This window comes from Lathamus discolor, chromosome 6 (genome assembly GCF_037157495.1).
Source record: "Lathamus discolor isolate bLatDis1 chromosome 6, bLatDis1.hap1, whole genome shotgun sequence".
NCBI classification, from domain to species: Eukaryota; Metazoa; Chordata; class Aves; order Psittaciformes; family Psittacidae; genus Lathamus; species Lathamus discolor.
The window spans coordinates 17,051,352-17,154,483 of NC_088889.1; the positions used below are offsets into that span (position 1 = coordinate 17,051,352).

General features: G+C 46.0%; 2 protein-coding genes across 4 annotated transcripts; both read right to left on the reverse strand.

Moving 5' to 3' along the window:
• Positions 1 to 3,257: 3,257 nt before the first annotated feature.
• Positions 3,258 to 83,930, reverse strand: ARMH4 (armadillo like helical domain containing 4). Of its 3 annotated transcripts, none has more exons than XM_065685434.1 (8): positions 83,767 to 83,930; positions 76,394 to 77,770; positions 73,985 to 74,197; positions 72,480 to 72,695; positions 56,571 to 56,813; positions 12,419 to 12,450; positions 7,792 to 7,926; positions 3,258 to 7,595 (listed from the first exon to the last, which is right to left on the reverse strand). In XM_065685434.1, exons 2-8 carry the CDS (start codon positions 77,724 to 77,726, stop codon positions 7,527 to 7,529), a joined length of 2,241 nt encoding a protein of 746 aa, XP_065541506.1. In that variant the 5' UTR covers positions 77,727 to 77,770; positions 83,767 to 83,930; the 3' UTR covers positions 3,258 to 7,526. The 3 variants fall into 3 exon arrangements, with proteins under 3 accessions (XP_065541506.1, XP_065541505.1, XP_065541507.1); XM_065685433.1 differs by having other exon boundaries at positions 12,419 to 12,471; XM_065685435.1 differs by lacking the exon at positions 12,419 to 12,450 and having other exon boundaries at positions 7,510 to 7,595; positions 83,767 to 83,929.
• A 14,892-nt stretch (positions 83,931 to 98,822) lies between these two features.
• Positions 98,823 to 100,971, reverse strand: LOC136017088 (inositol 1,4,5-trisphosphate receptor-interacting protein-like 1). The gene has a single exon (XM_065685081.1). It carries the CDS (start codon positions 100,705 to 100,707, stop codon positions 99,163 to 99,165), a length of 1,545 nt encoding a protein of 514 aa, XP_065541153.1. The 5' UTR covers positions 100,708 to 100,971; the 3' UTR covers positions 98,823 to 99,162.
• Between the last annotated feature and the right edge of the window lie 2,161 nt (positions 100,972 to 103,132).

The following is a 103,132-nucleotide window of genomic DNA, read 5'->3' on the forward strand; positions in this document are numbered from 1 at the left end:
GTGGTGGTGTTGTGTTGTATGTCAGGGAGTACATCGACTGCCTTGAACTCAATGTTCTGAGTCAGAAGGCTGAATGATTGTGGGGGAAGATCAGCGAGAAGGCCAACCAAGCTGATATCCTGGTAGGAGTCTGTTATAGACCACCCAGCCAGGATGAAGTTACAGATAAAGTAGTTGGTCTTCAAACAACTTGGAGACGTTTCATGATCACATACCCTTGGCCTCATGGGGGACTTCAACCTACCAGATGCCTGCTGGAAGTCCAACACAGCAAAGAATTCAGGAGGTTCTTGGAGGGTGTGGAAGATAACATCCTGACCCAGCTGGAAAGTGAGCCAACTAGGGGAGATGCCTAGCTAGGTTTGCTGTTCACAGAGAAGGACTGGTTGGTGATGTGATGGTTAGAGGCCGTGTTGGGCAAAGTGATTGCAAAATGATTGAATTTTCCATCCTTGGAGAAGTCCATCCCTGGCGGTGTTCAAGGCCAGGTTGGACAGAGCCTTGGGTGGCATGGTTTAGTAAGAGGTGGCCCTGCCCATGGCAGAGGGGCTGGAACTAGATGATCTTAAGATCTTTTCCAACCCTAACTATTCTATGATTCTATGATTCTAAGTCAAGAAGAAGGTCAGAAAAACCTCTACTTCAGGCCTTCTGGAGGACTGACTTTGGCCTGTTTAGGATGCTGGTTGGCGGAATTCCTTGGGAAACATTACTGAAGGACAAAGGTGTCTAGGAATATTGGACACTTCAAGAATTAAACCCTTAAGGTGCAGGAGCAGGCAGTCTCTATGTGCTGAAAATCTAACTGGTTGGAAAGAGACCAGCCTGGCTGAACAGGAGATACTGCTTGAACTCAGGAAAAGAAAAAGAGAATTTATTACCTGTGAAGACAGGACTATCACCCCATGGGAAGTACAAGGCTGTTGTTAGGTTATGTAGAGAGAAACTCAGAAAGGCGAAGGCATGGATGTAACTACATCTGGCCACTGTCATAAAAGATAATAAAAAGTATTTTAAAAGTATTTTAGCAATAGAAAGAGGGCCAAGGAGAACCTCCATCCTCTGCTGGATACTAAGAGAAACCTAGTGACTGAGGATGAGGAAAAGGCTGAGGTACTTAATGCCTTTGCCTCAGTCTTTACTAGTCACACCAGCCACCCTCGGGGTACTCAGTTCCCTAAGTTGGACAGCAGAGACAGGAAGCTGATTGAGGTCCCTATAATTCAGGAAGAAATGGTTAGTGACCTCTGCTCCACTTAGGTGAATACAGGTCTATGAGGCTGGATGGGTTACACCCAAGAGTGTTGAAGGAACTGGCAGAAAAGCTTGCTAAGCCACTCTTCACCATCCATCAGCAGTTACCATTAAGGGACTAATGGAAATGTTTTCACTGAGAAATGCCACCATCGTCTCTGCTGACTCCCTGCTGCTGGCTGAGTCTCAAGCCTTTTCCCTGCAGGCAGGGACTGTCCTGCTCCTGAACCCTTGGGAGAGCATCACTGTTGGGGAAAAAAAAGGGGAAAAACACTGTCACTACAAGCCCTGAGTAAGCTGACTGTCAACGTTCTTGTGCACTACATTTTTGCCCATAGAGGTCCAACCTTAAAGTGCTTGTTAACTCTCAACATGCACTGGGGGCTTCTCAGGTGGAAGATGAGATTTATCCCAAAGTAAAGGTTTTAGTGTCTAGCCTCAGGCGCTCAACCCAAGCACAGACCCTGGTGGGCTCAGGTCCAGCAGCAATGACCACGCATGGGTGGCTTTACCACCAGAGCAAGCAGGGAATGCCTTTTGGTTTATCCTTCCAAAATACATTTATGAAAACAAGCCCAAGCTGGGCTGTCTGTGCTGCTCTGCATGGATGGGTGCGTTACGGTCGATGGCCTGCTTGCAATTTAATCAGGCTGAGCCCTGTGCCAGGATGATCTCCTGCTTTGCTCAGCCCCATGGAACCCACACAGGGCAGCAGAACCAACGGGCATCTGGGACAACCAGCTCATCTCCTCCATCAGTGTACACATAACCTTCTTTGCTTGCGCGGGTTTTCTGCAGCCTTCGAATGGCTCCACACGTTTTTCATGTGGGATTTTTAATATGGTCTCTCTTCTCACCCCCGTTATCACAAACCTATGCCTTGGCTGGCAGAGTCAGGGACATTAGGAGGATACTGACTGACGGACAGAGGCTCACAGTGAGGCAGCATGATCACAGAGAGTAATTTCCTTAGAAAAATATTTTTCCTGTGGAAAAAAAAAAATCGTTGTTTATCTTCTTTCAGCAGGTTTTGTTTTTCATTGGAAAAAGTCAGCAATGAAGCAAACAGCTTCATGAATATACAGGCTGTTTTTGGCAACTGCCAATGAGCAAAGAATGTGTTCATGCGATCCCCGAACAGCTATTTCCCTGGGAATTTCTCATTTTGAACAAGCCATTTTTCATTAGAGAAAATGCACACAGTTGAACAAATAGTTCTTGTTGGCTCTTATTAGTAGAAGAGTGGAGAGGGGCAGGCAGTCACTGCCACAGGCTGGCTTTGTGTCCCGCTGGGTCACATTCCCACCCTGGGACCTCCACCTTTACACAGTATGGCAAAAGGAAGCATACCCATCTCATGTACTTGCAGGCAGTAATACAGTGCAAGAATATCTGCAAACAGGACTGTGAAGGCAATTCCAAACCCAGCCTGTATACCTCTTGAGTCTTTCTGATTCTTCTGCTTGGATTGCAGGTCCGTACAGATGTGTGGAGGGACATTCACCTGCAATAAAGCTGTTCCTTTATAAAACATTTGCAGCACCTGCAAGTGAGGCTCAAGGATCACCGGTGCCATATTACTGGGTCTTGAAAGATCACAGGGCACATGGGCACAGACCCTCCTCACAGGACAAAATGTAAAGGACAAATATCCTGGTATGGACAAAAGGACACCTGGCTGTATGTAAAGAACAACGGTGTAAGCATGTCAGTGTTTAGGCTCATTACAGCTACTGAAAACCCAGCTGAGGGAATATGGCATGTTACTCATCACACCCTACAGCCAACACCTACCTCCAGGTAAACCTTACCCAAAAAGTTCCAGGCTGAGGCTCCTTGCTGCTTGTACCACCCCTGCAAGCCCAGCCTGAGTCCTTAACACCAACCACGCAGCAGGAAGAAATAAAAGCAACACTCAAATCTTCCACGCAATTACTTCACAGCTTTACCTGAGAGACAGTGAATGCCATGAACCACAGATCAAGGAGACAAGGTGCTTGAAGTCAGGTATGATGGACATCTCTTTATTTTCCAATGTTTTAATTTAACAAAGTGCTACATTCCATAGTTACAGTATGAGGAGTTGCTCTTGTCCAAAATATAAAACCACAAGAAAGCATGAGGACTGCTAATATCACTCTATGGAAGCACTGCAGTCCAGAAAAACCTTACCTAGGTGAACATGTGGCATTAGAGACACCTTTAAAAGTCAGCAGCTGTATAGTGTAGGTGCATTTCATCAGGGCAAGAGCTGCACATCAGGCAGGCTGGTTCTCCTGCTGGAAATGGGGCTGAGGATGCTAAGCAGTTGTGTGATGCCTACAATAAATTCTGGCTTGTGCTATCAGGTAAACCAAAAACAGAGGCGAGTGACTCGTGCTGAGTTGAGAGATTATTATTGCTGCAGCAAAGCTGCGGTTGCAGCTGTGCCTTTGCATGGGGCCAAGGCTGCATTAGCAGTGCCATGACCCACCTCTACATTCAGTGGCTTTGCAGTTCACCCAGCACAGATAAGGAGAGCTCTTCTTGGCCAGTTTTTTGTTTAGTTTTTTTTGTCCTGCCTCTTTCAAAAGAATCTGCTTGTTTGGCACTGCAGAGGTATAGATTAAGTCAGTGGAGTGTCAGGAGAGTGCAGGCTTCAGCTCCTACCTGAAACCCTCCTCCTCTCCCTATCTGCAATCTGATAATTTCAAGCAAATGAATCAAACTCCAGAAATTGTATAAAGAATATTTTTAACAGCCTAATCCAAAGTCTAGTGGCCTTGGATAAGAAGGGAAGGAGCTGAATAATGCTTGTGCTTTAATGTGCTGCAGAAATTGCACTGATTTCAGTGGCATTGCAGAAAACCCTGTCCTGTGCTCCAAAGGCTCCTATACGCTTCACCAGGACCCAAGGCTGGTTTTGACTGTCCATCTTGCCTCCGCATTAAGAATAGGTAAGCTGAAGACATGGGGAGCCTCCAGGTTCTGGGACAGGTGCCTGACCAAAAACAACTATTCAACAAACACCTCCACTTCAAATGGAGGTTGTAATCTCTCTGCACTGCTGAGTGATGCAGGAAGTAGAGCTTCCTCCAACGAGCATCTCCCAACAAGGCACCTCAGCTGACAGTGTTCAGAACCAGACAAAGAACTGGGAGAGAAGATGGACCACAGGCAAAATATTTGGGCAGCCCTTCTAGCACATAAATCTGTCTCCAGCACAGACCAGACAGCCAACACCAAACCATGTATGCAGCTGGACCTCCCTTTCGGCTACAACTGTCTTTTCCAGCCTAGTTGATTCTATGATGGGGGGAGGGAAAAGAAGAGAGACAGTGAAACTGCCACTGTAGAAAGTCAGTGTTTCCCAAACTATGGATTTCTTAGCACAACAAAAGGCCACGGCTCCTCCTTACCAGCCTTCACAATCTATCAAATTGACAACCCTTCCATAAAGCTCTTCCTGTGCTGCCAAAGCAGCGGTACTCAGACTGGCCCAGGAGCTCTGCATGTTATCAGTTACTTAACACAACTTGTGTTGTTATCACACACTGTGCAGGCACAGCACCATTAACAGGAAAGCAAGAGGAGACTGCCCTTCACAGGCTGTCATTGCACAAAACCCTGCTGATCTCCAGCTGCTTGGGTCTTGCTGGTATGTATGTTCTCTTCTGCAGTGTCACTGGTAGCTCTTCTTTTCCAGTGTTATTCTGGGTCTCTCTTTTAAGCTACAGTTGCATACAAAGTACTCATGCCCAGCTCCCATGCCTTCTGCTCCAAGACATATACCCTCTTCTCAGAGAGATCCGAGCCTTTTGTCATTGCTTATTCTCCATACCTCCCTGGCTGGACTAGGGTAAAGTATTTCATGAACGTCTTGCAGCTGCCTACATAGCCTTGTTTCCAGCCTGCCTGGCACTGTACCTAAAAGACAAGCCTTTCTGGAGATACTATCCAGGAAACTAGAATGGAGGAGAAGTCATTCCAACCTTGCATCCCCCATCATGCCTTGCTAGGAACAAATTATCAAAGAACAAGGGACAACATTTCATGATTTTCAAAACTGCAAGACAGCCAGCAACGCACCACTGGATTGTTAGCGCCTCCTGACCACCTCCAAGCTCCAAGAGACTTAGGAATGAGAAACAAACAGGGAGAGATCCATCTGGAAGGAAAACTTCTCAGCTTGGATTGATCACCTATTATAGAAGAAAGAGGCTTTGATTTTGGGTAGGGGCATGTGAACTTAACTGCCAGCCAGAGCCTGTTAATAACACAGAGCTGCTTTTAGCAAGGCAAAATTCTCCTGGTCGAAGTTTCAGGAATGAAAAGGGAGAGATGCAAGTACTGTGGAGCCCTGGCTGGGAAAGCCTGTCCTAGAGGGATTAGGATATGAAGACTCCCCAACATACTGATGGACCAGGTTTTATCACACATTAAGCAGGATGAATGTGTGAGGGACCACACCCTTCAACTGGAAGACTAGCATTAGTAGCAGCATTTTGATACCAGGTTGACCTGCCTGTCCTTCTCCAGGTGACTCAGTAAGCACAAGGGTAAAGCCTACAGGAAAGTACCTGGGCTCTGAAGAGCACTGCTTGTTCGGAGCTAAACATCACATCTGATGACTTAACACCCAGAGGAGGCCCTCACTCTCTCAAGAGAGAACTCCGCTTCAGAAGGGTCTTCTGAATGTCCTCTCTACCTTGCAAACCCACTCACATGCCCACAAGACATGTGCTTACTATCATCAACATCCACCCTTTACAATCTGACAGACCTTTACACCTTTACAAGGACTGAAATCCTGCATCTGTCCCTCCCCAAACTCTCCTCCTTTCCACTTCTTTGAAGACTCAGTGGGAATTAATTTCAGAAGATGTGTGGTCTGGCCTTATTCTTCTAATCAGATCTACTCCAGCAACAGTTGCTGTTCCTTGTACGAAGTACAATTCCCACCTCAGAAACATGGATGTCTTGCATAAATGCCAGACTGAAGTAATTTCACAACCAGAAGCCCCTTTTCTAGCTATTTTGATGGAATTTCTGTGCAAAGCAACACTAGTTTCCCTAGTTTCCCTTGCTCGGTTCCTGTGACACCTCAGACACTGACTGTGCAACCTGGTGAGCTTGCCCTTACCCTGTGCCACCCTTGGGCTGCACCTCCACAACCCTCTGCAGCCATCTGTTCTACAGCTTCACCTTTCCCCCATGACTCAGTGTGACCATGCAACTCTCCACAGCAGACGCCTCCCCAGCTGTGGCTGCCACTGCTTTCCAACTATTAGCCACTAATCCCTCAACACTGACAGTCAGATGCTCTGCAACCTTTTGGGTCTTTCTGCATTCAGATCCATCCACATCCCCCAAAGGTGCTGTTGTTCACTCACTTTCCAGTGGGTAAAGGTGACAGATGCTCCACTTTCATCTCTATGTGAATGCAGCCTTGTGAGAGATAGATAAACCAGTAACTAGCATCCTTCAAGCAGGAGGCAGAACCTGAAGAAACTCCTGACCTGCCCTTCTCTTGCCTATTTGCACACTGAACAAAAGCTAAGAGATCCATGCAAGACTATCCATCAATAGGTGAGCGCTGGTATTTATTGTGCTGTAACAGACAGTGCTGGTTGCAAATTGATTAGGATTTTTGTGGTGAATCAAGTGTTGAGGCCATTCCTGTGTGTCTCCAAGAAGCATGGAGCAGAGCTGAAGGAAGAAAGAAGGGGTGAAAGTTGAGGGACCCGAGTGCAGAAATGTGCTTCAAACTGTATCAAGGACACTGTACATGGGCACTTCTCAGGTGGCAAGGGATACAAGTGTGTAATTCATTAATTAAGCAGAGCAGCTAATATTAGCACTAATGAACTCTAGCTCAGGTAATGTAACATTTAAAACCAATTGGACAGAAGTAATTCACAGTAAAGATTTCCATTCCTGGGTTAGGTGAGAGCTGCTGTTATGATTAGATTACTGCCAGCCAGGACCAAAACAGTACACCAGGGTAATAGGAAAATAATCATCCATATGGATCAGATCCAGCTGTAACAAGACGTGCTGTGGATCTGAATGAGGCGCCGGGTGTGAATATGAAATCTCACTACTGTATCAAAACAAACATCACTGTGGAGTACACGTAGAGCATAGCATGCTGTTTTGCCGGGGGGTACTGATCACCGCTTGGTGGCTCAGGACGGCGGAGAGCAGCGATGCAGCAGAAAGTCACTTGTTCCTTTTCTCCCCCTCCCTTCTTTTAAAAGTCACGGGTTATCACAAGGGCACTGCAATTTGATTCAAAATTCATCTTCAGAGCTGTCAGCTAAGAGCATGACTCGATCTTGCATGCTGTTAAATTCCCTCTGCTAGAGGAAGAAAAGAAACATGAAAGAGCTCCACATGCAAAAAGGAAATGAAGAGCATTCATATCCCCCCTGTACTCTGAGAGGTCCCAGCCACCTCAACCCAGACAAACTATAATCAGGCTGCACTCACCTAACAGAAAAAAATGGACAATGGGAGAGTGGGTGGGATGGGGGTTTTCCTTTGCAGTTGCCATACCTTTCTTTTATGTCTCTTTGAGCCATTTCTCCTTCGGCGATTCATAATCTTAATGCTGTAGAGTGCTCCTAGGATAAACAGGGCTCCAGCTATTCCAACTCCTACAGGAACCAGCATCCCAGACATGTATCCTGCCTGCGTGGAAAAGAAAGAAGCAGAGCAGCACTCAAAAGACCATATTTTTGGAGCTGTTTTTCATCAGTCTAGGACTGCTTTCATTACAGTTTATTTCATTGAAGTTCCTATCACCTGTCTGCATAGGATGAGCCCTGTTGCAGAATTGCTAAGCCCAACCAGCCCCCACTCCAGGCCCAAGCTGGTATCCACCACAGCTCACTCACGGTCAGTTTTTACTACAGATGCTTCCTTGTGATAGCTGAGACATTGCAGCACTTATCCACCTTTAGGACAGGAAACAATTTTGGTGCAGAGTTGCAAGTGCTGGGATGAAGCACCTGCTAATACAGGTGCATGTGTGAAGGAAAACCTCAACTGCCAAAAGCAGGCAATCTTGAGCCACAACAAAGACCCATGACCCCCCCAACAGCTTCACTACAACCTGTGTAAAGTAGGCTGAGTGCTTCTCTGAGTTCCCCAGGTACCACCAGCATAAATCAAGGCACAACTATATGTCTGGCCATGTTCAGCAGAGCTCAACCCAGAGACCTGAAAGATGCTCTTATGCTTTTCTGCATAGATCTGGACTAGCAGCATAGCAACAAGCGTTGCAGTGACACCCTGCTGCCCACAGCCCCCTGCACCACAGCTCTGGGGTGACAGGAGCAGGCAGAAAAACCAGTGTGTAAGAGCCACCAGGCAAGACAGCAGTCATCAGCCAGGGAGCAAGCAGAATGGGCGAGGAGGTGTTCTCAGAGAATGGCTGCTCTGTGAAGCAGGGATACTAACCTCCATCATCAGAGGTGAATAGGAAAGGGACCCAGCATCCTCCTGGCCAGCTGTGATTGCTGGAGTGTGTCTTATTGTGGGCAGACTGCTAATATACCTCCAGTAAAGGCAGACACAGCTCCCATGCTTCCCATAGACATGTTGGTATGGCAAAGCAAGTGCTCGGGGACACTAATGTCATATCTGAGCACAGCAATGGCAGAAGCTGCTCCTAGCACCCACAGCTGGTTCTCTGAAGGAACTAAAACACAAAGGCAGGCTGCGCTCGCTTTTCAGAGAGAAGCAGCAGTTTGCCCTCCCCCTGCCTGGCCCAGCCTGAGCCTCCTTGGCTTCATCGCCAAAATCTTTGAAAGAAATGCTTTTGCTTTGTATGGGAAGGGGTCACTTGCATGAGCAGGACAGTGACAAAAAGAGAGCACACAAACCTCCAGCTGGCCTTACAGGAAGCACAGCAAATGTAAATCAGCTCTAATTCAGTTGCTGTGATCCTTACATTTGCATTGCCCATTAAAAAAAGATACATAGATAGTATGACTAATTTAAAATTGCACATTTAAACATTCAAAATCCTTTGGAAAATATTCCCAAGTGCTTGTTAGTTTATATTTTACTGTTTTAAATGAAAATTAACTGAAGTCTTAAAGTGCCAGATTGCTTCAGCATCCTCACCTGATTCAGGCTGGGGGTCTCAATGGAGTAAGGGAGGCAGGCAATGGCTTACTCCCTTATTAGACTGCCTTTGTTCACACTGCAGCAACAGAGTCCTCTGCTGTGGCACTACAGCTTTACTCTTCCCCATCTACACCCCTCAAAACAGATTTTACACCTACCTAGGGACACATGCACCAATCAGACGACTATCAGACAGCTCTTAGCAAGCCTCAGTCCATTGCTTACAACCACTCATCTTTATCTGCATTCCCAAACTGCAACACAGCTTAACAATATTTGCTTACACCATAATTGCTTTTCTCTATAATCCTTTGAGTGTGTGTGTGGGAAAAGCTATTCAGTGCATGCTGCCTTGGCTTTGTACGCTTACCTGGATAACAAAAATAACTGCTTTCAATCTAGGGTGGATACAGTGCTAACAAGGGCTGTTTTGCTCTCCCTGATCCTTCCAGTTCCTACTCAGAGCTTTAAATAGGAACACCTTTGTGTGCGGATTCCAAGGCTTGAAGCATCCTGAGGTGCACTGTGCATGTTTCCTGAGCACCCTCCCAGAAAAAACAGCCTTGATCAGCAAGTGCTTGGAGGGGGCTGTGTGCCTGCACCCCAGTTCCTGAAAAAGGAGGTTAGTGAGAACAGCTAAAAGACTGTATCTCTGTGAGGCAATTAAGGTGCCTTAATTGGGTGACCTAATTACTGCAGCCCTGGTTTTTCTATTTGTGGAACTTTGCTGCTGGCGCAGGCAGTGAGGGGAAATTGAAAATGGCTTTTTAATTGCTGCCCTGTTGAATTTCTGTATCAGAAATCACTAGTTTTAATATGATGAACTTCCTAGACTGCCTGTGAGCCTTTTTTCTGCCTGGCCAGCCCACGCCCTTTTACAGGCTTCCCCTAACACCCAAACCAATGACTTATACCCCAAAAGCCTACAACATGAAGCAGATCCAGGAGCTTTTCTCCAAGCCAGAACACACAGTGGAACACAGCAGCTCAACTCATGAGGGCTTCTGCATTTGCTTCATAGAAAACCCCATTTCACGGGCAGCTCTGAAGCCACATTTTTACCCCTTATCCATGGGGCAGATGCAACTTCTTTGCAGATCCTAGGGATGCTTTCAATGTACTCAATCCACGACCATGACCTTCCTGGCTCTCCTGGACTTTGAGATAACAACAACAGAGGACTTCAGAGAAATCTCATGTCTATTATTTGGCATACAAAATGCAACATTTGAACAGTGATTGCAGACCAAAATCTGTCATTGACCCGCGCTTCTGGTCCCTCACTCCCCACACCCTTCTCTCTCCCAGCAGGGCAGCTCTGATGGACATATGAGGATTCATCTCTCAGGGATGGGGCCATCATGTGCAAGGATATTCTTCTGGATTGAGGGACTATTTATCTATGTAAAATAGATAGAGCTCTATATTACAATAGAGCCAAGGCCAACAGCAAATAAAAGGGGCACATATGACTGGTACTGATGAACTCCACAGGAATAGGAGGAAATGGGGTGAGCAGGCTTATTTGCAAGTGATTTGCTACACCTGCATTTGGTTGTGGGGGAGGGAGTGTTTTTTTGTTGGACTTTTTAAGGGAAAATGTGAGCAAGGTGAAAGATATGCCTCCACACATGTGGAGATCCCTCCAGAGAAGGGAGATGGCTCAGAACCAAGTTTCTCTTTTAAGTGGACACTAGCAGAGCCTCAGTTACACCAGTTCTTGTGCTGGGCACTGCCACATCTCTCTGCTCTACAGGGCAATTCTGTTAGAGACACACACCCCGCTGCGACAAGGAAGGACAGAGGTAGCCAACAAGGTGCCAAGAGGAAAGAAGTGAAAGCTACAGCTTCAGTGAGAAGGTATCTGATGCCCCCAAGCTTGTGTTGTGCTGTCTGGGGTAGGTCTGGCATGAGCAGGTGACACATGCATGCCTCATTCACCAGTCTTGGTGTCTGCTTTTTACCTTCATTGGGAAAACCATTCTCTGTTCTTTCAGCATTCGCTGTGGCTGAATCCCAGGCCAAGGTGCTCTCTTATGAGCATAGATTGTACTAGACATGCCTCCTTCCTATTGTAGGCAGAAAAGCAACTCAACAACGGCTGGGCAGCAAACCACTTTAAACCCTTCCATTTCCAATCCTGGAAAACAGATATGTAGACCCCATCTCTCTGTTCAGACTTCATCATAAGGTGCTGCTGAACTTTGGTGGGGATCATGAGGGAAGGCTGCATACACCAGATTACAATCTGATTAGAATTAGATATTTTCAGGGGCTGGAGTTTCCTATTGAGTCATTATTCCTCGTGGTGTTTTTTTCATCTATTGATTCTTATGACATTCAAAAGTTTCCAAGCTCTTTGAGTCACAAAGTGTTCTTGTTTTAAAACACTACTGTCACCTCATTTCTATCTTCATGGCTTTGTCATCAACACAAAATTTGGAAGGCTTCACAACCATTTCACAATGTTATTATTTGCTCTAGGGCAGCAGAGCCTGTGGCTGGCACAACTCCTGATTCCATGCACCACCACTCTGTAACACCAGCAAGACAAGACTGTTATTTTTTCAGTCTTCCTGTGTTTGCTCTTTTTCCTTCCAGGAATTTGCAGCTCTTGCACATGGAGGCTGTAAAGGTCTTGTCCAGAGCTGGTGATGTGGCACGCAGCCTCTCACCAGAGAGGATCGCTAGATCCTCTTGATTTGGATCCACCACAAAGCTTAGGACTTAGAGAAAAGGGGTAGAGGTAAGTTAGAGGGCAATTAAGAAAGTAACTCTGGTAGTCTGAAAAGAAGGACTAATGCAGAGAAGTCTATCAAATACCCCTCCTCCTCCTTCTGCTCTTAGTTACTACTCATCAAGGATGTATTGTGGATATACACCACTATATGCAACACCAACATCTAGTTCATTTGCCTTCCAGAGAAAAATTTAAGCCCTTTCTCAATTGTATTTGTAAAGATAAAGAACTGCACTGACAAGAGTTTATTTATTTCTGCAAGTAAACATGCTTTTGCTTTTAAAGTAATTGAAACTCTGAGCCTCCTACCTTATCTTTCAGCTTCTCCATCCAGCTTCTCACTGAAAAATAAGACAAAGAAGCTGTAATCATGTTACTTATATTATTAGTAACAAATGATAATGATAATATTAAAATAGACACTAATAAACTTGACAAGCTGATAACACTTTTGATTAGATTTCCTCTCTTCTCATTCATGAAAAGAGCAAATGCAGCAAATCAGCAGAGAAATTCTTCAAGTGAATTGTCAGGCAAGAAGCTCGCTTTTGCCTGTGCAATTCACATCTTCACAGGGATTAAAAAAAGGATGATGAAAAATAGTATTTCAGGTTGTGCGGTTTTAACCAGCAGCTGTCTTACACACACTGGGATGTAAGACAAGGAGAAAACCTTAAAGCTTGGCTATTCCCTTCCACTGGCCTCCTCCACATAGATATTCTCCCCTCTATGAGGCACAGCCTGTAGTGATGCCTAAAAAAGTATTATTCCCTGTCTTTTATTCCCTGTCTTTTATTCCCCTGCTTTTCTGGAAGCAGCCCACTGCCTGCTCAGAGGAGTCACCAGAAGACTGGGATAGCACTGGAGGTGCTAAATTACTAAACCAAGTAAATTCACACTGCCATCACAGAGACTTTAATTTCCTAGCAGTTAATATAAGCCCCATGAAATATGATGCCCAAGAATTAAAAGTCTTTAATGGCATGTACTTTGGGATTAAATATTCAGCTGATCTCAAAGAACTGCAAGTGCTTAGCAGCAGGTACACGACTCATGAACTCCACAGGTGACTGGATTTGTCTCTACCACACTGAAGACAAAATGCTCAGCCTTTGAGAGCTCCACTGGTATTTTAACAAATTCCTGCTCATGAGTAAGAGACAAGCAAACAGTTAAATATCAGGGTTTTTTCAGGGACAGGCAGCTGTGTTTTAAGCCTTGGTCGAGGACCCCCATTTCTCCAGGAGGACAAGCACAAGGGGACTCCTAGATGCACCAGTGTCCTTCTGAGGGATATTTCTCCTAGGACACATTAGATCCCAAATGTAACACACTGTTTACAGAGTGAGACCCTAAGTCTGCTTTCTTATAGAAGGTCCATTCAAAGCTTGCATTAGCAATATTAGAGCCTGCACATGCACATACATGACTCAGGGTAACTGTCCTTCTGAAATGAGAGCCTTACTGTGAGGGTGACGCAGTAGGGCAATCAGTAAATGGTGGTTTTATGTCTCAGATGATACAATACAGAGAACCACAGCATCTAGGAAGTAGTAAGACCCAGCCCAGAATTCAGCATCACTGAATTAAACTGAATTAAACTCTAACATGTTCAAAGTGATTTGAATACTCCCTTCTTAATTATTAGTAACATAACAATTTCCAAACAGAAGGACCCCAAGTTGTCTTAGAGGTGAAAAAGTGTGAAACAAGCATGGATGCATACACACAAATCCACTTATTTCTGACAGGTAGCTAAGAAAGAAAATGAGTTATCTATGAGACAGACACCTACAGCACTAGGAAAAGACAAGAGGTCTACTTTTATCAACTCTTCCCACCATTAGTCCTGACATTCATGAACTAAGCCGTAGTAAATTCAATTTACGAAGGGCCATGATCAGCATCCTCTGCCAGCTCAAGCCTGTATGCCTTGAATGTCACTCCAGTGGAATACCAGAGAGCAAGAAAATGCATGGCTCCCCTAGGCTAGGTTTCTCAGCTAGGTTTCTAGGTGTAACACTACAACAAGCACTGGATGTAAGTTTCACTTAGACTTTCAAGGAGAGACCCTATGCTGCTACCTGTTGACAGGCATGAGAGAGACCAAATACCAGGGAAATTCTGCTTAAAAATACAAATACTGCAAATCAAAAGAATTCATCCCAAATTCTTGCCAAAGAACCTTCTCATGACTCCATGTTCAATGTTTCTATTGTGTTTTACTCCAGGCTGCCAGGAGGAGTGGCGACAGTGACTCACAGTCACAGTAACAGCACAGCTTCAAAACCATAATGCACCTTTTGAAGCTTCGGACTGATGTCCTCCATGGACATCCAGACAGCTACAGGTGTCAAATTGGCCCTGACTCTAGCAAATCACAAAGCCTATTTTTACATATCTTTCTCAATACTTATATTGGATTGGTGATCTTGTCCACAGTTGACCCACTTTCTTGCAACTGAACATCAGTGCCTCTAAAGCAGCAGTTAACTCCGGAGTATTTCTGTCAAGTCAGAGGCAGGGGCTGATCTAATAATAGTCTACTACCTATTTTCAACAAACACAAATTCTGGGTTCATTCCTGTCTGCTCCACAAAACAACAGCAGCATGTTTGTTGGGACCCACAGACTCTATAGGACAAATCTTTATTTGCTATTTATACAACTGCCTGTTATTAAAACCAACCTTGTTTTCAGCCACATAGAGCATGTGGGATGCTTTCATGAATCAACCCAAGCCACAGGAAAACACCACAATGTGATTTCTCCCAGACTGGGTGCCTCTCTGACAGACACTTGTGACAGCCTCTTCCCTTTGCTAGAGGAAAAGAATGGCCCCAAATTCACGAAGTTAAGGCAGCAGGAGGTCGAAAACCTGGCTGACCCTTCAATGTCCTGGCAGGACTGCACTGGTGTGCAGCAGCAGCAGGTCCAGCTCTCCTGGGCAGGAGTGGAGAGTGCAGAGTAGCCTCATCCATGGCCTGTCCCCCCACCCAGGTCCACAGCCAGTCAGGCTAGGGCTATAGCAAGTCAAGGAGCACTGGATTACCATGAATTACAAACACTTTTAATGTCACTAATGCACAAATCTGGTTTAACACTTTTGAAGAAATGACAACCCAATTAAAACCAAGCACTACTTCAGTTATTTATCTATATGCAGACACTAAGGGGTGTGGGTAGCAGATGAAGCACTTTTTCAAGTTAGAATTGATAACTGTGCTAAATGGCTACCATCAATTAATTCTGGACTTCAGACTCTAATTATGCATCATTATCCGTAATTAATATTCTGAACGTGGTCTTGGAAGAGGAACATTGTGGATGGCACTTTCTCATGAAAATGCAACACTCTCCATGAATACTAGGTGACTTGCAATGAGGCCAAGCAAGTAATTAGTAACAGATACTCTAGTCCATTTATTTTTAATCATCCCCTTTTTTTCCTTCCCTCATCACAGAATGTCCTGAACAAATGACAACAGTCTCTGGGTGAGAAATTACTAACAGGTGTCTGCAGTGTTGGCTCATACTCCATGGCATTTTAAGGACGGCAACTCATCCTAACTCTCTGCCTTGGCTTGATTTTCATCCTTGGGTTTCATGGGAAGCTAAATTAAATAGGTGTGGAGCACTTATGAAAATTACATATAATCCGACATTTCCTCAATGATTTATATAATGTCTGCATCTCAGCAAATTAATTTTAAATAACATATAGCTTAAGATTAAGCAGGTCAGGAGCACAGAGGAGGAGCATGCTTGTCTGGCATTGGCATCAGAACAAGCCCAGGATGAATTCAGGCAGTTACAGATGCACTGTGTATTTTTAGTCATTTTTACCCAGCCTTCCCCTTCAAAATGTGCAGCCAGCTGTTAAGAAACTACAGTGCCAACTAAAGATCTAAAGAAGTTAGGCTAATTTGCAGACGTATGCACCAGCCTGCAGTGCCTGCCTGGCTCTTTGGAGGAGCCTGGTTCAAAGGGACAGTCAAGAACCCTCATAAGCAAAACCCTTCTGAAAGTTCAGATTTTGACGGATGCAGGCTGAGGGCTCAGGAGAGAGACAATAGGTGATGTTTGAGCATCTGTGGTATGCAGCACTGGATGGCCCAACATCTCCTTTCATCACTGAACTCTTCAATGCTACACATCCAAACCGACCCTCTCCTTTCCACTGTGTCCTATAGCTTTACATACCCTATAAGAATAGATTCAGCCAGCTTACCCAAGTTGTTAATTTGTTTTTTGCAGGGCTCCTCTTTACAAAGGGGGTGATCAGGTATAATTTACAATGGAGAACCAAAGCAGAAGGGGTTTGGAAGCTGCCTCCAAGTTCAGCTGGAAAGATCCTCTGACAACGAAGCATTTGCATGATTTGCATCAGGGGAGATCCATTATTTGTCACTTCTGACCAAAGAAAGTGAAATTAAGGTAGCATGACAGACCCTATGCACTGCATGTCTAAACCACAGTCTGACCCTTTCCTCCTAGGGAAGCATCTGATCTCTTGGCGTTTGGCTTCACAGCACCCTCAGCTTATAGCCCTGCAAAGTCAGGAGGAGAAGAGGATATTAACTGAGGGCAAAGATCTGGAAAAAGCTCACAAAATATTTACTACACAGTAACTCCAATGGCTACCGTGCACCCCCACCACGGAAAAAAGTGAGTCTACATGTACCACTATCAGAATCATAAAATATAGAATACCTTGAGTTGGAAGAGACCCATAAGGATCATCAACTCCAACTCGTTGTGCTCCCCCTCCCTGAACTCTTATCGGTGGCTTTCACTCATGACCTCACTTCTTGTTGCTGTTCCAAGGATAGTCCATCTTTAAGTAAGTCCTTTTTTATTAGTCAGGTCTCTTGAACTCCCTGTGTTCTGGAAGCTGCAGGGTACTGGGTTCCAGAGCCAGTCTCTGCCTTAAGCCTCACTGTAACACAACATCAACTCTCTCACCAAAGGCTTTTCCCTGCTTCCCTTGTCACCCTCCTCTGAAACCAGGAGCACAAGTCCTCTGGGCTTCGTGCTTTGCCAACTTTTAGTAATCCCAATTGCTTAATTATCTACTGCAATGCAATGATAAAGCTGCTTAATAATTCTGTTCATTTCTCATTCATTCTCTCCCTTCCCAGATGAGAAAATGCAGAAACCTTCTGGTGGAGATTTCAATCAATAATTCATGCCCTTCTGCCATAAGTTCTGTCTTCCCCTTCCCCTCTTAGATGCTCTGCTGCTTTACCTTGTCACTTTAGTTTCATCTTATCAGCTTGTTTTAATCATACTCTCTTTTTCAATCATCATCTAAAGCAATTCTAGTTTTCCATGGCAAAACCAGCATGTTATCCCTCTGCTTCTGCACTGTATTTTCAAATTCAGCACTTATATCTTCATTCCAGAACTTTATCTTGATACTGATGAAGGTACATCTAGCACCTTCTCTTTTAATAATTCTCCAACAACAACCACCAGACCAGTGGTGAAAATGTGGCACATAAGATCCTATATATTCTCCAAAGCACAGAAAAAAGGATTGAAGGCTGGTTTTATGGTGAAGAATCAACCTGGAGCCCAGGTAACCTGACCCAACCATTACATCTGCAGTCCCTTAAATGCAACAGTCTGAGAGAGTTGCACCAAGCTTCATACTGAGAAATCAGAAAATATCAGTCACCCCAATACACTCAGGACATGAAGAGATTTTGCTCTAACAGCTACCATTAATTGCTTTTATGTCTGTCTGAAGTCAGAGCATCCCTACCCCAGGAACCAGAGAAGCTATTTAAGGACAAGGTCCCCACTGCAAGCAATCTATAGATGCAGGAGGCAAAGGTGGATGGAGCCAAGGAGCAAAGAGAGTAGCCTTTCGAGCAGTGGAAATGCCTGATGCAGATGCTGGGCTTACTCTGCCTTACTCCAGCCACAACAAGGTCTTCGTCCTACCTTCAGCTGTGGGAGTTTTAAGGCAAGAAAAAGCTGGTTTAGCATATTTGCAAGAGTGTGGAAATTGCAAATATGTAGGAAGGAGGCTTTGTGTAGGTGATGGTACAGTGAAACGTAACTGCACCTTGCAGCTGACGTAGCGCAGCACAGCTTTGCCATCGCCTTTTTCCCTGTGACAAATTCATTCACCTCTTCCACGCCTGCCCGCTACCCTGCTCTTCCCATTCCCCCAGCACAAAATGGCTGAGGTTTGTTTTTGCTTGTTGTTGGAGCTAACATCTGGTGGCAGTCAGGAGGAGTAAACTTCATCCTTCATGTTTAGACTTTGCTAGAGACCCCACTGCCAGAGCAGCTACCTGTGTACACCCCTGCAGTGACAAAAGGGCACATTACTTTCCTCTAAAGCACCTGTTGAACCTCTGTTACAAACACTAGAGCAAGCCATTTGCTACAGTTAGTTCTCCTCTTCCCCAATTTAAACACACACAATTTCCAAGCTGTACTCCTAATTCCAGCAAAGGAGAGACGGTTAACACGTAACAAATAAAGAAGAGATTTTTTTTTAAATCAGTCCATATACACCAATCAATCTGCGCTGTTACATGGCAGATTTCATCCCTTCCTCTTGCAGATGAGACTTTATTTTAAATGACAGTAGTGAGAACAATTTTGCAGAAATGCTCCGTGCTTCATCTGCTCAGGTCTGGCAAGTTAATGGCACAAGGCTGCATTGGCTCCTTTTCCTTGAAAAACACAATTGCCAATTTAGTTACTAGCACAAATAATGCAGAAAGTGGCATTTGGCTGGAAGGCAGCATATTTTTAATTCCAGAAGAAAACTATACCTACTTGATGGGAATTTTGATGAATGCATTTTCCCCTATGCCCCACTCAAGAAGACTTGAATGGCCGCATAATCAAACAAATGTCAAACTGACAGTTACCATTTATGTTTTCAGAAAAAAAAATTGGTTGGGTAAGCTCTGAAATAACAATGTGAACTTTAATAGTTACGATACGACTGTCCAGTTTATTAACTGTACTGACAACAACTTTTTCTCTGGCCACCCAGCTACAACCCAAGCCTGGCTGCACACTATTGCCTGCTACAACCTATGCAAACCTCTTGAGAGAGAAAGGAAGATGGGGAGGACCACTCGTCATGCTTACCCAGAAAGCAGAAGCTCCAATGGGCTTCCTAATTCATTCCCTGACCTTATCAATCCTTATGACACTGCCTTCCCCTTGGCATCAGCTCCTGTTTCTCCTTTTCCTTTCCCTTTGCGCTTTTTTAAGCTGTTTTCTACTTTGATCAGTGATGAAAATCTCCATTCAAACTCCAACCCCTGGGTTCCCCTGGCTGAGACACAACAGACAGCAAACCCTGATTTGGGTCTCAAGGCTTCCCAGCCTGCCGGAAGATCTTCACGCTGAATTTCTACTTCAGCTCCTCTCCAAGGGAAGCAGCATGCACAAAGCCAGGTAGTGCTTTTACAGCAGTCTTGGGTTCATCTTGTCACTCTTCGGAGATTTTTTAATCCATTCTCCAGGTTATGGGTGTCTGGGTTAATACCACTCACCTGGTCCATGAGGCGAGTAATGAGGGCACTTGCACAAGTCCATCCCAGTCCAGCATGGTTTCAGCTGAGGGAGGGGGAGCCACAGAGGGAGTTTAGCTGGGCGGCAAAGTAAAATATCTCTATGGCAGAATATTGCAAGAATTCAGAATGCAGGGATTACCACAAACTCTGAAGAGATATATTAATGCCCTGAAAAAACAAAACCCACTAAAAAAAGCACATGAAGCCTTTCTTTCATAGGACACATAGCTCTTCAATTGCTGCTTTTATGCAGTATTATTTGGATAGTGCTACATAAACAAATGGCACACAAATGCTATCTTAAAAAGGTAAGTAAAGCTGAAAAATCAAGACTTGTAAATAAAAAAAAAAAACCATTTTGCATGTTCAGGAGGATACCACTTCTAATTGCCCATTATTTTTTCTCTGAGGTCTCCAATCAAAAAGTTATTGATGGCTTATTTTTTCCTTCTCTTCACACACTAGAGCAGGTGAATTTCTTTAGCTAAAATTTTCTTTAAAAGTCTGGGGCAAGCACCATGGGAAAATTTCAGTCCAAACAGTTAAGGTTTGGTAAAGTTATCAGGAGCTAGAATACAACAGAATAGAAATCCAACAAATTTAATGATTGGCAGGGCTGTCATCGCCAGGCAAGCCACACTCACGCGCAGGTTTACAGGGCAATGCCTTATGAGGGAAGCATTACCCTTCCATCACAAGAGTATCTCAACCTTAATGAGAGATATTTTTAAAAGCTTTAAGGTACACTGAGATCCTTAGCTGGCTGTTTCCTAACTTACAGCAGCTGAGGATGTGGACCTAGAACATAAATTCTTCCTGCTGTCAGCAGGCTCTGTGTTGTGTTTACAATCTGCCCAAGTCATCTTGGGGATAAGAGAAAACAAAGAGCAATAAATAAAAGCACAGAGCTGCTCTGCAGCAGTTGGGAAGCTGTGACATCCAACGCCACCAATACCAAGAACCAAGTTGCAGAAATGGTTCAAGGATTTGGAGAAGGCTGAGGTTCTGAATGACTTCTTTGCCTCGGTCTTCACTGGCAAAGGCTCTGACCACACCACCCAAGTCTTGGAAGGCAGACACAGGGACTGTGAGAATGAAGACCCTAGGCCCACAGTAGGAAAGCATCTGGTTCGAGACCATTTAAAAACCTAAACATACACAAGTCCATGGGACATGATGAAATCCATCCGCAGGTCCTGAAGGAGTTTGGGGGTGTTGGTCGATGAGAAAATGAACATGAGCCAGCTTCAGTGTGCGCTTGCAGCCCAGAAAGCCAACCGTATCCTGGGCTGCATCTAAAGGAGCGTGACCAGCAGGTCGAAGGAGGTGATCCTGCCCCTCTACTCTGCTCTTGTGAGACCTCACCTGGAGTATTGTGTGCAGTTCTGGTGTCCTCAACATAAAAAGGACATGGTACTGTTGGAACAAGTCCAGAGGAGGGCCACGAGGATGATCAGGGGACTGGAGCACCTCCCGTATGAAGACAGGCTGAGAAAGTTGGGGCTGTTCAGCCTGCAGAAGAGAAGGCTGCGTGGAGACCTCAGAGCAGCCTTCCAGTACCTGAAGGTGGCCTATAAGGATGCTGGGGAGGGACTCTTCATTAGGGACTGTAGTGATAGGACAAGGGGTAATGGGTTAAAACTTAAACAGGGGAAGTTTAGATTGGATATAAGGAAGAAATTCTTTACTGTAAGGGTGGTGGTTTGCCCAGGGAAGTTGTGAATGCTCCATCCCTGGCAGTGTTTAAGGCCAGGTTGGACGAGGCTTTGGGTGACATGGTTTAGTGTGAGGTGTCCCTGCCCATGGCAGGGGGGGTGGAACTTGATTATTTTAAGGTTCTTTCCAACCCTAAGTATTCTATGATTCTATGATTAAGCCAATCTTTTAGCTCTTTCTGGCACCAAGTCCCTGTGAAATTGCTGGTGTTTTTGGCCAAGCTACAACTGTAGGATTTGACCCTGTTTTTTTTGTAGAAAAAGAACATGAAATGGAAATTGGTCCCATGCTACCTTTTAATGCTCATTTTTTCAACAAGCTTATTTTCTGCTCCATAACCCAGCACCCATTACCATAATTTGGGAAAGACATGTACATTTTTGCAACATAAAACTAAATGTCAAGGCATTTTGATGGAGGAAGTGAAAAAAGCTGGAAAGTCTGCAGAATGCCTCAAACATCCCTTTGCTCTAACAGCATCTCATTTCTGCTGCAAGACAGAATCAAAACAATAGTTGCTGTTACTCGGCTAAATACCTTCCGAATTTCAAGATGAAGCCATGTGATATTTCCCTCTACAGAGAAGAGAGGCCATTTCTCTGTACAGCTCTCAAACTATTTGTTCAGCCCTCTTTAAATGCCAGCCACATAAACTTTCCTGTCCTCCTGACAGAGCCCACTTCTTACCTACTTTAAAGGACCAGCAGCTAAATTGCAAAATTTCTTTCTGTACTTCGGTTTATGTCTGAAATTAATCAGGTTCACAAGATTCTTGGTTTGCTTTCTTCCTTCCATACTGAGCAAATGTAATTTTCGGATTCATTTTTCCTGGGCACACTGCATGGAGGATTTGCCTACAGCAAAGCTGAAACAGGGCACTTTCCAAAAGAATATACTTATTTCAAGTTTTGGCCTTTATTATGGATGGCCAGATGCAGCACTCACCATAAAATGACATAAAGATCAATAAAGTACTAAATGGTTGGAAATTAAAATTAAGTTGACCTTCAAAGGAAAAAAATATATATTGAACTATGTTTTTAGCAAACATAGTTCAATTATTCTAGTAATTTAACTACAAACCCCTGAGCATCACTGAAATGGTAGAAATAAAATCTGATTATCTCAGAGACTTATTTTTATACAAATACATAGGAACATGAGCACTGTCCAGTGTTAATTGCAAAGGGAAAATGCACTTGTTTATATTTGCTAACAGAAAAAGTCTGATCCCACATTCCTCCTGCATCACGAACTGAACATCGATTCCCACTGTAATTCGATGCTCTTGTGATGAAACACAAAATAGGGACTTAGGGTTCCTGACACCAGTTAAATAGCCTTGCAATTGACTTTTTGTATAACCACAGGCAAGTAGATTAATCTCTGTTACTCCATTTGCCACCCTTACCATGGGAATATGAAGGGTATAAAATATAATATTTAGTAGGTCTTCTCTGTTGCAAGTTGCTTGTGTCAGAGCTGCACTGTCAAAGCCCCTACTGTAATACCTCAATCTGGATGTGATCCTCTAGAAGCTAACAGAGTACAAATATTAAATCACAGTAAAATGGTCTTATTCAAAAACATGTTATTTAGGAGGCCATTATCTTAAGTATCAAAGTATGTAGGGTGCTAAGGAAAAAATGAATATATTCTCCTTTCTCTACTCTCATTAGCATCCGCTCAGACTGCATTACCTACTCCTGAAGACAGAACATGCAGAAAAGTTTTTAATGAATGTTTGAAGAGAGAAGCAAATTTACAAATAAATATAGGACCAAAAAGGGAAGAATTCTGCTGCTCAGAAAGCTGCTCTGAGCATGTGTTTGTGACAGAAATTTAACCTGATCTCAGGAAGAAATGTGAAATGTGGGACAACAGACCAAACTCAGCCTTTCACTATGCGGTGAAACTCCACTAACTTCAGAAGAGATGCACTGCCAGATGATGTGCCCTGCCCAGGGCTGTGGTCACCTATATGCTGTCAGGAGAAGCCCAGCTCCAGGGAAGAGGTGATACCCAACTGCTACTGATCAATCTGTGCCTGCCTGGACTTCAGAATTGGTGCTAACAAAGAGCCTATGAAAAGATGTTGTTCCATTTAATTCACGTAAGGCCTCACCTACTGTCTGCTAAGGTCAACATGAGCCTGACCAAAGACTCAGACACGCTATACATTAAGCATAAAATGGTCAATTCCCATTTATACTTATGGTAAAATTAACAACGGTGAAGGTTGAAAATCCATGGAGCAAAGGATCCTTGTCCAGCCAGTGAAGAAGAGAAGAAAAAATAAATATTTTATTAGGCAGGTGAAGAAAGTGAATGGGTTTTCCCCAAACCTCTCCCATCAACCTGTAATGCTCACCGTAGACCTATGGGAATAGGCCCAACAGAGATCACAGAGAGAAGAAAGAGAAGGAGCAAAGAAAACCACCGTGGAGAGAAATGGAGATGGTAGGATCTTACTAGTAGTACAGTGATTTTCCAGTGTGCTTACGCTTCCCAGTGATTTATTCCTGCTGTCTACAACTGGCTTCTGTCACTGGCAGCTCCAGAAATTATGACACCCTTCAGAGACCAGGTCACCGAGAAGGTCAAGGGAGAGCCGAGTACCGTGAGACTGCTGATCAGACTCCGAGCTTCAGGAAAGCAAAGGTACAAAAATACTTTATGCCTGGAAATGAGGCAGACAGGGAGGTAATAGCATGCAGCATCATGCCAAGGCAGCATGAATGATGCCTTCTACTCACTGTAATGCATTTTTAATGAACACTGCTACCCTAAATTTATAGCATATGAAGTGGGGGAGGGAAGTCCTCTTTGTGCATCCCTTGAAGTCATGTAAGACCAGGCTAAGCTAAAAGCTAAGCGACAGAATCTGATGCGCCACAAAGTGTTACTACAGCACTGCCTAAAACGAAATATAAATCAGAAACGCAGTTCTCACCATACCAGGCTGCTTGATGCCTACAGGAACCAGAGTGACCATGGACAATCATCTACCCACTTGAACCAGGGTGATGGATCTATTTGCAGCAGAAATATGCCCTTCCATTGGAAACATGCTGTGCTCCCTACTGCTGGCAAGCCTCATGCAGAGTCCAGCAGCTTTCTTAAAATGATTTCAAAGGGGAAGGGGTTCAGGTTAAGGAACATTTTGAGGCAATTTCGGAGTTGAACAGTCACCTCCCAGATAAAGGCTTTGTGCCTCATTGTATGCTGTGCCCAACACTGCAGCAGCCTGAATGCCAGAGGAACGGAGCTCCTGGGTTGGAATGAAGATCAGCACTACAACAAATCCCCTTTTCTTTCTTTTTTTGACATTGTGGCATCTTGTAGCTCTTTTCTGACTGGGGACTGCTGCCTCCACAGGATTCTATGCTCTTTGGTCTTTTGTCACAACATGACCTTCACATGAATGTGGCCTTATCCCATGCTGTAGTAACACTTCATGGGCTTGTCCCATGCCAGTGATGTGGTGTCAATTCAATGCTGTGCAGCCCACCCTGGTTAATCTGTCCTCCGATCTGTAACTCCAGACCTTGGAAATTGTGCCAAGGAAAAGGCAGCTCCTGCGACAGCAGAGGCCTCACTTACTTGGAGACTCAGAGCTTGGCAGCAGTGAGGTACATTTATAACGTGCCACAACATTGTAACAGAAATCACATCGTTGCTCCAACTGGCCAAGGCATAGAACAGTATCATGGGAGGATGCCAAAGGCTGGCTGAGCTTTCATAGGAGCCAACTTTAGCAGCCTCATTCAGCCCAAAAATGTTTGAATCATTCACGTCCTATCACTATTTCCCCTTTAGATGCTGTCTTTGGGCTGGAGAAGGGTCACAGATACCACGCTCTTGAGGAACTGCGCTGGACATACCCCAGTGTGCATGGGGAGATGCATGTCCAGCTGTCTGGCTGGTCCACCCCACCAGACCTCAGACAGCCATTGGATGGGGAGTCTCTCTGGGCATGCATATATTCAGGAAACCTCAAACACATACCCAGGACAGGTCATTCACTGCAATTAAAGCAGCTTTGTTTCCCAGCACCCTGATCCAAGGGAAAACTTGCAAGGGGGAGAAAATGCTGCCAGTGACAGCACAGGAGTCTACAGGGACATGGTACAGAGAGGAAAGAGGCTGCTCTGATTGCTCCCAAGCACTTGCACTCTCAGCTGCATCCTAGGTGCTACCATACTGTCAAAGAGTAAAAGGTGAGAAGACTTATTCCTGCTCTCCTCCAGGCTGGGCTGGCCACAGGACAAGTATCCTCAGCAGTCAAGTCTACCGAGGTGCCTAGGGATGTTCTTATCCAACACTAGGTGGATTTAAGAACAGATATGGTCACAGAAGAGCTGAAAGGCCCTAAACATAGTCTAAGTTCATTTCTGAGAGAATTTGCAATTGCACTGGCACCACAAATGCACACTTATACCAATATAAGCTGAGCAGAAATCACTACATCATCTGAATCACAGAATCCCAGAATCCCAAGGGTTGGAAGGGACCTCAAAAGATCATCTAGTCCAACCCCCCCGCAAGAGCAGGGTAACCTACAGTACATCACACAGGAACTTGTCCAGGCGGGCCTTGAATATCTCCAGTGTAGGAGACTCCACAACCCCCCTGGGCAACCTGTTCCAGTGCTCTGTCACTCTTACAGTAAAGAAGTTCTTCCTGATGTTAACGTGGAACTTCCTATGCTCCAGTTTACACCCATTGCCCCTTGTCCTATCACTGGATATCACTGAAAAAAGCCTAGCTCCATCATCCTGACACCTACCCTTTACATATTTGTAAACATTGATGAGGTCACCCCTCAGTCTCCTCTTCTCCAAGCTAAAGAGACCCAGCTCCCTCAGCCTCTCCTCATAAGGGAGATGTTCCACTCCCTTAATCATCTTTGTGGCTCTGCGCTGGACTCCTTCAAGCAATTCCCTGTCCTTCTTGAATTGAGGGGCCCAGAACTGGACGCAATATTCCAGATGCGGCCTCACCAAGGCTGAGTACAGGGGGAGGAGAACCTCTCTTGACCTACTAACCACTCCCTTTCTAATGCACCCTAAGATGCCATTTGCCTTCTTGGCCACAAGAGCACATTGCTGGCTCATGGTCATCCTCCTATCCACCAGGACCCCCAGGTCCCTTTCCCCTTCGCTACTTTCCAGCAGGTCACCCCCCAACCTATACTGGTACATGGGGTTGTTCTTCCCCAGATGCAAGACTCTACACTTGCCCTTGCTAAATTTCATCAAGTTTCTCCCTGCCCAACTCTCCAGCCTGTCCAGGTCTCGCTGAATGGCAGCACAGTCCTCTGGTGTGTCAGCCACTCCTCCCAGTTTTGTGTCATCAGCGAACTTGCTGAGGGTGCACTCAGTTCCCTCATCCAGGTCATTGATGAAAATATTAAACAGCACCGGTCCCAGCACCGACCCCTGAGGGACTCCACTAGTCACAGACCTCCAGCTAGATTCTGCACCATTGACCACAACTCTCTGCCTTCTTCCTTTCAACCAGTTCTCGATCCACCTCACTACTTGATCGTCAAGCCCACACTTCCTTAGCTTATCTATGAGGATGCTGTGGGAGACAGTATCAGATGCCTTACTGAAATCAAGAAAAACTACATCTACCGCTCTACCATCATCCCTCCACCTAGTCACTTCCTCATAGAAGGCTATAAGGTTGGTCATACATGACTTCCCCCTCATAAAACCATGTTGGCTGTTCTTAATGACCCTCTCATCCTTGATATGCCTAGTGATGGAGTCAAGAATAAGTTGTTCCATCACCTTTCCAGGAATGGAAGTAAGGCTGACCGGTCTATAATTACCCGGGTCCTCCTTCTTGCCCTTCTTATAGACTGATGTGACCTTTGCCATCCGCCAATCCTCAGGCACCTCGCCCGTTTCCCACGACTTACCAAAGATGATGGAGAGTGGCCTAGCAATGACCTCCGCCAGCTCCCTCAGCACCCGTGGGTGCATTCCATCCGGACCCATCGATTTACAGATGTCCAGATTGCATAGCTGATCCCTAACCCAATCCTCATCTACCAAAGCAAACTCCTCCTTTGTCCTGACTCCTTCTGGGGCTATAGAAATCCGGGGCCCTCGGGGAGAGTCTGCAGGAGTAAAGACAGAGGCAAAGAAGGCATTCAGCACCTCTGCCTTCTTTATATCCTCTGTCTCCAGGGCACCCACTTCGTTCAGCAGTGGGCCTATATTGCCTCTTGTGTTAGTTTTATTTGCTATGTATTTGAAGAAGCCCTTTCTATTGTCTTTAACCCGACTAGCAAGATTGAGTTCCAAGGAGGCCTTAGCTGTCCTAATTGCCTCCCTACATCCTCTAACAACTGTCCTATATTCCTCCCAAGCGGCCAGCCCCTCCTTACATAATCCATAGATTCTCCTTTTCCACTTGAGTTTGCCCAGCAGCTCCTTGTTTAACCACGCCGGTCTCCTAGATCCCTTACTTGATTTCCTACTCATTGGGACGCTCCGATCCTGAGCTTGGAAGAAGCGGTCCTTGAATGCTAATCAACTATCTTGAGCCCCTTTACCGCCTAGTACACTTTCCCATGAGACTTCCCTTAGCAGTTGACTGAAGAGGCCAAAGTTGGCCCTTTGGAAATCCAGAACTGTGGCTTTGCTAGGTATTCTATTCCTCCCACACAGGATCCTAAACTCCACCATCTCATGGTCACTGCAGCCAAGGCTGCCATTGACCGTCACCACTTCGACCAAACCCTCCTTGTTGGCGAGTACTAAATCTAGCAGCGCTGCTCTCCTAGTTGGTACGTCCACCATTTGCATTAAGAAATTATCGTCAATGCACTCGAGGAACCTCCTAGACTGTGACAATGATCTACTCCCATCTCATACCGAAGGAAACAGCTGAGCCAGGCTCAAGTCAACCAAGTTTCTCCTGCTCCAGTGCTTCACATCTGTGCAGGCCATTTCCCCTGATGATTTTGTTACAAGAAGCTGAAGACTCATAACATAGTGACAAGAGAATGTCCCCGTAGGAACACAACAAAGAGAGCACTTTCTTCTCTATTGCTGTCACAAAGTCACACGGAAGCTCGTGCTGAGCTCTTAGTGACCCTTTCATAGTACAGAAGTTTATTCTCAGCCCTTCTCACCCTCTTTCTCGAGGAGTTTGATGTATTAACAAACAACTGCCTAAGATCTGGCCAGTGCCAACTGCTGCATGCATTGCTTCCCACTAGCCCACCCTATATATGTCCATATCACCTTGTTCAATCCCACCTTGGCTATCCAGGTCTGCAAGACAGACAGGGAAAACCATGGATGCCACGGAGATGTGACTAACTCGGAGCCACCAGCCAGGCAGGGCTGGAATGTGGGCAGGAGTGAGGTCCTCTATCCTATTTTGTGTTTGTGAGCCTCAGTAATGGCATTATTACCATGGGGAAGCTTTTTTCTCAACAGAATGAGACGAGTGGCAATGCTTTGAATTTTGCCAACTTGAAAGTAGCAGCCCAGAACATGTCGTGTTTGAAAAGGCTGAAGTGGTTCTAAGCATTAACTGCAGAAGCTGCTCAAAGATTTCAGCAAATGGCATACCAGCAGAACTGCACTTCAGCGCTCTCTTCCAGCTCCCCCCTCGGCACTCGGACTCCCCAAATTAGGGTAGCTGTAGCTGGCACAGGCAGTGCAAGCAAGGGATTGCTGCTTACGGCAGGCACTGTGCTGATGTCTGTCTGCAGATTAGCATTAATGCTCTGGCAGCACTCACGCCTTGTCAGTCCTGCTATACAGGCTATACAGGCTGCTTTGTGTAGTGAAGAAGCTTGAGTTGGGATAACTGAAAGCAGTGCCCACTGATTTATTCCGCTTCAAACACATCACATGCCATCTCCTGGGCCCTGAGCCTGGTCTACAAAAGGGAGGAAGTCGGAAGATGGAGGAGTGAAAAAGAAACAGTTTGTCCCACTTTGAGGAGCTGGAGGAAGTGAATCTCTAATTTGTGATACATCCTAACACAGAGAATCATAGTCTCATATTTGGTGCTGGTGCATCTGTCCATCACCAAAGCTTTGTACATATCTCTAGTCCACACTACTCCCCAGACATTTAAGATACTTGTAAAGGATCTCCTCATTGCTCATGTCCCAATATCTTTCTCTGAGTTACATTCAACTTCCCTAGTAATAAAAAGCCACATACAGGAGATTTTTGTTACAGAAGTGCTCAGACCATCTCAGAGCTAAGAAGCAAAAGCAGAAACTATCTTAACAGGAAAAGCAAAAGACAGCTTGGCTCATTCAGCTACAGCAAAGGCTGAAAGGGAGCAGCATTGTATTTTATAAGCAAATCCTATTGAAATCCTAGTCAATCCTAGTAAAACCAGGACAAGAAGAAGAACTACAGAGAGGAAGTAGTTAAGCTAAATAATCATGCTCCAGAGACAAAGGGGCCATAGACAGTTGAGACTGGAAAGCCAAAGGCTTCTCATTATCACAGCTTGTTGCTCCTCTCACAACGTTGGCCAAAACTCAAAGTAGCTCTGAGATGAAGCTTGCCAGTGGAAGAGGATGGTATGGTACAGCTGCCCATCACAGAGAAGTGACATGTTCACCAGCATCTCAAGTCAATGTACTAGGACCATTCCCTCTTCCTATGCATTAAAGCTTCTCAAAATTGCTTTTTACCACCCCACCGAGAGAAGCCCAGGTTGAGCTGCCCCGTAGCTAAAATGCAGGATCAGGAGCTATCACATCTATCAGTGCAATAGAAATCCACAATCACAGTGGGCAGGGGAAATCACAAATATCACACTTTTTTTTTTTTTTTTTTTCAGAACAGCAGTTACAGGCTTCTTATCATACCGGGACTTTCCAAACCTTAGAAGACATCCTCTTAGAAACCCATAAAACCCTCACATCACCACCAACAGCAGTCAAACCCAGCCTTGATCAAGCAAAATCTCTACCAACATGCCAGTGAATGGGGCATGAGGATCATCTCCCTGACCGTGATAAGTTGGACAACCTTGGAAACCAGGAAACTAAGCACCAACTAGAATGGTGGCTCTCATCATCTTTTGCATTGTATGAGTGATGAAGAGAAGATGCTATCCAGAAGCAGAAGCACTGCCAAGTGCCCTCAGGAAGTTACTTCATGCCTCTTCAGTCTCAGCTCCCCAAAAGCAGAAGAAGGTTAATGAGATCAACCACCTTTGAGGAGCATCTTGCACAAGACCTGTTCTGCAGGGGGAGCTGGACACTATTACTTGTAGAGCCCTCCCTGGAGGGGCACAATGAGGATAATTATGCAGCTTTTCTATTTCTAAAGAAGGAAGCATTCACAAGCATTAGAAAACGATAATATGTTGTTTGCCATAAACACCATAATTATATCTAAACCTCTCATTAACATGGAAATGACAAATGACAAATTAGAATCAAGCATCTACAATTAGGCTAAAAAGCCATGGCAATTTGTTATTCTTTGCAAGAAATCTTTTTTCACATCATTTACTCTGAATGAGGTCTCATTATGTAATGATATTTAGCTCTTACACTTTTCAGTTTTGCAGCTTTATTAATTGCACTCACAACAGTTCTTTAATATAAGCAAGCAGTGATATCTTCTACTGAATGGAAATCCAAATCTGAAAGCATCAATAGGATGTATTTACAGCCAAATGGTGACAGGAAGACCCAAAGCCAGAGAAGAAAGTAGGGGCAAAATCTTCATATGTCTTCAATACAAACATAATTCTGATCCGGCTGAGAAAAGGAATTAGCATTTCATCACAAAGAGGTTCAGACCAGCGACAAGCTCTTCTGCCAGCCTCACCCAACATCCTATTTTACTGTGATAACAAAAAATATCTCAATGACACTTCCTATTCAGTTAATAGCAAAGCTTGTTACTGAAAGTTGTGCCATGAGGCAGTGAGCATTCAAAGCCACTGGGTAGTCCTCAGTAACAATGACTCAGACACCCCATGGCAATCAAGCTAAAATGGTGCTGAGTCTTTACTTGCTGAGGAGAAAGCAAGTTTGACAGACAAAAATTCTCCTAGGAGGCAGGATGTGACAGCCTGATGCTGGGCTGCCCAAATGAAGGAGCCACAAATGTATTTGGTAGACAAAAGGTGGAGAAGCTCCCTTTTTAGCTGGCACAGAGGGAAATGGCTGATCTTAAACACCAATGCTAAAAAAACTGAAGGGAAATTATTTGAAAGAGAGGGGCAATTTCATTTACAGCTAGATTGGCAGCTTCAAGGTATGCATCATGGTAGGACCTAGCTTTTTTTTGTTCTGCTTTTCAAAACAGCATGAGACCAAATTCAACCCCCAGACAAGCAAGCCTGGTTTCATGGGTCTAACGGTGTAAAACCATACTGGTAGGACTCAGCACTGTGTAGCAAACTGGTACAGTACCTGGCCATCACTTAGACCCAGCAACTCCTGATTCCTCCTCAGATTTCATACACATCCTGAAGAGGTGCCCTGGCTTGACAGAATAAACTCCAAACCAAGCACCAGCCCTACCTCCACATCCCTCTGGGCTTGTATCTTCAACCTGGGTCCTCATACATTAATTGCTGTGGAGTGGCTGTTCCAGCGGCTGCAGAGAAGTAAAACCTCTTGTTTCTCTGCAGCACTTAGTAACAGTTATGGGTGAGGATTTGCAGAGAAGTTAATATCCCAAAATCTTGGTGAAGTTCGCTCCCATCCACTGAACCTTATAAAATCATCATTCCCTCCCAGACAACTCTGCACAGCCCCACAAGTGAAAGGATTAATTTATCCTCAGATCATCTGTTACCTGCGTTTCCAATTTATTTAATATACAGCACTGTTCCTGCTAGATTAATGTCTACGTGACTTCAGTCTCTGTGGGGTTTGCTGCTGCCACCAAGCACCTGCACCCAGTGCTGTGGTGTTCTCCATCCCAGTCCTTCTGCTCAGAAACGAGTGGATCTGGTGTTTCCCCAAGCAGATCAAGATAATCTGTAACAATTCACTTACACTAAAAGGGCATTACCCTGATTGGAACTGGACAGAGACCACTTTCTGATTAGGACAGTGATATGATGTGGCTCTAAGAAGACATTTTAGAATATTAATATCTCTGAATGAACACCTGATTTTGCTGCCATCATCTGTTCAAATAATGAAGAAATGATTTTGTGTGTGAGAACCTTCACAAAATTATCTGGATAAAGCTTCAGACCTTAATCTACTTTCAAAGTAGCAGCAAATATTTATTATCTAAATGCTGATGGCCACTCTGTACTGCTCAGCTTCCAAAGTGCACAAAATAGGCCAGAAAGGTTCCTGTTGACTTGACAAATGTTGTATCAGGTCCTCTAGGAAGACAAATTCTGCAGACAGTCATAAAGAAGGCACTGACAAGCCCCAACCACACGCAACTTGATTTCTTCTTGATGACCACCTTTCCAACATGACTCAATCCTTATACATGCCTGCAGATCAACGCTGCAGGCTCTCTCCTCTTACGTGGCTCCACACACCAGGCAGGAGCCATTCACCCCATACTGACCAGCTTCTTCATGCCCACCAGGTGGGACATACAACAGAGTCACAGGTCAGAGGGAGTTGGCCCATGCAGAGTCATGGGACCTCCAGGTCCTTGTCAGATGATGGGATGCATCAAGCTACATACTCCCTCCTACAGGGACTCATCTGCACCCCAAGAAAATGGGGAGATGGGAGATCTTTGTCCAAACTCACCATGGGCGTCTCTCACTTCCAGTCTGGAAGGTTTGTAGGACATGGCATCAGCCACAAGGTGAGATGATGCAACAGAGGCCAAAAAAAGACAAGAAGCAGCAGGAGAAAGCATTATAAAATATTTAGAGACCTTTGTCAGGATTTTATATCTCCCAGTGTACAGATAAATCTCCACATTTCATGCTTTAAGTAATCAACCTGGAGAAAGACACAGGCATCTCATCACACTTCAAGCAGGAGGCTGGTCACTTATCTTCCAACATATCTTGCAAAATCCCACAGACATGTCAGTAAGCAAGCTCTAATATCAAAGGCAATGTTAATAGCCTTCTCTGAGGAGGAAATTGTTATCCAACAGCATATTTCAGAAACACACAAAGCCAAGAAAAGGTTAGAATCAGAAGTTTCTTTTGGCTGTTTCAAAAGTATCGCAGTCCATCAGTCAGGAGAGCACTGTGCCTGAATAAGCTGCAATTTTTTAGTTTATAACTGCAAATATTCCATAAAGAAAATTCTCAGGGAAAAGGCTGCCTTTTCCAAAGCACAAACAAAACCTCTACAGGCTACCTGAAATCTGCAATTCTGTGTAGGTACAGAAAACAATGAAACTGCAGAGCACATCTGAAATTTAGCCATAAACACAAAAGATAAATTGCTGGCCTTATCCTATAATGTCGTGAATTGGTTGACAGATTTAGAGAATTACTGATCAAGCCTAGTTAGGAGTTTGATCAATGGCTCCGAAGAACTGTCGACTCAAACCATGATTTATAAATCTGTCCCTTGACTGAGAAATGCTATTTGTCCACATTTACTTCAACTCGAAGGGATATAGGAGTTTAAGTCTCATTTCCCATATGAGCTGTTGGACCCATAACCAGCTTTAGGAATCCACAGGTAATTCATGGCTTACAAGAAAATTTCCATTCTGGTATCTGTGAACAGCAAAGAAGACCCTGCAAAACAGAGCAAAGCAAACTTATCTGCTGCCTTGCTGAAAAAGCCATTACTTTCTATGCTATTGCACCAGCTTTTCTGCATTGAAGGTCTAATACCCTGCCTGCTGCAAGTGGGAAATTAACTCACTCCAACAGCGACAACAACTGCTGGGCAGACAAATTACAAGAATACATGTAAAGTCCTCAGCAGGGGAAGGGGATGACACAGACTTACACTGATGTCTGTACTCAGCTGTATGTGTTTGGTCCCTTTGTTAAATTACCAACAAGGTCAAACCTCTTGATTTCATCACAAAAATATTTTATGGGGAGGCTGGTAAATCTGGACAACACAGAGCAGATAAGCACCTTGGAAGGTACCTTTACTTTCTGAGTCACATCTCACTGCCGGTATGCAAACCAAAAGTTTCTGGGGTTTCTGTCCCTGGCATATGGTTAAGGGCTGTGGGAGGAAGCTCATGCCAAATGAAGAGAATATAAGAATAGCTGTACTGGATCAGCTTAGTCCTGCATCCCGTCTCTGAAGGTAGATGCTCACAGAAAAGCCTAAATGCAGGGCAAACACACAGTTGATACTTTTCTGCCTCACTCTCCAGCCTGCAGCAATTCACAGATGATCCAGGGGTCACAGCTTTCCTCTTTGGCAGCCTTCTATACATACTTTTATCTCAGCAACTGTCAACATCTTGCTCATGAACAAAATGTAAAACAGGGCTAAAGAGATGGAATTTCTGGCTAATTATTTCTATTATTGTGAAAGCTGAAAGGCCATCTGAAATGACACACTCATGCAATAAATGCTCTACGAGCATGTAAAGAGATGAAGTATGTACCCAAAGAACCTAAACAAACAAACCACCACAGAAGCATTGGTACTGCCCAGTCTATGAACACCAGGACTTAGGCACAGAATGTGTGATTTGTTCAAGGACACAAAAAAAAAAAAGCAGCACCAACAGTAATTAAACAGATGAGAAGACCGGGCTCAGCTTACAGCAAGTCTAGGTCAGACCCAAGGTCTAGATGCTTAGTAAGGCTGACAGTGGCCAACAGCATTCATCTAAGAAAAGCTTATGAATGTGACGATCATAACAGCAGCACTCCCCTTATACACTTTCCTGGCACCTGGTGCTTTGTGGCTCACAGACCTGCAGAGCCAGACACACGCTTTCTGCATTTGATAGATACAGATGGACTTTTCCCTATGAAATTGCTTACCCAAATGGAAAAACAAACTGCGAGCATCCTCACCAACCTGTGGTTAGGCGCTCTCCCACGGTTAGTGATGTACTGAGTAAAGTCTCGTGTAATTTGTTACGAACCTGCCTCATCCTGCCTGTTTCACATGATGCTCCCCAGGTCAGGTATCAGGGGACAATCACTCTCTGCTGCTCAACACCCCTTGTGATTTTACCAGCCTTGGTCAGGTCTGTATAGTCGTTCCTTGCACAGAATCACATTTATCCTCTGGTTATTCTTGCTATTTTATCCTTTTGGTTACTCTTTGGTTATCCTTCTTCTTCCACATACCTTTTCCAGCTCTGCTGTATCGTCTTCCAGATGGACGGACAGCCAGAATGGCACCAAGTGTTTAGGTTCAAAATTATGGTTATTTTTCTCTCCATTCCTATGTTCTCCCGCATCCCACCAGGCCAGTGATCCTACTGTATCATCCTTCCCTTCCTCTCATAAGAAACTGCAGCAGAAGATTTGCTTTAAATTTGGCTCTTTTCCGAGAGTTCCCAGTTCACCAGCCAACCATTCTAGAATTGACAATAAAAATAATTCTCAGCCTAAATTTCCCCCTAGAACTTGACTGTACCCAAGATTTTCTCCAGGATCTCTTTCATAAACATAATCTATGCTTTCCTACTCTCCCAGGCATAAGTAAGTCCTGTTTTCTTCCATGACTCAGCAGAGATATTTACTGTAAGCGTTAACACCCAGCCATCCCAAGCTCAGAGTGACTGTGAAGAAAACCTCTGCATCACTACCCAGGGCCTCGGACAGAGTAGGATGGATCCGGTATTCATCACCTGGTAGCCCTATTAGTAAAGGCTGGTTTGAAGCAGTGCAGAGCAGAGGAAGGAAGCAACTGAGTCGTGAGGCCATGAAGATGGACTCCAGCACCCTCAGTACCATTCCTGGTTCATCACAGGTAGATGAGGACAAGAGGACTCTTCTGCCCACCCACAATATGTAATATATCCAGTGTCACTGCTGGCAGGAACTTGAAGCAATTCAGCATATCTTAAGAGTCCCGCTGTTTTTTAAGCCTTCATATTTAACTTCAGAGCCCAAACAGTAGTGACTAATCAAACTTTAATAACTAATCATTGCTGCTGTCAATTAGTACCATTAAGTGTGCTTTCCCTAAAGCAGATGTCTCTGATTCAGATATGCCAGCTCTGGTTTGGAGGGATGGTGTTGCAGCACTGGTGGCAGTCCCTGTTTATGCACTGTCCCACAAGCTCCCACAAGCTCCCACCAGCTGCAGTGACAGCTCCAGGAGACATCCCCAGCAACAGGACCCGCTGCAGCACCGGGGGAAGGAGCCATGCAACTACATCCCAAGCCCTGTGCTGTCTCTGAAGGCATTTCTGTCTCTTTGATGGTGTCAGAGCCCACCTGCGGCAGTTTAAAATCAAACATTGGGGGGCAGTGATTCAGTCCCGCTAAGCATGAAGCAGTTGCTGAGGTGAGGGGCTCGAGAGAGGGCGCCTCCAACACCGGAGCGGGGGAGAGATCAGCGTCCGGGAGCCTCACCTCAGAGCGGCCAGAGCCAACGAGGGAGCCTCAAGCCCTCGACAGGCCCTGCCCAGGAGCCGGCAGCTCCGCGGACGCGAGCAGGGACTCACAGGGGGCGGAGCCAGGAGCAGCGGCACCAGCCCTGAGCGGGTAAAACCTGCCCCAGGAGCGCGGCGAGGCAGCTCGCGCGGGCAGGAGAGCGAGATGGGGAGCACCCGTCGTGTGGGCAGGGCCCGCTCTGGGAGCTCTGCTCTGGCTGCCCCGGCGGTGGCACCGTAGGCACCCAGACAGAGCCGGTGAGAGGGGAGGCTGCAGGGCAGAGCCCGGGGTGCAGAGGGTGCCGGCACTGGTCTGGTGAGGGAAAGGTGCACGATGGGCAGGGCTGCACCCGGTGCTCCCTGGTGGAGGCCCTCCTGCAGCAGGGGCTGAGCTGCGGGATGCTGTCAATGGGCTGCAAGATGCCAGGGTAGCTGAGAGAAAGCAGGGCTGTGCAGGGGCCTCAAGCTTCCCCTCCAGCTCATGAAGGAAAGAAGGAGGCCGTTATCCCGGGAAACTGGGAATTAGTGACAAAAATAACAAAAGAAGGAGGAAAAGGACAATTAAAAGCAAGGGGCTTCCTCCTAAATCTTGCTGTCCTGCAGGAGACTAACGAGGAAACACACCTGCACCACAAATAGCCGGATGATGCACAGGTAAAGATCTCTACTGGTGCTACCAAGAAAAAGTGGCGGGTTGTAGTAATAGGGGACTCTGCTTTGAAAGAGACAGAAGCACTTGTCTGGCAGCCTGACCCTGTCTCGAGGGAGGTGTGCTGCCTACCAGGGGCACGGATCAGGGATGTTATAGAGAGGCTACCTGCTCTAGTAAGTTCCACGGACTATTACCCGCTCCTGGTGATCCATGTGGGTGCTAGGGATATAGGTAGTAGTAGACTGGGGACCATAAAGAAAGACTACAGAGCCCTGGGAGAGGTGGTTAGGGGCTCCGGTGCTCAAATAGTCTTTTAGTCAATTCTCCAGGACACAGGGGAGGACCAAAAAAAAGCTAGGAGGATTGGCAAGGTTAATAAATGGTTAAAAGGGTGGTGTCATAGTCAGGGGTTTGGGTGTCCTGAACATGGGACCCAAGTCAGTAGGCCAGGTCTACTGGGGGCTGGTGGAGCTGGTCTGATGAAGGGGAAGAGCAGTTTTGGTAGGAGGCTTGCCAGACTGGTCAAGGAGGCTTTAAACTAGATGTGTTGGGGGAGGGGGGCATCATTCCATCCCAACACACCCAGTCAGTTGCCAACACCTGTAATAAATGCTTGGAACAATGTACATACATTCTGGCTGCTCCAGCCAACGAGCCGGCTTCATTTGGAGCTTGGCTCAGATGCGTCTATACAAATGCCCATAGCATGAGAAACAAACAAGAGGAATTAGAGATGTGCGCACATCTACGGGGGTATGATATAATAGGCATCACAGAAACATGGTGGGATGGCTCCTATGACTGGAGTGTTGGAATGGAAGGTTACAGGCTCTTTAGAAAAGACAGACCTGGCAGGTGGGGAGGGGGAGTTGCCCTTTATGTTAGGGATAGGCTGGAGAGTATGGAACTCTGTCTGGGGGCAGGTGAGCAGTTTACAGAGAGTTTGTGGGTCAGGGTTGAAGGGAAAACAGCCGTGGGAGACATTACTGTGGGTATCTGTTACAGGCCGCCTGATCAAGGAGAACCTGTGGATGAAGCACTCTACAGACAGATAGGAAAAGCCTCACGCTCGCAGGCCCTTGTTCTCATGGGGGATTTCAATCACCCTGACATCTGTTGGAACGATGGCACTGCATGGCACAAGCAATCCAGGAGATTCCTCGATGGTGTGGAAGACAACTTCCTTCTGCAAGTGATAGAGGAGCTGACAAGGAGAGGTGCCATGCTTGACCTTGTGCTCACCAACAGGGAAGGGCTTATTGAGAATGTGGTGCTCCAGGGCAGCCATGGATGCAGCAATCACGAGATGGTCGAATTTGAGATCCCCAGGACAGTGAGAAGAGCGTGTAGCAAGCTCACTGCCCTGGACTTCAAAAGAGCAGACTTTGGCCTCTTCAGGAGCCTGCTTAGTAAGGTTCCATGGGATATAGCCCTGGAGAGCAGGGGGGCCCAAGGAAGAGGCTTATAAAAAATGGAAGCAAGGACAGGCAGCCTGGGTAGAGTACAGGGATGTTGTCCGGGAAGCTAGGGACCAGGTTAGGAAAGCTAAGGCCCAGTTAGAATTAAACTTGGCTAGGGATGTGAAAGGTAACAGTAAGGGATTCTGTAGGTACATAGTAAACAAAAAACAGACTAGGGACAACATAGGCCCCCTGAGGAAGCTCTTGGGAGAACTGGCTACACAGGATTTGGAGAAGGCTGAGGTTCTGAATGACTTCTTTGCCTCGGTCTTCACTGGCAAAGGCTCTGACTGCACCACCCAAGTCTTAGAAGGTAGATGCAGGGACTGTGAGAATGAAGACCTTGGGCCCACTGTAGGAGAGGATCTGGTTCAAGACCATCTGTCGTGGTTTAAACCCAACCACAAACCTCATTCACTCACTCACCCCACTTGCCCTCCCCCTGCTCCTGGAGGGACGGAGAGGAGAACTGAAAAGAATGCAACTCCCACGGGTTGAGATAAGAACAGTTTAGTAACTAAGGTATAACACAAATCACTACTGCTACCACCAATAATGATAAAGGAAATAATGAGAGGAAAGAATACAACACCTCAACACCAGCCAACCAATAACTCACCCCACTCCCCCCAGCCGAGCACCGACCGATACCTCCTCCAACCCTGCAGTCCCTGCCCTTCCAGGTAACTCCCCGTTACATCCTGGGCATGACGTGCTGTGGTATGGAATACCTCTTTGGTCAGTTTGGGTCAGGTGTCCTGTCTCCTCTTCCTCCTGGCTTCCCCTCCTCCCTGGCAGAGAATGAGGCTCAGAAAGTCCTTGGCCAGACCAAACATTTGAGCAGCAACTAAAAACACCAGCGTTACGAGCTCTCTTTCCAGGCCAAAAAATGAAAACATAGCACTGCACTAGCTACTAAGAAGGAGAAAACTGATTGCTACTGCTGAACCCAGGACACCATCTTAAGAACCTGAACGTGCACAAGTCCATGGGACCCGATGAAATCCATCCATGGGTCCTGAAGGAGCTGGCGAATGAAGTTGCTAAGCCACTGGCCATCATATTTGAAAAATCATGGCAGTCAGGTGAAGCTCCCGATGACTGGAAAAAAGGAAATATAACCCCCATTTTCAAGAAGAGGAAAATGGAAGACCCGGGGAATTACAGACCAGTCAGTCTCACCTCTGTGCCTGGTAAAATCCTGGAGCAGATTCTCCTGGAAGGCATGCTAAGGCACATGAGAAACAACAAGGTGCTGGGTGACAGCCAGCATGGCTTCACTAGGGGGAAATCCTGCCTGACCAATCTGGTGCCTTCTATGATGGGGCTATGGAACTGATGGACAAGGGTAAAGCAGCTGATGTCATCTACCTGGACTTGTGCAAAGCGTTCGACGCTGTCCCACACGACATCCTTCTCTCTAAATTGGAGAGATATCAATTTGATGGATGGACCACTCGATGGATAAAGAACTGGCTGGATGGCCTCACACAAAGAGTTGTGGTCAGTGGCTCAATGTCTGGCTGGAGAGCAGTAACGAGTGGTGTCCCTCAGGGATCGGTGTTGGGACCGGTCTTGTTTAACATCTTCATCGCTGACATCGACAGTGAGACTGAGTGCGCCCTCAGGAAGTTTGCCGATGACACCAAGCTGTGTGGTTCAGTTGATATGCTGGAGGAAAGGGATGCCATCCAGAGGGACCTTGACACGCTTGTGAGGTGGGCTGATGCCAACCTTATGAAGTTCAACCATGCCAAGTGCAAGGTCCTACACCTGGGTCGGAGCAATCCCAGGCACAGCTACAGGTTGGGCAAAGAAGAGATTCAGAGCAGCCCTGCAGAGAAGGACTTGGGGGTGCTGTTCGATGAGAAAATCAACATGAGCAGGCAGTGTGCACTCGCAGCCCAGAAAGCCAACCGTATCCTGGGCTGCATCAAAAGGAGCGTGACCAGCAGGTCGAAAGAGGTGATCCTGCCCCTCTACTCTGCTCTTGTGAGACCTCACCTGGAGTATTGTGTGCAGTTCTGGTGTCCTCAACATAAAAAGGACATGGAACTGCTGGAACAAGTCCAGAGGAGGGCCACGAGGATGATCAGGGGACTGGAGCACCTCCCATATGAAGACAGGCTGAGGAAGTTGGGGCTGTTCAGCCTGCAGAAGAGAAGGCTGCGTGGAGACCTCATTGCAGCCTTCCAGTATCTGAAGGGGGCCTATAGGGATGCTGGGGAGGGACTCTTCGTCAGGGACTGTAGTGACAGGACAAGGGGTAACGGGTTCAAACTTAAACAGGGGAAGTTTAGATTGGATATAAGGAGGAAATTCTTTCCCATTAGGGTGGTGAGGCACTGGAATGGGTTGCCCAGGGAGGTTGTGAGTGCTCCATCCCTGGCAGTGTTCAAGGGCAGGTTCGATGAAGCCTTTGGTGGGATGGTTTAGTGTGAGGTGTCCCTGCCCATGGCAGGGGGGTTGGAACTAGATGATCTTGGGGTCCTTTCCAACCCCGACTATTCTATGATTCTATGATTCTAAAATGGTACACAATCCCAGAGAAAGGTCTTCACAGACCTCACAGCAGCTCCAAGACTGTGGGAGCAGAGCCTCCACCAGACCAGTCACCAGAAGAATGCTTGGTTTTGCTGGTTCAGATTCCAACTTGATCTGGTCCATTTGCACCTTAGCGAAAAATGCTCCTGGCTTGCCTCTGTCTAGTAGATGTTAAATTAACAGTCTGCCAAATTAACAATCTGCTTCTCCTGCTCCATATAGCCATTGTACTGGAGCATACAGCATCTGTCTGAACAGGGTTCACTCACCATAGAGTCACTGCAGACTGTGACTTAAGAGGTCAGTGCAAAATACCTAAGCCAAACAGACAAGCCACAGACACATTCCCAACCTATGGGAAACTTACAGTGCTCTGACCTAGCTTAGCCTGTGTTGCTGTGGCTAGGCAATTGCATGTCACCTTAAGGTCACTGCAGACCAAGCCCACATGCACAACCAGGTACTGTGCTTCAGCTAATGCAAACTTGACATAAGCCTGAGGCACAAGACCACACAGGTCTCCCAGGAAGGCTGCAATCAGGAACACATTTGCTGGCTACAATAAAGACAGCAAAGGGTACAGAAGTATGGACCTGCATTCTGTCTGGCAAACAAACTCACCTCCAGCCCAGATATTACACAGCTGTACATATTTAAAGGCAGTAGATGTCTATTGGAGGACTACATCCTTTTGTGCTAAACTTCAAAATATCTTCTAAATCAAAAGCATATTATTTGACTTAATAAAATCTAGCCTACATAAATAGCACTCACAGGATCATGTTCTGCTTACGGAGTGCATATATTCAGAAAGCATTGCTTAATTGAGGCTATTAATTTGATCTAATACTATATTTTAATCTAATACTATATATTAATACTACTGGGTCAGAGCAATGCCAGGCATGGCTACAGGCTGGGCAGAGAAGAGATTCAGAGCAGCCCTGCAGAAAAGGACTTGGGGGTGCTGGTCGATGAGAAAATGAACATGAGCCGGCTTCAGTGTGCGCTCGCAGCCCAGAAAGCCAACCGTATCCTGGGCTGCATCAAAAGGAACGTGACCAGCAGGTCGAAGGAGGTGATCCTGCCCCTCTACTCTGCTCTTGTGAGACCTCACTTGGAGCATTGTGTGCAATTCTGGTGTCCTCAACATAAAAAGGACATGGAGCTGTTGGAACAAGTCCAGAGGAGGGCCACGAGGATGATCAGGGGCTGGAGCACCTCCTGTATGAAGACAGGCTGAGAAAGTAGGGGCTGTTCAGCCTGGAGAAGAGAAGGCTGTGTGGAGACCTCATAGCAGCCTTCCAGTACCTGAAGGGGGCCTATAGGGATGCTGGGGAGGGACCCTTCATTAGGGACTGTAGTGATAGGACAAGGGGTAACAGGTTAAAACTTAAACAGGGAAGTTTAGATTGGATATAAGGAAGAAATTCTCTACTGTAAGGGTGGTGAGGCACTGGAATCGGTTGCCCAGGGAAGCTGTGAATGCTCCATCCCTGGCAGTGTTCAAGGCCAGGTTGGACGAAGCCTTGGGTGAGATGGTTTAGTGTGAGGTGTCCCTGTCCATGGCAGGGGGGTTGGAACTAGATGATCTTGAGGTCCTTTCCAACTCTAACTATTCTATGATTCTATATTTGATCTTCTACCCAACAAAAAAACAGAGACTGTATTTAACCAGTTCTTACAGAAACAGAAAATAACAAAACCCAAGAAGAAGATATTTTCCTGACAGAATATTTGTACTGAATCCTACCTCATTGTTTTCCAGAACTTGCTTACTGATGGTTGGAAGGAAAGCCAGAACTGAGGAGGGCAAAGGCAACCCCCATTTACACAAGGTAAAACCAGCTTCCACCTACACTGGAAGGGCAGACACCAAGATCTCTCCTCAAACCTAAACCAAAGCATGTGCTCAAGTACAGGTTTTGGAACAGCTGTGTGAAAGGAAGCAAAATCAGGGCAACTGAAGGGGGAGCAGTCCCATGGGATGGTATGGTGAAGCCACTGAAAGGTCTTTGAAATCCTCCACTGGTGTTAAGACCTGTCCTGAAGCATGCAAAGAGAAATGCCAGCATGCTCACACACGCAGCAGAAGTGCAGAAGGTCCATTGCAATGTTAAGTGTGCCAGGGCTAGGTTCCTGACAGGGAGCTTGGAGCAGCATCTGGACTGCCTTGGCATGGGCATCCATAAGCTGGTATGATGGATGCAACACCATATCCATCTTACACGGATAGTGACAGAAGCGCAGCATGTGAAACTGCTAAACAAAACAGGGGATACCCCAGGGAAACATATAACAGCTGCAGAATGGGTGGCCAGGAGGGTAGAGCTCAGCCCCAGTGACTGCATTAAGCCCCTTGCTAAAAACAAGCAGGAAGCTGAGCATCTACTCCTGCAAAACTAGACCATGCAAATACCTGCATGAGAAGGCCAGTCTCAACACACTGAGGGCAACAGGGGATGTGGGGAAAGCAACCCAGAAAAGGAATAAAGCTGGAGAAACTCGGCCTCACTTCGCATTAATAAAGTTTCAAGCACAGATGGTGTTGCCAGTGTACTAAAATAAACGATAGGTGACCAGGAAACAGCCATGCTGAAACCCTTTATTACTTCCCAGGCTTGGATGAGGCTGGGCGACTAGAGCTATTCAAAAAAAAAAAAAAAGGAAAAAGAAAAAAGAGAAAAAAAAAAGGAAAAAAAAAAAAAAAGAAAAAAAAGGAGGAAAAAAGGCAAGTAGAAGCCTCTAGTAATTTTTGCTGTATCAACTCCTCTCTATGATCAATGCTGATACCCAGCATTTTTGCAAAACAACAATTGCTGGGGGTTTGAGGTAATTATTTTATTGTCAGTCAAAATATGAGCAATTTACTTATTTCCAATATATGTTCCTAACTTATTCACAGGCAGAGCTGGACTTGTATACATATCAAGGGAACATCCTTCCAGGAGGGAACCCTGATCTCCTTTGATCCTCAAGTGGCTTTAATTTGAGCAAACACCAGAGGATAGGAAGGTTTAGTATCAGTCATTTGTGGTTTGCACTGCCCAAGCAGAGAGAAAGCATACCCACATTCTCATTAGAAACAAATATTTTAAAACTATCGTCTCAATAAATCCCCCTCTCTCTCCCCGCTACTTGTCGAAATGAGCTCTTTTCCTCTGTTTTTCTCTTACCAGCTCTGCAATGAAGCCAACATTTTAACCCAAAAGATCAGCCTGTGACACAAATCCCCAGAAAGACAGAGGCAATTCAAGGCCAATGAACCTTCACTTTCCCTCACTCCAGTTTGTCTTTTTTTTTTTTTTTTGAGGGCTGAAATGCCATTAAAACAAAACCTATCTTTTGCACCATAGTATAGATCACTATTAGAAAATAAATGTGATTCCTCCAACATAAAGACAAGTCTTTTTATATGGCAAAAGACACCCAGACGGGCACATAAAAGAAAAATTAATAACTCTCAGCCAGGGAAAGCTACTGCCCTGCCTGTGTTCTTCAATCAAGCTACGTGATTACTAAAATCCAAAGGGAGAGAGGGCTGAAAACCATCTCCTCTGTCTAAATGGAGCCAAGTTTTCTGACATGTATAAACTGAAGGACAGAAGAGGCAAAGCACACTGAGATGTGATATGTGTGTACACGGAAATTGCAGACATGAGGAAAAGCAGGATTATTGCAGATTAAAGAGAGCAAAATCACTACAATTTGTATTACAGTAGGGCTGACAAACATGGGGACAGACAGTATCAAAGCAACTGGCAGTCTAGAAGGATGCCTACCTCATTGTGCTGTGCAGAAACCCAGATGGTGCTTGGTTAGCAAATGCAGTCCAGCCTTCACAGCACAGAGCTCTGCACAAGCTAATGGACCCTATCCTTTAATCAAGGCGAAAAAAACAAGATAAATTACTTGGACAGCAAATGCCAAGCCATGCTCCAAGGTAGACACATCCTACATCTAAAGGCTGTAGTAAATGGATTAATAGAGCCAGACAGCTGGAGAAGGCCAAAAGCACTCAGCCATGTGCTTGAATTTTCCAACTTTGCTTTCTTGGGCCAACAAGAGCAACTGGAGGTGCAGGCAAAAACCCTCTTAGGAGTCCTACTCTGGAAAGCCCAGGAGTGTGATGCTGCTGCAGGCTTCCTTTCCATGCCCCACTGCAATCTGAGAAGGGTGAATTTGCTCAGCCATGGTATACCATGAACACGGTCTGCCAGGCAAACTGTAGGTGACCAATGGCACAGACTTTAGTTCTGTTCAGCACAGCTTCCCTAACGCTCGGCACACACAAACATCACTAAAGGCTCCCCTGTCCCAGACCAGGGAGACAGCCATTTCCACCACAGAAGCTGTTGTTCCCTCCCTGCAGGTATTTCAGGAGATTTTTGCATGGCAGGGTAGTGAGGACTAGGACATGCAGGAGTGACATCAGCCCTCCATGCCTCCCACCGTTCCTTGGAAGTGTCCCCCCATCAGCCAGACCTCAGCTGTGGCCTCTCATACTGATCAATGCCCACCATAGTGACCAATGTCCTCCCTCTCCTTCCACAAACTGGCTCTGTGGCTTCACACCACCTCGCTCCAAACTGAAGAAAAAGAGGCAGAAATGCTGTGAATGGACAGGACCTCTTCTTTCCCCCCAGCAATAGTCAGTAACTCCAGTTTAACACCTTGTCTGATGGGATCCCATCTTCTGTGCAGGCAGAGAGAGGAAAGACAGAGCCAAACCTGAGCAACTCCTGGAGGCAGCACTTAAAGGCTCTTTACAAATGGGCTTAGCCAGTCTTCCTATGACACAGGTTTAACTGGATGCATAAACCTCATGGAAAAGCTGCTATTTCAAAGTAATGTATCTGAGGATGTTATAGTGCTGCTGTTTCTCAACACACGCCACCAAAAACATCAGGCTAAAATATGAGCCCAAGTTCCCTGCTGGAAGTTTCCATATAGAAAGGCTCCTGCTGTTTTTCCCTTCCTTTGGATAAACTGCAAGCATATACATATTTTTCTACCGTAACAGCTTTATTGCACCTATTTCTGATAGCTACTTCCTTTCAGAGCTGTAAATCACTAAAACACCCTCCAATCTTCTGCTTTACTCATCTCTATTCCCTTCCTTTGGTTTTGATTTGTACTTAAAGGACAAGAATCCTTAACGTGCTTCCAAGAGGAAGGATGTGATCCCATGCACTGGTGGTTCATACTCTGTGGCTTGAAGCTCCTCATCCCAATTCACAGCAGAACAGACACACTGTTAGCTCCTCCCATTCAAAATGCATGGCCCTCGCTCATGAGGGCACAGCGGTCTTGTGCTTGATGAAGGTAAGAGAAGGACAGTAGGACAGGACCATGGGGTTCAGACTTGGACAAGTTCTGCTCCTCCTGGGAAGGTCCCATTGTCCAAAGTCCCAGCACGAGGCATGGGTCTGCTTTTCACTACACTACTGAACACCATGCTGCAGCACATGTGCAGGACTGGTCTGCAAGGCTCATTATCTCAGCTGGCCTCAGAGCAGAAGTAGGAACAAGTCAGGCCAAAGAAAGAAGCAATATTAAAAAGAAAAAGAGACAGAGTTCCCAAGCACTTTGGGATAAAAGTTAGTAAAAAGAAAAAGCCACCACTGATGTGAATTGTTCTCTCCTGCGAGCTGCTCTTTCATTACAACAGTGTATGTCACATCAAGCTGCCAGGAACTGTTGCTGTTTCCAGGCAGGTGGATGCAAAATCCCTTTGACAAGGCAAACCTGATTAAACATAAACCCATTCCAGGATTAAGACAACCACAAACAATCTTTTAAAACAGATAAAAAATAAGTCATTCCAAAGAGAGTACACATCCCTCACAAGGAACGGAAACTTGATTTAGGCACAGATTTATGATGGGAGCTTTATTACTGCTCAGGAGGAGAAAGGGAAGCTAGCAAGGAACTGTATAAATTATTTGGAGCACCCAGAAAGACAGGAAAAATAATAAGACCTTGCTTGGCCAACAGTTTGTAATACAGAACTCCCAGAAACACATATGGGGCAAAGCTACAGAAGGCAAGACTGCTGCAGGCAGTTGCACTTTGAATCAGGAATAAACATTTACTGGCTCTGTTCCTGATCCTGGCTCCTGCCAGCCTGTCTCACCTGGGATTGCTATGGACTCAGCCCCTTCTACTGGGATGGTGACTTTCTATGTGATCCTTTGCTCCCTTCCCAGGGAGAAATGCAGGTACTCATGTCCATGAAATGCCCAAGCACTATTTAATGCTCCTATCTTAAATCCTTACTCTGCTAAAGGCTCCCTCATGAAACCAGTGGTGTCACTTGGCCTCTCAGTAGTTTTGCTTACCACCTTTGAAACATGGATACCCTTTCCAGGGTAATTAAGAAGATAAATGCATTAAAGATTAAACGGCACTCTGATGTTCCAGTAACACAAGCTGTAACAGTACTTAAACGAGATCCATTTTGGGCAGTGATTAAAGAACACACTACTAACTTCTAACTCTCAGCTTCTGTCTTCCTAGTGCTGGCTATTTTTGCCCATAAAAGCATTAATCCCATCTTCCTGTAAAAATGACATTTCAAATATTCATCATCTTCCACTACTCTGCTTCTGCTACTCTGCCTTACAATCATTAACCAGTGGCATCCATTATATGGTTTATGCAGTATTATTTGCAACCACAGATCTGCAATACAGCTAGAGCTATTTCCTCTGTAACTACTCAAAGCTGCAAATAGCCATTAAAAAAAAAAAAATCACATTCAAAAAAGGTGTTTATTATGCAAGTGCCTTGTCATTACTTAAGTGCGGGAGTTCTATGACCTTCCATTATTGTAAGAACTAAGATCCTACACACAAAAATACATGAAATGCCCATGAATATTCAAGGCCCGCCTGGACAAGTTCCTGTGTGATGTACTGTAGGTTACCCTGCTCTTGCAGGGGGGTTGGACTAGATGATCTTTTGAGGTCCCTTCCAACCCTTGGGATTCTGTGATTCTGTGAAATGCGGGCATGGTTTATATTTTGGAAGCTACTTGTTGAAAATTACATTGTCACACTTTTTTAATCTTTAACTCCCATTCACAGGGATGGTCCAAGCTCCACTGTGTGGAGTATCTTCATGAGTTGATGGATATGTATAACAAATCCTGCCAAATCAGGAAATTCAGGTGACTTCTCACAAGTTACCCCAAAACCACAAAAGCCCTCTTACATGGTATTGCCATTTCTGTAAAGAGGTGAATATAAACAACACACCAATGGTCAGTTAAAGAAATGCAGACCTGGACAAAAAAGGGTTTAGGGTAAACAAGAGAACAAAAAATAGTACCTAACATACATAAAAGCCACCATTTATAGTAAATTCAGATGTAATATGGAACTGCAGATCAATGAAGAAAGAGTAAGTTGCAAAAGCATGATATCGAACATACAAAAATTATTTCAAATGGAACCTAAAGTAAGAAAGAAACCATTAATGTGAACATTGAATCTCCCAAAACACTCCAGATATTGATGACCCGCTACAAACACCTGAATAATGCCTTAGGACCCACAGAAGCAAGGACAAGCATAACACCAGGATAAAGCACAGAAACTAAAGAGTGTGTGTGCAACAATCCTAATTGCATTAGTATTCCTTTTCCTGTTATAATTAGATCTGGACTAATTATTATTAGAGTCTTAAGATTTTAATTATACTAGCAATAAATTCTTGGGTTTATATATACATGAGGTATGCCTCTTTTTTGCACATAAAACAAGATTTTGAGCATAACAATGGGGTTTCCTCTGTTAAGGTTTATGGTTCAAATCAGCCTCTCCTGTTTGCTACTGTTCTATTAATGGTGGCCTACAATAAGCAACTGATAGTTTCAGTCAACATCTTAAAGAAACGAAGTCCACCATAACAAACTCCACTTAGACAACTGGAACCATACATTCAAATAGTCACAACCCTGTATGCCTCAAGATAAAAACATCATTGTCACTGCAAATAACTCCATATGTTTTGAATGCACAAAGCAAACTACTGCATGCCCCAAGGCACCAAAATTAAAGGCTTAATAAATTGCCCTAGACCTCCTGCTGCTTTCTTGCTATGGATAGCAAGAGTTCTTCAGCTTGGGACATAGACAATAGGCAAGCACTATGGCATTAACAAATAGTTTGGGAGCCTGGGGACATTTTTACACTGCATTGCAAAGTCCTCACAACAGTTCAAGCTAAGTTGCTGTGTCTTGGCTCAAGGTTGCTAAATTAAGAATTCTCACAGACACTTAAGTACTCTTAAGAAGGGGGCTAGAGTCACAGCAGCCACTGCCAGAACAGAAGTAGAGGGATTTGATCTCCATGGAAGTGTACAACAAATAATATCTACTTTAACAATCATGAGAAATTAGTAAAGGACCCAGAAACTGTTCACTGGGTTTGAACCCATTTAAATCAACCGCAGTTCTCCTGTAATGCATAAACAGTTAATCACAAAAGAGGTAGCAGGGAAAAATTATTTTGATTCATTCCCAGAAATCCCAAGTTTCCCACCCCTCTGATGCTCTCTGAACAGTTAATGTTTGCCTACCACAGACAACTTACGTACAAATCAAGAAACAAGTAGAGAAAGGTCGAAGTCATAGAATCACAGACTGGGTTGGAAGGGACCCTAAGGGTCATCCAGTTCCAACCCCCTGCCATGGGCAGGGACACCTTCCACCAGACCAGGTTCCTCCAAGCCCCATCCAGCATGGCCTTGAACACTGCCAGGGATGGGGCAACCACAGCTACTCTGGACAACCTATGCCAGTGCCTCACCACCCTCACAGGGAAGAATTTCTGCCTGATATCTAATCTAAATCTACCCTCTTTCATCTTAAAGCCATTCCCCCCTTGCCTTGTCCCTACATGCCTTTGTCAAAAGTCCCTCTCCAGCTTTCTTGTCGCCCCTTTAGGTACTGGATGCTGCTCTTAAGATCTCACCAGAGACATCTCCAGGCTGAACAAGACCAGCTCTCTCAGCCTGTCTCCATAGGAGAGGTGCTCCAGCCCTCTGAGCATCTTCATGGCCCTCCTTTACACTTGCTCCAATGGGTCCACATCCCTTCTCCAGAACTACAGGCCATAAAACAGCTTTTGGATCAAGTTTTATTTTATAAAGGCACAAATACCAATCTTCTGCTTTACTTTTAATCTAAATATTGCTGGCTACAGAGTCAGCTGATGGACTGTAAAACTGACAGCCTCATTACTGGTGCTTATAAATTGCTTTTGCTCAGATGGAGTCAATGTTGGTCCAGCTGACTTCCCAGAATTGACATTTTTTAATGATTCTATTTCTCCAGCATTTCATCACTGACCACTACAAAAACCCAAACTGTCTTCTGCTCTGTCAAGCTGTTTGTGGATCAAGTTACTTGTTTTCTAGGGATTTGCAGTATGTCAAGCCATCACAACAAGCAAACTCAATAACAACTGACCTGAGGATAGCTACTCCAATATTTCTAGGCTCTTCTGTACTATAGATCTTAGCATAAAATGTCAAAATTCTGAAGGGTAGAAGAGAGATGCATACCCAGGAGCAAGACATATGTGTGAAGTATTTTAAAAATGGACAATGCCAACTGTAAAAGTTTGCTGCTTAGATGGCGTACCCTCATCTTGTACTCTGTTGGGTACCATTATCTTAACATCTTAAAAATCTGAATGTGCACAAGTCCATAGGACCTGATGGAATCCATCCGTGGGTCCTGAAGGAGCTGGCGAATGAAGTTGCTAAGCCACTGGCCATCATATTTGAAAAATCATGGCAGTCAGGTGAAGCTCCCGATGACTGGAAAAAGGGAAATATAACCCCCATTTTCAAGAAGAGGAAAATGGAAGACCCGGGGAATTACAGACCAGTCAGTCTCACCTCTGTGCCTGGCAAAATCCTGGAGCAGATTCTGGAAGGCATGCTAAGGCACATGAAAAACAACAAGGTGCTTGGTGACAGCCAGCATGGCTTCACTAGGGGGAAATCCTGCCTGACCAATTTGGTGGCCTTCTAGGATGGGGCTACAGAACTGATGGACAAGGGTAAAGCAGCTGATGTCATCTACCTGGACTTGTGCAAAGCGTTCGACGCTGTCCCACACGACATCCTTCTCTCTAAATTGGAGAGACATCAATTTGATGGATGGACCACTCGGTGGATAAAGAACTGGCTGGATGGCCTCACACAAAGAGTTATGGTCAATGGCTCAATGTCCGGCTGGAGACCAGTAACGAGTGGTGTCCCTCAGGGATTGGTGTTGGGACCGGTCTTCTTTAACATCTTCATCGCTGACATGGACAGTGGGATTGAGTGCACCCTCAGCAAGTTTGCCGATGACACCAAGCTGTGTGGTTCAGTTGATATGCTGGATGAAAGGGATGCCATCCAGAGGGACCTCGACACACTTGCGAGGTGGGCTGGTGTCAGCCTTAGGAAGTTCAACCACACCAAGTGCAAGGTCATACACCTGGGTCGGAGCAATCCCAGGCATGGCTACAGATTGGGCAAAGAAGAGATTCAGAGCAGCCCTGCAGAAAAGGACTTGGGGGTGCTGGTCGATGAGAAAATGAACATGAGCCGGCAGTGTGCGCTCGCAGGCCAGAAAGCCAACCGTATCCTGGGCTGCATCAAAAGGAGCGTGACCAGCAGGTGGAAGGAGATGATCCTGCCCCTCTGCTCTGCTCTTGTGAGACCTCACCTGGAGTATTGTGTGCAGTTCTGGTGTCCTCAACATAAAAAGGACATGGAACTGTTGGAACAAGTCCAGAGGAGAGCCACGAGGATGATCAGGGGCTGGAGCACCTCCCGTATGAAGACAGGCTGAGGAAGTTGGGGCTGTTCAGCCTGGAGAAGAGAAGGCTGCGTGGAGACCTCAGAGCAGCCTTCCTGTATCTGAAGGGTGCCTATAGGGATGCTGGGGAGGGACTCTTCGTCAGGGACTGTAGTGACAGGACAAGGGGTAACGGGTTCAAACTTAGAAGTGCGAAGTTGGATATATGGAGGAAATTCTTTCCTGTTAGGGTGGTGAGACACTGGAATGGGTTGCCCAGGGAGGTTGTGAGTGCTCCATCCCTGGCAGTGTTCAAGGCCAGGTTGGATGAAGCCTCGTGTGGGATGGTTTAGTGTGAGGTGTCCCTGCCTGTGGCAGGGGGGTTGGAACTAGATGATCTTAAGGTCCTTTCCAACTCTACCTATTCTACGATTCTATGACTCTATGATCTTTCTTCAGGTCTTCCTTTCCTATGCTGTATCCTAGGTCAAGCAGAACAACTTCCCCTTCTAAACCATATTTCATGTGCACAAGATGGGAAATTCCTCACATCTCAGCACTATTTGGCAAAGTAAGGGAAGCACAGAGCTCTTCCCCAGATTGCACAAAGACACATGCCATGGGCTGAGGCAGGTGGGAGCACAGTGCCTCTGACCCAGCTGCATTCAGGGGGAATGAATGCATTCATCCCCCCACCCTCCAGGGGCTTTGTCTGGGGAAGTCCAGTGGTTATGAAGCTGCCTTACAGTCAAGTTGATTTTAGCTTTAGAAGAAAAGCACTTAAAAAAATAGATGTCAAAGGAATGAAAATAACTTAAAGAAGAAGGGTTTGAAAGATAAATAATCTGTGCATGTGTCCAGTAGATCTAAAGCTTTGCAAGCCCTTCACAGTGAGTCTGGTCTCTCTAGGTGCTCAAGCAGGTGGGCATGTCTTCTGACCTACTGTCACATTCAGGGGGTTTCTTCTGTTCTTAACAATCTACTTCCTGCTGACATGAGCTATACGCTTTTTCTACCCTTCCTGTTCTCCCTAATATACATCATAAACATGTAACCAGGATCAGGTGTGGACACAGATATGGACACAGCAGTAGCCCAGCGTGTGCCAATGCACCCAGGGCCAATGCACCAGGACAGAAACTCCCACCTGGCACGAACTGGGAAGAGTGTAAGGGGTACATTACTGCTGCAGCATCTCAGAGAAAAGGAGTCCAGCACTACATGGAGATGTGATAGCATCTCCTATTCCACATGCACTCCCAGCAAACAACAACTTTTGGGTTCCCTCAACCTAGGATATGCTCCTTGTTTGGCTTCAGATTTTCAGTGTGAGCTCATGCAAGCCCTTGGTTTTCTTTGTGCCTCTCAAACATAAATAATCTCTCTTCCTCCTAGGAGTACTGTAGACGGGGAAGGAAACAGTACCAAAGGGCCATTAAAGTTGTCTAGACATAAAAAGAATAAACGGCTCTTTGCATAAGTTTTTACCTTGTGGAATAAGAGGGGTGAGTCACAAGCAGAGAGACTGATCCCACCATGTCCCTTCTTTTGTCACCTACTACATCAATGCACAGAAATTCCATCTAACTGCCAAAGATGAACTCAGCTCAGCCACAGCCTCATCCTCTCCCTCACAGCTGCCTCTACAGACTGCAACAGCTTAAAAATAAAAGGCAATCCAAACCATTTAAATCTAGTAACACATAACCCGGCCATGCACTTCCAGGCAATGCAGAAATTCGTGCCTGCCCAGTCAATCACATGAGCGGCTTCAGGGCTCTGCAGCTGACTCAACTTGACAGGCTTCACAGGGGGCTCCTCCAATTTACATAAGGTTAAATAAAACATAAGTTAGGGAGAAAAAAAAAATCCTTCCTTCCATAAAATCAGTTTATTCCATGCCTGAATTTTTTTGAAAGATGGCCTTTCCAAGATCTAAGAAAGAGAGAAAGTAGTAGAGGAAGAAGGTTGCAGGATGATGCAATATCAAACATCAGAAACTGAACCAGACCTGTATGATCAGAAGCAGGTCTCTAGAACAGATATCGCAAAGTGCACCCTCCAGCATGGCTCTGCACTAGAGCAAGGACTATCACACAGATGCTGTTACACAAGAAGTGTTAAAGCTCCTCACTGTTTCACAGCCCAGGCCTGCTTATTTTTTGTGCGCAATTATGTCTGCCTCTCCAGTCAGAAAGGTTTACTGCACACCAGGGACAGTTTCAGCCTCTGGTCACTGCTTTCTCACCTGCCTCATTTACCAACATATCTGATAGGCATATCCTACCCCAAGCCCCTTCCTACAGCAGCAAAGGTACTAAGACTGGAAACACAGCTATAACTCTAGTTCAGACCTGCATCAGCTATGAACAGAACTGTGCCTGAGGAACAACCTCCTACATAGCCCCAAAGTTCATGGCAACAGCCAATGTCATAAACAAACAGCACTTTCAGCAGCCTCCAGACATCCCTCCAGACAAACCAGCCATGCCCTGCCCCCTCTTCCAGAGCAGAACTACTGTCAAGAGCCCTCCAGGGACTCAAGCTGATGGCATTACATCAGCCACCCTACCTAGGATATTAAATGCACAAAGATTCCTGAAGAGAGATATCAGTGCCATCTTCCTCCATGGTGCACAATGTGATGTCTGGTGTGCGGGGACATACCTCGGAGTCTGCAAAACACTGCCTCTCTTAAACACATTACAAAGCACTGGCATCCTTAGCCAGGACTGACTGATTCAGAGGCGAAGCTCTGTCAAGCCATTCATCCCAGTACTTACGACCCTGAACCAGGCAAACAGCCATAGATGCTAACTTCTCACTATTGCCAGCAATCATACAGAGCTCACCAAGCCAGCCCACTGCATCCCTGAGTGCAGAAAATATGCCACTCTTCTCGTGTTTTCTCTCAAGACACCACAAAGATCCTCTACCAAGGAAATTACTAAAGTAAGAACACAAAGCTGCTGATGCAACACCCATCATAATCCTGTTTCTTACATACTTTTCCTCTGAGTGCTGTCACATACCTCTTTAATCCATCTTGCCAAATCCAACCTTAGAATTATTCCCCTCACACAGATCCTGTCAAGCCTCATGGGATAACAGGACTCATTAAACAGATCAGACATGGCAACCATTCAATATGATTTTCAAACGAGAGTTAGTGGGACAGTGAGATATCAGACCTCATGCAAACTCGGTCTGCCCTCAAGAAGCAACCTTCCCAAGGAGTTCTTGAAATATGCTCTTTGATTCAATTCAAAGGAAGCTAACAACACTAAAGCAAAGAAACAGCATTACAGGGGTAGAACTGCCAGAATTAAACATCCAAGGGAAGTGACAGTTCTTGTTCTTGTAACACTGCCTATAAAAAAGTTTTGGGGTTTCTTTATTTAATGAAATTCTCAAAACAGGTTGATCTGTAATAGTGAGCCACAGAGAACTTCTGTATAGATGAGGTTCAGCTCCCACCAATTCAAGTGCTTTTGATGGAGCTTGGCTTGGAAATTGAGTATGCTGGGAAATGATCTCAGTGACCTTAGCCAAGCTGGGCAAGTTCCCTTCTAACCTCTACCTTGTCCCATACCAGCTTTGACTTGCATCAGATGGACATCACACAAATAAACACTGATAAGCTCTTTATAAATGGAATAAATTAGTCCAGTCATTAAACATAGTGCCTATATGTACAGTGGGGATAAACCGTATAAAGCTTTATAGAGGCTTTGAAGGTTTGGCTTGCTTAACACTGCCAGCATAGGGTCCCGTGGCTGGACCGTACAGTCCTTAAAAATGCTAGAAAAGTGGCACTTACAAACATGTTGCTGAAATAGAAAAAAGACTGATCAGCAACTCCGCTATTGCTTTATCCTCAGAGGATGTGTCCTTGCACTAACCCATCTCAGGCAAACGGAACTGAAGTTTCCTCTAGACCCTCACCTGAGAAGTTCTTTATTCGCTCACCCATGAAGCAAGACAACACTAAGCTCTGGGAACAAAGGGGCAGATCTGGAGTATTAAGAACAACTCTCACCAAAATGAAAACTCAGATCACACTGCCTGGGACCCATCCCAGTTTGATCAGCTGCCACTAGGGGATGGGCTTTCCTCAGAAATGAACCCGCTCTGCGTTTAGCTTGAGAGCCAACCCATGAAACTTTCTGGCACTAGGGACTGTCTCATGCAAAGTGAAGAGCAGGGACATATCCTCTTCTAAGGGTAAAGGAAAAAGGGGCATTTTGTCTTACCCAGACCCTGGTTCTGCTGCTCCCACTCGATGGTGTCAGGAACCTGGTAGGACACCCTAGCCAGCTGGGCCACAGGGTTTTCCAGGCCAGCTATGGGTTCCTGGGAGGTCTCTCCTGGAAGCATGAAACCTGGCAGCTCCGTGTCACCCTCCATGCTTTCATCCATCAAATCTATGCCTTTGTCCTCCTCATCTTCTTCTTCCTCCTCTTCTTCTTCCTCCTCTTCATCCTCTTCCTCACCCTCTGGCCAGGGAGACACAAAAGCAATATCAGGAAAGATCCAACAAGACAGAAGGCTCATACTTCTCTATAGGTGAGCACCACTTCCAAAGGCAGAACAAATAAATAAACTTGTGCCTGTTTTCTAACAGAAAAGACTGTCAAATGCATTAGTGGGACATAATGTTATTTTGCTTCCTAATAGCAGAATATAAAAAAGCATGTGCATGTGTACAAATACCTGAGTATACGTAACTATAGTTGCTTTCTGCTCAACTAATTACATCTAAAGTGAGAACTGTTCCCCTGATTTCCAATCTCGGAGGCAGCAATAAGTTGGTTCTATTTTTAACTTTCATTAAGCCTTTGACAACTCTGCAAGGGTGCTGCTTTCCAGCCCAATTAGACTGATACGGAGTTCAACCATGACAAGTGCAAGGTCCTACACCTGGGTCGGAGCAATCCCAGGCACAGCTACAGATTGGGCAAAGAAGAGATTCAGAGCGGCCCTGCGGAGAAGGACCTGGGGGTGCTGGTCGATGAGAAAATGAACATGAGCCGGCTTCAGTGTGCGCTCACAACCCAGAAAGCCAACCGTATCCTGGGCTGCATCAAAAGGAGCGTGACCAGCAGGTTGAAGGAGGTGATCCTGCCCCTCTACTCTGCTCTTGTGAGACCTCACCTGGAGCATTGTGTGCAGTTCTGGTGTCCTCAACATAAAAAGGACATGGAACTGCTGGAACAAGTCCAGAGGAGGGCCACGAGGATGATCAGGGGCTGGAGCACCTCCCGTATGAAGACAGGCAGAGGAAGTTGGGGCTGTTCAGCCTGGAGAAGAGAAGGCTGCATGGAGACCTCATAGCAGCCTTCCAGTACCTGAAGGGGGCCTATAGGGGTGCTGGGGAGGGACTCTTCATTAGGGACTGTAGTGACAGGACAAGGGGTAATGGGTTCAAACTTAAACAGGGGAAGTTTAGATTGGATATAAGGAGGAAATTCTTTCCTGTTAGGGTGGTGAGACACTGGAATCGGTTGTCCAGGGGGGTTGTGAATGCTCCATCCCTGGCAGTGTTCAAGGGCAGGTTGGATGAAGCCTTGTGTGGGATGGTTTAGTGTGAGGTGTCCCTGCCCATGGCAGGGGAGTTGGAACTAGATGATCTTGAGGTCCTTTCCAACCCTAACTATTCTATGATTCTATGATATGCCCCTCCTCCAATAGAAAGTCTCCCACTTCGATACATGCTGACAGATTAGCTCTTAGGTGCAGGGAAACAGTGATGATGATAGTGATCCTCAGCGGGTTTATACCAGCACTCCCATCACAACAGATTAACACAAGACAAAGGCCTGATCAAGGAGGACATAATTCAGTATTGAAAAGAAGACAGCACACCCTACACTTCATGTGAGAGAAGATAAATGTGACACGAAGGAAATTCCTGTGGATTCTCCACTAGACCCGATACCAGTCTATTCCAAAGCTGACCATACAGTTAACACACTAAGAGAGAAATATTTAAAAGCCATATTCCACTGCTAGAATCTAAAATTGCAACACAAGAGTGACCGCACTGGATCAAACCAAAGGCTCTATCTGTCCATGCCCTATTTCTGACCACAACTAGCCACAGACTCTGAAGAAAGACTAGAGCAGGGCACATACACAGGGCCAGTCTTCCAACAGTCTCTGTTCCCAGCTTTTAATTATCAAAGACTTCCTAAGCCAGAATTTGCATTCGAGCTATTTAATATCTACTAATGGAGCTACCCACCATGAAAAGATAGTATCTGGAATAAGCACATGCTTGAAATTTCTCACGGTTAGTTTTTCAAAGCTGAAAAACACCCCCATAATATTTATGCATGTTATCTAATTTACATGAAGCTCTACTCAGCCCTGTAAAAAACTCCCTCCTGATGTATACTCACACTGGGAGAGCCCATCACCTTGCATGTGAGCAGGGCATTTAGCCAGGGTCTAAGACCATGTTAAAAACTAACAATCCAGCCAAATCAACATTTGTTTTCTAGATATCCCTTTATGTTGGATTCATACCTCATATAGGTTACAGACACTGCAATAAGATGAAGCAGCTGAGTAGGATACCTGAGGGGCTGCACATATCATACGTGCTGAAAGTAAAGCAGGTGATACTTCACTCTTCTCCTTTCCACTGTGGGATGCAACAGAACTCTGGCACAGCTATTCCACAAAACACCCAAGAAACAAACTGGTGAACTGCGGAGAAGCTATTTAGTTGGTGGCTATACCACCTGCATTAGATAGGAGAAGCTGGCCTCCTTCCTTTGGCCTCTAATTCACAGACTGGAATACCTAGAGAAATCAGTGCAAGTCATAAAACCATGGCATTCACTGTGCTGTTAACATGGCATCTCTTTTCTTCCTAATTCAAGGATTTCCTCTGAAACACTGCATGACTTTTCCAGCTCACCAGACAAGACAATCCTGCTTGCCACCTTTCCATTCCAGCAATGCATTTCATACAAATAAGCTGCTATTTGAATTTAGCTGCATCATCCTGCTATAGCATAGCTTTCAGTACCTGGAAAGGAATGATCACTCCTGCAAACAATTATACCACACAGATAATCTAATGGGTCTTAAAGGGATGTTGCTAGCCCCTTAAATTCCCATTGTATTTTATAGGTAGTTTCTGTCTTACAATGTGCCCATCATTTCAAATCAACATAAGAATTCTCTCTATCAAACTGCATGTTTTCATACAAAGTACACAGCTTCTGTAAACCTGAGAATGACACCTGGAGAGTTCTTGCAGGAAACCTACAAAGAAACAAAAAATTGATTTAGGTCTTTTGCCTCTGCTGAGAGCAACAGCTGTAAACATTTCCAAACCTTACTAGCAAAATCATTAAACAGCTAGCACACCAGACAAGAGGAATATGAAACAGAAGTCTTCCCTAGATGAACTGGGTGAAAAATCAGCCAAGAAAAAACAGGGATTTGATTTTTATCTCTGAAAAACTAGCTTGGGACAAGATTTTTAGAAGCTTCTTGGATTTTTAACAAACTGAATCAAAAGACACCTGCCAGGATTTATCTTTGAATCAGCAGATAGCCATCTCTGTAGCTCCAAAGCCTAGAAGGCAGCCAAGGTGAACACCCAAATTGAAAGTGCGAAGACTACTTATCACATCTGATCATCACCAAGCTACATCAATCATCATGCAGCCACAGCATCAAGATGTAGTCCTTGAAGCACAGTCACTGTGAGAGGAAAAGGCTCGTGTTTCCTTCTCATCTCTAGGCTTATTCCTACTTCTGAAATCAGCTTTTTTTAAACCCCCATCCCAAAATGCCAACAGCTTGCCTTGCTGCAAGATGCAGCACAGAGCACCACTTGGTGGTCACAAGGAGGAAGCTAACACTTGTAAAAGAAAATCATAAACTTCACGAATGTCGAATTTCAGAAGCAGAGGCACAACAGGAGCCCAGCAGCCATGGACTGGCTGTACATAATACTTGGTAGTCTCACTAGATGGAAAATGGAAGCAAGCATCATATAGATGATCCTCAAGCTGGAGGTTTGTGCTTCATGAGAGCCTTTTACAAAAATCACTGTTTCCCTCCTAAATTGGCATTTTTGGGCCTTTCAGAAGCCTCAGCAGCAGCTAAGAAACAGAAAACGTTGAAAGCAGCAAGGACTAAAAGTGCAAAGACCATCAGATTCAGAAAGCATTCATATTTTCATGTGCATTTTCAGCCCATTGTGAACTATTTTGTGTACTGTTGAATCGTAGTCATTTAGGTTGGAAAAGAACTTTGAGATCATTGAGTCCAACCATTAACCTAGCACTGCCAAATTCACCACTAAACCATGTCCCTAAGTGCCACATCTACACCTCTTTTAAACACCTCCAGGGTGTCTACCACTTCCCTGGGCAGCCTGCTCTAATGCTTGAAAATCCTTTCCATGAAGGCATTTGTCCTAATATCCAGTCTAAACCTCCCAGGCACAATTTGAAGCTATTTCCCCTTGTCCTATTGCTTGTTACTTGGGAGAAGAGATCAATCCCCACCTCACCACACCCTCCTTTCAGGTGTTTGTAGAGAGCAATAAGGTCTCCCCAAGTCCCCTTTTCTCCAGGCTAAATAACTGCAGTTCCCTCAAACTGTATGTACTCTTCAATTTTGGCTAAGGTCCATCTTCCAAGAAAAGAGAAAAACATGATGAAATGCTAGTGCTTTATGATCAAGACACTAGTCTCCAACAAAAAAAAAAAAAAAAAAATAAATGCAAGTATAGCATTTTCTTGGCCATAGAATCTATCAAAATCATGCATTCAACTAGACCCCAGCTGTAGCAACACTGCTAAATGTCTGAAAGTATTCAAAAGTGCCTCTTGCTTGCTGAAGCAGACAGATACACAGGATATACAGCAGCTTCCGCTGTGAGCCACCCTTGCTCTATAGCTCTTCATATGTTACACATAAGCTGATTTTACTATTTTGTTTGTATGCATCAAACCACAGCTCTTGCTTGTGAAGTGCCATGCAGACCTATCAAGAAGGGATGGTATCCTGTCTCCTCTCTGAGTGACACCAGGAGACTTCAGCACTGAAACACTATGAACATCTGTACGGACTATACTTTCCACTGCAGTTAATGAAAGAGTAGCCTAGGGCAGTTAAAGTCTCAGCTCCAAGAGAGAAGAAATCCAAAATCTGACACTCTTTGGCAGACTAAACAAGTACTGTTTTCTGTGAAGTAGGCTCTGCTTTGCCTTCATTGATACAGGAAAGCAAAAAAACCCAGGAAACTTAACACCTCCCTGCAGTTACAACCATCCAACCTAAGAAAGATCAGGAATCCACAGGAAAATGAGACTCCTAGTTCACATGTCACAGATTTTAGTTTTGAAGAGCTTGACAACAGGCATTCAAATTTTAATGTCTGGAGAAGCTATAGGAGAGCACAAAAAAAAAGAAAAAAAAAGTCTGAGAAAAAGTAACAAAGTTTCAGTGGAAGTTTTTGGTGTTCCCAGCTTTATAAATAGTCACCAGAAACAGCTATGTGGGCTTTATCATGGGACTCCATACTGATCCATTAGCAACATTGGTGATATCTGTAGGATGGGTTTTGCTATTTCAGGGTGACAACCGCTCACTAAGCTTGCTTTAAAAAAAGGGTTTCACTACAGAACTGTACATATCTTTCACTACAGAACTGTACATATCCATGCTGACTTTTGTGGCAGAGCAGAAATGAGACCACCTCACACCTCCTTTGTGAGGCAGCACACTGATCCGCCAGGAACCCACAACCAGCAGTGTCTGAAGCAGCTGGGCAACAACCAGCATCCCACAAGTAAAAGCCTCAGCCCACAATAGCAGCAGAGCACTGGCAAATCAACTGCAAAGAGGGATGGTGCTCGCAACGCTGAGCACAAGGCAGCAGTTGTAAATCCATGCTGTGGGCAAGCAGAACCAGCAACGCACTCAGCACAGTGCTTGGTGCAGACACCACTGTCAGGAACATGCTACAAAATGGGCTGTGAGAGCAGTGAGGAAAGGATGTTTTGGTATCATAGCTTATAACAAGCTAGAACTGAAGCTGCTGTTGTCATAACCTTGCTGAAGGCAATGGAGTTACATTGGGACCTCTGTTTTTAGTTGAATAAACCTTCACTGAAGAGTGATGTGTCTACCTTTGGATATTTTTTATTAATGTTTGCAAACACTTTTACTCCTCAGAAGATTAAGGAGAAAAACCCAACCCAAACTAAAAAGGAGATCGTAAGACAAAACTTGGAGCTCTCATTTTCTCTATCCTTTCCTTTCCCAGCCCACTTCAAATCAAACTCAGAGACAAATGACGTCTAGACAGTAACACAGAGCACTGTTATGCTTCATGACAGTCTAAGCTGTGATTTTATAGGGTACACAGCACTATAGGGCCTGAGTGCTCAGGAACACCTGATGAATTCCAAGTGGTGATTAACCAGCAGCTGGCACTAATTGGTTTCCAGTGGTGCGCCCATTCTTTGCCTGACTTCAGGGAGATGCACTATGCCAAGACCTCTCCTGTACAAACACTGGGCAAAGACTCCTGTGAGCTGAGCAATGGCTGCACAGAGCACAGATCTAGCATTTACCTGCATAATGTACCCACGAAGGAAAGGAGAGAGCTATGGTGCATGATGACTCCCACCTGCACTGTCACACACACTGAGATGCACACCATTAAGCAAAATTCTACTTTTCAGTATTTTTCTTTTCCTCCTGTGTGTACTGGAGGCACTCACAGGGGAACAGGGCAGCAGAGGCAGACTGAAGTGTCTCATCCACCACACACCCCATAGCTTAGCTTCTAGTCCCATCTACTTCACACCCATACACCAGCAACAGGCCTTGGTCACCTATGTGTGCATATAGCATAGGAAGCAAAGGAATGTAAATAATGACAGGATTAAGGATGGGGGTCTGTGACTATATTCTTTTGCCAGAACAAGAGGAAGAGGCATTAAGAAGTCTCTGCCAAATGGTTTCTTCCAGTGATGTTCATTTTCTGCATGGCTTTTACTATCACATCTGACTGTAAAGGCAGGAAGGCCTTTCTATGACAACTCTCTTTTATTATTAATCTGTTACTTTCCAGTGATCACTGATAATGTCACCATCTGACATCTCCAAAATGCTACCAAGAACAATTGCTCATGACAGCTTGGAAGGAGACAGCTGCTAGGAATGTAGATGGGCTTTCATCATGCACAGACAGCTTTATGGGCAGAGCACTGTACTGTGGAGGGTCAAGATACCCAAGCAAGCAGTGGGGGCAGAAGGTATGCAAAATCATCAGGGTAAAACCTCCATACTGATGAATTTAGGTTTGCGGTGAACATGGCTGGGCTCAGCTCTCTGGGGTATTTGCTGACTGTGTTGCATGAACATAGTCTTAAATGCTTTACTCTGGAAGGGGAACCAAACTAAGGATGGCCTCTCACGGGAAGTATCAGCATCTGGCCTGTTGCTCAAAGCCAAGGAAAGGGATTATTGGGAACAATGCATTCTTGGGTGGGATCCTACCACACAAAACAAGATAGTTTAACCCAACCCACATAAGTTTCAAGCAGAGAGTAAATCACTTGCCCAAACCTTTTCTGTAGCAGAAGCAAATCTTTGCTGCCTCTAAGAGGGAACACATGCCTGGCAGCAGCACGGAGCTGACACTTCCTTAGGAGCCTCCACTTGCCAAAGCCCCAGCAGAGGGCTCTTCGGCATTGCAAAGACAGTGCATGGATTCAGATTCTGATTCTAGCCTACTTCTCCCCCAAATCTGAGCAGATTCACACTTGCTTTTTCACAGCCCTGGCTCATTGCTCATCACTCGTCACAGGGGATCCAAGGCACTAAAGAGCTTTTGGGAGGAAGAAGGGGGAAAAAAGGGGGGGGGGGACACGACACATCAGATATTCCAGGAGGGACCACAGGTCTGCTTCTGTATTAAAATCACGAACAGTCATTCCAAGAGCTGCATTTCCAGCAGCATTCACCACAAAACTGCTTTCACGCTGAGCCAGATCAGTAAGTTGGTTTAGCAATACAAGGCTATTTTAAAGGGAAAATACAATTCTGCAGAATACACAGTATGGACTATAACAAGTTTGCTCCCTAGTTTGCTGCAGAAAAGCTCTTCTAATCCGAGGTATGAAGCTGTGGAACCAGACAGTATAAAATTCAAGACAAGAAAGGCAATTTATCAAGTGAGGGCATTCAAATCAGCCTGGACTTGACAACCATGACCTGTAATTGGACAGGACAGAAGAAGACAGATGAAGGCAGATGCAACAAAATGCCTTCACATGGAAATATTCTGTGGGCACGGTACTTTTTTCTCCATCACAAAAAAAAAAAAAAAAAGCCCCCACAGAGACACTAATTCCATTTTCTCTTGCAAAAAAGCTGTTCTATGGTGTCTCTTCAGAAGTACCCAATTCAACCACACTACCTGAGAAATGAACAACCAACAGCCCAAGAGTTGAGAAAACATTTGAATTTAAGCTATATTTTCAAGACAAACCCATCACAGATAACTTAAATTAGTTGGTTGGTCTGTTATTACGGGCAACAGTCTCCACAATACCAAGGTTTTAGCAGGTGGCACAGGAGAAAATGATGGCAAGCCCACTCATCTCAAATCTAGTCAGAGGTAATGCTTCTTTCCAACTCCTTGATCACTCTCCTGCAGCCTTCACTGTCCTTTGTCAAAGACAGTGCTTCCACCCAGAGGATCTTCATGAAGAGGTTTGAAATGACACCACTGGACTGTCCTTGCACCCATGTGGCCTCAAGAGTTGATGTCAACCAACAAGAGGGACAGTATCCCACCTGCACAGGGCAGGAAGAAGAAATTAATGAGCTAAACCAGTTTGCAAGGTGGTTTGCCCTGGTCCCATTGCCATGCACAAAGCTCCCCAGAGAAGCCCTATGAGCAACATTATCCCACACACACTGAGAGACCCCCACCATCAGCAGCTCTGGAAGAAAATGCTCCCTGCAGAGCCTTCAGAAGAAACTGCAACATACCTGCTTATCTAAATCCCCCTCCCTGGAGCTGGGAGGGTGAACTGCTTAATCCCCAGATTAAAACAAACAAAAGATATTGAAAATTTTCACCCACACAGTGCAATTACCTTTCAAAAGCAAATGTAGGCATTTTCCTTTGTTTTTGTTTAAGCTTGAAGATAAGCATGGGAAAGCTACAATACTAATGAGATACTTAAGTGGACTCTAATTTTTTGAATAAATGAGAAGTCAGATGCAGTTAAAAAAATCAAGCATAGCCTGGCCAGAACAGGAACCAAAGTGGGTCAGACTAAGAAACATCATTTAACCTGCTGATGCCAGAGTATCACGAACAACAAGATTGCTTAGAGAAGCTTCATTCCCTTCCACAAAACTAAGAACAGCTGTGAGAACTCACCTCCACACAGAGAATACATGGCCAGGCACATGCCACTTGCAACACGTCTAGGAAAGAATGCAGTGGTGCTTTAAACCATTCCTAGATGTTTTTACAGGAGCTACTGTTGAAGACCATAAAGCACAGCAGATATGGTATTTGAGAGATAAAGCTCCAGAGAGCATCATCTGGCATAGTCAGCCACTTGAGAGATCGTGTAGTTTGAGTGATGCTAGAGCTGCCAGCGCATCCATGGCAGAGCAGAGTGGCCAGACCGCATTCTGCCTCCCTTTGCAGGAAAGCACTGACAAGGCCAAGTTCAGCATACGGGCTACATGAAGCAGGAGTTTCCTTACTCCTCTTTGTAGTGAGCCTTTAATTAGCCTAACACCCTCTTAGCTGCTCACCCACAAGCTCCCAATTCATTATGGGCTTGATCACACCTCCACACTCCTCCCTCCATCAACTCTCAGATGGCCTTCATGAAACAAAACAAGTCACCACCAGATCTAACAGCAGAGATGTCGTCTTTGGTCAAACACTTGCAGGGGAAAAAAAGCTTGGTTTTGATGCAAAATTTTTGCCTTTTTTTTTTCTGTTATTGTTGGCTTTGTTATTGTTTTCTGCTACAGAGGAGGAGAATGAGGGATGAAGTATCACTTACTGTGAAGAACATGGAGGTCAACCTACACCAGAGAGACAGCACTTCCCATTTCAGTGGTAGCAATAAGTGAGAAGCAAGACAATTGTGTGTACCAAGAACACATTGCACCAAGTACAATTCCTTTTGCATGTGCTTTAAGTCTTCCACCCTTGCCTATTTAGCTGATATCCAAACAGCTGGTCAGGAATTACAATATCAGGCTAGCTAACCATGCTGGGTTAAGTGCCTGTCTTACTTACACCCCTGCGATCTCATTTTAATTTTTAATGGTGTTGCAGAGATTTAATGAGGCAGAGGTCAATCCATACAGTCTGGGTCCAAATAGCAATTGCAGTCAGAGCCTTGATTTCCAGCAAAAATACGCTTCACATCCAACATAAGGAAGGCTCCTTGTACTGTGGCACAGCTCAGAAGAAAAACATAAGGAGAATTTGAAGGGTCTTTTATAAAAGTTATGTAAATGGCTACAGGTTCTGAAATATTTTCTGAGAAAAGGCAACCACTGCCTTCACTTCTAAAATGTGACATGCATCTTAGATGGCTACATACAAGAAGAATAAGATGCAGAAGAAAGGCAGAGAATAGAAAAGAGGACTGAGAACTCTTCTTATGGAAATCTGTTAAGCTCTGGTTTTCTTAGAAAGGTAAACATGAGTGCACAGGTCAGCAAAAAGCAATAGGAACTGTTTAAACCCAAAGATAAGTGAATATTATTTATATATCATTAATTGTTAAGTTTGGAAAGTCTAAAGCTTTATACTGGTGCTGCTCTGCAATACCCTTTGACACAGCAGATGAAGCAAATACAGTGAAACCCACAGCCAAGGTTCAGAGGGGAGGTGCCCTATGACTGCAGGACACTGGCTTTGCTGGTCTCAACAGTGCCAGCCATGTTTTGGCATAATTGAAGGGTTTCTCCATATCTAAATGCTGCATTAGGTGGGAACATGACAGCTAACCAGGCAGAGTACTGGAAATAGCACTGTGCTGTCCTGAACAGCAGGCACCTGACACTGCTTTTCCAGCCCCTCCACCCTAAAGAATGGGATTCTGCCAGCTGCTTGTTGAGAGCCAGCCTGATTAATCAGGAACACTCCACATTCAAGAGCTACATGGTGAAGAGCTCCTCCCTCTACAGCAGCTAAGTTTAAGTTCCACATTTTCACAGAGCTATTGGCTGTTCCTGACACCATACAACAGATAGAGCATCTCTTGCTCTTATAAAAGCTCTAAGCACCCTTCACATCCAGCAGCCTGTGTGACAACTGAACTAAGCAGCTCACATCCAGCAACAAAAGCCTGAAGCAAACCTAGATGGCTGAACAGGAACCAGCCTTAGAGCTTACACACTGTTGCAGAGTAGTTTTGGATTTTGGGGAATAAAGGCTCCACAAAAAAAGGACAGGCACATCAGAAGCACAAATGCATAATACTTTATAATTCTCTTTAAAACACTGATGAGAGAGTAGCAAAAGCCAGATGATTTGTCCCTCCCTCCACATCAAAAATTACAAGAAAACAGTCTAGAAATCCCAAGTTAATGCTGAAGCAGGACAAGCTGGAGCTTACCAAGCTGCAGAAAGTGGGTAGCATTGAGGTTAAGCCATTTTCCCAATGAGTTTGAAAGCATCAAAGGGGGTTCTAACAGTTTTTATGGACTTGCGGTTTGAAACACAGATGCACCAAGAGGCAGCTGCTACTGCTGCATCTGGGCAACCTTGGGAAGTCACACAGTGACATCTGCCTGCATGTCAGAGGTTAATCTTAGCATGGTATGATGAATGCCAAGACATCTTCCACTTCTGTATGTTGTGTGCCTTGCTCCACAATCACCACCTCCAGCCACTTCAGCTGGAGTTTTGCTGTCCAGACAGGGTGGTGGCACACAAGAAAACCAAGCCTTAAGGCTGCATTGACAAATACAGATCCACCCTCCCCAACAGTCATGGGCAATGGTGCTGAACTAGGCTGTGACCCATGCTGCGATGGGTGAGGCATCACTCAGGAGCAGGCTAGTTTTGTATAACTGCTGGTTTAGACTTCACACATATGGTTAACATGACCTTAAAGGTCCTCCCAGACAATGCACCAGCCAGCCTCCTCTTTAGTCTCAGTACATGCAATGTGCATGATCCTGCGCTTGGGTCAAAGCAATCCCAAGAACAACTACAGGCTAGGCAGAAAATGGATTGAGAGCAGTGCCAAGGAGAAAGACTTGGGGTGTGTTGGTTGACAAGAAGCTCAACATGAACTGGCAGTGCTCACTTGCAGCTCAGAAAGCCAACTGCATCCGGAGCTGCATCACGAGAAGCACGACCAGCAGATCAAGAGAGGGGATTCTCCCCCTCTGCTCCGCTCTCATGAGACCCCACCTAGAGTACCATGCTCACCTGGAGGCCTCAACACAAGAGGGACATGGACCTGTTGGAGCAAGTCCTAAGCAGGGCAATGAAGATGTTCAGAGGGCTGGAGCACCTCTTCTATGGGCACAGGCTGAGAGAAATGGGGTTGCTCATTCTGGAGAAGGCTCCAGGGAGGCCTTAGAGCACACCTCCAGTACCTAAAGGGGGCAACAAGAAAACTGGAGAGGGACTTTTGATAAGGGTATATAGGAAAAGGACAAGGAATAGCTTTAAACTGACAGAGGAGAGATCTAGATTAGATATTAGGAAAAAGTTCTTCACCATGATGGTGGTGAGAAACTGGCACAGATTGCCAACAGAAAAACTGTGGCTGCCCCATATCTGGCAGTGTTCAAGGCCAGACTGGACGGGGTTTGGAGCAACCTGGTCTAGTGAAAGGTGTCCCTGGCCATGGCAGGGGGGCTGGTACTAACCCAAACCATTCTATGATTCTAGTTTAAGATCCCTGGATCACACCCCATATGTAACAATGCAGAAGTGACTTGAGGACCAGCCAAAGGAGACAGCAGCTGTTTTGCTGTGGCCACCAGCCTTCAACCAAAAACTGCAGGGATCACACAGAAGAGCGAACATGGCAGGCTACCTGCCACTTCGGAGAGTTATACCTGCCAAGTGCTACCATGCTTAAAGGTGTGCAGCCAGCTCTATCAATACCTACCATAGCACACATTACAGCAGAAGAATCTAGTCTGAAAATAATGTGGTTACTTTCAAAAGAAGCACTTTGCAAAGCATGGTGGGAGGTTTACACAGTAGTCCCAAGTAAGCAAATTGTCCAAAGAGATATAAGCTAGCTCCCTAGCAGCCCTAGAGAATGCTGTAGTGTTTAGCTTGCTAGCAACACACAAATTCTGGACACAGGAACAAACTATACAGTTAAGTCTCTCGGACAAGTGAGCCTCATCCTCTACTGTGTCCTGTCCCATATCCTATAATCCCTTTATAGGAATTCTCCAGCAATGAAGGGCAAGTAGAACCAGTCACACCAGAGTCTAGGAGGATATTGGTTACCCAGCTAATCTCTCCAGAGCCCACTAGAGAGGAGGATAAGCTTACCTAGAGACATCCAGAGTACCTCATGTTTGTGTGTGCAATTTGATTTTTAGAACAGTTTTGCATTCAAGACAGATAGGTGAATATAATGATGCAATTAACCACAGGCAGCTTGGCACAGATGGTCCCCAAGAAACAGAACTAGCTGCACAGCAGGGGTTTATATTTAATGATGAGCCAAGACATCAGTGAGGCAAGTCAGCAAGACCCCACTAAAGGCAGTGGAGATCAGCTAAGCTCACTCAGCTCTTTGTACTTCTTCCACTGGTGAAGAATGTACAGCCTCCCCACAAAGGGCCAAGATCTCTCATTAGGGACCCAAGCATATGCCTGCAACAGCAGCAGTATCTGACCTTGCATCACTTAGGAGCTTAAGGACCCTGGGCTGGAGCTCAGTGTAGCTTTATAGGAAAGCACTCCCAAACACAGTTGGCAGCATCTAGATATTCTGAGATTAAGCACTAGGAACTGTAATATTTGGGGAATGGAAACCAAGCTTCCAAATGCCATCCCCCACCCCACCCAAGAGGATGTGGTAAACCCTAACTGCATTACACAGAAAAAAAAAAAAATATTAGAAACTCACAGCTCAAAAGCTTCCTTCATGCTTAACTGGGGCAGTAGCATCCCTAGGCAGAAAACCCATCCCCAAGTGGTATTTGTCCCATTTTACAAGATGTGGATTGGTGATTCCTAACACCAGTGAACATTCTGGCTCACAACACTAAAGAGATTTGGACCACAAAAGCTGTGCCATTTGTCAAAACCACACAGCACACCAGAGAGCACCATGTAATTTGATTTATGGGTACCTGCAAAGCCATACCCCAGAGCCAAAAAACCCATAGCCTTCTAATACAGTCCTCATCGTTTAGGATCTGACTACAGCCCACATTTGTCCTTAGAGGAGCTCAGAGCATATTTAAGAGCAGAGGAAGAAAAGGCGCCTGTGATTGCATAAGACTGCTCAGCAGGAGCCCAAGGAAACTGCAGCAGTCCTGTGTCAGAGCAGAAGGACTACATTTTTTTTTAAATGTCTATGCAGAAAGCCTCCTTAAATAACGAGACCAATACTCAGTTGAAACAGAAATCCCTCTTATCTTCCTGTGCAGGCTTCTAAAGGAGATTCCAGAGGGCTCAAAAACTGCTTAGTCTCCTGAATCACACTGCTCTTGCTAAGCGGACCCCTTTTTTCCCCATCCTGAAAGATCAGATTTTCACACACACACACACACACACACACACACAAAGCCCTTCTTCCCCTGCTGTCACTCTTCCACCATCAGCACCACATCCTTGCACTGCCAGATACATGCAAGATTTATCCTGGAGAGGGGCAAGTGCTATACCTGGAGGTCAAGAGAGCTCATAGCAGGCTTCAAAGCTATCAGCAAGCCTGACAGACAGCAGGAGCTGCAGCACCTCACACATGCAGTGGGGAGGGCTCCCAAATTCTACTGTCCTCTAAACAAGAGTGAGAGTTATCGCTTCATGCAGAGAAAAAATGCTGATGAGCTGTTGTCTGTAGCACCCCACCTCTTAATCAGAAGAAAAATACCATCTGGCATTCCACCCCTGGAGGGTTGCCAACCTTTGCAGTAAAAAATGAAGGCAAGAGAAGGTCAAGATTAAGGAAGGGAAGCAAAACGGACAGAAAGATTAATCCCTGCCAGCTGGCATCAGTCCAGACTGGAGTACAAAACTGGATGGATGAGCAAGCAGAGAAGAGTAAATAGGATTAAAAACAGGAAGCAGAAGTGAAAATTCTCCCCAGGAAAGTCATGGATAAGCTGGAGAGAGAACAGACCTGAGCTACACATCAACTGCAGAGTAGGATCTACTTCACCTCAACCACTCTTGATGGGTGTCTGCACAGGTGGAATTGGCATCACTAGGTTTCAACTTCCTGAAGACAGCCAGGGAGCAGAGACTCCAAGACTGGCAGCGTGCAAAACCAGTTTAAGAGAAGACAACTTAAGAAAAGCTTAAGAAGAGAGTTTAAAAGAAGGCGAGACAAGGCTGGAGGAGCCAGTAATGGGACACCAGCTAGCAAGTAGCTTTGAGTTGGAAGAGCATCTCATAGGGGATGTATCCTTTGCCTCTTGCAGCAGAGTTGCATAGGTAGTGTAAATAGGGCATCGCTTGTTCTGGCAGGGTTTCAGCCAGCTACACACCAAGGTAGCCATCTCATGCTGAACATCCTCCCCACACTGCATGCAGCAATGGTTTCAGCAGGTAGGGTGGCAAGGGGCTCTCCAGCTGCTGAACATGTTCCCAGGGGTGTTATCTGGTACAGAGGTTCTGCAATGGGTGCACATACCAGCAGTTACAGGCATACAGAGCCAGACTGCTGTAACAGCTTCTCCCTCCCCAAGGGAAAACCCCATCCCTTCCACCACTGCCACCTGAATTTCAGGCATCCTCCAGGACACTGTTCATTGCTTGATTCCTGCACCTCCTTAAAGAGGACAGGTTGCTCAACAACTTTATTAGGAACAACAACATATGCATATAGTTATGTGCCAGACAGACAAACTGGGGATGTGTCAAGGCAAGTGTGCCACTCCGCATAAAAATGACTGCTTCTTAGCCTTGGCATCAGTAGTACCTTCTGACTCCAGGCGGTCCAGCCCATAGGTCTCAGCAGTACTGATCTTCCTCACAGGTGGAAGAGCTGTTCTCCTGACAGAAGATGCCATTGATGCTGGAGTTACCAGGACCATAGTTCTGCTGGATGGCTCCTCTGTCTGTCCAGACTGGGTTGCAGACATCCCACCAGGAGCTGGAACAGCCTTCTCACTGATGACCAGGACATCTGTGATGTCTACAGATGACAGGAAGCAGCAGCAGTTCATCACAGTATTAAAAACCCAAGCATTTAAGAACAGACTCCTCAATGAAAACTTAACTCAGAGTGGAAGATATTAAAATCTTGCCCTGCTTAAGATGCGCAAGTGACTGCTGTAATGAAAGCTTCTCCTCCAGGACAGCCAGCACAGAACTTAAGAACCCCTTAATGAGAACTCAGCTAGGTTTTATTTCCATTGCTTTGAAGACTGCTAGTCACCATACCATAGGAATATCAGATTTCAACCAGTGTCTCAGTGCTCTGAACTGAGTGGCAGAGCTAGCTGTTTATTGCAAAAAAAATTATAGAATCATAGAATGCTTTGGGTGGGAATGGACCTTAAAGATCATCTAATTCCAACCCCCTGCCACAGGCAGGGACAAATCAGTTGAATTTTTACTTAAAACCCAGAAGCAAATTAGTGGAAACCACTGAAAGACCTCTCCTCTCCCCTACAAAGGGACTGTAATTTAAGAGATAGAGTGCAAATAGGTGTTTTCTTTTGATGCCCTGCAATATAAGAAATACAAGAAAAGTTTCCCAGCAGCAGTTTCCTTACAGTGGTACCTACTACTACAGAAATATCCTCAAGCTCCATCAGCTTTGTGCTAAGGGAAATCTTGCTACACTCCTGGCAAGACAGGTTCCTACACGTACCTGACAAAGTGACATCAAGCCAGCAAGCAGCAACTAACTGAATACAACTGCTTAAGCATTTCTGTATGAACCACATCAACCTGAGAAGAACTCACTATTCCTCAGTAGGAGTGAAAATCAGTGCAGGCTTTCACACCTGAGGGCTTGCCAGACTCTTTCAAGAGGGTGTCTAACCCCATACTACCACTCCCACATTACCCTGATGAAGCTTTCATCCTTCACACTGAGCATCAGCAATCTGACTGCCTTTGGCTCCAGAAGTAAGAGCTTGCTCTCCATAAATAAAAACTGGCTCAAATGTCTAAGGCTAAAAGTCAGCTTGCCAGTAAGGACTGATGTAGGGAGTTTGTTTTGGGTGATATTTTTATTTCTATAAACATCTATACCTTTATATGGGACAAAACATACGCTGGCATATTTCAACCTGGTGGATCTGGTAGCATGAGGAGAAAGTGGCAGGGCTATAAGCAGCCTGCAGAAGTCTAGAAAAATGTCACTTAGAATACATATGTGGTGTGTTGAGACTTCAGTGTCTAGCAATACTGGTTCCAGATGTACCATCTCATCTTGTGCAGAAATGAACCACAGTCTGTGAAGTAGAACCCTACCTTCCACATCTGGAATGTTTGCTGCAGAGGAAGTACCAGCTGCCACCACCATCTGGGTAGTACTAGGAGTAGTCACCATCTGAGTGTCCTCTCCACTGTTTTCCTGGGGAAAGCTTGAAGCTCCTGCTCCCTGGGTAGCATCAGACACTGGTGTTGCAACTAGCAGAGCAGCATCAGCCTCCTGGACAGCTGTTGTAACCTCCTGAGTAACACCTACAGGAAGAACATGTGTCAGTACCAACTTGCAGGACAACAGACAGCAAAAAAGCAGATACTTGAAAGAATGTGACTCCATGCATTAGCATTTTCAGAGCCACAGTGCAAGCAGCAAGTCCTGTCAAGTATCATCAGGGCAGTGCAGCATAAAGACAGATACAAGAATGCCTGTAACAGTAACGAAGCCACAGAATCAGTGTTCATTTTCTTAATTGCCCTTTAGGGACACAAGGGCCCACTGGGAACTAATGCAAGGAGTTACAGCACTGCAGGACTTCAGTGTGAAATACCATTTGAAACATGTGAAGTTGCCAGAGCAGTGTTTTTAGTGACCCAGTCTGACGGCTACAAGACTTTAGCTTTTTAGAAAGGTTTATTTTTGTTGCACAAGTCTTATTGACAGTGTTTCCCCAACATCTGTGATACAGCAGAGAAGGAACCTGCTGACAAGTGAAGCGCTTATGAATTAATCTAGAAATCAATCAATCATATTTCATCACCAGCATGCAATTAGCTTTCTTTTACAACAAAAGCCAGATGTTTCAGGTGCAGTGATGGGAAGTTGTCCCTTTGCCCCTGTAGCCTAAGAGGGAAGATTAAAGATGCCCAGCAATTAAGACAAAGTCCTAAATCACAGCTCATATTTCTCACCCTAGGAACGTCATTGCTCAATATCTGACCAGAGCTCTTCTTAGCACTGCTCCCTCTTCCTCCCATCACCCCCCTCCCTCCACCCCCCCAAGTCATTAGGGTCACTGTCATTAGGCTGCAGGTGCCATCTCTACAGGTAAGTACAGTAGAGGGTGACACCGTCAGCCTGTGGCAGGCTGTCCAGGAGGAAGATTTCTGCCTGCTGGAAACAGACTTGGCACAAGCAGTGGACAGTCAGAGCCTGGCCACAGCTTCACTCTAGGGTGTGAAGACAACACCAGGAGCTTTTGTTACAAAGAACAGCACACAGCTCTGGACAGATCTTTTGATCCAACCACCATTTAAAAGTCATAGAATCATAGAATCATAGAATAGTTAGGGTTGGAAAGGACCTCAAGATCATCTAGTTCCAACCCCCCTGCCATGGACAGGGACACCTCTCACTAAACCATCCAACACAAGGCTTCATCCAACCTGGCCTTGAACACCGCCAGGGATGGAGCACTCACAACCTCCCTGGGCAACCGATTCCAGTGTCTCACCACCCTAACAGGAAAGAATTTCCTCCTTATATCTAAGGAATATGTCAATTACTCACAGGCTATGAGTATAGCTTCCCTATTCCTGGACTTAGGAAGCATTTACAGCCATACATTATCTCTGCATCTTCTGCACTAACCGCAAGTTATCCATAGCTAGCAGTTGAGAACCAAGTGATCCCAGACGCTAATTAAATCCCCCAGAAATTACTCCCCCCCTTCCATTTTGCAGGCTTCAGAGTAAGTTAGTGCAAGGACCCCCTTTAAGTCCTTGAACCTGCTATATGAAAGGGACACTTGGGTGAGTGCTATCCTCCTTGAAATAGTGTTTAACCAGTGGGTCTGAGATTAAGCTCCCTCCTTAGTCATTACAAGAGGCATAACAGAGGGTTATTCAAAGTAGATTTATGTATCCCTGGTCAAGGCAAGATACCGACAATCAGACTACAGCTGTGCCCCGTAACCATTATGGGAGGGCCAAAGCTGAAGCCCCTGCTTTGGTAGCACACCATACGTGCAGAACATTAACAAAGGAAATTTTCTAACTAACACCAAGTATCTGCTGTTAAGACTCCAATTCCCTACAGACATCCACGCTGAAGTACACCCATCAGCCACAGGCTCAACTGCCACAGACTTTCCTGTTTGCTACTACAGACACCCCCCCTGAGCTCCAGAAACTGAAGAGACAGCTCAATACAGTTGCTTCACATCACAGGGCAGGGTACCGCCCAACACACTGTGCCTCCTTGTACACAGGGGCATTGTGTATAGGAACAGCCAAGGCTATGCCGTACTTTATGGATGCGAATTACCTGTTTAGGCTGTTACCCCTCCACAAAGGTCCATAGCCTTTCTTGGGGAGAAAGTGTGTCCTCCCTCTACTGCAGGTATCAAGATAACACCTTTCTCTACTTCATCTCCCTGGAACGAAGCAGATTCCCAAGAGCATCCTTCCTATACCTACACTTAGAGGAAAGTGTCTTTAACAGGCAAGTTTTACCTTTCCATGAGCTTTCCAGAGTAGGAAGGAGATCAGACTGCATATCTGTCACCACAGCAGCCTGTGGCTGTGATGGAGGCATGCTTTTCCCCTCCTCTGCTGTGACTGCACTTATGTTTTCCAGCGAGTTGAGATCAGCTATGTCTACACCCACCAGGTTTGGAGTGGGGACAGCATCACCATGGCCTGTGGAAGCTTCTGGCAATTCCTCCCCATGCACCAGCACTGTGCAATTGGTCTCCTTGGCAAGCTCAGGAGCTGCGGGAGCGGATGCTGGGGATGGCAGCACTCTTACTGCATCTTCTTCCTCCCCTACACCTCCCTGTGGTGTCTGGGATGGTTCTGTTATGCCCAGGTCCTCTGTCACCTCCTCAAGAGACACACTTCCCCCTTGACTTATGTCCCTCACTTTTGTGTCATCCCAGTCAGATGGCACCACGTCCATAGTGTGGCTAATGACAGTGCCAGCCACGGTGGGCAGCTCTCCTTGCCTTCCACCTGTCCCTGCTTCCAGGTGGAGTGAGGCTGAGGTCACCACAGGCAGATGTTTTGCAGACACAGATGCTCGCACAACCAGGGACTTTAGAGGGCTCCCTGTGTGGGGTCTTTTTACTCCTAGCTCAGGAGTTACGCCATGAGCCTGGGGAGTCAGGATGACAGGGTGGTCACTTGCTGTTTCCCAGCTGGGAAAGCTGGGGTACAGTGTGTGCTGGGGTGCCACTGAGGGGTGCAAGTTGCTCCCTGCCTCCTCCTCCACAGCAGTCTCAGAAAGAGGGTTTGCCAAGAGGCCAGGAGACCTGTGCCCTACTTGAACACCACCTTCAGTGGTGGTCCCACTAATGGGGCCACCAACAGACTCCTCCTGAACAGTAGGGTTCAGTGTGGTCACAGCTGTGGTCAGCATGGCCTTGAATGCATCATCCTCTTCCAGCTCTGACTTTGTTGGACGAAGCTCACCCTCATCAACAGCAGCCACTGCCACAGCAGAGGTATAATCACCCAGACCCTGGCTGCCTGGAATGACATGGCTCAGGCTTACGGACAGCATTTCTCCTTCTGCAGTGAAAGCTTCATTTAAGGGTATCCCAGATGGCTTTACCAACACTCCACATGGCTTTTCAGAGATAGTCTGCTCAGAAGGGCCCAACTTATTTTTCAAGTTCAACATGCTTGTCCTTTCATCTTCAACCCCATTCCCTGCCCAGGGGCCATGCTGGACCTTTGTCATGTCCCTCTCCTTCAGCGGCAGAGATGCAACACATGGTGGACTAGAAGACAAGAGCAGGATGCTGCAGGTGACCATGCAGATGTTAAATCCTATTGATCTACTCATAGCTGAGAAGAAATGTGCCTAGTAGCAAGTCCAGACTGCACGACCTAGAAAGGAAAAAGGAGGAAGATTACACATACCCATAACCAACCATTGACCCAAGGCCTTAAGTAACAGGGTGACAAGTTCCAAGCATGCTAGCCTACAGCCAGCTCTGGGCAGACCCCACCTATACATCCCAAGCAAAGAATCCCTTCATCTCTTTTACTATTCCTAGCCTACGTAACCTGAAGTCTTAAGTTAGACAAAATGCTCTTGACCTGAAGCCCAAGACAGACCTTGCCAAGCTCTCACACCAGTGGTAGAGGGCTATGCTTTGCCCAGCAGGCATTAGACTTCCAAGTAAATGCTCCATCCCTGGCAGTGTTGAAGGTCAGGCTGGACACAGCCTTGGGCAACCTGGTCTAGGGTAAGGCGTCCTTGCCCAAAGCAGGGGGACTGGAACTAGGTGATCTTAAGGTCCTTTCCAACCTTAACCATTCTATGATACTATCAGGATCAACCTATTTGTCCTTTATCAAGTCCAGGTCCTACATTTGACCTGAATCAGACTGAAGTTTCAGGCCTGTTATGGCAAGCCCTGTTCTGTGAAACCAAGGAACTCACAGGGAACAAGGTGTATCTATAGATTGCAACACAGGACCAGAGCCAAAACAGGAGGCTTCAGGACTGCATTAAGTCTTATGTCCTGTACAAGATCCTTGGCCCCACTGAGAAAGACTACAGCCCAGATAGCAGTACTGCTGCATTAGCACAGTGTTTATCCTGCACTGCAGTATGGAGGCATGTCCAGAAGTTTCACATGTATAATCATTGTATGCTTCAAGAGTTTCCAAGAGAGCACTGAAACAGTAGCCCAGCAGAGATTTAGCCAGCTGACAGCCTGCTCTTGGCAGGTTCTGTTGTCTCCAGTAACACAGCTCAGGCTGCCATGCAGACAGAGGACAGCAGCAGCCTGCTCCCAGCCACCTCCCTCTGGGCCACTGCCTCTCAGTCCTGGGCTTGCTGCACCATCATTTAGCAGATGATCACCACACCATCCTATGCAGGACAGCTGGTCACACAAGTCTCATGCACACAGCAAACAGCCATCCACACAGCAGATCTACTAAGATCTTCCTCCTCCTCCCAGTTGCAGGAGTCAGCTTGCCAGTGGCACAGTCAAGCTCAACTGTAAGAAGTCCCCAGTTACCAACAGTTTCACTTCCTTTGACTGGTACTTTCTCAGTTCTACAAGTGAACTGCTCTTACCTTTGAGCCACAGGACAAAGGAGTACTATTAAAGAAACATTGGGGCTATCAGAACCACCCCTCAGCCTTCCGAAGAGCAAAGATCACTCTCTGCAGTCTTGCTCATGGGCACCAGGATGAGCCCCCCCAGCTTGCTAGACTCCTCATTTCCTCACCCAAACAGCACGTACATAAATATTACCCGCATTTGTACACACACAGCACAGCAGCAAACCACCTAGCACTGCTTTGCTGCACAAGGATGCATCATTTCTCCGTGTCTTCTCATGCACCCATGTGATGCTGTGCAAGAGGTAACTGCTGTTGTAGAGAGAGTTCTCACTAACATCATATCTGTGCTAGTCCAGCTAACACAAAGGCCCTCTGCATCTTGCTGCTCATGAACATTTGTCTCCTTTGGGAAAGTGTTATTGTATCTATCCAGTCAGCTAAATATAGCCAAGAACACAGAAAGCTTGTATGTCTGGTCACACACAGCTATACATATTTCCATTGCAAAGAATACCTCGTATTCCACACAGAAGACTTCTCTAGCTGAAGACCCTTATATCTGCAGGGTTGTCCGTAGCACAGAAGACAACCTCAGAACTACCAGCTTAGACACACACAGATCAGTCAATTACTGCAGGCTCCATTATCTGGTTGAGCCTTCAGGGCACACTGAGTCACATTTTCCACTCTCCCTGCAGCCATGGCCCTCAGCAGCTTGAGCCGCTGGAATAATTCTCTATCACAGGACACACACACACACACACACACACACACGTACACACGTGCTCAGGGACAAACAGAAACCACCAAGAAGCTGCTCACGAGCAGCAGCACGCACAGTTCTACTGGAGGATGGGCAACAACCCATCTATTACCTCTAACCTCCCTGCCATAATAAAAAAAGGAGTTGAAAACTGACAGTGTTCAGCTATTCTCCCTTTATGTGCTTCTGTAATTAAAAAGCACTGAGAGTATATTATGCAATTTAAATTGCTAGTGCCCAATGAAAAGCATCTGCCTTGCCATGCTGATGAACATAAATTATGTGCAACTCACACGCCTTTAGCAAGGGCCAGTTAAGACATACTGAAACATCAAGAGCTTGTTATTTTTTAAATAAAGAACAGTTTGGATCTAAATACAGTTTCTCTAGAATCAGGAGTCTTTTCAGGCTATGCAAGTAGTTTTAGCAGTGGCTAAACCGAAACAGAACTCCAGCTGCACTTGAAAGCCATAGCATTTCGCTAGCAGTCATACATGTTATACATAAGTATATACACGTACATATATACATTTGTAAGTTTCTTGCTCCAAGAAACCCAAGACATCTAGGAGGTGGTTAAAAGTACCGAAATGTTAATCTCTTCCCAACAAGCTTACTCCACCTTTCCCAGGATCAAGCGTATCAATGAATAAGAGGGAAATTTGCTCCCTAGAAGGCTAGCTTTTTGAGATCCATTAATTAAAAACTTGCTTCCTTCCGGCTCATAGATAACATGGGCAGTCAGTACAAGACAGATACAAGAATTCCCAGGGCACTTGGGCAGCCTCAGACTCATACCCCCAGTCTGAAAAGCACCATTGGTCATAGTCCTACATTTCTAAAGTATAAAAATAATGGAGAGTTATTTGCTCAGGAAATCCACAAGTAGATCAAAGCTAACCTAGACCTCTGCATTCAAAAAAGACCAAACATAGTGGCATGAAGCTTACTGCAGGATAACGGCACAAATTCATGCTTCAAAGAAGATTAATCAGAGCTTAAAGTACTTAGCTTTAGGATGAGGCTGGATTAGACAGTGTATGAACACCAGTGACCTGGTATCTTCTTAAGCAGAGTTTGACACCTTGTTATAGCAGTTCCACTTAATGCGAAAGCAATACAGGTTTTAGCAGATAGCTGGCTGCAGAGCAGTTTGTTACTGAAGCTGCAGTGGGCTACACATTTATCCTCCCATCTGGCTATTTTTATAGTCAGTATGCTCTACTGCCTTAGCCAAGCAATAAAAGTAAGCTGGAGCGTGCTGCTCTGACCAAGCACCTCCTCCGTAGTAAGCTTAAGCTTTTTTGTTACTAGCTTGAAGCTGTAGGATAACTCCATATTTCATGCCACAGGAGTTCCTTGTCCCCAGATTTCACCTGGCACTCTCCAAGCTGAAGCCCTGGAGATCAGCTGCCAAGCGGGAGCCAGGCTGTCAGTGGAAAACTAATCCTTGCTTCAAATAGGAAGCATACACAAAGGGCAAAAGACAATGCGAGCTACTTTCCCTGCACTTAATAACAACAAATCCCAAGAGATGCAGTTCCCTTAGCTGCAAAGGCAGCACAACTGCAGACAACCAAAGAGCTTTATCTTTAGCGTAGGGGAGGGAATTTGCGTTTAACACCTAGTAGGCTGGAAAGAAGCACAAAGGACTGCTAGGCTAAAACAGGAGACAAAATTGGGCATCTGCAGGAGCTGCCCATCAGAATAAGAACCACCTATTACTGGGGCAAGTGACCAAGCTGGGGCACAATAAATACACATTGGTCACCAGCTGAAGCAGTCTTGCAGACTCAGCTGGATCCTTCCGAGTCAGGCTGCTTCCTTGCTCCATACAACTAGCACTAGCAACAGCTATTAAAACATTAACCCCTCTCTGAGGCCTGTTTGAAGAGTCAGCCCTTGGAAGGTCTGACAAAAGCCAGCTCAGAAGGAACCCCAGCCTGTTATGGTCACTCCAACAGGGCAGGCTTGAAGGGGATAAGCACAGAGCAGACCAGGCTTCTCTCATTTAATAGCTGTGCCTTACACAGACCAGCAGCTTGTGGACACATGCTGCAATGTATGAAACTCTCCCCTCTCACCCCATTGTACACAGCTGCTCCCTAAGATGCCTTTTAGAGTTTTGCCCAGTCAGTGTAGTTGGGGATAAAGCCCCAAGAAAACCATTTACTGTTATTTTCTGCCTTGGGCAAGTTCTGGCTGTGTTTCTCAGGAAAAAAAACCAACCAACCAACCAAGAAAACCATAAAAACAACACACAAAACAAACAAACAAACAAAAAAAAACACAAGTTCTTAACTCACTTTAATTAATAACCATGTTCTAACAATCCCTCTCCCACACAGAAAGTACACTTGTAGTCTGTAGCTGAAGTGGCTGCATGCATCATATAGCAGAGAGCACATGCGATTAACAGGTCAGCTTCAGACAAATCACTGACTAGCCTTTGCAGAACAGAGCTTTTCACACCTCCCAAGTACAAGCTTGATTACGCCAGCTTCGACTAGCTGAACAGTCCTGGATGCGCTCAGCTCCACAATTCATCTGCCTGTTCAGGGAAATGGACAAAAACAGTGCTAATCTTTCAATGCAAAGATTTTAGCCAAAATACACAAATCAAGCAACTGCCAGCAATCAAATGCTATGTTACCAGAGCGCTAATGTATGCTACCCAAGCCTTGTGCTGAATACAAAAGCCAGCAGACAATACACTGCAGAGCTCCAACTCCTACTTTTGCACACAAGCTCAGAAAGAAGCTTTCATTCTGTCTTTGCCCTGTTCGATCAAGTGAATTGTAAAAGCTGATGCTCTTACAGCACTTCCTGCAGACAAATAGACCTCAACCAGTTAAGCCATCCTTAACAGCTTGCAGTGAAACCCCAGCAGTGACATGACTCAGGCTATATTGGTGGGTGGTGTCAAGTAGGATGCACAAACCCAGACACATCTTCCTCTACTTTGAAGATAGTCCCTTACAAGCAAACAAATGAGATGTTAATGCTCTATAAGGACACCTTCCTACCAGTCCTAGGGAGCCACCTTAATACACAATAGATCACCTCCACTTCCAGCATCTGCATTCCAGAAGTAGTTCTTTTGAGAAGCAAAAGACATGATATGTTTTAGACATTATTTCTCCAACCACTAAGCAATCACCTGCTTTGTTCAGAGCAGCACACACCACCTATGGAAATCCCTACTCAGATTTGCAAGTAAAAGCCACACTTTGATCCATGTCAGATCCCCTGCACCACAAGGCAGAGGTTTACCAAATTCCAGAGGGATTAAAAAGATTGGGAGGAGGAGCATCTAAGAATGAGGCCAAGGGGTGCAGCAGTTTCCAGAGACCAGGAGTATGGAAGCATTGCTCTCCAGACAGACTGGGAGCATTCAGATTCCAATCAGCAAGAACCACTTGGAAATATCAGTGTCTTATCTAACACAGACAGCAACAACCTGCAGTAGATCTGGAGGGTCATGAGACTCTTCGGGTTAAGGTTGAAAATTAAACACACCTTGCCAGGCCCTTTTAGCTTTGGTTCAAACTGCTTTTTTACCAGAGAGCAGAATTAGGGATGGCCGGACGCTTGATTACACTCAGCACACCTGCTTGCGAGGCATCTTCCTGTCCTCCTCAATCATATTCAGAGGTGAGCTTAACAACCCAGGAGTGCATCCTTGCCCTACAGCCGCCCACCAGTGCGAGCAACCAGCCAGGGATGTCTCCAGCTTAGGCCTGCAGCAGGACAGAGGCACAGCCGTGGTCCCCCACACGCCATCCCGGGAAGAGGAAACCGTCCCCGGGGTTCCTCCGAGAGGACGCACCAAGACTCCAGCCCGCAGGACGGCACCCTCCACCCCTCAGTGCCCCGGGGACCCGCTCGTCGGGAACAAAGAGCCTCGCCGAGGATTCTCTGCCCCGCGAGCAGCCGAGCATCGTCACCCACCAAGCAGTAAATCAGAACGGGAAAACGCGGGGACAATCCAGCTTGGGGGTACCGTGTCCCCCCCCCCCGGAGCCCCCCCGGCCTCACCTGTCTCCCGCAGTCACCGCTGCGTCCCCAGCGCCGCGCTCGCCCCCCGCGCCCTCTCGGGCGGGGCGGAGCGGAGCGGAGCGAGCCGGCCCCGGGGCGGCGCCGGGACCGGACCAGCATCGGCTCCGCCTGCCCGCAGTGGATCCTCTACCGGCCGCGGCAGCATCAGCGCGGCAGGGGGGCTGTGTTTCCCATTAGCTCACGTCTCCAGAAGGAAGTTTTAGCACCCAGTTCTTCCCCCCCACCAGCTGGGATCAGAGTCCAACCCAACAGGCTCCCTCGCTTTGCTCGCAGGAAGATGAAGAAGCGAGGCCTACAGTACTCTTGGCAGTTTTTCATCTTACTACAGTTTCTTCTCCCGTGTTTTCAGCTACAGAGGACACCTTCCCCCAGTACTCTCTCTAAAAACAAGGACTTCTCAAGTAATATCCCACACAAGTCTTAGCTTATTTCAGTTTCTCTGTTTTGTTGGCTTGCTTTAAACACCTACTTGGCCAAGGAGAAAGAAATCTCAAAGATTTTTATACTTGTTTCCCCCGCACACACCTGGGTTTTTTTCCACACCAGGCATCCCACAGCTAGCCCAACACAACTAGGAAACCTTTACGCCATCAGGTCCTGACATACTTACCAACTCACTTCATCAAATAACAGCACAGAAGCCCATAATTTGCTGCCAAGACCAAAAAAAGAGCCTAGGTTACCTTCCTTCTGCCTCCCACCTCAGCTTGGCATCAGCAGCACTAACACTCAGTCCCACACACAGGATTTTCTACATTGTCTGAGGCAATGACTTTGTTCAGATAGATGCTGCAGCAGGTGCAAAGCATTCGTGGGGAGCAGGGACAGGTGAGAAAAGCCTAAAAATGAGGAAGTCAGTGGGGTGGAAAGAGTTGAGAGGAGGAGAGGAGTCAAAAATCTTGATTTTGCTATGAGTGTGCTTTGCTACATGGAGTATATCAGTGAATCCTTCTGTCCTTCCAGTTATAACAGCAGTCTACAAAATGAAGCTCCTTTTTTTTCCCCCCAAAGTGAGGTTTAACCTGCAGGTAGATGTCAAACACCCAGCTCTTTCAATACACAACATACCTGATTGAAGAAAATGGAGATACTCCTTATTAATAAATTGTTCATTATATTTTTTTTGTTATACTACTGGAAATAACATTTACCTTAGTGGTTTGTCCTCTTTGCTAGACTCATTCCAATGTTTTACCTCTCTAATTTTAGAGAAATAGAGTGTTTTCTAGTGGATTTCAACCAAACTGGAACCAACCCAATTCATTTTGGTAGCATTCTGCATCCAATATTCAAACTTTTAAGACAGGTTTGTGGTACATCAGAGCAATTTCTTTCAGGGAAATATTGCTAACCCCTGCATAAGTTGAAAATAAAGTCTGAAAATGCTTGTATCGGCAATAAAGACTGTCACTGACAAAAAGACATTAGAAGGAATTTCAGAGTTATGCTTGGTGGAGCAAGCAGTTAGGCAAAATGATGGGAATAGTCCCTTCTAGTTTTGCACTAATGAATTGTAAAATCTGGGAAATTATTAATGAATCAATGTTTCTAGTGGTGTAGCATCTTTCTAAAAGACAAACTCCTAGATTAGGGACCCAAAACTCTCCACAAGTTTATCTTCTGTTCATCATTTTGGCTGAGGGCTTTGACTGAGAGGATGGCTCAACCATGGAGGAGGCACCACCTCTGAAGTTGACAGTGTAGCCAGGTTTTACAGCAAACCCAGATCAATGAAGGCTTATTTTTCAATGCAGCACTGCATGCTGTGGTGAGTCAGGGATTGATTCCCAAACCGCTCAGTCATCTGTATGTGGGGAGAAAGGCAGGACAACAGAGACCCCACACACCAGAAGTCAGAGCTGTAGGCAATCCTTCTGCCAGGCTCAAGCCAGAAACTTGGCTTTCACAACTACAAAATTCGCCCCTAACAGGTGACCTGGGATTCAGAATGAGGGATTATGTTTTCAACCCTTTTTCAATCTCACCTTTAAAATTATCAGGAAAGTTATTTAAAATGTAAAGCACATGTAACGGATGTTCTTGTCTTCTCTAAGGCATGCAGAGCACTTGACAGATTGGAGGGGTTTTCACTTCCCCCTTGGCACTGACTCTCTCTGAACCCAGATTTGCACTGTATACTCTCAAGGTTAAATATTCATTGATAATCACTGTAACCAAAATAGCTAGTTATCTATGGTTTTTTTTTCCCCCGTTTGAAATTGCAGATTCCCTTCTACGCTGCAAGCTTTTTCTACCCTGCATAACCTACCAAAATCAAGGGCTTCTACATTATCAGCACAAAGACATCTACACACTGAAAGAAGGAGGCATCGGAGACTGATGAGACCAGCAGAAATCAAAAATCAACGGAGAGCACTGTTTTGTTATTCATTTCTATGGTTTATTATTTGGAAAGACTGTTTTTTAGCTCAGTTTAGTTTGCCACAGAGCACATACAAAACCAAGCAAAACCAGACCTACTTCCACAGCAAGTTAAGAAACAACCATCCCTTTTCTTTTTTATCAATGCTCTGTTTCAAAATGGTTCAGTGTAATCCTCAGTTGGAGTCATCCTTCAGAGATTTCTTACCCTCAGGTGAAATTCAGAGAGTAAATTCAGGTGTAAACCGGTTTTTTCTTCCGTGCTGGTAGCATAGCTGGTAAAGAGCATGAGATTCATGTCCCATTCCCAACTCTGACTTGTTAAGTGACTTTCAAAACCAAACTTCACCTCTCTCTGCCTTAATTTCCCCTTCTATAAAATGGAAATAACAATACCTAATTGTTGAAAGAGTCACGTAGAAGATCTCTGTGTTATTGTAACAGCAAACTGCTGTATAAACTAATAATGTCATACACTGGATTTCTTTAAAAGGTGATATTCCTTTTGCAGCCTTATTGCACAAACCAGAAAGTACAAATAACAGGTCCTAATTAAGAGACTGGGTTACTTATTAATTTACAGGAAGACACATTTTGTGCATATAAAGTTAACTAAAAAAAGCAGTCTTGACATCAGATTACTGCATCTTGAGATGCTACCCCGGGCATCTGTGATGAGATGGTTATCAGCTATCCTAAGTATGTCAGGACATGCCACAGAAGGTAAAGGCAATTTTAAAATAGCTACCATTAATTTCACTGCTGAATGAGTTTCCCAAATTGAATATTGGGGACATCCAGCACATAAATCAGTGCACATCTCCAGCATACAATTCACCTTTACAACAGCTGGTAGCATCTGTTTTAAGGGGACCTTTCTTTCCGTTGAACAGCAGCCACTGGAATGGAGTAGCAATGAGTCTTATTCAGGGAAAGTGAGAACAGCATTCGCTGACACAAAGAGTATGCGTAAAACATGTCCATTTTGAAAAAGGTATCAGGAAGTTTATGGCCAATGAATTATTTCAAACGTAATCATGTTACAGATGAACAGATTTCTTTCTTCTCCAACTGTAAACCCAATAAACGCCATCTGCAATTAAAACTCGGTCAAGAGAATCAACTTGGATTTCTTTCTTCCATGTTCCTCACTGCTGGCACTAACAGAAAAGGTGTGCAAGACCAAGTGATGCCAGTGCAGCTTGACTGCTGGCTCTGATTTATAGTAATTAGTCCTACAAGGAGGCACAGGATCCAGCTTCTGTTTCCCTAGGTCTTGTGATTCTGCAGTGCTCACAGAGCAGGAATGCCATAACAACTTATTTTTGTCACTAAAGTCAGCAGATGTGTCTTGGAGAGCACAGAGTGACCAGATCTGCTGAGTAGGAAAGTGACACTTTTACACAGTCACTTTTCAGAGTAGAACCAGGCTTTTGCTGACTGGTCCAAGGTCACAGGAATCAGTTGCAGCTGCTCTGGGAATACAGCCCAGGAGGACCAGTGCTCACCTCCAGAACTGAATCACAGTACAGCCCTCGCTTTTCTTCATATTCTTTAACAAAATCTATGCAGTTAATATCAAAGTACACCACATATTACAATTTTGCCAGAAATAAAATGCCCAGGAAGCCATCCCCGTACATATTTGGGTCTCAGCTAAAATGTGAATCATCTGTCAGTTCCCTGTAGCTCTTGGATATATTTCCCCCATCTTACATACTCCACTGCAAAATCAGTTTGACAATAAAAAAAAAGCACTTGACACATCACCCCAAAGAAAGCTAGCTGTTACTAAGCACTGTTCTGACATTAAACCCTCAGCTTCTTCATCATCTTCAAATATAGCTTTTCAGATAATACCCAGAGGGACTTTGAAAACTTCAGCTTTCTTTTGCTTCTCAAAACTTGAGAATAAAACAAACACTGAATCTCTCCAGCACAGGGAAGAGCGGGGTCTTTGCCATGGGTAACTTGCATGGGAGTTAGACCGTGTTTTAGTGCAAGACAGTGATGCTCTCCATCCAGATGCTACCAGTGTTTTCATTATACCCCATTGGGGGGATTTTTAGGGCAGTAAAGAACACTTTTTGGATGGTTATGAGCAGGGAAATATATATTTTTGTGTTGGAAATATTCAAATCAATTAAGCTAAAATAATACAGCAGGAGCCAGGTCCGACCGTTAACAGAACCCCAACCAGCAGAAAAACTATGGACTTTCCTCCTCTTTCTACTTTTCTAGAGCAGATAAGTGGATGCCCTTGAATTTGTGTGCTGGAAAAATATAAGGAAACGCTCTGTGAGCTCCAGAAGCTACAACAGTAGCTTCAGCTACAGTAATTGCTTTTTTATTATGTCTAAAGCTGGACCTAAGCATGCATCTGCCTGATTTTGTGAGAAGAAACGGGTACATGCTTTAGTTAGCTTGTATGTAGGGATTAAGGAGGCTTAAAAGTGAGTACACAAACTAAAACATCCAATGTAGGGACTCAAAAGACCGTTTATTTTCTGACCAAGAAAACAATAATAATGCTTTGCTGATGAAATATGCATAGGGTTCAGCTGAAATCCAAGTCTCTGCAGGGGTCCAGATAGGAGTTTTGACATCAAAGGGACCAGAATATTAGCTGGGCACAATGCCTCCTTGCTGTACCTATTCAGGCCTGCAGTGTTTATGCTGCAGGACACATTCTTTTATGTCTTCAGTGTTTGCAAGTGCACTGGAGGGATTAATTCAACTGAGAGGTGCCATGTTTCAGGACTAGTACAGAAAAGTAATTTTCTTTATAAAAAATGATCCCTTTTAACCCTCCGGGATGGTTCTGTAGCTGCCACCTTGAGGCACCAGCATTGCCTTCACCAGCGCTCCTTCCAGATGAGCACACAGCTCTGCTCTGTGACAATAATGCATCTGCATGCAATTCAAAGAGATTTTTTTGCTGCCAGTGGCTTGAATACCAAAGGGACCTTGGGGAAAAAAAAAAAAAAAAAAGACAGAAAAAAGAATAATAGTACTGCATTTGCTAAAAGGAACTATCCTACAAATCTGATATAAATCAGAGTTTTCACTGATTTCAATGGGCTTCTGTTATTTTTTTGCATTTTTATATACTTATATGACCTCTTCCATGCTTGTCAGAGGTACCACCCCTCCCAAGAGTTGCAGGAACTGGCTCGTCATGATTTAAACCCAGCTGGTAACTCAGAACAATGCAGCGTTGTTCCCAGGCTGAAAGTCAAAGCCACAACACTGCACCAGCTACTAAGGAGGAGAAAAATGACTGCTGCTGCTGAACCCAGGACATGGCTGCATTCAGGGAATAAGTTTTAATGTGTTAGGGAGATCCTGCTTTTCACTCTCCTCTAAATTCTTCTGGCTCCTTAGACTGTGAATAGTTATCTTTATTATGGCATGTTCAATGGTGGTGACCATTGTCTACTATTTGGACTTAAGTAAAGCATTTGACACTGTCTCCCACAGCATTCCCCTGGAGAAACTGGCTGTTCATGGCCCAGATAGGTGGATTCTTTGCTGGATTGGAAACTGGCTGGATGGCAGAGCCCAAAGAGTGGTGGTAAATGGTATCACATCTCGTTGGTGACCGCTCACTAGTGGTGTCCCTCAGGGCTCGGTGTTAAGGCCAGTGCTGTTAACATCTCCGCTGATGATCTGGATGAGGGGATCGAGTGCACACCCAGTGAAATCGCGGACGACACCAAGCTGGCTGATCCACAGGGGCGGTACCAGGAGGGACGGCCCCGCCCTGAGCTGGGAAAACCCGCCCCAGGGAGCTCGGCCTCATGACCAGTGGCGGGCCTGAGAGCTGTGCTCTGCCAGCGTAGGCACCCAGACAGAGCCGGTGAGAGGGGAGGCTGCAGGGCAGAGCTCGGGGTGTACAAAGTGCCGGCACTGGTCTGGTGAGGCCTCTTGAGGCCAGGGTGCGCAATGGGCAGAGCTGCACCCGGTGCTCCCTGGTGGAGGCCCTCCTGCAGCAGGGGCTGAGTTGCGCGACACTGCCAATAGGACGAAAGATGTCCGGGAAGCGGAGAGGGAGCAGGACTGCGTGCTCCAGGCCCAAACTGTGCAGGGGCCATAGGCATCCACCGTAGCACATTTAGGAGGGGCTTCCTCCTAAATCTGACGTCCCCACCCAGAACTGCAGCTCTGCACAGGGCTAATGAGGAAGTGCACACCTCGCCATATGAACAACCAGCTGATGCACCAGTAAAGACGATCAATCACTACTGGCACCGCCATGAAAAATCAGCAGGTCATAGTAATAGGGGACTCTACTTTGAAAGGAACAGAGGCACGATCTGTCGGCCCGACGCAGTCTCAAGGGAGGTGTGTTGCCTACCAGGGACATGGATCAGGGATGTTGCACAGAAGCTGCCTGGTCTAGTAAACCCCACTGACTATTACCCACTTCTAGTGATCCATGTGGGTGTTAGTGATATAGATAGCAGTACCCCAGAGAACATAAAGAAGGACTGCAGAGCCCTGGGAGAGGTGGTTGGGGCTCTGGAGCTCAGATAGTTTTTAAATCAATTCTCCAGGACAAAGGGGAGGACCCTAAAAAGGCCAGGCGGATTTGGCAGGTTAATGAATGAATAGAACAGTGGTGCCATAGTCAGGAGTTTGGGTATTTAGAATATGGGACTCAATTTAGTAGGCCAGGTCTACTGGGGGCTGGTGGAGCTGGTCTGACAAAGGGGAAGAGTGGTTTTGGTAGGAGGCTTGCCAGACTGGTCAAGGATGCTTTAAACTAGATGTGTTGGGGGAGAGGGGCATCATTCCATCCCAACACACCCAGTCAGCTGCCAGCAACTGTAATAAATGCTCGGAGCACTGCAGAGGTATTTCAGCCACTTCAGTCAAAGAGCCGGCTTCATTTGGGGCTCGGCTTAGATGCATCTTTACCTCTGGAAAGCATGCTAAGGCACATGAAAAACAACGAGGTAGTTGACAGCCAGCATGGCTTCACTGAGGAGAAATCATGCCTGACCAATTTGGTGGCCTTCTATGATGAGGCTGTGGAAGTGACAGACAGGGGCAGAGCAGCTGATGTCATCTACCTGGACTTGTGCAAAGCGTTCGACACTGTTCCACACAACATCCTTGTCTCTAAATTGGAGAGACATCAATTTGATGGATGGACCACTCGGTGGATAAAGAACTGGCTGGATGGCTGCACACAGAGTTCTGGTCATCAGCTCAGTCTCCAGTTGGAGACCAGTAACAAGTGGTGTCCCTCAGGGATCGGTGTTGGGATTGATCTTGTTCAATATCTTTGCTGGCAACATGGACAGAGTGCGCCCTCAGCAAGTTTGCCAAAGACACCAAGCTGTGTGGTTCAGTTGTTATGCTGGAGGGAAGGAATGCCATCCAGAAGGACCTTGACACACTTGCGAGGTGGGCTGGTGCCAGCCTTAGGAAGTTCAACCACACCAAGTGCAAGGTCATACCCCTGGGCTGGGGCAATCCCAGGCATAGCTATACCAGGCATAGCTATAGCTACAAGTTGGGCAGAGAAGGGCAGCCCTGTGGAGAAGGACTTGGGGGTGTTGGTTGATGAGAAACTGAACATAAGTCAGCTTCAGTGTGCACTTGCAGCCCAGAAAGCCAACCATATCCTGGGAGTGTGACCAGCAGGTCAAAGGACGTGATCCTGCCCCTCTGCTCTGCTCTTGTGAGACTTCATTTGGAGTATTGTGTGCAGTTCAGTTGTCCTCAACATAAAAAGGACATGGAGCTGTTGGAACAAGTCCAGAGGAGGGCCACGAGGATGATCAGGGGACTGGAGCACCTCCCATATGAAGACAGGCTGAGGAAGTTGGGGCTGTTCAGTGTGGAGAAGAGAAGGCTGCGTGGAGACCTCATAGCAGCCTTCCGGTATCTGAAGTGGGGCTAGAGGGATGCTGGGGAGGGACTCTTCATTAGTGACTGTAGTGACAGGACAAGGGGTAACGGGTTAAAACTTAAAGAGGGGAAGTTTAGTTAGATATAAGGAAGAAGTTCTTTGCTGTGAGGATGGTGAGGCACTGGAATGGGTTGCCCAGGGAGGTTGTGAGTGCTCCCTGGCAGTGTTCAAGGCCAGGTTGGACAGAGCCTTGGGGGGCATGGTTTAGTGTGAGGTTGTCCTTGCCCATGGCAGGGGGGTTGGAACTTGATTATTTTAAGGTCCTTTCCAGCCCTAACTATTCTATGATTCTGTGTGAAAGGGGACAGCTACTCCTGTGGAGTCGCAGTTCCAAATCGGAATGTAGCTGACAGCTCTGAGCCGCTGTGTTTTTGGACCCCAAGGGGAGGAGATGTTCATAGAATCAGTGCTTTTATAAAGGTAAAGAAAAAAAACGGCACTATGCCTATTTTACAGTCAGAGAAACTGAGGCAGAAAATGACAAAACATTACTTTCCCATTGCAGACTGGATCTTGAGATGAGACCAATGCAAACTATTAAGAATCATTGTTGCCTGATACAAGGAAAGGTCTAGTCCTCTGAACCGAGCAGTCACCAGGAACGCAGACTGATCTTTGTGTTTGATTCTGGTATGCGTGTTGTTTCTTCAGCTGTGAATCTGTTCTTCTGACTGGGTGAACTGTGCACCAAAGAGCTGTCAGGCAGGCAGTACCTGATCACACACATGACCTGTCACATGTCCGGGTTACACTGCTCCCTGAGAAGTCAATGGTAAAATAGCACTTACTAAAAGCCTCTTTGGAACACTTTTTTCTGCATTACAAGAAATTGTCATCTTCAGTTATCTGCCTTCTCCTAGCTAACCCACAAACAACAGAGCCATCCATGCCCATTTGCTGTGTTTTGTGTTCCTGGGAATGCTGACCATCTATCTGCTAGCTCAAACAACTCTTAGCTTGCTCTGTAGCTTCTGGGCTTTGTTGTAATGCCAAGTAAAAAATGCATCAAGCCATTTGGAATAGACCTTCAGGGAGATATTGAGAGTTTCGGGAAGGGAACCAGAAGGCAGAGGTGTAATAAATTAATCATTTAGTTTTAATGAGTTTAATGTGGTGTTTCTGATAGCTCTTATTCTTACCTCACTTTCCTGCACCATGAGCTTGCAGTTTTCTGATTTCCTGGGTGAACAAACAGGATGATGATTTCTGTGAGAAAGATGGGAGACATCTCTTCTGCAAGACAGTTCAGCTCCCCACCTCTGGAGAGCTGGGAAGAATGGTGGGAAAGGCTCAGCATGCAAACTTGCCATGGCTCCTGCCTCCTCACCAGCAGTATTGGCAGTAAGCACCAGCTGCTACTGGGCCAGTACATTTAGATCCTTTCTATGCTGAAAGTCACAGGCAATATGCTGCATTGGTGCCAGAGGCTCCACTGACCTCAGTGGCCACTGAAAACCAGATCCTATGGGATCTTCTTGCAATTAACACCTTGCAGAATATCTGTCTGGTTCTGGGAAATGCCTCAAAGGGCAACTATTGCTTCAAGCTCACTCAGGCAAATCGTACCTAAGATTGTTTATAAAATAAAACTTTATTCATTGGCTTAAAGAATAACTAAACATTATTGTTGATTTCTCTGCTTTATTGCAGCTAATGGCAGGGCAGGATGTAATTTTTTTCTTTCCTCAGGACTTGTTAGCTCTTTTGCATTTCCCCATAGATGTTTTCTTATAAAGAATAAAAAATATAATAAATAAATTGAAAGAAAACCCAAAATGCTTGTAGAGCCCAAAGAAAGAATGCATCTATTATAAAATAAAATCTCTTCTAGTAGCTATTAGAATGCATTGAAAATATTCCCAGGACTCTCCCCTCCAGTTATGTTGCAAAAGCCATGCAAATAATAATTGTGGCTAAGTGCACTACAGTGACAGTCAATATTGTACTTCCCAAGCTAGTACTCATTATTCTTTATGGAACTCATGCATTTTGTGAAAGATCAAAAGATTTACATATCATATGGAGTGCTTTAGGGAGTGACTTGCTGTGCACTTTAAATGCACAATGTTCCACAGCCACTTAAATACAGATTTCATTTCTGTCTTCTGTGTGATATTAAATCTGAAAAAAAGAGGGAGAAACAGACAAAATCATCTTGGGTACCTTTGTTCACATCATGAAATACAATTTTAATTTGGTTTTGATATACAAGTGCATTGTTTTCATGGGATGTTATCGAGTAATCTTCTAGGCTCAGCGCTGGCCTTTCGTCGTGAAAGAGATGAAGGAAATAATTTTTTTTATAAGCGCTACAGGTGAAATCATCTGCTCTTCCGTGCCCTGAGGAAGGGGACAGACTCCAACGGTCCACTTGGCCTCCCTCCACCGTCGGCTTCTCTGCAACATCCCCCAGTTAGTCTGGTTTGCACTTGTGGGTGGAAAGTAGCAGCAAATGAAGAAGCAGCTGCAACCCACTTCCTTAGTGCAAGAAAGAAAGAAAAAGCCATGATTTCTGTGCTGCCCTAGACTGCGGGAATCGAGGCAGATCACTGTGCCGCAGCCTGCTCGTGTGCCCTTGGGTGAGCCACTGCACACAGGTTACTCTGTGGAACGCAGAGACAGAAGTACTTTTTTTTTACCTTGCCAGAATGTTGCGAGGGTGAAGAAATACTTTAAGGCCAACTGAGTGGTCAGTTACTGTGGTATATATTATGACCCCATGGCTGTGTAGCGAGGCTTTGAGGCTCTGCCAGACCTACATTCTCCATCTTCATGCTCCTAAGATTTGCCTTTTAGCATGTACCTAGCTGTGAAAAGATCAGCCACTTGGACTAGTCTCAGGCCTTCCATCTGCTTTCTCTGCCCGTGTGGTTGTGTCATGGGAGCAAAGGTGGTGTAAATTATTACGAGGAACGTAAGGGCAATGAAGAGAGACTTCAGGGCCCTGGGACGGCTGGTTAAAGGGTCTGGAGCGCAAGTGGTGTTTGCCTCCATACCTGTTGCAAGCGAGGGTGAAGGGATATATAAGAAGACTCTGCAGGTTAATGTATGGCTACGTGACTGGTGCCAAAGGCAGGGGTTTGGGTTTTTCAGTCACGGGCTGCTGTATGGGACACCTGGTTTGCTGGTGACAGGCGGGATACACCAGTCCCAGAGAAGAAAAAGGGTTTTGGGGCAGGAGTTAGCAGGGCTCATTGACAGGGCTTTAAACTAGTTATGAAGCGGGGAGGGGATTTAACTGGGCCTGTTGGGGACAAGCCCAAGAGGAACATGCTAGGGATTGAAGGATGGCGGGCTAAGGAGGACTATCAATCTCTTGTTTCACTTGTGGGAAAGGATAGCTTTTTAGACCCTGTCCCGCAGGGGAAAAAGGGTACTAGGACTGGCTCCCTGAAATGCCTGTACACCAACGCACGCAGCATGGGGAATAAACAGGAGGAGTTAGAAGTCTGTGTGCGGGCTAAAGGTTATGATCTAGTGGCAATTACAGAGACATGGTGGGACAGCTCACATGACTGGAATGTGGTCATGGATGGCTATGTCCTTTTTAGGAAAGATAGGTCAGCGAAGCGAGGTGGTGGAGTTGTTCTTTACGTGAGAGAGCAACTAGAATGTATTGAGTTCTGTCCGGGGTCGGATGAGGAGCAAGTGGAATGTCTGTGGGTATGAATAAAGGGGCAGACTGGCACGGGTGATACAGTTGTGGGGGTCTATTACAGACCTCCTGATCAGGACGAAGGAGTTGATGAGGCTTTCTACAGGCAACTGGAAGTAGCCTCGCGACTACATGCCTCAGTCGTCGTGGGGGACTTTAACTACCCCGATATTTGCTGGAAGACTCACACAGCCAATCATTCACAGCCTAGGAGGTTCCTCGAGTGCATTGATGATAATTTCTTAATGCAAATGGTGGACGTACCAACTAGGAGAGCAGCGCTGCTAGATTTAGTACTCGCCAACAAGGAGGGTTTGGTCGAAGTGGTGATGGTCAATGGCAGCCTTGGCTGCAGTGACCATGAGATGGTGGAGTTTAGGATCCTGTGTGGGAGGAATAGAATACCTAGCAAAGCCACAGTTCTGGATTTCCGAAGGGCCAACTTTGGCCTCTTCAGTCAACTGCTAAGGGAGGTCTCATGGGAAAGTGTACTAGGCGGTAAAGGGGCTCAAGATAGTTGGTTAGCATTCAAGGACCGCTTCTTCCAAGCTCAGGATCGGAGTGTCCCAAAGAGTAGGAAATCAAGTAAGGGATCTAGGAGACCGGCGTGGTTAAACAAGGAGCTGCTGGGCAAACTCAAGTGGAAAAGGAGAATCTATGGATTATGGAAGGAGGGGCTGGCTGCTTGGGAGGAATATAGGACAGTTGTTAGAGGATGTAGGGAGGCAATTAGGACAGCTAAGGCCTCCTTGGAACTCAATCTTGCTAGTCGGGTTAAGGACAATAGAAAGGGCTTCTTCAAATACATAGCAAATAAAACTAACACAAGAGGCAATATAGGCCCACTGCTGAACGAAGTGGGTACCCTGGAGACAGAGGATATAAAGAAGGCAGAGGTGCTGAATGCCTTCTTTGCCTCTGTCTTTACTCCTGCAGACTCTCCCCGAGGGCCCCGGATTTCTATAGCCCCAGAAGGAGTCAGGACAAAGGAGGAGTTTCCTTTGGTAGATGAGGATTGGGTTAGGGATCAGCTATGCAATCTGGACATCTGTAAATCGATGGGTCCGGATGGAATGCACCCGCAGGTGCTGAGGGAGCTGGCGGAGGTCATTGCTAGGCCACTCTCCATCATCTTTGGTAAGTCGTGGGAAACGGGCGAGGTGCCTGAGGATTGGCGGATGGCAAAGGTCACACCAATCTATAAGAAGGGCAAGAAGGAGGACCCGGGTAATTATAGACCGGTCAGCCTTACTTCCATCCCTGGAAAGGTGATGGAACAACTTATTCTTGACTCCATCACTAGGCATATCAAGGATGAGGGGGTCATTAAGAACAGCCAACATGGTTTTATGAGGGGGAAGTCATGTATGACCAACCTTATAGCCTTCTATGAGGAAGTGACTAGGTGGAGGGATGATGGTAGAGCGGTAGATGTAGTTTTTCTTGATTTCAGTAAGGCATTTGATACTGTCTCCCACAGCATCCTCATAGATAAGCTAAGGAAGTGTGGGCTTGATGATCAAGTAGTGAGGTGGATCGAGAACTGGTTGAAAGGAAGAAGGCAGAGAGTTGTGGTCAATGGCGCAGAATCTAGCTGGAGGTCTGTGACTAGTGGAGTTCCTCAGGGGTCGGTGCTGGGACCGGTGCTGTTTAATATTGTCATCAATGACCTGGATGAGGGAACTGAGTGCACCCTCAGCAAGTTCGCTGATGACACAAAACTGGGAGGAGTGGCTGACACACCAGAGGACTGTGCTGCCATTCAGCGAGACCTGGACAGGCTGGAGAGTTGGGCAGGGAGAAACTTGATGAAATTTAACAAGGGCAAGTGTAGAGTCTTGCATCTGGGGAAGAACAACCCCATGTACCAGTACAGGTTGGGGGGTGACCTGCTGGAAAGTAGCGAAGGGGAAAGGGACCTGGGGGTCCTGGTGGATAGGAGGATGACCATGAGCCAGCAATGTGCTCTTGTGGCCAAGAAGGCAAATGGCATCTTAGGGTGCATTAGAAAGGGTGTAGTTAGTAGGTCAAGAGAGGTTCTCCTCCCCCTCTACTCAGCCTTGGTGAGGCCGCATCTGGAATATTGCATCCAGTTCTGGGCCCCTCTGTTCAAGAAGGACAGGGAATTGCTTGAAGGAGTCCAGCGCAGAGCCACAAAGATGATTAGGGGAGTGGAACATCTCCCTTATGAGGAGAGGCTGAGGGAGCTGGGTCTCTTTAGCTTGGAGGAGACTGAGGGGTGACCTCATCAATGTTTACAAATATGTAAAGGGTGGGTGTCAGGATGATGGAGCTAGGCTTTTTTCAGTGATATCCAGTGACAGGACAAGGGGCAATGGGTGTAAACTGGGGCATAGGAAGTTCCACGTTAACATCAGGAAGAACTTCTTTACTGTAAGAGTGACAGAGCACTGGAACAGGTTGCCCAGGGGGGTTGTGGAGTCTCCTACACTGGAGATATTCAAGGCCCGCCTGGACAAGTTCCTGTGTGATGTACTGTAGGTTACCCTCCTCTTGCGGGGGGGGTGGACTATATGATCTTTTGAGGTCCCTTCCAACCCTTGGGATTCTGTGATTCTGTGATTCTGTATGCGTCAGGCAGGGAACTCTGCCGTGGACATTTCCCATTTAATCTATGAACCCATGGAATCTGCAGACAGCCTGAGCTACATCCTGGGAGACCTGGGAGTACACCAAGGTTGGGACCACTCCTGAAAGTAGATTTTCAGCATGACCTTTGTGACCAGAGAAGCATCATACATGAACACCATTTTTGCAAGCCCTATTGAAGTGCAACTGCTGGGTCTTTGACCTGCACCTGCAGGTAAAATCAGAATAGATCAGGCATACGGACACTAATCCTGGCCTAAACAATCCAGAAGAGGGGCAGATTGACTGGTTTTGGGGAAAAGAGAAGGGTAATTAGTGCAAAGGGTGTTTGGAAATTTAGCTTAAAAGGGAAAAATCAATTGTCCTGCACATAGTTGGTCTTCTGCCAGTTTGTACGCTGTGATATTTTCTCTCCCACTGCAAAAGCACAGATTCGTGTTTCATTAATAAATGAGCTTTATTCTCAAGAAGGGTCCTGTTGTGAGGGAAGGCGTTTAAATGATTTTTGGTTTAGACATCGTTCTATGCATTACAGTCAGGGACCCTAGTGCAAACAGGATCCTAAGAAGGAGAAAACTGAGTGCTACTGCTGTAGGCAGGACACCACCACAGGTATAACCCGGTGCTGCGCTGGGGAGAACGTCAAGGGGAGAATGCTGCCACTCTCCCCAGAGGCCTGCGGCGCAGTTTTCCTCGTGCTTTCTGTGTCCTCTTCCTGCGTCTCCCCGCTTTTTCCCTTGGGTACAAGTTTGTCATCTGCTGTCAGCTGTGCAGCCTGCAAAACCAGCTCTGTGCACCAAGACCACTTTCAGTGGCCGTAGGTCAGCATTCTTGTGAGGCAATCTTGCATGTCCATGAACTCCCTCATTGCCTCAGCTTGAGCATCAGGATCTTGTTCCAGATGATGGAAGAGGTTGAATGGCTGGGCTCCTTGCAGGGCTGGGGGCAAGACAATCTCCTCGGGAATCTTCTCATTCCCAAAGAAGAAGTGGTCGAGGCGTTTCTCCTCCAAGCAGTGGCACAGGTACCGCATGATGTCATCCAGCCGCAGCAGGAAACGTGTCCTGCGCCAGCCTGACAGGGGTGTGGTGTTCAGGAGGTGCATCACCACTGTCTTCAAGGTATAGCTGGAAAAGCCTGTGCCCACCAGAATGCGGGCACAGAGCTGCAGGCATCGGAGGTGGAAGCTGCCATCTGGGGCATGCCTGGCCGTCAGCTCAAAGAACTTTGCCTCTGCCACAGCGCAGCTCAACGTCCAGGTTGTGCTTGGGGTGAAGATAGACTCACTAGCCTGGCTGCTCATGAAGATGTCCGAGTCGCCTTGCCGCACGCCCAGCATAATTTCAATGGTGATGATTTCCTCCTCTGCTCTTGCCACCTTGAATTTGCAGGAGCGGCCGCAGGGCAGCATAGTTAAACGCCACTGGCGTGAAAGAGGCAAAAGCACCCAGGATGCTTTCACCAGCTGATGAAGCCTGCAAGCTGTTTTCTGCACATCTAGATAGGAGCCGGTGCAGAGGGTGTGTAGGAGGCTGGGGCCCTGATTCCTTCTCAGCTCCTCTTCGTCATGGTGGAGGAAGCACAGCATGTCCCCCACCAGCTGCTCTGTCGCGCATGTACACTCCAGCTCCACACGGATGCGGAAGTTCCTCTCTGGCATCTCCCCCGGATTGCAGAGCTCCGGGAGAAAGGTGTGGCCAGACGGGGGGGCCAGGGGCACAAGCACCCGGTAGATGATGTTTTCTTCATAGGGACTCCAGCCTTCATGTGCGCTGCCTATGCCAAAGCATGGTTCCAGCACTGGGAAGGAGCTACCTGACAAGAGTAGTCTGGCAACTCGCATGAAAGCGTTCACAAGGTCCAGCACAGATTCCCGCTTTGCGAACAGGTTCTGATTAGGCCATTGTATGTGCTCCTCAAAATGCCTTGCCAGGTCATTTGCGTATTCACTGTCTTCTTCCTCTTCGTTCTGCTCCGCTTGCTCTTCCTCTTGTCTACTGCTGCTGCTGGAGCTGTCCTCTTCACTGCTGCTGCCGTCCTCATGGCTCCTTTTCCTGAGGCACCAGCAGAGGCCAAGAATCAGGAGGAGCAGGATGCCAGCAATCGCCCAGAACTGCCAGTGCTGCAAGGCAGCAAAGGGCAGGGCTCTCCAGGCCACAGGAGTTTGCTCCTTGCTCCTCTGCTCCTGGCTCTTCTGCTCCAGGTCCTGCAGCAGCCGAGCCATCTTCCGGCTCAGCTGCTTGGCACGGTGCTCCATGCGGTCGCGTGTGGCTTCATCCAGCTCATCACTGACGACACGCACATTCAGCATGAGCTGTTGCAGAACCCAGAGTAAGAGCTTTGTGACAGCCATGGCCTGCAGAAGAGAGAAAGAATTCAGTGGGGCTGGGAGGGAGGGAAGGAGGAAGGGAGCTGGTGGTGGGGGGAGCGGATGCAGGACCCACAGAGAGCTGGGGACAGGCAGGAGGGGAGCGAGGCAGCTGGGAGGCAGCAAGGCCTGCGCCCAGGCGCGGTGGCAGCAGCAGCGTGCCCTGCCCAAGGCGCTCGCAGCCAGGGTTTCGATGCAGGGTGAGCACCCACCCCCAGGGCCCCACGTTTCTGCCCCGGCCCTTGTCCAGCCCAGCCTCCCCCCTGCCTGCGCACTCACTGCTGCCCCAGGCCGTTCTGGGCCAGTGCTGCCCGCTGGCACCCTCATATCCATCCCCCATTGTGACTCGTCCCCTGTGGTGTCACAGGCGATGCGGGCGCACCGCAGTCCCGCCCGCACAACCGCGGGCCAGCTGGTAAGCAGAATTTGGAGGGGAGTGAAAGGCAGGATCTCCATAACACAGTCAAAATTACTCCCTGAATGCAGCCGGTTCCTGCAGCTCTTGGGAGTGGGACCTCTGCCGGGACACACCTCCCATGCTTGATGAATTAGAGATAGAACAGGGGGGGGCTACTTCCCACGCCACTGCCTGAAACGCTATCCCGGGCCTTGAGAAACAAATCTTGTGGCGACACGGCACCCCAGAGAGAACTGAGTCACACAATGGGACTCGTTTCCGGAACAATCTTATAGACACTTGGGCCAAAGAGCATGGCATTGAGTGGGTATATCACATCGCCTACCATGCAGCAGCTTCTGGGAAAATCGAACACTACAATGGGCTGCTAAAAACTACACTGAGAGCAATGGGTGGTGGGATTTTCAAACATCGGGATAAACATTCACCAAAGGCCACCTGGTTGGTCAACACCAGAGGATCTGCCAAAGGGGCTGGCCCAGCCCAGTCAGAACTTTTACATACTGTGGAAGGGGATAAAGTTCCTGTGGTGCACATAAAGAATTTGCTGGGGAAGACAGTCTGGGTTATTCCTGCTTCAGGTAAAGGCAAACCCACTCGTGGGATAGCTTTTCTTCAGGGACCCGGATATACTTGGTGGGAAATGCGGGAAGATGGGTAAATTCAATGTGTACCTCAAGGGATTTTGATTTTGGGGGAAAACAGCCAATGAACTCCACTGTGTGCAGTTGCCTGCTATGTAGCACTCTTATAGCCCACCACCTACATGTCTTCAGGTCACCAACGACTGTCCCTGGCCTCCCTCCAGTCATCATCCCAACAAAGAATGAACTCTGACGAAACCAGGCGAGTTCTGCGCTATCATCAGCAGGCAACAATCCAACACCGCTCACAGCCTCTCCTGCTCAGGAAGACTCTTACAAGAGATAGATCCCAACATCATGGACCGGATGGACTCGGCAGATTTATAGGGATTCATCCATGCACTAAGGAATGATCTCTTTCTCTCTCTGTCTCTCTGTGGATGTATATATATGTATATGAGAGAAGAGTGATGGCTTATTGAAAACGTGGGATCTGAGCATGACGTGAATGGTATGGAATAAGGGGTGGATAGTTCAGCAGCAGCAGTCATTTTTCTCTTTCTCAGTAGCTGGTGCAGTGCTGTGGTTTTGACTTTCAGCCTGGGAACAGCGCCGATAACACCGATGTTTTTAGTTGCTGCTCAGTAATGTTTACTCTGACCAAGGACTTTCTGAGTCTCAAGCTCTGCCAGGGAGGAGGGGAAGCCAGGAGGAAGCAGAGAGAGAACACCTGACCCAAACTAATCAAAGAGGTATTCCACGCCTCAGCGTGTCATGCCCACTATATAAACTGGGGGCAGTTATCCGGAAGGGCCAGCTCACTGCTCGGATGGGGCTGGGTATCGGTCGGCAGGTGGTGAGCGATTGTATTCTCTTCCCTTGTTATTTCCCTTGCCATTATTATTATTGGTGGAAGCAGTAGTGGTTTGTGTTGTACCTTAGTTACTGGACTGCTCTTATCTCAACCCGTGGGAGTTACATGCTTTCGATTCTCCTCCCCATCCCTCTGGGATCTGGGGGAGAAATTAGGGGGATTGAGCGAACGGATGCGTTGTTTCTGAGTTGCCGCCTGGGCTTACATCACGACAATGTGTCTTCCTGTAAATTATTAAGTAACCCACTCTCTTGATTAGGACCTGATATTTGCACTTTCTGCTTTGTGCACTAAGGCTGCAGATTTCAGATTTCATTTCTGTCTTCTGTGTGATATTAAATTTGAAAAAAAGAGGGAGAAACAGGCAAAATCATCTTGGGTACCTTTGCTCACATCATGAAATGCAATTTTAATTTGGTTTTGATATACAAGTGCATTGTTTTCATGGGATGTTATCGAGTAATCTTCTAGGCTCAGCGCTGGCCTTTGATCGTGAAAGAGATGAAGGAAATAATTTTTTTATAAGCGCTACAG

Excerpts from the sequence above, each read along its gene's own strand:
- ARMH4 (XM_065685433.1), bottom strand. The coding sequence starts at position 77,726 with ATGAGTAGATCAATAGGATTTAACATCTGCATGGTCACCTGCAGCATC. Across the intron at positions 56,814-72,479 it reads GGACCGCCTGGAGTCAGAAG|AGGGTGAGGAAGAGGATGAA; the intron begins GTACTACTGATG and ends CTCCCTGGCCAG. Across the intron at positions 12,472-56,570 it reads GCAGCAGAACCAGGGTCTGG|CTTCTTTGTCTTATTTTTCA; the intron begins GTAAGACAAAAT and ends ACATGATTACAG.
- LOC136017088 (XM_065685081.1), bottom strand. The coding sequence starts at position 100,707 with ATGGCTGTCACAAAGCTCTTACTCTGGGTTCTGCAACAGCTCATGCTG.